This window comes from Lithobates pipiens, unplaced genomic scaffold (genome assembly GCF_037356315.1).
Source record: "Lithobates pipiens isolate NorthernLeopardFrog02 unplaced genomic scaffold, aLitPip1_a1.2 Scaffold_3, whole genome shotgun sequence".
Lineage (NCBI taxonomy): Eukaryota > Metazoa > Chordata > Amphibia > Anura > Ranidae > Lithobates > Lithobates pipiens.
In genome coordinates, this window is record NW_027507790.1 from 22685430 (window position 1) to 22829608 (window position 144179).

The 144179-nt window shown below is 43.9% G+C and overlaps 1 protein-coding gene across 1 annotated transcript; it reads right to left on the reverse strand.

The window, feature by feature from the left end:
* Positions 1-8699: 8699 nt before the first annotated feature.
* LOC143940217 (clustered mitochondria protein homolog) lies at positions 8700-114751 on the reverse strand. Its single transcript, XM_077461377.1, has 26 exons — positions 114606-114751; positions 94040-94143; positions 90511-90682; positions 89800-89943; positions 89311-89465; positions 85249-85403; positions 82908-83033; positions 80671-80818; positions 75096-75188; positions 58798-59492; positions 56519-56607; positions 53297-53401; positions 53027-53127; positions 50118-50270; positions 45768-45830; positions 44614-44858; positions 41582-41666; positions 40843-40996; positions 37382-37521; positions 34402-34482; positions 32451-32576; positions 30022-30143; positions 26355-26448; positions 16759-16893; positions 12891-12964; positions 8700-12774 (listed from the first exon to the last, which is right to left on the reverse strand). The coding sequence occupies exons 1-26, from the start codon at positions 114664-114666 to the stop codon at positions 11436-11438; spliced, it is 4959 nt and encodes a 1652-aa protein (XP_077317503.1). The 5' UTR covers positions 114667-114751; the 3' UTR covers positions 8700-11435.
* Between the last annotated feature and the right edge of the window lie 29428 nt (positions 114752-144179).

Sequence of the window (144179 nt, forward strand, 5' to 3'; positions counted from 1 at the left end):
TCTCCTGCCATTAGTTTGAATCTTGGCTTAAATCAGTGTTTCTCAAATCCAGTCCTCAGGCCCCCCCCAACAGGTCATGTTTTCAGGTTTTCCATTATTTTTCACAGGTGATTTGATCAGTTTCACTGCCTTAGCAATTACCACAGCCGTTTCATCTGAGGGAAATCCTGAAAACATGACCTGTTGGGGGGGCCTGAGGACTGGATTTGAGAAACACTGACTTAAATTGAGTTACTGCCATTCTCATGCACATATGTAGGTGCTCATTGGTGAGCCTGGAACGATACTTTGTTTTAATAATGTTCATAGTAGAGAAAGCTGACTCACAGCTGTACGTAGATCCAAACATGGTCAAGGTGTGTAGTGCTACCTTGATTAGACAAGGGAAATCAGTCTCAGGCACAGTCTGTAGCCAGAAGTTAGCCGGATCAGTTCCTCCAAAGTGCTCTCTTAGTGCGACGTTTGTTTGCAGGCCAATCATTTCTGTCTGTAGAGATCCCTCATGTGCCCACTTGAAGATCTGCATCACCTCCTTTGAAAACACTCTGACATCTTTAATGAGGATTGGATTGTGAATGAACAGGAGGATCTGATGTCTAAGACTGAAGCTATCAAACCTTTTACTGAAGTTTCCAATGAGTTCATTTATGAAGTCAACAAAAGGAGAAACATCTCTCTTTCCTTGAATCTGTTCTTTCACCTTTGTGAAATGCAAGCACTCTCCTTGCAGATCTTCCTTGAACAAATCCAGTTTTCTCTGGAAGGAGCGGACAGCGGTCATCAAATCACAGATGGAATTGTTCTTGCCTTGGAGCTTTACATTGAGTTCATTAAGGTGTGATGTTATGTCCACTAGGAAAGCGATATTATCCATTGTGCTCTCATCTTGTAAAAACAGTCAAAACTGTATTGCTTTCTGACTTTTGAGTTGCACTAAGAAAGCTGCTACTTCAGTTCGAATGGACCAAAAGCGTTCCAATACATTGCCTTTACTTAGCCATCTAACATTGTTGTGAAGTAAAAGGTCATTTGCATTTGCCTCAACTTCTTTAAGAAACTCTCTTAGTAAACGATGTTGATGGGATGAGGATACCCTGAGGAAGTTGATGAGTTTCATCATTGTGTCCATGATTTCTGCAAACTTGTCCGATAGAATGGCACACAGGACAGTCTGGTGAATAATGCAGTGGTAAGAAATAAGGTCAGGGTTGTCCTCTTTCATTCGTGCCACAGCTCCTCTCTCCTTTCCTACCATGGCAGGGGCACCATCTGTGGTAACCGAGACCACTTTTTTCAGATCGATCTTCCTCTTTCTCAGAATCTCCTTAATGGCCTCATATGTCTTGTCCTCTTGTGTGCGTCTCAAGTGGTGTTACGCCTAACAGGTCCTCACAAAGTTCTTTTGTTTCTTTGTGAAAAAATCTTACATACACCAAAAGCTGGGCATTATCAGTTATATCCGTTGATTCATCAATGGCTAAAGAAATGCATACTGCACTCTGAATCGCTGCATCAAGTTGTCCCAAAACATCCTCTGTTAATATTTCAGTCTTTTTTGTTGCCGTTGACGCTGACAGTGGGATCTGGTTGATTTTTCCACACAGCTCATCTTTTTGTTTACCCTCAAGTAAAGTTTCAGCAACAGCATTCAAACACTCCTTTACAAATGTACCATCGGTAAATGGTCTTTTGTGTTGCCCCAAAATCCATGCTACTTTAAGTGAACATTCATTTGCACGCTGCTGGGCTGTAAATGAATGTGAGAGGACTTTGGTAGATCTGTCATACTGGGCTTTCAGTTCCGTTATTTTACGTGCCCTCACCTCGGAATGCTGTGGATATGTTTGCGCAAACGAACTGTGTTTTGTTTCGTAGTGACGCTTCACATTGCTACTTTTTATTAACGCCACGATTTCACAACAAATGAGACAAACTGGTTTTAAACTTCCCACAGGAAGAATGAACATATATTGGTCTGTCCATTCATCTTTGAAGACTCGGTTTTCAGTGTCTACCTTCCTTTTCTTGGCACAAGCCATGCTCTCGGTCGCTTTTGCTACGGTTTCCTCCACACACTTTGGTAATATTCTGTAAATGTCCCCATTAGTTTTCCCCCTTACATCAGTTGCCCCTATTAGAGTAATTCATTACATTGGGTGCCCCATCAGACTACCCCCAAAAATAAGTTGCCAAAGGCAGACTACTCTCTTACATCAGGTATTCTTGTCAGAGTGCCCACTTACATCAGGTTTCTGCAATGGAAAGCCCCCTTGCAGCTGGTGTCTCCCATCAGTGTGCCCCCTTATACAATTTGTCACCATCAGAGTGCCCCATTATATAAAGGTGCCCTCTTACATAGGGTGTCCACATCAGCGTGCCCCCTTACATTAGATGTCACCATAAGTGTGCCTCCTTACATCAGGTGTCCCCACCAGATCAGATGTGCCCATCAGAGTGCACTTTAAATTAGGTGTGTTCTTCACAGTGCCCCTTTACATCAATTGTCCCCATCACCGTGCTCTTACATCAGGTGTCCCCATCACAGTGCCCCTTTACATCAGGTGCCCCATCACAGTGCCCCTTTACATCAGTCATTCCCATCACAGTGCCCCTTTACATCAGATGTCCCCATCACAGTGCTTCTTTAAATCAGGAGTCCCCATCACAGTGTCCCTTTACATCGGGTGTCCCCATCACAGTGCCCGTTTACATCGGGTGTCCCCATCACAGTGCCCCTTTACATCGGGTGTCCCCATCACAGTGCCCCTTTACATCGGGTGTCCCCATCACAGTGCCCCTTTACATCAGACCTTCCTGTCAGTGTCCCCATACATCAGATGTCCCCATCAGGGTGTCCCTTAACATAAAATAAGGGTCACGCTGATGGGTAAATTTTATGTTAAGGGTCACGCTGATGGGCACATTTTATATTAAGGGTCACTCTGATGGACACAACAAAATGTGCCCCTTATCTTAAAATTTGCCCATCAAAGTGCCCCTTTAATATAAAATGTACCCATCAGTGTTGCTCTTAAAATAAAATGTGCCCATGAGTGTGCCCCTTTACATCAGGTGTCCCCATCACAGTGCCCATTTACATCAGGTGTCCCCATCACAGTGCCCCCTTACATCTGGTGCCCCCATCACAGTGCATCTTTAAATCGGTGCCCCTTTACATCAGACATTCCTGTCAGTGTCCTCTTACATCAGATGTCCCCATCAGAGTCCCCCTTAACATAAAATGTGCACATCAGGGTGTCCCTTAACATAAAATAAGGGTCATGCTGATGGGCACATTTTATATTAAGGGGCACTCTGATGGACAACAAAATGTGCCCCTTAACTTAAAATTTGCCCATCAGAGTGCCCCTTTTAATATAAAATGTACCCATCAGTGTTGCTCTTAAAATAAAATATGCCCATCAGCGTGCCCCTTAACATGAAATAAGGGTCACATTGATGGGCGCCTATTATGTTAGGAGGCACTCTGATGGACAAATTTTATTTTAAGGGGCATGCTGGTGGGTATATTTTTAATGTGCACATCAATGGGCATATTTTGTAGGGTACATTTTGTTGTGCCCCTCAGCGTGCCCCTTAACAAAATATGCCCATCGAAGTGCCCATTAAAAATATACCCATCAGCGTGCCCGGTAAAATTAAATTTATCCATCAGAGTACCCCTTAACATAAAAGGTGCTCATCAGCGTGACCCTTATTTTATGCTAAAGGGCATTCTGATGGACACATTTTATTTTAAGGGGCATGCTGATGGGTATATTTGTAATTTGCACAATGTTGGGCTTTTTTTGTAAGGGGCATGCTGATGGGTATATTTTTAAGTGCACACTGATGGGCATATTTTGTTAAGGTGCACCTTAACAAAACATGCAAATCAGCGTGCACATAAAAAATATACCCATCAGCATGCCCCTTATAAAAAAAAGCCCAGCATTGTGCAAATTACAAATATACCTATCAGTGTGCCACTTAAAATATGCCCAACAGTGTGCATGATCACTAATGTGCCCACATACCTCAACTGCAGGAGGAAGGGCACAACTGAAGCTGCCTCAAGGAGTCGGAGAGCCGGGAATCGGGAACCGTGGGCAGCATGGGGGGCGGGGCGCGCACGTGACGTCACACCCCCTACTGCCTGTGAGCGGGAGTGTCTTCAGCTCCGAGAGACGCGGCCAGGAGCGGGGGGGGGGGGCGCATGCACACAGCGTCACTGGTTTCTAGGGAAACCCGCGGTCCCAGCAAACCAGTGATTGCTGTAATTTACTATGCAGGCGGCATAGCGGTCCGGGCAGAAGCCCCGCTCGGTACGGACTCGGACTGTGGGCTGCTATTTAATGACTTTTTTGAAAAGAAAACAAAACACTGCGCTATTCAAATGTGTAAACAATATACAAACAGCAGCTAACACAACATCTAGGTATAAAAATGTGACATACATTTTGTGGAAAAGTGTAGCGCTTGTTTGTTTTTTAGAAAAAATTATAATACAATTAATATAACAAGTGCATATATTAAACAGTGTAGACTAATAAGTCCACCATACACCCTTTACTTGTATGCAATGAACATATAAACAACGAATGTCCAAACAAGTATCCCAAAAAATGAGAAGTGAAAAAAGTGAAAATATGAAAACAAGTGGAAAGAAAAAGTCTCCGAAGTTTCTGTGTATGACACGATGAAGTGTAAATGATCCTACACCTTCTCCATGAAACGACCATGCAATTACCATGTGAGCCCTCCACCAAACGAAATGGAGGCTTACCAGACTTAATGGATCCTACTCAAATTTATATTTGGAGGATCATATAAGCTTGTAGATATATATAAACTCTTTCGATGTTGCACTTTTCTGGAGGGATTTCTAATGTGGCTATTTCCTTTGCAGAATATCTCCACCCATATGGATCCACAGGGATAATTGAGCATAAATACAAAAAGAAGCAGGGACCACAATAGTGTAATTCAGTTTTTTCCGTTAAAATAATTTAATAAAAAATTATCAAACTCGCGTGTACAAAGAATGTAAGCGCTTTTCAATAAAAATTTCAGGCTGCAATGAAGTCCCGACGCGTTTCGTCATGAACAGACGTCATCTGGGGTACCATGGGGGCATGTCTCCAGACCTCACCCCTATTGAGGATCTGTGGGGCGTCCTCCAACGGAAGGTGAAGGAGCGCAAGGTCTCTAACATCCACCAGCTCCATGATGTCGTCATGGTGGAGTGGAAGAGGACTCTAGTGGCAACCTGTGAAGCTCTGGTGAACTCCATGCCCAAGAGGGTTAAAGCAGTGCTGGAAAATAATGGTGGCCACACAAAATATTGACACTTTGGGCCCAATTTGGACATTTTCACTTAGGGGTGTACTCACTTTTGTTGCCAGCGGTTTAGACATTAATGGCTGTGCGTTGAGTTATTTTGAGGGTACAGAAAATGTACACTGTTATACAAGCTGTACACTCACTACTTTACATTGTAGGAAAGTGTCATTTCTTCATTGTTGTCACATGAAAACATGAGGGGTGTACTCACTTCTGTGAGATACTGTATAGCTGCTGACATACACACTACTTAGTTCAATGTTATCCCACTAGAGCACACCCATGAGAACCCCAAGGTATTGACTGCCTAGGGGCCTCCATAGAGTATTCATGCACTGCTAGTCTTTATAGCTTATCGCAAGATCTTCAAAGAACAAGAATGGAATCCCAAGCTTGTGAAAGTGGTCATTGAGCCTTTAGCTTCTGATGTTTGCAATTATGTGTTAGTGCTAAATTAGGTCATCCATTAGTGGGTATTTACCTATTGCTTAACCCACATGATACTAGTCTGATGGTCACTTTGCTGGTTTTGATTGTGAAACAAAAGTAACAAATATTTACTTGGTTTGTAGTAGAATATATAATATGTAACCTGGAGTGATATAACACATATTGTGCAGGCATGGTCTACCATTATTATCGGGAAGCCAGTCCTGAGCAACAATGTGCAGCAGACATTGGAGCAAATACACATAGAAAATAGCAACAACAAAAAGTCAGGGGGAGATAAGCAGCACCGTCGTGCAAAAAAAAAAAAAAAAAAAAGGGTAAAAAAAAGCAATAAAAGCTGTGTTTTATTAAAATATATATGGCAACTGTTTGATAGACAGTGTTTTAGCAACCTAAATGTCATCCAGGCAGGGCTTACATCTACTTTTTTAAACATTAGGCTTAAACAGGGTATGAAAACCATGTTGTTTGTAAAGACTGTGTCCTAAATAAGAATTGATCCAATATGAAAATATCTAAATAAAGGATAGGTGCACTTTTTGTGAAGATCTCAGAAGAAAGGACTGTTTTTGGATATATGATCCTTGTGAAAAACAAAAAACGAAAAAAACTTCAGCTAACTCCCACAAAGTGTGTCAATCTTTAAAGAAATGGTTTTATATATAGTTTGTAATTGTATATGTACCTGGGGGAAGCCAAATTTGCTTATTACATAAGCAGACTTTCCTACTTGCTGATGTTTTTATCAGATTAAAAAGGGATTGAAAACGCCAGATTGTCTGCAGTCACTAATGACCACAAATGCCCACAAAGGCATCTGCTAGCTATAGGCGTTTCTAGGCAGTGCTTACACCAGTGTTTTTATTCAAGGCGGGAAAGAGGTACTTTTTAATCAAGAAAATAATACTGTATAAGCAGGTTACCAGTCGTTTTTCATATGGGCAATGGTGCTGATGCCTTATCCTTGGTGGATCGCTTTGTCAGCAGTGGCTGGCCCACAGTTAACAGGCAATCAAGAGGTCATGTCCTGCCTCCCATGCACCTATTTTGAAGTGGGTTTTTACACTGAAATCCCTCTACATGTTGCAGAAACCATGTCCATCAGACACAGTTGCAGCGCATTCCCTATTCACTTCAAAGGGGTGCATTGGCAGGTGGTACCGGATTCTGAACGTGACGCCCTACTTCAATGCTTTGCAGCCACATCATTATGTATGGGGCTGTTTGGTGGCCATTGCCAAGTTTTGACAGGTGGCTGAGAACAACGCCAACAAAGCCCATGTGAAAGGCGCCTTATATGTAATGACCTCACTTGTTTTCTCTTTTTCAATTTAGTTACATTTTCTGCAGGTACAACAAAATCCCCAGGAATTCATTGACAATCCTCCAAGCAGGTTAGGGCTCCTACACACTTTTGAGTGCCCACCCTACTGATGAGCTTGTCCCTGCTCAACAACAGCAGCACAAATGTGGCAAATCACTGCACACCCATATAGAACATACTTTGAGATGATCAGCATTACATGTTTCACCCTTAAGCAGGGAGTAATTGTAGATGCCGTGGCTATCTTCAGTGGGGAGTGTGTTGATCATCTTGTAAATATATGGACTAAAGAATGTCTAAAATTGGTTGATCATGCTAGAAATCTAGTGCCCTTGTCACTTCCTGTGCTCTGTACTGTTATTCCAAATGAAGGTAGCCTTTCCAGTTGTCTTTTGCATACCACACATCTCCCCTTTATATAATAAAGATGAGGAAGGTGCATGTTTGTAGTCCAATCAGCAGAGCAGCCTAGGGGGACAACGCTGCTCTTCAGTAGACAAAGTACAGTAAGCAAGTGTCGCCACCACATCTAAGGACTGGTAAACTGCAATGTATTACATTTTTGTATTTGGGTTTAGACTTTAAACCACTAACACTAACTGAATGAGACATAAGTGTTGGACAGGATGTAATTTTTGTAATACCAAAAGTCTTGGTTTAGACTTTTTTGTATTGTTTTTTTTTTCACTCAGATATTTGTCATCGCCACAGGAGTTCAGTTACCAGAATTCTATAATAGGTTTATTTACCAAACTTCGATGTGTGTGTTTCGTCAGCAGATGAACATAATTTATCTATGACATTTTTCTGCTGCTTTTCACATAAAAAAATGGCTAAAAAAGTAACTTTTCTGGTTCCAGCACACTGGGTTTTAAACGTGATTTTGTTGACGTTACCTTGTGTATTTTATAATTTTTTTTTTGCACATTTGGATAGGTAAAGTATTAACCTTTAGCATATAGCACTGTAAGGTATGGTGACTTACTTTGATATAACCTGGTTGGTCCCCACCAAAACATTGGTTCAAATAAACTAATCTTTTGATGACTCTCCTATCCTGTGAAGTTTCTCTTTCTAATACAATCATTTTTATTGAAGGTTATGAGAGTGACAAACAACTGGTCAACTGGGCGGGAGGTTCACAACTAATGAACATATTATAGAGACATAAGTGGGATCTCATGCAATATAACAATTTTGTAATACAAGATGTCAAATGGATGACCTCAAGTTTTGAGCCGTAGGTCTGTGCAGACTGCCTAAGTCCAATGAGCAAAATTCCTCTTTGTACCTGCACAACGCGCTGTTGTTTTCGAGCTGTACACAGGCCTCGATTATCTGTGTGCTTATTCTTTCTCTCATTTTTTTTTTTTTTAAGAGCTAGCAATGTTTTCTTGTCATAACATTCACTGTATTACTTTATACCCAACACAATGTATGGTTATCCATTTTTATTTCAGTAAATGCAATCTTCTAGTGGACTGCACCCACCAGTTCTTCTGGGTTTTCTTTTAACAGACCTAATTCTAAAAGTTTCACATCATCTTTCGACAGCGAATATAAAATAACAGAAACACCAGACTGTAAGTCAGCCATATTTATTAATGGCATATTTGTATGATGTAGAAAGCAACATTGTTTAGAAAAAAAGTACAAATAATAGAAAAATAGAAAAAAAAATAAAGAATACAGAAGTAAAATGCATAGTTAAATGTATTAGCCAGATCAAACTTTGCCCTATTCCTGTGACAAAGGTGTCAAATGCAACAGTTTCTTAGAATACTGATCTGACATGTAAACATTCATTATGTCCTGGTTACTGACAATTTGCCAGTGCCACTTGGCAGACTTGATTGACGACTCTTTTTACATGAATTGTAGAGCTTGCGTACATTGATTTTTCTTTTCCAAAACTGTAACAAATTTATGGACACTGGAACCGGCAACCTTTATTTTACTGCATGTTGCTATTTCATTATACTCCTGAGCTTATACAAAAGATAAAGGCACTTTAAGTACAATCTATTTTCACTTGTCCCTGCAACCTGTCAAAAAAATCTCAAGAAATACCTGTTTGATGGTAATAGGTTACACATATTGTGGTCCAAAGGATATCAAAGCTGTTTTTCTATTTTGGTCTCATTTTGCAACAGCTGCTTCCAGCCACCATGGGATAGTACTGATGGAAGGTGCGTTGAATGGAGAGTCTGACTCCCAAAAGTGTCTCTAGTGGCAGCCAAGTCCATATTATCAATAAGGCTCCTTTACCTGGCCAGCAAACAGACCATTTTCTGTGGATGCAGGCCACTGTGTGTGAAAACTGTTCTCATCAGAATATGTACACCTTTTTATTAAGATTCTGGATGGCAGGAATTAGTGAAAGGAAGTTATTTTAACATCAACTGCAGCTACCTTTACAAATTCTAAGACAAAAAGCTACATTTATTACAGTGAACCCTGTGCTGCATCATAACAAATATGTGAGTCGCATATCTAACTCCTGCACATCCCCCTGCTCTTTTCAATGGTGTATACAGAACATATCTATTTGAAAGAAAAATAGGATAAAGTAATTTGACATCCTCTATGAATTCTCTAAATGCTTGTTAGTCTACTAGAGGATCTGCAGACTTTTCTGAGTAGCCAGTTTATGTTATGCTCAGCGATTGAATAGCTAACATTGAGTTCCTTAAGCCTGTTTTGTTAAGTATGAATTATTCCACTAGTGTACATTATTACAGGCAAATAATGCCTACAGCACGCTGTATACAAAAATGGCACCCGTACTAAGGACAAATCAACACTTTACTAAAAACGATGTTGGTCTTCAAATTTTTCAGTGGCTCAAAGACAACTGTAATGTGCTATAAATATACAATTCTATCTAATGTTCTCTATGGTAGTCCGTGGGATAGTAGAACCATAATCTTAATACTGTATGTGTCAGTTAATCTTGATATTTTTTTATGAAGAGTTACCCTTGAAGTATATTATAATTTGTTAACAAGGTGTTCGAAAATATCCCAGTGTAATGACAGCAGTCTGGAACACTTTGAGGCACTTGTCAACACTCAGAGCTCAGAATGTGCAAGACGTATTGAGTGTCTTTAGCTAGTGGATCAGAATGATGAACAAGATTTTCAGAAGTGAGATCATCTATGGCAGCCTCCATACTTCTTAGTTTCCCATATGTCCAAAATGGGAATTGATTAGAGAAGGAAGATTCATCCTTTTTGCGCTGGAACTTTGACTAAAACCAGACCTGTTTTGGGTTGTAGTACCAATGCATAACTATGACAGCTGTTCACTCTGGAACTAATGTGTAGTAAAAAAAAAAACTTGGCACAAAAATGTATACAAGTAAAAGCAGATGCAATAGTTATTGAAATGTGGTGACCACATTGGGTGCTTTTTCCGATGCAGCTTTATCATTGAAAGCAATATTCTGAATAATAAGAGCATTAATGCACTACTCAGGATCAGGTTTGACACAAGAGCAGTTTGCAATTTCCATCAACATGCTTCTGGTCCTTCAGTTTGCAGTATGGGTATCCAACTGTCCATTGGTTGCTGTGAATGAAAACTTATGGAAGCCTCCAACACATGAGGAGGTTACAGAAATCACCTGCAACAAGCACATAGGCCAGAGTCCATTTTTATACTTCTTATATTGAAGGTGTTTCAGCTTATGTAGTTTATAATTTTCAGGGCAAGTCAAATATCCCTACACAAGATTTTCATTATTACTTTTTAAACTATTGTTAAATCTTGTTCATCTAGGTACATGTAGTTTTTCAGCAACTACACGTAGAGTCCAGTTTTTATATACACATAAACTTGGTATTATAATGTTAAAATCACAGTCTCAGTCAGTTATGAAATCTGCTGTCCTTTGATCAGCAACAGGCAATAAGTTAAAACTATGTACCGTATATAAAAGGTCCTGGCGCAGACTCTTATTTGCATAGAAGTATACTTTTTTTTTTAATCTGCACATACTGAATATATCTGAGCCCTGAGATAGACCTGTATCATCTACATAGTACATTATTGTATAAGGAAAACTGCCAAGATCTTTCCCATTATTCTGCCATACTAAAGTGCAAATATGTGTTGTACCCAGGCACAAGCAGTTGTATATAAAGAAATTTGGAAGTTCATTTAAAAAGCAAGATAGAAAAGTAAAGCATATTGTTTACCCAATTGTACCTATTTCTTATCGGAAAGCAGATATCAAACAGAGCTTTGGATGAGTTTGTGGATCAGAATTCACATTTCTTTTGTTTTCCTACCCTCTTTGGTCGTTCACTGCTAAACCCTACTCTTCCTTCTTATCCTGCTGCCCTTCATCCCCTGTGGAAGGATTCTCACTGACATCATTTGGTGCATCTTTTTGTTCACTATTATTTTTCTGCTCCTTAGCTACATCCTGCACATCACTTGTAGTTTTTTCATCAGTGTTTTCCACCACAGCAGCATCCTTCTCATCAGTGTCTTTAGGCTGCTCCTCAGATATATTCTTATTGTCCTGGTCACTGCTGGCGACCTCAGAGTCTTTCTGTCCAGTTTCAGCCTGCTCCCCATTTTCTTTGTTTTTCTCCTCTTTGCTGGAAGACTCCTCCCCACCTTCCTTATTATCCTTATCATCTGTGGTCTGATCCTTACCTCCTTCCTGCTTATCTCCATCTTTAGCTGCTTCCTCACCCTCTGCTTTTTCCCCTTCATCTTTAGCTGGCTCCTCACTTTCATCCTTTTTCTCCACATCCCCCACTTCCTTCTTCTCCTCTTGCGTTTCCTTTGGCTCTGCTTGATCCGCAGACCCCTCCCCTCCATCTTTAGTCTTTTCTTCTCCTTCCTTTTCCTCCTTCCCATGTGTTGATTGTTCCTCACCCTCTCCTTCCTTTTTCTCCTCCCCACTTGTGGACTGCACCTCATCTCCTTTTTTCTGTTCCCCGTCTATAGATTTATCCTCCCCTCCTTTAGTCTCACCATCATTTCTAGCCTGATCCTCACTGCTTTCTTTTTTCTCTTCACCATCTGTTTTCTCCTGCCCATCTATGGACTGCTCATTGTCTCCTTTTTTGTCATCCGCATCTTTGGACTGCTTATTATCACCACCTTCTTTCTTTTCATCCCCATCTTTGGACTGCTCATCATCACCTTCCTTCTTTTCATCTTTGGATTCCGCTTTATCACCTTCCTTTTTGTCATCCCCATCTTTGGATTCATCATCACCTTTCTTTTTGTCATCCCCATCTTTGGATTGGTCACCACTGTCATCCTTTTTGTCATCACCGTCTTTTGGCTTATCACCACTGCCATCCTTTTTGTCATCCCCGTCTTTTGACTGCTCACCATCTCCATCCTTTGCATCTCCACTGTCTTTTGACTCACCGCCCCCATCGTTTGCATCTCCACTGCCTTTCGACGACTCACCGCCATCATTTTTGTTATCACCGCCTTTGGAAGGCTCACCAGCATCATTTTTGTCACCTGTATCTTTGGACTGTTCACCGCCATTATTTTTGTCATCACCATCTTTGGGTTGCCCAGCAGCTAGAGAATTTAAAATTTGTTCTATGTGTTCGTCTGTACTGTCTGTGGAATTCTGACTTTTATTTTGCATAGGGTTTCTGCTGTCATTGAGTTCATTAATACTGCAAGATAATAAGACAAATATGAGTGAACGATAAAATGCTACAAAGGCAAAAATGGTATTAAAATGTACTTTACATTGAACTATAAGTTTCCAGATTTTTGTTATATCCCTTACCCGACACTGATCTGTAAAATTCCATTGAGGAGGTTCAGCTGTTGCAATAAGGTATCAATCCCAGGAGGAACAATCTGCATCAAAATGCCAAAATGTCAAAATGGAGGCAAAAACACATAAAGTATTTTAGGAAAATGCACTGTTATGATCATGTAACTGTGTATAGCCTCTCTTTAGGTAATAAGGGAGTAAAGAGAAGTGTTGAACTATATTTGTCTATGAATATTAGCCATAGTTAAGTCTTACGATATTAGCAACTTTGAAACTATACAAGTGTAGCTAACCTGCCCTAAGCGGGGTGGCTACACTTTTGTATAAATTCAAAGTTGCTAATATAAGAATGGCTTAGCTATGGCTAATATTTATAGACTTAGCGGTAGAGAGCGCAAGCTGATTTATAGTTTACTCATTAGGTTTTCTCCTGAACTCTCTGTTTTTGTTGCTTCCTGCTATCAGTAGATGTCTCTAGTACCTTTGGAAATAGAGTGAGATCCCGCAGTAATACTGAGTTATGAATGTTTATGTTATTTCTGGCCAACCTCTAGGAGGTTTACTGCCAGTAGTGTATTCTGGGGTGAAGCATAAATATTTTGTGTGGACCTTGTGAGCTCTCTCTTCCCCCTGGGTTTCCGCTGTGTGACTAGGGCCTGTGGCATAGGAGGCCTTTTTCATGTGTTTGGTGCAAATGCATGGGAGCAGAAGTCTGCCTATCCAGTTTAATCCTGCTACTGGTGGCCACATGGAGGACAGGAGTCTGGAAGGAGCAGTGATGCCTAGAATGGAGTACCAGAGGTGCCACTGGAGATCCCAAGGACAGAAAACTCATGGAGTGGCTGGAAAAGCATCAAGAGGAGCAACGGGCTACCGCTGGTACGGTTGCTGATAATACTGCTTCTGGAAAAGGCTTAGGTCTCTTGTTCAGTTTGCTTGTACTGAGGTCTATGGATGGAGTCTACGTGTATGCAAATCCGTATGGGTGTTTAGAATTCCCTATCCCTCTCTTCCATGTGTTGCTGTAATGCCGCGTACACACGATCAAACAATCCGGTGGAAAAGTCCGGCGGACTCAAATCCGCTGGACAATCCGCCCGTGTAGACTCTGGCGGACTTTTTTTACCCAAAAGTCCGGCGGACTAAGATTGGAGTTTTGCACATCAATCTGTCTGCCAGACTTGCATTTTGGTGGACAATACGGCCGTGTATGTGCCAGCCGGCCGTACTTTTGAAATGAACGGACTTTTTCCCCCTTGAGAAAAGTCTGCTCCTTTTCAGCGTGGCTCCAGGTAGCCAAAACCAACGAAGGAAGTGTCGCTGGCCCCGTCACCTGGTATGGACTTAAAGGGGAATCCCTACGCCGAAAAAAAGGCGTGAGGGTCCACCCCAGGTCCATATCAGACCCTTATCCGAGCACGCTGCCCGGCCGGCCAGGAAAGGGGGTGGGGACAAGCGAGCGCCCCCCCCCCCCCTTCCGAGCCATACCAGGCCGTGTGCCCTCAACATGGGGGGGGGGGTGCTTTGGGGAAGGGGGGGCCGCACGGTCCCCCCACCCCAAAGCACCTTGTCCCCATGTTGATGGGGATAAGGGCCTCTTCCCGACAACCCTGGCCGTTGGTTGTCGGGGTCTGCGGACAGGGGGCTTATCGGAATCGGGAGCCCCCTTTAATAAGGGGGCCGCACTAATTATATAAGCAGAAAAGGACCCTTAACATGTAATGCAACAAAATTCAGTATTTAGAAGGTAGTTGATCTCATAAAAGTGCATAAAGTAAACCAATAATCAGTGAAATTAACAGCAGGACCTAGATAAGGCATTCTCAACCAGGTTACCTAAATTACCTCTCCACTGATGGTGCATGCACAGCTCTTACACAGGGCTTATGACACTTGTCAGAGCCAGCAGCATGACCTCAATTATCTTTTTAGCTGTCTATAAGGGTGACATTTGCATCTCCCCCCGGCCCCATTGGATGTTGTACCTGGGCATGGTTGCTAACCATCCATCAGAAGAAGCTATCAGTAAATTTAGGGATAAGGGCTCCCCCTTGCACAGACGGAAAAGAGAGGAGAGAGTGATTGATCTGCTCCACCCCCTCCTGCCCCTCTCCCATGTCTGCCCACCCAAGAAAGGGAATAATGGGCAGGAAATTTGAAGTACTGCAGCTAGCAGATACATCTGGCTGTATGATTGATGCCGCTGTCTGAGCCTGCAGAGACCAGCCTGGGGCTCTGCGCTATGACTGAACTCTCCCCATCTCCCTCCCTTCTCTCCCCTATCTCTTTCCCCACCTCTGTTCTTTCAGGAACTTCACAAACTTGCCCAGTTGATTTAATGTCCCGTTGGCACTTAGGGACAACTGAACTCTGATGTAAGGGGCACTCTGCTGGATTCTGATGTAAGGGGGCACTCTGCTGGATTCTGATGTAAGGGGGCACTCTGCTGGATTCTGATGTAAGGGGGCACTCTGCTGGATTCTGATGTAAGGGGGCACTCTACTGTAAGGTGGGACTCTGTAGACTCTGATGAAAGCTGGTGGCACTTTGAGGACACTGATATAAGATAGGACTCTAATGTATAGGGGGAATGCTGGGGACTTTGATGTAAGTGAGGACTCTGGTTTGAACGTGGCACTCATCCTGACTGCTGCACTCTATATGTTGTTTTGTTTTGACAGCAGGGCAACTTCCCCGCAGGCAGAAAACAGTGATGGTGGCATTGATCAAGCAAAAAATTTCCTGGAGGCTGGTTGCATAGAAATGTTTCATTTAAATTAAAAAATGTTCTTTGTCCTGTGGTTTATTTGTGCCTGTGAGTCAGCTGTGGTGCAGTATTTTGTAGGTACAAGGACTGTAAGCTCTGCCCTACTGACCCCTGTCCTCACCCCCCCTAACATTTTTACTGCATCCCCACATTAGACCGGCAAGATCCAGCCCTGCAGGATATTAGACTGTTACAGGTGACAAAAGCAAGGTATTGTTTTTTAGGATACAGATTCAGCAAAATTACTACTAACTCTTCATTTAATTAACAGGGCTCTCAAGCAAAGTGATTTAAATGTTCTAGAATTCCGTTTTAAATTAAGCAAGATCCGATGCTTTATTTCCTTGAGAATGCATACAGCTATCCACTTTTCACTTATTCCCAACATAATTCTTTTCTTTCCTGCTTTGAAATATAAGAACCCTCATTTTCATTTCACAGCTAATATTTAATCTGCATTTTTGCCTTCCCTGGTTCCTCCGCTCCCCTTCATCAACATGCTAAAGACATTTTTAAACAAAAACTTTCCCTTTTCATTAAATACCTTATTTAAGACCCAGCGATGTAACCACTGTACTCCCCTAAGCAATGCAGGCAGATCATGGTTGCTACGTTTGTGTGGAGGGGCTGTACATAGGTTCCTGAATGCAACACCCTCCCTGGGCTCAAAGTACCGGAGAACAAAACATTGCTCACAAGACATTACATAAACAATGCTCTGTGCTGCAGTAGGGACCACCTGATACGGGAGAAGAAGATAAAGTGGAAGGGTAGGGGGTTCTTCAGAGCCTAGTGATTGTCTCTGTAAAGCCCCATACACACTATCAGATTTTCTGCAGATTTTTGTCTTCAGATTTACCAAAACCATGTAGTGCAAGGGCCTGCCTTGATTTCATACACATTGAAACTCCTAAGGATTGACCTCATATTATATGGTTTTGGTAAATCTGAAGGAAAAAAAAAATCAGCAGAAAATCTGATAATGTGTATGGGGCTTTACAGGGCTGGAGATAGGCTTTACGTTATAATAGTAGTTTGAAAGTTCAATGTCCCTTGCTACCGTGTCTTTGAGGGAAGGTACTTCAATCTTCGAATATTAGCCATAGGTACCTGGACGTGTGGTAAAGTGGCAATCGATCCATTTTTGTAGATTTCGTTCATGGTCCTCTGCAGGTTTACAGCTTGCTGTGTCACATGTTTCAAGAAAGCAGAACTCTCTCTTGTCCGCTCGTGAGTATCACCTAGCTGGAAGCAATGACAAAAGAAAAGATCAATGACAAATCTTGATGTTGCTTGTTAAAACATTAGCTGCTTTATGGCAGACATTCATACGGAATTAGCCAGGTCTTTTTTTCCCCCATTTATAATTAACCACTTGCCGCCCGCCCTATAGGCAATTGACAGCTGCAAAGTGGTTTCATAATCCTGATCAGACGTCATATGACGTGATCAGGATTTTGAGCCGCTGCGCGCCCATCGTTGTTGCGGGGTGTCAGTCTGACACCCTGCAACTACGATCTCGGTAAAGAGTCTCCAACGGAGACTCTTTACCACGTGATCAGCCATGTCCAATCACGGCGGATCACAGTGTAAATAGGAAAAGCCGGTGATCGGACGTCTGTCAGACGCGAGTAGAGAAAAGCCGATCGGCTGCTCCTCTGACAGGGGGGGTCTGTGCTGATCGATTATCAGCGCAGCCCCCCCGAGGATGCCCACACTGGACCACCAGGGACGCCCAACACAAGGTATGCCACTCTAGACCACCAGGGATGCCCAGGACAAGGTAATCCTCCCTAGACCACCAGGGATGCCAGTCAGTGCCACAATGGATGCCAATCAGTGCCCACAATGGGCATCACTGAATGGCATGCATTATTGTTTGGCACTAATTGGCATCCATTAGTACAGTACAACATAATACAATGCCGCCTATCAGTGCCCACCTGTGCCGCCTATCAGTGCCCACCTGTGCCGCCTATCAGTGCCCATCCGTGTCCATCTGTGCCGTCCATCCATGCCCATCTGTGCCGCCCATCCATGCCAATCTGTGCCAGCTATCAGTGCCAATTTGTGCCACCTATCAGTGCCCATCTGTGTTGCCCATCAGTGCCACCCATCAGTGCCACATATCAGTGTCCATCAATGCCACCTCATCAGTGCCACTTCATTGGTGCCACATCATTGGTGCCCATCAGTGAAGGAGAAAACGAACTTATTTACAAAGTTTTGAAACTGAAACAAAAAAAAACATATTTTTTCAAAATTTTCTGTATTTTTTGATTTGTTTAGCAAAAAATAAAAACCGTAGAGGTGATCAAATACCACCAAAAGAAAGCTCTATTTGTGGGAAAAAAATGATAAAAATTTCATTTGGGTACAGTGTAGCATGACCGCGCAATTGTCATTCAAAGTGCGACAGTGCTGAAAGCTCAAAATTGATCTGGGCAGGAAGGTGTTTAAGTGCCCAGTATTGAAGTGGTTAATAAACCAGAGTCAATGTAACTATGGATATATTTTTGGGTTCTAAGAGGAGGTTTGAGCAAACCCACATAAATACATATTTTAGGCCTAAAGAGAATGTGCAGAACATCAGCACTAAAAAGGATAGGATTTTTAATAGGTTTGGGGAAGCAGGGCGTTGAGTCTATGGCTCAGTGCAGCTAATGTGCAGGAAAGCATCAGATGCACTGTGTTGTGATCAGTGTGAAAGCCACCTTATAGTTATAAGATTAGAGCAGGTCTTTTTTTTTAGTCTCTGTCCCTGCTAGAAAGATTCACTCTCATAATTTGTCCTAGCAACCCATGTCATTGAAAGAGAAAGTAAGCAAAAATCTAAAAGTAAGTTGTCACCAAAGCAGGAGGTAAGGAGAAATCTTTCCATGACAACTGGCAACTGACAAGTGCTGGTTCCCCATATGGAATAACACAGGGATGAGCTCCATGTTCCTGTGCAAGATTGGGCTGAAATCACACTGGACCACACCAAAAGTAGTGGATGCACTACTTTTAAAAACACACTGCGTTTGGAGTGTCGTTAAAAAATACATTGACACCCATGGGTATGGCCTGCTGCAGCGGAGGCTTGAAGCCAGAGCTCTGCTCCACTGACAGGATCCGAAGCAACCACAGGCGACATTCCCACCCCCGATCTTGCTACGTGAAGGGGGAAAAGGGCTCAGGACCTTCCCGGGCATGTCCTGAGAGAGTGGTATAAGCCACCTGCACCTCGCCATCTCACAGACTATTTTCCCAACGTGGCCATGAACAAGTGACATCATGCTCCCTGGCAGCTGAGGTGCAACGATCGGCTGCCCCGCAGGGGAAACACCCAGCCACAACACCCGGGGACAACAACAGGGAGGAGATGGACACCCTACCCTTGCCAGACACCTCATCCTCAAAGCACAGCATAGCTAGAGGTAAAAGGCTGGCATTCTCCCCCAGCAAAGAACCCCAGCCCAAGAAGCACCAGTGGGCTGATAGAGACACTGACACAGCACATACTCCAGCTCTAGCGGCCATCCCTGCTTCAGGCAAGCCTGTGACAGAGTCCATGCTCAAATCCATGCTACTAACATTACAAAAAGATACACACAGGGAACTACAAATCTCTGTCTCCCAGATACATGACAGGGTAGACTGCCTGGAGGGAAGAGCAAGTGTGCTTGAGGAAAACATGCATGATCATGTCAGAGCACATAACAAATTTCTAGACGCACATGAATATCATGTGTCTAAAATACACCACATAAAACTGAAATTGGCGGATTTAGAAGACTGTTACAGGAGGAACAATATAAAATTTAGAGGTGTCCCTGAGTCAATAAAACCAAGTGAAATCACCAAGTGAAAAACCAAGTGAAATCACCCCTCACAACTACTACCCTATTCCCATCCTAACGCCAAAGATGGGTACAAAAAATTGAACAACTGGGGATTTTTTCCTCTTCCCCCTACCACAACCAGATGCACGGGCTCCCATTCGGACCCTCCGTCATCCCGGAACCAGCCTAATGATAAAGGCGGAACCTACAACAAGACTGAGGCCTTTGGTCCTACGCATACATAGGATCCTTTGTGGGTGTTGAACCCACTCCCACAGGTTATAGTTTGCCACATGCCCTGATATTGTTGTTATTGCTGTTATTTTTTGTTTCTTTTCTTGATTGAACTACCTGCTGACACACAGTGATACTACCTTTAATACGTTAGTACAGTTCCAGAGGGTGCACCCAGTGGCATTCCGCATATAGTAGACATACTTTGTGTACTTGTATATCCATTTTCTACCCTCATAAAACATAAGTTGTGTACATTGCGAGTGTAATCTTGCTCCCTTCGTCCCCATTCCAGGGCACTCCCTGCCAAAATGGCCATCAAGATCTCCTCACTCAATGTCAAAGGCTTGAATTCCCCCTTCAATCGTAATCTCCTATGGAAAGAACCGCTGTCCCACCACGCAGACTTATTCTGTGTACAAGAAATGCACTTCACCAAAGACAATTCCCCCAAAATGTAAGCACAAACATTATCCACACTGCTTCTTTGCCAGTGTCCCCACAAGAAAAAGAGGGGTAATGATCGCAGTTAGCTCATCTGTCTCTTTTCAATTACACCATTGTGTGGCTGATGAGGACAGTAGGTACTTGATTCTCTCCGCAACAATAAAGAACCAACGCCTTACATTATTAGTGAATCTTTATGCATCTAACACTGGCTAAAAGAAATTTTACAATAACCTAACCCAATCTCTAAAATGGCTCCTTATTGGTCCAATCCGGTAGTGCTTTGTGAGGATTTCAACCAAATCATTGACAACTCCCTAGATACATCACACCCAACCAAAATAAGACCATCTGCATGGTCCTCTTTCTTGCAAAAAGAGGACCTCTATGACCCCTGGAGATGTGAACACAATACAGAGCGAGATTCAACTTTTTACACCAAACCCAGCAATCTTACTCTCGGATCGATCTGTTCCTCAGAGATAAATTCCTCCTACAAACGATCACTGAAGCGCACATAGGTACAATTACCTGGTCTAACCACGCACCAATATCAATCACATTATTTAACAGCAACAAATCTACAAAACACACTATTTGGAGACTGAACACATCCCTACTCACCAATTCAGTATTTGAGGGAGAAATTTGATCTGAGATTGAGAACTACTTAAAACAAACAGTATTCAGTTGATAACCAATTATTTGGCATGCGCACAAAGCTCTCTTACGCTGCCTTTTTATAACATTAGGAGCACAGGAAAAAAACAACAACATGCAGCTACTACTGAAAAACTATTAAAACAAATACGGGCATTAGAGCACAATAAACAAACACCATCCAGCAACGTGTCCCTTGATCTAAAAAAATCTCAGGTACCAACTTAGTGAGCACCTCCATAAAAAATTTGACTACTACATAAAAAGCTCCAATACTATTCCTCAGCTAACAATCAGGTGCGTTCATGGCCAAGCACATGAAAAAACACTATGCCAACAAAAAGATCCAATTCCTTACAAACTCCCAAGGTAAAAGGTTAAATAACCCTTTAGATATAACGAACGAGTTTAGTGCATTGTACACCAAACTCTACAACCAAGGCTAAGAACCAGCAGCCCATCCTAAAAATGAAGATATTGAAGAGTTCCTCTCGTCCATCCCCCTCCCTTTTATATCCACTCACAACTAGAAAGCATATCTACACCCTTCTCTTCCATGGAAATCCTTAAAGCTATAAAGAAACTGCCCCTCCACAAGCCCCCGAGCCCTGATGGATTCCCGAACGAGTACTATAAGCAATTCTCTGACTTGATCACCCCACATCTATGCACAGTAATTACTATACCACTATAGGTTAAATTCCCAAAGAATCCCTAGTAAGGATGAGCTCAGGCATGTTCGCAAACAGCACATGCAGAGCCCGCCAGGAAGTCGGCATTGCACAGCGCTAATAACAAGCAGTGAGGAATTTCTCAATCTCTGCAGACGCGCATCGGGACAATGTCTCACTACTTGTGATTAGCACTCCACAGTGCCGACTTTCTGGTGGGCTCTGCACGTGCGTTTTCACACACCTGAGCTCATCCTTAATCCCTAGAAGCCCTGATAGTTACCTTACCAAAACCAGGTAAAGCTCCTGACAAACCAGCTAATTACCACTCAATTTCACTCTTAAATACTGAAACCAAACTTAATGCGAAACTATTAGCGCAGCGTCTACCTCTGATCATCCCCCAAATAATACATCCTGATCAGGTAGGATTTGTACCTGGCAGGCAAGCCTCAGATGGCACTAAACGTCTCAGTGATTTAATTCAATGGGTGAAACACAACCAAACTCCTTCTCTCTTCCTATCACTGGATGCAGAGAAGGCGTTTGACAGGGCTCACTGGAGGTACATGGAAAAAGTCCTAAAATTTGGACTGTCAGGGAACATTCTAACCGCTATACTAAATCTATACTCCTCCCCAAGTGCCCAAGTCTGGACATCAGGGATAACATCAGACCCTTTTGAAATCACTAATGGCACAAGATAAGAGTGCCCACTTACCCCCTTGATTTTTTCCATGGTAATGGAACCACTTGCACAATCCATCAGGTCAATATCGGGTATCAAAATAGGAGACGTTGAACACAAAGTAGGCCTTTACACGGATGATGTTATCATCACCCTAACGAACCCTACAGCGTCCCAAGTGTTCAAAAAACCCTAAAACACTTAGTTCAGTCTCCCTCTAAAAAATAAACCATGGTAAATCCACTATGTTAAGCTTAGGATAGACCATCAGATCAAACAGATTATAACAAGATACACACCCTTCACATGGTCCACAACTTCATCACTGCCATATTTAGGAATTCACCTAACTTTCCCAAGCAAGACATTGTTAAAAGTGAACTATGCTGGACTCCAAGAAAAGCTTTTGCGCATCTCCAAAGACATGAGTATCTTTACTCTCTCTTGGGCTGGTAGAATAGCTCAAGTCAAAATGCATCTGCTTCCCCATATTTTGTATATGTTTTGTACAATCCCTTTACCCTTTCTACCCATCCAAATAAAACTACAAGGAATAATTAATGCATTTATTTGAAAAAAAATAAAAAACCCATACTCAAGGACATTCTCTTACCCCCAGTACAAAATAGAGGAATGCCCCCCGCAGCATCCAGGCATACTATAGGGCAGTGGTACTGGACCAACTAAGAGAATGGTGGTCACCTGCTTCTAATAAGACATGGACCCAAATTGAATCCAAGGCTCTTAATGCCAACCTGAAACACACCTTGACGGCTGCTTTACTTACATTGAAGCCACAATACCATTTTCTACACTCTGTAACGGCAGCTCTGCGGGTGTGGACAGCCTTCACGCAACAAGCCAAAGGAATACCTAAATCATCCTTTCCAAACTCCCCATCCAAGCAATGGAAATGATATCACAGGACCTGCATCTCAGAATGTGGACACAAAAAGGAATCACCAACCTAGGGCAGCTAATGTCAACTTCAGGGCTACACCCATTCTCACAGTTGCAACAATTATTTGATGTTCCTACTACAACCTTTTTCTTATACCCAAGACGTCGATCAATCCTCTCTCAGCTGGATATCATAGATGACGACGCTCCAATAGTTAACATTTTGAAATTCTACAATACCCCTGCTTCAGCAGAAAAAGGAATCTCATTGATATACAGATTACTGACAACGCTTCCCGCAGACCAAACTTCATTGTCCATCAACTTCTGGTCATCCTTTACAGACTCCCCACCACCGTCTCCAATGTAGCACAAAGCCTTGACCCTTCCTCTTCGAGCATCACACTGTATCTCCCACTGAGAATCAGTGCAAAAATTGATCCACAAGTGGTACTTCACCCCAGCCAGACTGGCTACAATCTACCCATCAACTTCACCTCAATGTTGGAGCAATTACACCGAAAGAGGAACCTTGCAGCACATATGGTGGGAATACCCTAACATTCAACGATATGGGCAAGAAGTCTCTACCCTCGTCTCCACTGTCTGCAGCGTTTCCTCACCATTAACGCCACTGGATCTTCTTCTGGGTCTCACTATCCCCAGCTGGCCGCAACGTTTCAGAGTATTGGCGACTCATATACTAATAGCAGCCCGTTTAGCATTAGCGAAAAAAATGGAAATCACCACAGCCTCCCGCTAGGTCGGATCTTATCCTGTTGAACAACCACTTTTAACTGGAGTTCTCCTTCACCAAAGTTAACCTAACTACTGCATCTTTCTTCCAAAACTGGGAACCCTGGATCGCTGATCCCGGCATAGCACTATAAAACACAATGACCTAACAGAATTGAATCCTTTGTCCTACCAACTTTCAACCCAAGATACTGAAACATCCCCCCCAAATCAAGTGCACAAATACCTTCTGAACCCCTCAACTCTGCAACTGTTACGCAACTGTTACGCAACGTCACCCTTCCGCAATTCAAGCGAGGAAATGTCACCTCAGAGTGTATATTTAATAAGCAAGATTCTGAGTTTTCTTTGGTTATCAGTGCTAAGTTATGCATTCAAATGCTATTCTCTGTTATACGTTACCTAAGTTTTGACAATCGTTGGTGGGGCTGCCTCCCACCCCATGGCACAGCGAGTGCCATGGGGTAGGGGTGCCGGGGTGTGGAGACAACACCAACACCAACAGAGAAACACCAAAGTCACACCTCGTTCTTAAAGTTTCTACAAAATGCATCATATATATATATATATATATATATATATATATATATATATATATATATATATATATATTACCTTCGATGTAAGTCATTAACATGTGCTATAGTACTCAGTAAGAAATGCTGTTGATATAATATTTCTCTCAACCTTTTGTATTGATGCTTTGTGAAAACCTCAATAAAAGCTTTGATTTAAAAAAAAAAATACATTGACACCCACAGATGATTTCACACTCGTTTTGAATTCAGTGTGGGAAACGCGCACAAAATACAGGTTTCTGGCACAACGTTCTGGTGTGCAGGGCCCTAAGATGGGTATTCCATTACACTGTAGAGGTTCCTTCTCACTTCTTTTTGTCTGTGGGCCAGGAAATGAAGAAAAATATCTCCAATGAAACAAAAACGGCAAAATAAATAAATAAATAAATAAATAATAATAATATGCTAGGGGTTCTAAGTCTTCTCTATCCAAACTCATCAAGAAAGACTAGGGCATAGGCATATGCCAGTGTTTTACTATCATTTTATTACTGCATGATACTTGTTTTTACTGTTTATTTTAATAACCATTCTACATGAAGAACTTTGTTTTCTTCTCCTGAGTAGTGGTGTGCTATGTTATGCCAGGAGTGAATGTTTTCCTTTGGAGAAGAAAAGCACCTGAATATCCCACTGCTGCAAAGAATAAGGCTTGCTAGCGGTGGTGAGTGGATGACCGGTGTTTCATATCTCCCAGATATTGAGACTACGGACATTACAATTTGATCACATTGTTCCGATGAATGCAATCCCTTGGAGAGATGGAAGGGAGGATTGTGTGTCATGGCTTTATAATTACATTGTTTATCTTTCTAGAGATTTATTAAGTAAGTGGACTAGCTTCTGCCGCTGGTGTCTTTTATTACCAAAAGTGCAGTTTTGCTTTGCTAGTTATATCTGGCTATACACGTACTTGAAAGCAGATTTCTTAAAGTGTCACTAAACCCACCTCATAAAAAACTATCAATAAATGGTGTATTACATGCTGTTCATACTCACTCAATCACTGTGAGATTGGTTTTCTGTATTCTGCAAAAAAAACTGGCTGATCCTGCTGTTCCCCATCTCCCCCTTCTGTCTAAGTCCCCAATTCCGCTAGAGATTTTCTAAAGCAGCATTGGCAACTCTGCACATGCTCAGTTTTTGATGAGTTTCTATGCTGAGCATTTCCTCCCTATCAGATCTGAGCAACCACTGTGACTATAGAGTCACACATGTGGACATATACACAGTGGTAAATGACAGCCCACTCCCTCCCTCCTCCATGCCCACTAACCAGCTAAACACAATGGGGGTGGGATATTACATCTTGATTAATGGAGGCTTCACCTCCCTCTTAATCAATGACACAGGCTGGAGGGGCACAGCACAGCCTATGATTGGCAGAAACCCACCCACACCATGGTGTTTCCACAAAATAATAAAGATTTGATTCCAAATATATTTTTGTACGCCAGTTTAAAACTGTTTATTAATATTATTTACTTTTACTCTGTATTCAAAAGGCTTTTTTTTTGCACATGTGACCAGCAGCAGAGGACTAGGAGCTATTCCTGCCACTGTTTCCCTGCAAACAGGCAAAGAAAGAACTGGGACATGTGATAGTTGTATATCGATTAGGAAAAAGGTACTTAGATGTTTGTTTGTTTTTTAAAATGTATTACAGTGCCATCATCCACATATAGAAATAGAAAGGACAATATAAATTAAACAGTGTGTGATTTGTATCACTTTAATGGCTCAGTTCCATGATGTGACAGGTACGTGGTACCTGCCCACCACTGTCAGAAAAAAAATCAAAGGGAAAGGCACTTTTAGGGTGAAATATAACATTAAAATCTGAACCATGCATGATTTTATCCCAGCCATGAAACACAAATGCTCGTCATTTATTAATATACCTTTTGTTTTACATGAGTTTTTTTCCTCAAACAACAAATCTACTTACCACTGTTTTGTATATAGTGTATGTTTCCTTTTCATGCTGCATTGCTGCTCTAAATTCTGCTTTATTGGTATATGCAAGAGCTATCAGATGGTGGCTGTATGAAAGAAAGAAAAAAATGATTTCAATTTTTTTTTTTTTTTTTTTGAAAGGGGACATTCACAGCAATAGTAGCAGCAAGATAAAATAGGAGTCATTTGATGTTTAAGAACTGTAATGTCATTGAAAAGCAAGATATGGCGCTGGTGAAATCCCTAAAAATAAAGGTTTGTCATTTTAACCTACTTTTATAGTATAACATTTTTTCAGATACAATTGTTGCTTGGTGCACCTCAGAAGTATATCAAAACCTCCTTCCACTAAAATGGCTAGATTTCTTTTCTAGCTTGAAAAAAATGTAGAATGCTGGATTACAGGATTTAGAATGTTGTTACATAGAATTAGGACTCTACATCAGGAGTTGTCAATTTTAAAAGAATGGCAAGTTCACTGTTGGGGAGCAGTCTATTGTTGGGAGGAGAAAAAAATTCTGATGCCAGTTGGGCTAGAAAATGCCCATGCATCAGTGGTCAGCAAGAATGAAAAAAATAACCCAGCTTCAATGAGAATAATAAATGCCTCAACAGTCGGTGTGAGGAACGGTGCCCTATTGCTGGTGTTATTGGGAGGAATAGTGCCCCCATTGCTGGTGTCAGTGAGAAAAATAGTACTCAGTACTATTAGTACTTGGTCTCAGTGGGAGGAATAGGTTACATTGTTGGTGTCAGTGGGAGGAGTAGTTTACATTGTTGGTGTGAGTGGGAGGAATATGTTACATTGTTGGTGTCAGTGGGAAGAACAGTGACTCATCTTTGGTGTTAGTAGGGAGAACGGTGCCTCATCTTTGTTGTTAGTAGGGAGAACGGTGCCTCATCATTGGTGTGAGTGGGAAGAATAGTGCCTCATTGTCGATGTCAGTGAGAAGAATTGTGCCATATCACCGGTGCCAGTGAGAAGTATAGTGCCTCATCGCTGTTGCCATTGAGAAGAATAGTGCTTTATTGTTGGTGTCAGTGGGAAGAATACTGCCTCATTGTTGGGGTCAGTGGGAAGAATAGTGCCTCATTGTTGGTGTCAGTGAGAAGTATAGTGCCGCACGGCTGGTGTCAGTGAGATAAATAATGCCTTAACGTTGGCGTCAGTTGGAAAAATAGTGCTTCGTCTTTGGCGTCAGTGGGAAAAATAGTGCCTCACCATTGATGTCAGTGAGAGCAATAGTGTCCCATTGTTGGGGTCATAAGGATGAATAGTGCTCTATCGTTGTTGTCAGTGAGAGGAATAGCATGCCATTGTTGGTGTCAGTGGAAGGAATAGTGCTCCATTATTGGTGTCAGTGGAAGGCATAGTGCCCCAATGTTGGTGTCAGTGGTAAAATAATGCCCCATCGTTTGTGATAGAGAAAGTAATAGTGCTCCATTTGTGTCAGTGGGAGATGCGGTGTTCTATTGGTGTCAATGGGAGGAATAGTGCTCTTTTGTTGGCATCAGTGGGAGGAAAAGTGCCTCATTGCTGGTATCAGAGGGAAGAATAGTGATGTATTTGTGTCATTGGGAGGAACAGTGCTATACTGGTGTCAGTTGTAGAACAATGCCCAATTGTTAGTGTCAATGGGAGGAAACATGCCCCATTGTTGGTATCATTGGTGGGAATAGTGCCCCATTGTTGGTGTTAGTGGGAGGAATAGTGCCCCATCGTTGGTGTCAATGGGAGGAAAAGTCCCCCATCGTTTGTGTCAATGGGAAGAAAAGTGCTGGTGCTTGGTGTTATTGGTGGTACTAGTGCTCCATTGTTGGTGTTAGTGGGAGGAATAGTGCTCTCTTGGTGCCAGTGGGAAAACTCTATTGTTGGTATCAATGTGAGGCACAATGCCCCAACATTGGTGTCAAAGGGAGGAATAGCGCCCCATCATTGGAGTAAGTGGGAGAACTAGAAAAGCTCAACTTGGTATACGATGAGAAGGCCTTCTTATTGCACCCTTCAGTCTACAACCAGAGTTCCTGAAAGATCCCAAGTGAAAGGAGATACTTTGTAGTAAAGGAAATATTATGTCAAAAAGCACACAGAACTTAAGTTGAATGAATGAATAACTTGTATAGCGCTACATATGCAAAATAAATTGCCTCAGGGGGCTTTTGCCACCAGTGTCCATCTGGGTTTTCAGAAGAGATGGGTCTTGAGCTTCTTCCTGAAGGCCAGATAGTTTTCTTCCAAGCGGATGTCCGCGGGTAGAGCATTCCATAGCTGTGGTCCTTGGACTGCGAACCTTTGTTAGCCTTTTAATAACGTTCATTTATAAGTTAGATTCTACAATTTGAATAAGCATTCCTCGCTTGCTTCTGACCCCTTTCATCATAGTAACATGGAATGTCCTTACTCCCCACAAATAGCCAAGATTTAATATTACTAAATAGAGCTTTTCCATTCAAACATAATGGAACTCGGTTTATGGAGTTAGGCTTGGGAAGTGGCTGCCTATGATATACATGACTTTCTGCTGAGTCTCTATACAGGTGGAACAAAAGTGGTCAGTATCCTCTCCTCCCTACAGGTTTACATAACATGTACGTGCATGTGTGTTTATGAAAGGGTCCAAGGCATGTGAGTGGCCTTAAGACATGATATGACAAATCACTTCTTCAATTGTTATGACTTGCCAAATGTCATTTTATTCTACATTATCCTGCAATTTAGATTTAGTAGCTATGCAACAGATAAGCAGCTTCGGGTTAATACCTGGGGGAAGAGATGAAAATGATCCTGAAAAACATCAGAGAAGAGTTTACAAAACTGTATAGCCAAAGGGCTGTATAGTTTTCCTCTGTCAGAACCGCATGACGCTAGATTTAACTGTGTCAGGAAAAATTAATGCTTTCTAGGTATGTGTACTGTCACAGATGAAAGCCATGGCAACACCCTACTATGCAAAAAGTCAGCAGGTAGAGTTTAGCTAGAAGGAAAATTGTGTACATGAATGTTCCGGGTCAGTAGAACATCCTGAGACATCATTTTAAACATCAAAAAGGAACCTTCAAGAGTCACAGAGTTCTATGTATCTGCAAGTACTATCTCGTATTTTGTATTTAAAACCCAACAGCACCTCTTCTGGCAAACCTGCATATCATTAAAGTATAACTATAGCAAAATCAAAAATGAACACACACTATATATATATATATATATATATATATATATATATATATATATATATGATACAAACAAACAATAAAACAGCAGTTTTTGTTTGTTTTTCAGAGTCACCTCTGTAATAACTGCCGATTCTGTCAGCAGATCCCTCAATTTTTATCACTTTCTTTAACTGGATGACCAATTTTAAAGCGGAGTTCGCACCCTATTATCGGCAATGGAACTGTTCAAATGGGTGCGACTCTGACTTGGAGGCGCCGCACTGATTTGAAAAACAGGTTCCTGTACTATTTTTTGCAAATGTCAATGGAATTGCACTGAATTTTTATGTGATGTGTGTGGGTTACTCTAATCGATGACACAAAATCAACTTTCGATATTTAGAAATGTCATCAAAATAATTAAGAAGCAAAGCATATAAAAACTGTACTATAACAAGTAGCATACACAGTGTATAACATGCAGTGTATAATTTAAAATGAGATACCTTAAGGCCACATCCAAGGATTTCATTCCATAATACTTCCTGTTAGCCTCCAAGGCTTTCTCAAGAAATCGTAGAGACAAGTCACATTCAAATACAGCTTGTAGAACTACACCAATATTGCTCTGTTAAGATGAGAAGATAGGAAACAGTGAACAATGTGGAAATCAGTAGAAGTCAGTTCTGTTGGTTTCATTGCACTGATAAAGCAATGACATCATTGCTTTACTGCATTGTTCCTATGTACGATGAGGATTCCTGTGACCTACTCTTGCGCTCAAGATTGCAGCATGGCTCCAATCAAGCATGGTAGGAGCAGTACCCTCTGTACATTTTTACTGCAGGATTGTCCTGATAAAATCTCTCTCTTTAATCAAAACTAGAAAACATTCACATATAGTAACTCAAAGTGAAGTACAGGCTGTGAAATCTGAAAATAATGTAAATGCTAAAAACTGTTTGCTTGACTGTTTCCAGCTTCCTTCTTAAAGGACAGCTCCAAGTAAAGCACAGACATAGGCCATAAAAATAGCTGGTTACCTGTATATGCATCCTATTTTGGGATATACTGTCTTGCAGAAAAGTTACTAGTCCATAAAAGCCCACTATAAACACAAAAGGGTTATTTACGAAAGGCAAATCCACTTTGCACTACAAGTGCAAACTAGAAGTGCAAAGTGCACTTGAAATTGCACTGAAAGTGCACTTGGAAGTGCAGTCACTGTAGATCCGAGGGGGACATGCAAGGAAAATAAAAAACAGCATTTTAGCATTTTGCACATGATTGGATGATAAGATCAGCAGAGCTTCCACTCATTTCAGATCTACCCCTCAGATCTACAGCGACTACACTTCCAAGTGCACTTTCGGTGCAATTTCAAGTGCACTTTGCACTTGTAGTGCAAAATGGATTTGCCTTTCGTAAATAACCCCCATAGACCTGCCTCTGAATGTGTACTTTGTGGTCACTGCTAAGCAGATTGTATTGTTCAATCAGTGAAAAATACAGATGTATTTATTGCTTACAAAAGCAAATGATCAGTTTCACCTCAATACACTGCATTTCTCAGCTCACATTAAAAAAATAAAAAATAAAAATCACATGATAATTGTTGCTGTGACTGGAATCACTCTTTGATTACCTTCTGTGATCAAGGTTAAACCTCCATAAAAATAATGAATTTTAATTGTGGAATGTACATTTTTTTGCACCCAGCAGACTGTTAGCTAATCATTTACACATTTTTAAATGGGTGCTTTACATCTTTCTAAAATTGTTTAATATGTATACAGCAGCCCTTTTCAACTGTTTAACCTCTGAGGAACCCTTGAAATAATTTTAAAATCTAATTCATCAGGGGTTAGTAAGAATATGCCCCTTAACATTGGTGGTCAGTGAGAAGAGTACTCCTCCACCCCCCTCCCATCTCCTCCTCACCCCACATACACACATTACTGTGATGGTAAGATTGCTACCTTTACAGATAGCTAAAAAGATCATTGTTGTCATGCTTCTGACTGCCAAGTGGAGTTGGCCGTGAAACCATACAAGCACCATCAGGTGGTACACCGTTCAACCAGCCACAAACCAAGGAATCCCTAGCAACTCTTCTGGGGGAACCCTAGTTGAGAATGATTTGCGGTATTGAGGGTCCCTTACTGCTCTCCAGCTCTTGTGTGGGAGTGCGTTTACCAGTCAATTGTGTAACCAGTTTTTGGAAAGTGAGGTAGGTAAAGTGGCAGAGCCTTCTGTGTCCTGCAGTGCTCGAACAAAATAGTAAAATTAAACAGCTCATGTGGGGCACATGACTTTGCACACCTCAAAGTTTTCAAGGTACGCTGGTACTAAGCAGGGATGTGGTATAGTGTCCCTTCTAAATTATGATTCCATAATCAGAAGGGTCCAATTACAGAAAACAACAATGAAGGCCAGATATTATTTTTATGAATGCAGTGGATGATGGAAGCATAGTTAAAAGCAGCGTAGTCTGGGTCAACCAATAAAAAATAGGGAAGATTTGTTTGCAACAATTTCATGGTGAACTGCATTTTGACAAACACATTGCTGATTTATGTTTGTTCCATACCTTTGCAAAATGAAAAAGGAACTGTATGCCTAAACCACAAATTATTTAACGTAAAAAGAGGCACACTAACATTCATAAATGTGTTTAAAAAATTAAGTCATATTTGTAAAAAATAGCACATTTAGCACATTTTCTTCTTATAAATCCAACTATAATTTATGTTTATTGTCTATTAATACAATCTCTCAATAACTCTCAACTGCTATAAAAAAGGTTTGTGTGATCAAAAGTCACCCACATGGATTAGTCATTAAATTGTTTGCATTCCATCCAGGTACCTCCACGTCCCCTACAATTTAATATAAAAAAAATAATAATAATCATGCTTAGAAAGCCAGTACTTACATCTAGTGTAGCCATGGTAGGATGATCTTCACCAGCTAAGACCAACATTAGGTATCGAGCACGATATAACAGCTTCAGAGACACTGGTAGCTGTCCACTAGCAAAACAGAAATGTGAGAGAAGGACCTGTTGGAAGATACATTAGGATACGATTAAAATGATTGACAGAACATAATAGAGGGCGTGTCTTGAAAGTACTGGCCTTTTTTTTTTTTTTTTTTTTTTTTTAATGGGACCTCCCTGTTCAATTGAAGGAAGGAGAAGTATCATGCTAGTAGATGTTTTAGTGTGAGACCCTGGAGCAAAAAGTCTAAAGATCAGAGGTGCTATTGAACCCCTATGTGATCAAAGCTTTCAAATTCTGCTCCAAGGTCTCATTCTGATAACAGGCAGCGTGAGACTACGCCCAGAGGCAATCTCTCATACTGACAACCTCTATATCATGCCCAAAGCAATGTATATTACCAAATGGGAAAAACACACTTGGTGCAGAAAGATGAGGGTGGCAGTACGGGTGCTCTCAGTGGGCAGGGGAAGGTGATTTGGTGAGACTTTGTCACCCCTTAGGCAGGACTTTAAATTAACAGTAAAGCCAATTTCTTAAATAAGATGCTTATAGCATAACTTAAATGCATTTGCCATTCTTTTTGAAAATATGTTAACTGTGCCCCAGCCACATTGGCAAAGGTCAGGTACGTGAGCACCCTCTGTGCCTGCTGGGACCTATGAAGTCTTGCTGTAGTCTCCACTTCATGCATGCTCCCATTTAGAACTACAAATATATGTGGAACCATTCCAAACCGTACACACACAGGTAGAGAGAGCAAGAGGGATACTGAGTCAAAACCACGCTTCTCCAACTCCACAGCAGTGATTGACGGCGACTCCCAAATCAGTATGACTTTGGCTATGTGTCCTTCATGTTCTGCCCGGGAATGCACAAACTAGAGATCCCATAGGTAGTGATGGGCACAAGGGGCACCCACATACCTAAGTCAGACAGCTCAGCTGGGGCACAGTTAACAGAGCAAGAACAGTGGAAATGTTTTTAAAAAGAATAGCAAGAATATGTATGTCATACTATAGGCAACGCATAAAAAAATGACTTTAATGTCAATTTAATTTTAACTGTTGAAAATGGCTAACAGATTTGCCTTTAGTGCAGTCAGACCCCAAGAAATATAAAAAGCTAGGGGGTAACTCAAAACACCTACGATCCAAAACTAAAATGTCAGAAAATAACACTTTTTGGGGTTTAACCACTTAATTTAACCAGATAGAACTTTAAAATTGCATTAAATTGGCACCCGGTGACATTTTAAATGCATCTTATATAAGCTGCATCAGCAATTTATGGTGAGTGCTTATGCTGGAAACGCTGGCTGTCAGTGACAACTGTAGTCCAGTACTAAGCTCAGCTTATTAACCCCTGGCCATTCTGTAGCACAATGTAAACACAATATTTACACGCTATTGTTAGAGGGGAAATCACGTGATTCCACCTTGGCATCACTGGGTTTTCAGCATGTTGCTTGGCCATTCTGAAGAATACAGCTCCTCCAGTCCTTCTGAAGAACACCGCTTCTCCAGTCCTTCTGAAGAACACAGCTTTTCCAGTCAAATAACACTATCACTCTAACTGCTGTCCAAACAACCCTGCCCAACCTTATTTTAATGGTACGATACTAATTAAAACACAGAGATTGTCAGTACGTCACACTAAAAAGTTGTAAAAAGAAAAAGCCTGTCAAAAATTGGAAGGCAAGCTATGACTTTGTCCTTTACTTCTGCATTATGTTATGTAACAATCATTGAACAAGGAGGAAGGTAAGTATTTTACCAAGTAGGCTACACTCCAGGTGGTATTAACTAAGGACAGCTGTAATAAAGTTGTCCTTTAAATCTGCCTAAATCAAAAAATTGTATAGCCTATAGCACATAAAACACCTACATAATCTTGGATGGCGTTTGTGCTGTCATATCCCAGTGTTCTCTCCGTCATTATCACCGCTTTCTGCTGATCATCCAGAGCCTGGTCATAAAAAGAACACATTTAGTAAACCTTGCAGTTATATGTAGTACTACTAGTTTATGTCAGAGTGAGTTATTCATGGCTACACTTTTAACAGTTGGTTGCCGTGTCGTACATTTTATTGTTTACATGCCAGCAATATTAAAACACATACAAACAGCTAATATTTCAACCTGTATCAAACATGAGATGATTAACATAGTAACAAACTACAGATGTTTCCTCTAAATTATTTGCACTTTTAGAAGACTTGATGCTTTCACATAAAAACTGGTAAGTGGTCTTTTATGAAATACACCCAAATTGTGGTCCTCATTTATCAAAGTGTTTAAATTAAAATCGATCTGTGTTGCCTTATGGTAGTGGTCTCAAACTGGTGGCCCTCCAGCTGTTGAGAAACTACAAGTCCCATCATGCCTCTGCCTGTGGGAGCCATGCAATGTGTCATGGGACTTGTAGTTTCGCAACAGCTGGAGAGCCGCCAGTTTGAGACCCCTGCCTTATGGCAACTTGTGATGGAAATTAAAAATTTATTTGGTCACTGTGATCACATTACCGATAGCTCTTACTTCAAACTAAAACTAGCAGAGTAGATTTTCTACTCTTTTACACACCAGAACAAAAGCCCCCCTCCCAAAATGCTACCAGGTTTGAAGAGGACATAAACCCTGGTTTTATTTCCTTCCTCTGCCCCTGCAAAGTAAAAGTATAATGTGCAAGTATGCATAGCACATTAGCACATTATGGGACACTTACCTGCAAATGCTCACCTGCTGCAGGCCCCATCCATCTTCGCCGCTCTTTCTTCTGCTGCCGCGGACTCCGGTTCTGTGACTAGCCGAAGTAACGCGATGCATGCACACGGGACCTGTCAATCATGGCACTCGCTCGTGAAGAAACAGCACGAAGTGTCATTTCTTCAGAGCGCATGCGCAGATGACATCATCGGCGCAAAACACAGTAAATATCTCCTAAATGGCGCAGGTTTAGGAGATATTTACAGTATCTATAGGTAAGCCTTATTCTATGCTTAGCTATAGGTACAACTTCCACAGAGAGCTTTATAACCTCTTTAAGCCTTTGTACGTCTCTTCTGCTAGCAATATTTTCTGAGGGCCTGTTCACATACAAATGTGCTTTAAAATGCATAAAAATGCTTGAAAACTGGATGTGCATTGCCTTCCATTGACAGGCGTTGACGTGCATTTTTATGCGCATCGACATACATTTTAATGCCTGCCGATGTGCGCTGACAAGTGTGCGTTTTGATTGCTATGCATATTTCAAGGTTATTTCCTCCGACATCACATCCTTTTCTTGTTTGTGGTGTGAGAGAAGGAGTGAGGGAGAAAAATAAAGAGAGAAAAGCATTGTTGTTTTGCAGAGGCATTGGTAAACAGGATATCTAGCATAACAACCCTAATCGCTGAGACTGCGATAGCTATATTGAAAGGGAGGAGGCAGATAAGGAGATTGGGGCAAACCAAATGGCACTAATTGATTGCATCCATCGCTCACACAACATGACAGTAAAGCGCAGTTTTGGACCTTATACCAGGAGTTATGATGTCACTCATCTATTGCTATAAACACTGCTATTGAGACACTGCATACTCAATACTTCCATCCTAAGATAGCTGTAAGAGACAAAGTAATAAAAAAGCTTTATTTTATTATTAATTCTGTGTCCTTGTGGTGACCTGCATTCTTCCAGTGTGGAAAAAAGCAGGTCACTGCAGTACATGTGAAAAAGACCTAAAGAGCCGTACACACGGGATGAACGTCGGGCGAGATTCGGCCCATGTGTACTGCAGCCGGTCCAACAGAAGCTGGCTTCTTTCGAAGGGGTATGATCAAAAAACGTCTGCCGTCAGCCATTGAGAGCGCCGTCCAGAGTGTTCTAGTGGGGGGGGGAGACACAATAGAACAGCAGGGGAGATTGATGTACTAACAGCGTATTGTTAGTACAGCAGCTCCAACCTGAGCTGCCTGTTTTTTGGGGTTTTTTTTCGTTTAGCCCGCTGGGTCGGGGGGGGGGGGGGGGGGGGAACTAGCAGCGTTTACTAGGCTTATGAGTGCACTGAGATCCATACCTGTGTAAAGACTGTGGAAGTGTGATCTCTAGTGGCAATCTTTTCAAGGGCAATCTATAATCACTTACATTTCACTTACATAATCACTGTTAAAATTTGATAGAAAATTCAACACACACAGCAATTATAACCTGAAAGACACTCTAAGCCCTCGCTGTACACAAAACTTAAATAAAAAAAGCATGTGGCTTGAGTTGGGATTTTAAGAAGAATACAAGTTTTTATCAGACAATATACAATCTTTGGTTATTGCATAAGGTCGGACTTGTAATTTTAACTACTGGGTTTTAATGTATGCCTGCACTTTAGCTATTAAATGTGACTGAATTGGTTTTTCATATTTATCTTAGTAGTTAATAAAACGTTTTATATGTAAAAGTTAAGTTATAAGTTATATCTGTTGGTCTTTTAATCAAAAAGACAAATACAAGTCATATTATATACATTTATTTAAATGGCATAAAAAGTGCAACAGTGAAAAAAAAGAAAATCACAAAAGTGTGTGCATCTAAATATTGGAAAAAATAAAGTGCCAAAGTGCATAACATATCATAAACACGAAAAATAAGAATAAAAGTTCAAGTAATCAAGTGTCCAAACAAAGACACTTGATTGCTTGAACTTTTATTTCTATATTACATAGCTATACCTGCAAAAGGGGCCAGCCTGAAGTGATCTAGCAGGACTGAATTTTCTGACGAAAGTTCCACTACAGCTTTAATGTAGAAGGGTGGCTAATTAAAAGATAACCATACCAGGACTTTGGCTTTTAAAATGCTTTCTACAAAATAAGTCATAATTCTCACCTCTGCTATATCTCCTAAAAGAAACTTGATTCGGGCAAGCAGACGCAGACACACAACAATCTCGGGATGTACAGCGCCATACACACTGTTGAACTGGGCCAGAGCTTCATTTAGCAAACCGACACCTTCCCTTAGGCTACCTGTAAAACAAACAGGGCAACGAGTTAATTCAGAAAGTTTGATTATAAACCTGGAAAATGTTAATACAAGGCATATTAGGTATTTGCTAAATGAGATGGAAGAAATTAACCAGACAAGCAAAACAGCCAAAGTGCCATACACATGGGCTGAATGTCAGGCAGCATTGCCTGTGTCAATAGAAACTGGACGAGATTCGGCTCATGTGTACTGCAGCCAGTCCAACATAAGACGGCTTCAGTCGAAGGGGCGTGACCGAAAAAGGTTCATGATCAGCGCTCTCCGCCATTGAGAGCGCCGACCAGAGTGTTCTAGCAAGCGGGGGGGGGGGGGGGGGGAATCCCCCTGTCAGAACACAATAGAACAGCAGGGGAGATTTCTGTACTAACATCGGATTGTTAGTACATAAGCTCCAACCTGAGCTGCCTGTTTTTTTTTCTTTCTGTTCAGCCCGCTGGGTCAAAAAATAAAAATAAACTAGCCGCGTGTACTAGGCTTATGAGTGCACCGAGATCCATACCTGTGTAAAGACTGTGGAAGTGTGATCTCTAGTGGCAAACTTTTCAAGGGCAAATGTCTCTATAATCAATTACATTTCACTTACATAATCAATGTTAAAATTTGATAGAAAATGCAACACGCACAGCAATTATAACCTGAAAGACATTCTAAGCCCCCACTTCATTGATGGTCACATGACCGCTCTCCTCCCGCTCCGCCTCCTCCTTGATTGTAGCTTTTGATTGAAAGAGGAGAGCGGTCATGTGACCATCAATGAAACAGCAGAGGAGAGTCACATGACCGGGTCCACGAGACAGCGGCATCAATTGAGGCACACAGAAGCCCCCATCCACAATGAGCGTGACACAGGAAGAGTGGCATACTAGAAAGGGCTGTCAGCAACACCTTCTCAACCCCTGAAGGTATGCTGGCAGCACTGTCCCAGGAGGCTTTATAATGAAAGGAGTCCTTGTACAGTGCAGGGGAAGGAGTCCTTTTACTGTGCAGGGGTGCTGTGCAGGGGGTCCGTGTGCTGTACAGGGGGCTGTGGAAAGTTTTTTTTTCTGAAACTTCCCTCTTAAAATCAGGGTGCGTGTTAAACGCCAATAAATACATCATTTATGCTAAGCACTATGAAATGTGCGCAGCTAAAACAGTATGTGACAAATGTCTCCCAGCTGTGCTCCTGTGTAGTCACCCTGTCACATAAGCCCCTGGTTTAGACTACAAGCAGCCATGCCAACACACATTATGTAGCCATGCTTAACCATTGACACAGTCAGAAAATTGTTAGAGAGCAGACTGCAAGTAGGAAGGCAGTGACTGGAAGAGGTTGGATGAGGTCAGTAGCCCCAAGATGCAAAAAAAACTATGAAAAAAAACATAAAAGCAAAATTTTCTTAAAATAAAAAATATGACAATTGTTTTACACTTCTTTAGCAAACTAAAGTTTATCCAATTACGGTTCAGATCTACTTTAAGTGTTTAGGTAGTTACTGAAACTTGTAAGCAGAAATAAATTCCCATAAGTAGAGATGTAAAATTAATTTTTTCCCTGGAAGTTTTAGGAAAATGAAAAAAAAAAAAATAGTGTGGAGTAATTTTACAAATTGAAGGTAATTTTCTTACACTAGGAAAGTGAAACACAGTGTAAATAAAAGTATTATGGTTGAAATAAAGGTACAGCTTATGCAGTAAGTTATTGCTTTTTAAAATTGTATTTTTTATTACAAATGGAATAACAAAAGAAGTAGTAAGAAAGGAGTAAGAACATTTCACCTATACATAAAAACAGATGACCACCCTTTTTCCCTCATAATAATGGAAAAGCTTCCTCCCAGTATTCATTTTCAGTTATGATCTAGAAGCATATAATTATTTTACAAGAGTTTGATCAATGTTCTCCTGATTTTCATGTGTAATTGTATCTAAAAATGAAGGTATGGTGTATTTTTGAGAGGCCGCGGTTTGTAACACTTCCTTACTTGAAGATGCTGCTAGTGAAGAAACACTTTGTGATGACCCAGAAGCAGCAGAAAGAGCAGTTCTGGAATGAGAACTCTGAAGGCAAAAGCTACTTGCACTTTCATTATGATCCTTCATTCCATAAAGTATTTTTGAATGTCTTTGTGGCACCTCTGGCATGCCAGGATGTGTCGTGTCATCCTTGTAGCATTTGGAGAAGAATATTTCTTCTCACAATATTTGCAAATTGCAGATTTGCTCTCATCAGAAATTGCAAATGTTTCAAAACTGTAGATGTTGGTCTCACCATTTTACTGAGAGGAGGAGAAAAAAAAAAAATTTACTGACCAGACTATAGGTAAACATTATGGTGTGATGGCAGAGAACATTAATGGGAATCATTTAAAGGTAATAAAGATAAACAAATTTGTTAGTTTATCTTTAAAGCCTGAGAGGACAGAAACTATCATCCACTGTATCCTGGCAATCACCCAAATGTAGGAGGTACAAGATGGAGCCCACAAGCAAACTTGTGATTGCAGTGCATATCTCTCTTGTTTGACAACTGCATTGAGAAGTACAGTGTTCCCTGAATTGTATTCCAGGATTTTCTTGTCTTCAGCTGAGAGAACTTATTTAATTAAAGCGGTTCTTCACCCTAAAGGGGAAGTTCCGCTAATCTGATCCCTCCCCCCCTCTGGTGCCACAATCGGCACCTTTCAGGGGGGAGGGGGGTGCAGTTACCTGGATAATCCAGGTATCTGCACCCACTTCTGGGCAGACCGCCCCAGATGCCCCCCCCCCCCCCCCGTTGTGTTCTGGGAAACTCACAGTTCCCAGGACACAGCGGGGACCAGAAGAGACGCGTAGCGCGACTCGCGCATGCGCAGTAGGGAACCGGGCAGTGAAGCCACAATGCTTCACTTCCCAATTCCCTGACAGAGGATGGCGGCGGGGGCAGCAGCGAGACGAGCGATCGCTCGTCATCTGCCGCTGACATCGCTGGACCCTGGGACAGGTAAGTGTGATTTTATTAAAAGTCAGCAGCTGCAATATTAGTAGCTGCTGGCTTTTAATATTTTTTTTTAGGTGCAGAACCACTTTAAGGTCTTCATGTTGAATACCATGCCATAGATACTATATATTACTTATCATTGTAAAAGAACATGTTCCATACTTATTTTTATTTTTTTTCTCCCAATTTTTCCAGGAAAAAAAAACGTGAAAAAAAACCTTTACCAATATCCATTTTCTACAAATCTTTGTTCAAAAATATTTATTTTTAAACTACAAAAGTCTGCCAACTACAAGAAAAATCATAATGAAAAGCAAGTTTATGTTTAGCAAAAATGTCTTACCCTGCTGGATGCTAATCTGGGCCTTTCGAAACAGCTCATTTGCCTCCTTGGCCTTAATGTTGATATGTTTGACTACGGGGAACATATTTAGTATATCCTCTTCTGTAAAAGCTGGCTTATGACGGCTTTCAAAGTTATATTCCCGGAGAAGAACCTAAGAAAGAAATACAGTACACAGATTGTTTCTAAAAGTCTATTTGGGGCACTTGTAGCAAAGGGGAAGACGAGACTTTACACCACCAGTTGGTAGGTTTTTAATGCCATATAGAGCTCTGAGTCAATAATCATCCTAATCAATGTAGCTCCACAAGGACAAAATCGGACTCCATGGGAAAACACAATAGACTAGTTTAATTGTTTCCCCTGACATTTTCCTAAATGAGAACCACTGCTTTTTTTTTTAGAAGAAGAATCGATCACAGCACGCATTTTTTTCTTCAGACGGTCACAGGTGTGAATTTTTGACTTACAACATATTCATATATGCTACATATTGCTAAAATAGCACCAAAGTACAAACACTGACAACTACCAGCTTCTATATGAATTAAATAGCAATCCTACTTTATAGATTAATCATAGACTTGAAATGAACTTACTACAGTGGAGGGGAACGCATATAGAAAACAATTTGTCTTCGAATAACATTACTCTGAGCATATGTCAGAAAGCTGCCACATCTGCAGATTGAACCCTGCAGACAGTAACATGACATTCCTTGTACACGTTGAGACAGTACCTGGACTCCAGTCTTTATGCAGAACTCCCGGAGCAGCGTCACTTTCTGCAGGCTAAGCTTCTCAACCAAGTGCTCCATAGAAATGCTAAATGCAGAATAAAGGGATAGATTAGAGACAAATATATGATTTAGGCTGGGTTCACACTATTGCAAAATGGATGCGGGTCTCCCCACATCCAATTCACATAACAGGAGATTGTGACCGGCTCTAAATGGAGCCGATGCACACATCTCCGGAGCGGCTCCGGTGCCAATTGCACAGGAGCCTGTGCATCTTTTGGTCCCTTTCAGGTCTGAATTCAGGCAAATTTTTGGGCTGAAATTGGACCTGAAATGTTGAATGGAGATGCACAGGACCCCCTGCTGAGAGCTGCTCCATGCTCTAGTGTGAACTCAGCCTTGAGGAAACTATAATAACATACAGTTCATAAGTGTTAATTAACACATCTCTCAGACTGTATTAATAGTTGTTTTATAACAGATAAAGCTTTTACAAGCATGGAATTAGGATAATACAAGTTATTAAGGCGTTTACTGCTCATATAAGAAGTGTGTATGTTTGTGTGCATGTGTTGGGACATGAGGCATTAGTCATCATGCTGTATAATTGTTTGAATAAATATGTGATTGGACACATGGGTATTTATCTCCTGTCCCCCGTTCATGTTGTACCAAGAAATAGGGAGGAAACAGGTTTAGAGGACAGGGTAAAGTCAGAGAAAGGGAGGTTCTCTAACAATTCCCCATGCCTTCGCTTCAGTCTGGCAGTGGAGACTCTTGACCAATATTCCTGACACATTTTTGTCAATAAAATTGGGAAAAGACACAATGTGAACCATATTATTTATATCCAAACAGCAAAAAGTGAATATTTATATCATTATAAGTAAATAGCCAAATAGGTTCAGGCGCACTTAAAAATAAACACGTATATACACTCACATTCTCAAATTCTCATTGAGTTACTGTATTTATCGGCATATAACACGCCCCTTTCTCCCCTGAAAATCAGCGGGAAATTGTATGTGCGTGTTATACGCCGATTCCTGCTGTCTCTGAGTGGAAGGAGGGATGGTTGCCACCGGATTACACAGAGCGACGATCTCCTGTGTACCCGGCAATCAGTCACGCACAGCCCTGCCAGGATTGGACCACTGTTCTGTCTATCACAGGAGCTGGGCTGTGTGTGACTGATCGCCGGGTACACAGGAGATTGCGGCACTGTGTAATCTGGCACTGACAAGGCTGTAGATGAGCAGGGATCTGCAGGCTGCATTGATTTTCAATGGTGAGGCTGCATTAATGGGCAATGGAGAGGGTGCTGATGGGCACTGTGCAGACTGCATTAATGGGCAATGGAGAGGCTGCTGATGGGCACTGTGCAGACTGCATTAATGGGCAATGGAGAGGCTGCTGATGGGCACTGTGCAGACTGCATTAATTGGCAATGGAGAGGCTCCTGGTGGGCACTGTGTGCCGGCTGAATTAATTGGCAATGGTAAGGCTGCATTAATGGGGAATGGAGAGGCTGCAGATGGGGAATGGAGAGGCTGCAGATGGGGAATGGAGAGGCTGCAGATGAGGAATGGAGAGGCTGCAGATGGGGAATGGAGAGGCTGCAGATGAGGAATGGAGAGGCTGCAGATGGGGAATGGAGAGGCTGCAGATGGGCACTGTGCAGGCTGCATTAATCTACAATGGTGAGACTGCTGATTTTTCCTGAAACTGCCCTCTTAAAATGAAGGTGCGTATTATACGCCTGTGCGTGTTATATGACGATAAATACAGTACTTATCGAGCCATAGTTATATTTACATGTGGTCATAGTAAACCTGTAGTGGACAAAAAATTATTAAGCTAGCTGGTGGAGCCAGATTGTGCCAGCACTGGTGACAGCACTGTGTGGAGTTTGCATGCTCTCCCTATGCATGTGTGGGTTTCCTACGGGTACTCCGGTTTCCTTCCACACTCAAATGCCATGCTGGTAGGTTAACTGTATCCTGTCTAAATCAACCCTAGTATGTGTATGTACATGTGAGTTAGGGACCTTATATTGTAAGCTCCTTGAGGGCAGGGACTGATGTGAATGTATAATATATATATATATATGTGTAAAGCGCAGAAATTTATGGTGCTATATAAGTACCTGTAATAAAAAAAAAAGATAAAATAAATAGACACTGTCAGAGCCACCCAGAATGCCCTGATCGCCTGAATATGGGCTGAGTAGTCACACCTCTCCCCATCGCCCACTGATGCATATAAAGTATACCGAAAGCCAACTTCTTTTTATTAGTTTTGATCACAGTAAAAAAAGGGTTCGAAGTCAGTCTGGTTTTATTGCTATTTGTGTTCCCATTGTAGAGATTCGCCCTCTATATTTGTCCTGGTGACTATTGTCTCTAGTATTAAAAGTGAGTGAAAATACAAAATTTTCATTTGTCAGGTCACTGGAATATGAATAAAGGTAAAATCAATGGGGACATTTGCTTTGGTGACAACTGTCTAAGAATTCCTTAGTGTGAAGACAATTCCTCTTACTTCCAGTTGTGTCTCTGAGACAGGAAATGAAGGAAAATCCCCTTAGCAGGATACAGACAGCCAAAACTGGTTTTAACAATTTCCTATTCTATCCAAAAAGTAAAAGCAAAATGCTGTCAGACTGTTAATGTAACAAGTAAGGTAAAATCGGGCACTTTATGGAATATAATGACAAGTTTTTTCCATCTGATATTTTTTTTGCCCATTTCAGGTGTACTTGAAATTGTAGTTTTTCAACAGAATGACAGTGATAAATGTGGATAAATGATATTATTAAAGTGTGATCATGGCAAATGTTTGACACAGTCTTGTGAAATACACTGAGTGAAATCAAACAGTCAGGCCACCAACTTAGAGCACAAACAACTATAACGGATGATGGCTGATTGGGTATTATGGGCTTCCGGCATTTGCGTCTTCATTTTATTTAACAACATTAGTAGCGTTCTAAAGAAGGAAAACAATCCTATCCTGTAATTCATACGTCTCACCTTGATAGTGTAAAATCAAAGCTGTTTTTGGCATTGCTCTGGATTCGTCTCCACAGATCAGCTGGAGTCATACTGGTCCACGCAGTGCTGTCTCCATTTTCCAATGGACGCATCTTTCTCTTGTTCTTCCTTTTGCGAGAGATTAGTTCGTCGGGAGGCAGATGGGCCACAGGGTTGGGGTAAGAACTCAGAAAGCAGTTCAGAAAATGGCTCACTGCAGCTGACAAGGCAGAGGTCTCTACTCCCTGGCACAGAGAAAGGTTGATTACAAGCATCCTTACACATAAATCAAAATGCCTACCTACACAATTTAGAAAATAAAGGTAGTCTTAAGCCTCATACACACGGTATGACTGTTGGCCAACTGAGCATCAAAAGGGTGTGTGCCAGGATCTTGTCTTGCAAAGGTACACAATTGCCATGCCACAAACACGAACGCACTACGAGGAATTTCAGCTCTTGAGTGCCACCCTTTTGGGCCACTTCTGCTAATATCCTGAGCATTGATTCCGAGCATGTGTGTTTGTACTTTTGACTTTTGTGTGGCGGATTTGTGTACTGACGATACGAAAATCAGACATCAAGCTGTTGTCCACCGAAAATTTACTAGCCTGTCATCCAACATTTGTTGGCCAAAAGTTGGACAACAATTGTCAAAAGGAGTGTACCAAAGGTAAGATTTTAGGACAACAGTCTGTCAACATACAATCCCCTGCTAATAATCATACCCCTATGTACGAGGCTTTATTACACTGCTTATTTTCACAAGTGAAATTACCTATCTGCCTACAAAAGGTTAACAAGAGAGTAACAATGAATATTGTATTGCGGTGTACAGAAAGCTGTCCCAATCGGACTGATTTGAAAAGAATGGAGAGAAAAAATGGAGCACATAAGTGGAGTTGTTGGCCATAGAAGCCAGTTACAATTTTTGTATAATTTGATTAAAAAAAGCTATTTTCTGGCTCTTTGGTTCTGGGCCATGTGACCTAAAGGCAGCATGTTAGGTCACCTGATCCACAGCAGCTCTGCAATGCATCAATTCAATTTGCAGAAGTTGTATTGGGTTTTTGCAAATAGAACTTGCATTCTACTGAAAGCATTAGCATACAGAAAACATTTATACTAAATTTCTTCTCACAATTAACATGTACCTGCAAGTAGTGCCGGAGGATTGCTTTGGCTGATCGTGTGACAATTTCCGTGATTATAATTCTCTGTTGGAGAAAAAAAATATAAAACAAAGTCAGCATTTCATGCGATTACTAGAGTTTTGGCAGCTTATATAATCTACAACTAGTACAAACGTATCACGATCTGCCGCTCATCAAACTGTTCTCTTAATACACTTTTACTTAATATCTTAATCTGACCCAAATACAACTGTGATTAGACTGATATACATAAATACTTTCAGCTTTTAAAGTGACACTTTGTACACTATTATCAAAGCAATAATCAGGCCATATAAAAACTACCACTATCTTTTGATGTCCACGGGTATCAGATTATGCATGCAAGCAGACAAAATGAACAATATAGAGATATGTGACAACACTATGTTTCAATTTCCCAAGAGTGTAGGAATAGAAGCTTGAATGTCTATCAACTATAATCTATGTGACACATGGGGGGCTTTGGTGCTTTACATTATACTCAGCACAGTTTTTTATTATGAGAAGGAAACTTTAAAAAAAAAATCCCAACACTGGCAAACACTGCAGGTGGCAGCGGGTGGGCGTCAGCCCTTCATAGCACTGTAAAAGTTGCAGCCATGATCTTATGATACCACTGGGGTTACATAGAGTTTATGCAAGTAGGTAAAAAAATACCAATGGTTAAACTTTATTTATGCATTTTTACAATGGTTCTAAAGGTTGAAGGTTTTTTTTTACCTTAAAGAGGAGGTCCAGCCTAGGTGAAAAAAATTAAAAGTCAGCAGCTACAAATACTGTAGCTGCTGACTTTTAATATTAGGGCACTTACCTGTCCAGGGAGCCAGTGATGTCGGTACCCAAGCCGATCTTCGGATTGACTCCCGGGTGCTGCCGTCACCATTCCTGCTAAGGGAATCAGGCAGTGAAGCCTTTCGGCTTCACTGCTGGTTCCCTACTGCGTATACGTGAAGCACGCTGCGCTTTATAATTTGCCCGGAGGCAGGGGAAGGAGGAGGGCCCAACTTCCAGATCGGGTCACAGCTCATCTCCCGGAAGTGGGGAAGGGGACGTTTTAAAAACGGGGCGGGGGGAGGAAGAATAAAATATTCTGGCTTTCCCAACGTGTTCCCACTAGGAAACAATGGGTAGAACAGGTTAACTACCTTCTAGTTAGGGAGCAGTTAACATATCAGCATAGAAATATAAGTCATAAATTCCATTCTATTTGGCAAGCCTGGTTGGAAACTCCGGGGTTGGCGCCTCTGCAGCTGGTCTTGCACCAACTTCAACAAGTGTAGAGAGTATGAATGTTTGTATAAGAGAATAACACTGATTCCTAGGGTTGGAAATGGGGCAGGTCGTAACGTTCTTGTTACCTAATTATTCAACTACAATCTCTACCCTTTCTATAGGGGACAAGTACCCTCAGGAAAGGGTAGGATGAAGGCGACCATGCTCATGATCTGGCCCGTTGGCCATATGTTATTCTGTGTTAGGTTGACCCACCTACCTAAAATGGATGTTTGCTACTGTTTTCGTTTCATTTGCTTTAGTATTTTAAGTGTTTCCTGATTCTAATATACCATCTAGTGCCCTTTGTTAGTTTTATAATCTTGAACCTACTAGGTATTAATTAGGTCATGGTTTCATGACGATATCATTTTTAAAACTGGGAACGTATTCCCCTTCCCTACATGGTATGTTGTTGAATTTCATGTTGTGCTGCTAATACCTTATTTTGGTCTTTTTTCTTATCACATACCGCTGTTATTTTCATTGTAACCTGTGATGTATGGAAATTGGCACAATAAAAATGAACAATAACGTAGTCAATCCAAAAAATATAATAAATAAACTGCTTGTGCAAAAATCCTTGGTGACAAATGTGACATCAGGTACATACAATTCAGTTCATTAAAGGCGATAGTAGCTTCCACCATCCGTAGTACACCAATAGTGTGCACCAGCCTCTCCCCTCAAGTTAAGACCCCTACAGGTCTAGTAACGCCTCTGTTAAATATCCTTGATTGGCCATTAAGAATATTTAAGGCTTTAGGCTGGGGCATGCTATTGGTGTACTATGGATGGTGGAAGCTACTATTACTTATAATGAACTGAATATTTTGCACCTGATATCACATTTATCACCAAGGAATTTTGCACAAGCACTTTATTATATTTTTTGGATTGACTACGTTATTGCTCTGAAGAATTTATTATTGTCTTCCTGATTTGTTATGTGTTTGCAACTTTTGCCCATGTTTTTCATTATCTTTTTTCACCATTTATGTGTACTAATTTAATTGCTTTTCATGGTGTATTTGCACTTTTTGTTTTGCTTTATTGAGTAATCGCCGCATTATCATCTTTATATTTACTTTTTACTGTGTGTGAACACTTTCAATGTTGATCTTTTGATTTTTTGTTGCGCATTAGTGTTTTTATTTTGAATTTTGATATTGTTCTTTAAAGGAGAAGTCCAGCCTGAGCTTTTTAGGCTGGGCTTCTCCTATGGGTCACAGGAGTGCAATTTGTTTTGCACTCCTGTGACCCGTTTTCAGTGGAGAGCGGTCTGAAGTCCCCTCTTCGTTGACATCACTGCAATCAGTCGAGGCAGCGCATCATCCTGACTTCCAAGTCTGGATCCGCCAGGTGCCTGGAGTGATGGCAGTCTCGGCCTCGCAGCAAGCCAATAAGATGGCCGCTCCCCACCCATCCACAGCTCAGTGCTCCAATGAGAGTGGAAGAGCAGAGTAGGAGAGATGCTGATTGACAGTCAGTATCTCTCTGCTTGGGGAGGAGTGAGAACTGAGCCATCGGCGTTGTTCGATGGCTCGGTTCTCAGTGCAGAGACGCCGGGGGACAGCTGCAGCATCGGTCTGATGCGTCATCCACCTAGGTAAGTATGAATATTCAAATAAAAACAAAAAACCCCCATACTTCTCTTTAAAAAACCTGCCCAATTATGGAGGGCATATTGGCTGGTATTAATACTGCAGGAGGTCTGCACCCTTCCAGACCTCTTGCTGTGACGATACCAGCCTGTACGTTAAACAAAATTTGTAGAAAGTTAATGAAAAATATATAAAAAAAAAAATAGATTAAACTTAGAAAGATAGAAGGCAAAACAGATAAACTGGTGGACTGTTAAATAATTATGGATATGACTTGGCCTGATCCAAGTCAGATCTTCACCTATTTTGCTCATGTTTAATCATGATAAATACACGGTTCTAAATATGGATATGCAGGCAATCTGAGGGCAGGAATATATATTATCCCCATAAGTACCCATGCCCACCAATATTAACTCATCCTTAACACTTAACAATTGTCCTAATGCTAACCTCTAACCATTAGGGCTCATTCAGACGTGTCTATCCACCTATGAGTTGTGTGCAGGTAGCCCATACAAGTGGATGCAGACACAGTGGCTGTACGAACACAGTCGCATGTCAAAGTTTGACATGTGGGCAGGAGCAGGTGCACAGATCCGAATGCAGACACTGTGCACTTGGATTTGTGCACTCACTCCAGCTGCATGTCAAATTTTTGACATGAGGCTGTGTCCATGCAGTCACTGCGTCTGCACCCACTTATCAAGGTTGCCTGCACGCAGCTCCTATGTGGATGCAGAAACAGCAAAATGCAGCTCTGCACAGAAGTTGGGGCTCATCACCCATCTGAATGAGACCTTAAACTTAACCTCCAAATTCTGACCCCAAGTCTGAAGGTGGCTATATCTGTAACAGATCTGTCCATCTATGAGGATGCAGATATCAGATATGGACCTTCTGCAATGCAAGTGTTAATATGGCCCACATAAATCTTTGTATTCAATGCAGACAGTAATATATTATTACAGGTATTATACCTGCTGATTTCCGAAGCTGGAAACAATCTGTTCACACAAAAGTTTTAATGAAAGTAAGGTCCATTTCACATGGGGTGGACTCCGTCAAGTGAATCCGCCTGCTCAGTGGGGGATCTGCCCGCTGATCCACACTGAGATGACAGGTCCATGTCTGCTCCACTCTGCACAGTGGATACAGTGACACAGCCCTGTTCTCTACGGGGTGGTCAGATGGAAACTAACTGCCTGTCCATTTCCATCCGAATGTCATTTGATCTGTTCCGATAGACGGATGGGGAGCAGACTGGATCGCTTGGATGCAGATGAGGGTAAATGGACACATGTCTGTTTACATCCCCCTCCCATAGAGCACAATGGGTGGTCCAATCGGGTCCGCCTGAAAAATGGACAGGTGGACCCGATCGGTTCACTCGTGTAAAGGGGGCCAAGGTCTAAATAATACAAGGATACATTAGATCTTATATAATGCTTACATAAAGATGATCCAGAGAGGGACGTGCTTCCACTTTATCAATCATAGCAGCTATAGTACCTAAATACCGCACATTTATCCCATGAAGATGAAGTGCCTCTGTAAGTGTTTTTCCATCCAGAGGAATAATAATATGCCCCAGGCATGCCTTTATCTGCCAAAAATAGTTAATTCAAATGTATTAAGCAATTGCATTACATTATACAAATCTTAAACTAACAACTTAATTAATATAGGAGGCTAAATATTTCTTGTTAAAGTAGATGTTAACTTAATGTTATGTGTAACATAAACTTTTAAATTGTATTATCCTAATTCAAAATAAATCAGCATACAGTATATTGCAGTTAATGCCAGAAAGAAATGTTTGCCTGCAAGGAAATCAGGTAAACATTTCTCTACGGCATTAACTGCAAGTCCAGTGAGGTTCAATTGGGCCTGCCTGGGTGGTCCTATTCTGTTATACTACTGTACTATGCTAAATATCAATTTTCATTTGTAATGTTATGTTGTATTTACTAAACATGACTCTAAGTTCGTTACTACAAACGAGCAATCAATGTGAATAAACACATGTTGAGCACGTGTGATGTGCTTGTGCTTTGCAGTTGCTCCCATTCATTTCAAATGGGCCCACAACACACATTCATGTAGTAAAAAATGCACCTGACCCTCAATGTGCCAGAAAGCATACATCTCAAAACACGTGGAAAACACTTTGGAATAGGTACCACGGCACACAATGATGCTTCAAGCAACATGCACACATACAGTATCTCACAAAAGTGAGTACACCCCTCACATTTTTGTAAATATTTTATTATATCTTTTCATGTGACAACACTGAAGAAATGACCCTTTTCTACAATGTAAAGTAGTGAGTGTACAGCTTGTATAACAGTGTAAATTTGCTGGCCCCTCAAAATAACTCAACACACAGCCATTAATGTCTAAACCGCTGGCAACAAAAGTGAGTACAACCCTAAGTGAAAATGTCCAAATTGGGCCCAATTAGTCATTATTCCTCCCCGGTGTCACGTGACTCAGTGTTACAATGTCTCAGGTATGAGTGGGGAGCAGGTGTATTAAATTTGGTGTTATCACTCTCACTCTCTCATACTGGTCACTGGAAGTTCAACATGGCACCTCATGGCAAAGAACTCTCTGAGGATCTGAAAAAAATAATTGTTGCTCTATATAAAGATGGCCTAGGCTATAAGAAGAATGCCAAGACCCTGCAACTGAGTTGCAGCATGGTGGCCAAGACCATGCAGCGGTTTAACAGGACAGGTTCCACTCAGAACAGGCCTCGCAATGGTCAACCAAAGAAGTTGAGTGCATGTACTCAGCGTCATATCCAGAGGTTGTCTTTGGGAAATAGATGTAAGGGTGCTGCCAGCATTGCTGCAGAGGTTGAAGGGGTGGGGGGGTCAGCCTGTCAGTGCTCAGACAATACGCCGCACACTGCATCACATTGGTTTGCATGGCTGTCGTCCCAGAAGGAAGCTTCTTCTAAAGATGCACAAAAAAGCCCGCAAACAGTTTGCTGAAGACAAGCAGACTAAGGACATGGATTACTGGAACCATGTCCTGTGGTCTGATGAGACCAAGATAAACTCATTTGGTTCAGATGGTGTCAAGAGTGTGTGGCAGAAACCAGATGAGGAGTACAAAAACAAGTGTTTCTTACCTACAATCCAGTATGGTGGTGGGAGTGTCATGGTCTGGGGCTGCAAGAGTGGGGCCAGCACTGGGGAGTGACAGTTCATTGAGGAAACCATGAATGCCAACATGTACTTTGACGTACTGAAGCAGAGCATGTACCTCTCCCTTCGGAGACTGGGCCACAGGGCAGTATTCCAACATGATAACGACTGAAAACACACCTCCAAGATGGCCTTGCTAAAGAAGCTGAGGATAAAGCTGATGGACTGGCCAAGCATGTCTCCAGACCTAAACCCTATTTAGCATCTGTGGGGCATCCTCAAATGGAAGGTGGAGGAGTGCAAGGTCTTAAATATTCACCAGCTCCATGATGTCGTCATGGAGGAGAGGAAAAGGAGTGGCAGCCTGTGAAACTCTGGTGAACTCCATGCCCAAGAGGGTTAAGACAGTGCTGAAAAATAGGGGTGTAATCACTTTTGTTGCCAGCGGTTTAGACATTAATGACTGTGTGTTGAGTTATTTTAAGGGAAGAGCAAATTTACACTGTTATACAAGCTGTACACACACTACTTTACATTGTAGCAAAGTGTAATTTCTTCAGGCCGCGTACACACGGGCGGACTGTTCGCCCAACCTTGTCCGCTGAACAGTGTTTGGGCGGACAGTCCGCTCGTGTGTGGGGCTTCAGCGGACAGTTTCAGCGGACAGTTGGCCGAACAAGGTCTTACGGAAATTCCGAAAAACTGTCCGCTGAAACAAGGTTTCAGCGGACTGTTCGCTCGTGTGTAGGCTTGTTCGGCCAACTAAGTCTCGCGCATGCTCAGAAAGGATTTCCACGTCGGAAGGTTGCATTGCAGTGTATTGGACGTCGAAATTTTCGATCCGTCGTGCGTGCCGAAACGTCATCGCGCACGGTTTCAGCAAACTGTTCGTCCGTCGTGTGTGGCCATGTCCGTCCATGCTAAGTTTGAGCGGACTGTTTGCCGAAACTGTTGGACGGACAAAGTTGGGCGAACAGTCCGCGCGTGTGTACGCGGCCTCAGTGTTGTCACATGAAAAGGTATAATAAAATATTTTAAAAAATGTGAGGGGTGTACTCACTTTTGTGAGATACTGTATATGTAAATAGAACCAAGTTTTCAATTTAAATGCTGGATGCATGGCAGCCCAGTACTTACAGATTCTTCACATACAAATGCTTACAGAAAAGTACATATGCAAATTATAAATCATTAGAACACTTACGAAGTTGGGAATTTGTATAGTCAGGAGAAAGGCCGCAATTTCACTCAGCAATCTCTTTTGTATTTCGATGGCCTTGTTTTGAGACTCTGGAAACCGAACCACTAAGCAAAAGGAAAAAGGCGTTATTCTACCAAAAGCCTACTGTCTGCATTGGATACTCACTGCTGGCAATCACTGCCGTATTATCTATACATGTTTTTTGTAGCTGTTTTACATATTATTACATGACTGATTACAAGTCAAAAGGTTTACACTGCCATAAATACTTACCTGGTGAGTACACATCTGGATTAAACTGTATATCAAAAATATACTCGGATACAGAGCCAATCTGTCGACACGCTTCCCTTACAATGTCTGCTCCCTTGAGTTCATCTAAAGGAAAGAAACAATTTAAATAACATTTTAGTGCAATTTAAACCTTAGCGTGTCAGAAAATACAACAGATGTATGTTAATCTGTAGAATACACCATAGCTAAGTGAGCCCCCAGCCAAACTTTCTGTTTGGCTATGGATAGAGGGTGGAAAGGTCAAAACCTCTATTAAGTTTTTACTGTTATGTACCCATTGGTAAGTTCTCTGTTCAGATCTTGTCCCATGCACCATCAATAGAACAGGAGGTGAGGAGTAATTTCTCTAACAGGGGCACAGAAAAAATTTAAAAGCCTCTTTAAATAAAAAGGTATGACATTTTTTTAACTAAATAAGTTTTATTGTTGTTTTGGTGGGCATCCACACAAGTACAAGAGGCTCCATAATCTACCCACTTTAGTCAATATTTAAAGTGTAGATTCACCTTTTAGGAAAAAATGAAAGGTGAACTAACACCCTATACCAGCCGTCATTAAATGGCTGCCTGCGGTCCGAATACGGACCGAGTGACGCTCATGTCTGGACCGTTAGTGAGTTGCCGCATTTCGCCAGCCATTTACTGGAACAGTGATGTTGCGTGTGTGCCCCACTCATGATTGCTGGGACACCATCACATTGCATGTGCGCCCCGCCTCTGGTTGCTGGGACACCGTCGCGTGTGTGCCCCGCCGCCTCCTGCTAACCGTGGCTCTCAGACCCGGTCAGGCCGTGAGTTGGGGTGTGATGTCATGCGCGCTCCCCGTCCCTCTGCTACTCACGTCTCCCAGCTCGCCTCTCACTCCTTGCGAGGTATGATACCTTGCAGCTTCCGCACACTGCAGCTTGCCACATATGCAGACTCCTGCCTTTAAGGTATGTGGGGCACATTTTTTGTTAAGAGGTTCGCTAATGGCCATATTTTTTAAGGGGCACACTAATGGCCCTATTTTGTTAAGGGGCATGCTGATGGGCACATTTTGTTGTGCCCATCAGAGTTTCCCTTAACATAAATTGTGCCCATCAGATTGCCCCTCAACATAAAATGTGCCCATCAGAGTACCTCTTATTTTATGTTAAGGGGCACTCTGATGAGCACATTTTATGTTAAGGGGCACTTTAATGGGCACAACAAATCAGCATGACTTAATTTACCCATCATTGTGCACCTTAACAAAATCAGAGTGCCCCTTAACATAACATAGGGACATGCTGATGGGCACATTTTATGTTAGGCGGGCACACTGATGGGCATATATATGTTAGCGGGGGGCATGCTGATGGGCACATATTATGTTAAGGGGCACTCTGATGGGGACCCCCATATGTAAGGTGGCACTCTGATAGGAACACCTGACGGAATTTTAAATCCTGGCTCTGTGGGCAGTGACAGCTGATCAACCATAAAGGTAAGTGCAGTGACAACCAGGAGGTGGGGAAGGTGTAGGGAGTTAATTCACCTTTTTTTAGTAAGCCCAGTTTTGTATGCAACAAACATACCAGCACAGAGCTATAACTAAATGGGTCTCTTCCAAAGTGAAACTGTGTTCCTGGTTCCATTACAATTTTCATTAAGTGCCATTTCAGTTCACCATAAAGGTATTTAATAAGGTTAAGGCCTTGACGTGCATGCCACTTAAAAGTTCCTCCATACTAAACCCATCAAAATCAAACTACTACAGTCATACTGGAACGGAAAAGAGCCTTGTCCAAATTGTTGATACGGGAATAAAAGCAGAATTGTCTGAAATTTATTTGTACTGTATACTGCAGCATTAACAGTACCCTTCACTGGAAAACCCTGAACACAATCATTTGGGGATTCTTCACATACGTTTGGCCTATTAGGGAGGTTGATGATGGATTTGTGAAGTTTCCTGTATAGAAGGCTGACAGTTCCTTGTCGTCAATCCTCTTCTGGGCAGTAGAAACATTTACTTAGCTATCTTAGTAGTGTAGATTTATTGGGCTCTGAACATCTTCTACAGACTGAAATGAAAGGATAAGTTCACCTTTGGAAATATGTTACGTTTCACCTGATTTTAGGGTAGAATATGTAACATGTTCCTAGTGCTGCAGTAATCGCCCGCTGCCCCACCCCCCCGGTAGTAGTATGGGGAGAAGTTCCTTGTACTAGCTGTCACTGTTTGAAAACAGGACGGCTGTGTGGGGCTGCGCCTATACGGCTGCATCATTCAGACACACATCTCTGTGTATGAATGAACTACAAGCTCCACCATCCTTAGTGGCTGTCGACTTGTAGTACTCAATGAACTCCCATGGATCTGTGGAGCGCTGATAGTTCATTGAGTCTTCCTGTCAGGGAGTATCAGCTTACCCGTACAGGATGTAAGGGCAAGCCGATACACTGACAGTGTGCAGGAGACCTGCATGGCATCAGCCATCTGCTGATCGTTGGTGCAATATTTTCCAGGCACCTGCAACAAAAAATATTATATGCACATTATTTTTAACTTTAAAAAGATGTGCATTTATTATTTTTTCCTAAAACATGAAGTTATCCTTTAACCCCGTATGCCAAATACAGTCACAAATCCCTGAGTTTCTCTTCATCTAAAATCTTATAGGATGGCTGAGATTTGTAATTCTGCAAAAAAAAAAAAAAAAATACATTTGTATTGGGGTTATGGAGTACTTGTGCGAAATAATATTAAGAAATGTTTTCACGATATAAAATATCATTATCGTTACGATTATCATGACTACAACTCTTAACATTTTCCAAAGCACTGCTCCCTAGTAGTGTTCTGACTATGCTGAAAAGCTCTCCTGCTGCCTGTCCTTGATTTGGGTATGTTTTATGTTAATATTAGTGACAGTATTGGCTCAGCTGAAACTGTCAGCTGCTACAGGAAGAAATAGCCAGGGGCCCCATCAAAATCATGCTATGGGGCCCCATGATTCATAGTTATGTCTCTTTTCATGTGTCCACAAACGGTCGGCCGTATAGTGTACTGAGAGCCATTTTATCTCAGCTGAATATGAATGGTTTAGTAAACCTGATGACACAAGCATTTCTTAAGTATGTGTATGTCTTTTATCTTGTCATAGCAATCACTGCATGCAAACAGGGTGACTATAATGACTAAGTCATGTCAGATTTTAAATTATGAGTGAATTACCTTTTATTGATCCATTTTCATCCTTATCAGGCTGAAGTAATTCCCCTTTTTGTGACAGCTCCATTACAATCTTCATAAACTGTGCATACCTGTAAGCAGTAAATGAGAGAGAAAAGCAGTGCAGAGAGAGGCAGAAGTGGTGCCTGTACAAGACAGTGATGCCTTCAAATATGTGATTCATGTTTCAAACAGTAGTCTAAAACTCTTCTGTCACTAGTTTGTTGCAAAGTGATCCCAGTGACACGTTCAGTGTCCTACAAGTCATAGACATTTGACCATACATAGATCAAAATGTAGCGGATTCAGCAGGGACTGGCCGAATTTCCATCTATGTATGGGCACTTTGTACAGAAGTCCATCTACCGATCGGCTTCTGTACAACCTTCATGTCAAGTTTTCTCTGTTTGATCAGCTCTGTTGGGTATTGCCAGCAGTGCTGATTAGTGTATTCTGTCAGAATACAAAGGCTCCATGGGAGACCTCCCCCATCCACACCAAGTTTATGGATGGAGGAATTGAGTAGTTTTTTATCATTCAACCTGCTGGTTCAGGGATCTCCAAACTATGACTCTCCAGCTGTTGGGGAACTACACGTCCCATGAGGCATTGTAAAACTCTGACATTCAGAGACATGACTAAGCATGATAGGAACAATTGAAGGGCCACTTTAGAGATCCCTGCGCTGGTTGAACAAAAAGATAAGAGACTCATCTATGGGCTGCATTAGAAAGCCCAGACTCTGTGCTGTGAGCATGCTATCATCCCAGAAACATTGGCCACCCAGTGACCCATATATGTGGTGTGTGGGTGCTAAAGCCCATCCCTTTCTGCTGCAAATATGTGCTACACAAGAAGCAACAGGTTAGAGGGCATTATCACAAAAATCATGTATTCTGAATTTACATGCCTTTATTTCTATTTTTTTTGTCATATTTACTTGTAAACAAAGCTGTCTAGCAAAACTCAAAAGTGACTGGGGTTGGTATAAACTATAACACTCTCAAGGGTGGCTAGAGTGGCCATCTTTGACGGCTGAAAGTGCACTTTACATTCTGAGGGGTCAACATGCACTGCATTGGCCACTGATTTTCAATAGGCACTCGGGGCTCGTTCACACCAGAGAGTGTGGTGTGAGAAATCTGTGCTCTGCCTGTGCTTCCAGCAAATCATTCAAAGCACACTAGGCAGGCCGCAAACGCAGTGTGTTTGCTTGCATCAGATCGAATGGTACCACAGTACCATGTGATCTGGTGCAGTACGGTTTTGAAAAGTAGTGCATTTACTACTGTTGGTGTGATCCAGTGAGTTTTCAGCCCATTCAACCAACTGTAATCCCCGGCGAAATAATGGAGGGATGCCATCCTCCTTGGCATGGTAACAATAGAATGGCCAGGGATGAGGTTACACTGTCTCAAAGGATAGATCAGAGGTTCCAGACGCGCTGTAACAGATCCCCGGGTGACGCTGGGCTAGCATCCTGTATTGCACTCCGTTGTGCAGGGGGGGGGGGAGCCCGAGGAGCTGGAAGAACAAGCGGCTCCGGCTCACCTCTCGGATCGGGAGCCGCTTGTTCTTCCAGCTCCTCCCCCCCGCCACACGGTTGCAATACAGGATGTTAGCCCAGCGTCTGTTACAGCGCGTCTGGAACCTCTGATCTGTCCTTTGAGACATTGTAACCTCATCCCTGGCCATTCTGCTGTTACCATCCCAAGGAGGGCGGCATCCCTCCATCATCATTTCACCAGGGATTTGTAGTATGGAGTCCCTCATGCTCTGACTGAGAGCCAGCAGTTTTACAGCTGAGAGTTACTCCCTTGTTTCCAGAGGAAAGGCGGTATGGTGTTTTATCAATTTTGCTTTATTTCAACAATGAATTTTATTTGACTGAATAACAAGTGCTTTCTACATTTCCATGTTGGACATTGGTGAATTTGTTTCTGTGCATCTTTTGATTAAATGAACCTTTTTTAACTTATTTCAAATTTTTTTTCTTCTGGTTCCATTGAGCACTGGTTTTGGTATTTAATTAATGCCAACCTCCCTCCAGAAGTTTTCAGCTGCACTGGACTCTAGATGAAGTTTTACCTTTGATTTTGACAGGATAATGTTTTACATATGACTGTACATTCTAGCGCTGAAGTTATATGTTGTTGATTTTTGGTTCTAGAGATCAGCTTTAACATTACAGCAGTAATATGTCAACCAGCTTCAAAAGTGGTATTTCCCTTATTACGTTAATTTTTTTATTTTTATAAATCTACACTGGTTGTATGACTTACTTGTGTTGTACAAAGACTTCCAAAAGTTCTTGGCGCAGACTACAGAGGCGGTGCCGATAAAGTTTTGGAAATCCAAAGTTACGACATTCTTGTAATATATATTCTTCCTGCAGTGGAAGGAAGTTCACGTCTGGAGGGAATGTTCGGAGGAGATCTAAAATGTAGTGACGGCCATCATTACCCACAATCCCTTTGCATTCCACAGAGGAACACAGAAGTAATTCTTCATTCTTCTCATTCAGAACAGTATGCCTCAATATCCTCAGTGGTTTGCAGGCTTTATGGAGTAAAGACAGATATTTTGCACTTGTCGACACAGTTTTACCAAAGTCAATGGATCCATAAAGGACACCTTGGTCTTCTTTACGGTCTAAAATTCCAGGTATGATTGACTGAGCGGTTACTCTGTATCCTCGGTAATCAAGAACCACAGTACCCAAGGTATAAAGTTCTTCAATGTCTAGGTCACTGTAGGCCTGTACACCTTTCAAGTCATAGCTGGCAGCAACATGGGCTGCATGATCTCCACCAAGATCCTTATAGTGATCCCTTACATCAAACCCAAAGCTAAAGAAGATGTTGTTCCAAATAAACATCTGCATTTTTGTCTCTTCCCCAGGGTTAATGGCCATAACATTTCCATCGATGACTGCCATTGCTCCCCGAGTGGAAGCTCCAACAAAATCAGAGTTGATCTGTAATATAATCAAAAAGAATGGCTCTTATAATGTTCAATGCAGTACACAAAGTGTCAAACCCAACAATGAAGCATCTCAGCATACTTATACCTGAATGGCTGAGAAATTGGAGCACAATTCTAGCCAACACTGGATTATTGTTTTTGCTGCAAACACTGTGTGCTTCTCATGGTGTGCATTAAAAGCTGAAGCACATCAGATAGAGTCCACCTCATTTCTTGGCTGGAGGACATCCAGTATCATCTAGCATTTTTTTTTTTTACCTCAACCTGTCCCTGGCCCACCACTTCTATTTATTGTATTTTTTTTTCCAATTATGGAGGCTCAGCATCATATGTCAGCGATACTTGGACAGTCTGCGTACAAATGCAGCCTGCCTAGGTAGTCCAAATCCTCCATACTGACATGAATCCATCAAGGCACTTTGGTATTTGAATAACACCTTTCAAGATCTAGCCCACTGCTTGTATTAGAGAATAGAGGCATATTGGGGAAGGATGCTATATACAGTTCCCTGCTGGCCCACCCCACTAGTCATGCTCTGCCTACATTGTATAGAGAAGCACAAAGACCTAGTGATGTCATCACTTGAAAACACGGTATGTAGTTAAATTGAAAAAAAAAGGTTTTAATTTATGCTGTACAAATTTCCTTAGCATGTTGATTGGAGCTTTAAATGGATTTTAACCTCCTTTCCTGTTCTGTCTCACACTCTTGCCCTGCACAGAAACTATGGGAAAGTCTTCCACATGGGGACAACTCTTTGCCACTCCACTGACAGAAATCGATTTTACTGTTGTCTGTGTTTTATGGCAATACTAGGTGTGCTTTTGCAGATGCTGCAAGCCTTAAAATCTGGAGGGTTCAAAATATTTTTTTAAATGACTTTCTAAATCAAAATCACAACCAATCAATCTAGTCTGAAAGTGTCCCCTCAGATCTCAGATGTCCCCTTGCATGTCCCCTCAGATCTACAGTGACTGCACTTCAAAGTGCACTTGTAGTGCAAAGTGGATTTGCCTTTAGTAAATAACCCCCCATGTCTTAAGATCTGCTGCGGATGCAAATATAATGTTATCAGTACCCCAAACGCAGATCGCAAACACAGTGCATTTGCTGGCACCAAATCGGATGGCATCACATTTGATTTGGTGCAGCGTGTTATTTATAAATGGTGTACTACTTTCTCCGCATTCCAATGCAATATCAGCCCATTGGTAAAAAAAACAAAAAACATATTGTATGTACTCACTTCTATGCTGCAGCTGTCCCCTGCCGGCTCTAAGCCCAAGAATTGAATGATCACATGACCACTAATCTCTCAGTTCTCAGACTTCCGGAAGCAGAGATCGATAACAGTCAGTCACCGCACTCTGCACCTCTAGAGCTCACTAGAGCATCAGGCTAGGGAGGTGATGGGAGATGCTGGCTTTGGCTCTCAGCGGCGCAATGAGAGGCTGAGACAGTTGCCGATTGGGCATCTGGGTGGATCCTGCCAATATGACCTGGATCCTTCCAAGGCCTGAAGCTGCTCTGTGATGATCTGACTCTGTAAAGCTGTAGCCCACATTGGCTGATTTTGGGTCACAGGAGTGCACAAGTAAATAAACTCTTGTGACCTAGAAGGGAAGTATGACCAAAAAAGCTTTAGCCTTCCTATCTCTTAACTACTCCCTACTCTATTCAATAATAATTATTATTACTTTAGAATGATATACTTTAGGACAATCATCTTTTATAATAGCTACAGAAGATCTTTTTTATCAGTAATATCAAAGTTTTCTTTTGAAAGCATCTGTGTTTTTGATGTTTGGGCTCTATAACAGCCAAAGGAATCCTACTCACATCAGAAGTGTGGACAGCATTTCACGCATTCCATAGAATGTCTTCATATGAATGGAATTCAGCTCCTGAACACACAAGTGCTCTTTTACACAAATAACACAATGCCCACCATGTACTTAACTTAGAGACTGAACTTTAAAACCTAATACCCTGCACATGTATGGAATGTACAGCACAAAAGGGTATTCTCCAGAGCAGCTGGATTAAGACTGCATTCCCCCCGGATCTGGACAGAGTTCCCAAAATAGAGCCCTTGCACACCAATGTACTTGTTCCCATTCAATAAAGACTCCCCAAATCAATACAGAATTCTGACAGAACATAAAACATATACAGGTCCATATCAAATAGGTCCAGTAAAAGCTGGTATTAGAGCGTGAACTGGTGCATCAATGTAGAACTAAAGGAAAAACCTTTTTGTTTTGGATAGAGCAAGGTAGGATTATAACCCGTCAGATTTTATTTACTTTTTTCCATCTGTGTCCCATTTGGGAGATTCCCCTCACTTCCTGTCCAATAGCCAAAATAGCAAGTGATAGGAAATCCCTCAAAAGTGTCTAAAAAATAAATAAGAATTGTTTTACTGACCTAGAAGATTCTTTTTTTGGAGTACAGTACAGAACACAGGTCCATTTTACGTCTTGACTATGGGTTATATTCTGCCACCTTCAAGCTGTTAGGACAGCCCATATAGCTCCTTCCATTCCCGGCAAGAGGAAAAGGCCGTCCTGGCCTGGAAGGAAGGGTGGCATGTGTCTTGTACTGTACTCCTAGAAATGGATTTTACTAAGTCAAAATCCTTATTTCTTGATCATACATCACGGGACACAGGAGCTTCATTACATAGTGGGTTATATAGGCACCTCTGGTGATTGGACACTGGTTGACCCTAATTAAGGAGAATTCCTCCCCTATATAACCCCTCCCATTTGGGAGGCACCTCAGTTTTTTCGCCAGTGTCTAGGTGATGGTCACGTAAAACTTTAGCTCTATGCAGGTCCCTGCGAGGACCGAAGGGCTACAACAAACCGGATCCATACCTCGGGCCGATATTTGACTCCCAAGATGGTATGGTACCCGGGCCTTGTCAGCCGAAGAAGCGAGGTTTTGCCTGTAAGTCCTCTCCATTGGAAGACTGGGCTCTGGGAAAACCAGACTTGGTGTACTGTTTATACAGAGCGCACGAAAGTTTCTGGCAGAGCTTTCTACATGGCCCAGGTGGGAGGTTCTTCCGAGAAGGAGCCCCAGATATACCTGAAGGTTGGCTAACAATACCCGCCCTGATGGGTGAAGGCTGGAATTTGTCTGGTTCAGCAATTCCTGCGGCGGGGACAGGTAAGGGAAGTTATCCTGTATATTTAATATATGAATGGATTTCTTCATTGTGAGTAGTTGTATGTCTTACCTGGTTTCCACCACTAGAGGGAGTAAGAGCAGCCTGATGCATACTTACATGCCTTTCAATACACACGCTCAGTGAAAGCCTGTTTCTCCAGCTAACTCACGTCTCCATTGCAGTCCCTGCCACAAATAAGGTAAACAGGGGTCCCACGCAGTTCGGGGGTCCCATGCAGCTCCGTTTTGGGTTCTCCTCCCCCTCCTGGATTCCGCGGTCCTCGTGCACGGGCGCATGCACGAGCGCCGGGCGCGCTCCCGGCCTAATGGAGGAGGGGGGGGGGTGTGGTTGCGAGCCGTGCACGTCAGTGTGCACGGCGCTGTACTGCGCAGGCGCCAGGCGGCAGTTTAAAAGCCCAGAGCGTCAGGGGGCTGTAATTGGAGACACAGGAGCTGTGGGCAGTAAGCATCCGTGGGGATTGGATCCAGGCAAACCTTAAGACACCTACTCAGCATCAGGTTGTGCAATTTAAGCATATATATTATTGTGAGACTTTAAGCGCAACAGTGATCGCACTTGTACTAGTACCTCTGCTTTGTAGCCTAGTACTATGTCTCCTCGTAAGAGGGTCTCAGGGGGAGGTAATAAGGGCACTGGTAAATCACCACCTAGGTCCAGGGGTTCGAAAAGAGTGCCTGTAAGTTACCATCCCCCCCCCCTGCAAGACTGGAGCCAGCCTCTCTAGAAGAGTCAGTGCACCTGTCAGGTTTGCAGCCTCTCCTAATGTGTCAGCCCCGGTTTATGTCACTGAGATACTCCCTTAGGGCTACATTGGAGGGTTTTGAAGAGAAAATAATGAATGTTATTACTGCTTCCCTGAAATATAGCATGAAAAGGGGTAGATCCCCTCCCTCTGCTGAAATTCCTCTCTCAGATGAATCTTCTGAAAATGAGGAGAGATCCCTATCTTAGGATGGAGATCATGAGCAGTCGGATGAATCAGAGGAAGAGGAGATAGTTCCCTCCTCCCAGGCACTCAGAAAACAGGTGCAGTATTATACTGAATTGGTGCGTACCACATTCACAATGCCTGCTGCTGAAGTCGCTACGTCCTCTGTTTCTTCCCTGGGAGTCAGGAAAGCCCCACAGACTGCCTATTCCTTTCCAATCCATCCCTTAATGGATGAATTGTTGTATAAGGATTGGGGACATCCCAATAAACTGTTTGCTCCTCCTAAAAAGGTTTTCTTTGCATTATCCTGTGGAGGAAAGTTTCACCAAGAAGTGGGGGGTCCCATCTGTTGATGCGGCTGTTTCTTGCGTGAATGAAACCTGACTTGTCCTTTGGATATTGCGCAGGTATTTAAAGGATCCAACTGATAAGAAGCTGGAAACCTTATTAAAAGCCTCCTTTTCCATGACTGGCGCTGTGGTGCAACCTGCAGTCGCAGCCGTGGGGTTGTGTCAGTTCCTCAAGGAACAGGTTAAGCAGATGCTTGGGATCCTTCCCAGTGAGGAAGTAGAACATTATGCAGAACTGCCTCATATTCTGTGCTTTATGATTGATGCGATTTTGGATTCCGTCCAACAAGCATCACGTTTGTCCCTCATGTTAGTACACATGCGAAGGGCCCTATGGCTAAAGAATTGGGCAGCTGAGCTGTCATGCAAGAAGCATTTGATTGGGTTCCCGTTTAAAGGGGAACGTTTTGTTTGGATAAATTCGTCCAAAATATCAGGGGGTAAAAACTACTCCAATCAAAAAGAGCCAACGTCCGTTATTCAGGCGTGCTCTCTCTCCCGAAGCATCAAGCTCTAAGCAGTGGCAATGGCCTTCTCAGCCCTCCTCTACTAGAAAGGCTCAAGGCAGAGCCCAGGGGCAGGAAAAGACTTGGGGGCGAAAGCCTGCCAAGCAAAGCCCAAGAACTTCCTTGTGAAGGGGCGCCCCGCTCGGCAGAGTGGGGGGAAGGCTCCCGCAGTTTGCAGGAGTCTGGCGGAAAGAGATCCAGGACAAGTGGGTGATCTCTTCAGTATCTCTGGGCTACAAGCTAGAGTTTTCAGGAGATTCCACCTTCTCGTTTCCTAAGGTCAAGGATCCCCAGGGGTCCAGTAAAGCAAAAACCGCTATTTCTGGCCTTAGATCAGCTACTATCCCAGGGTGTGATAGTAGAAGTGAGCCCGAAAGATCAGGGTTCGGGGTTTTTACTCAAATCTCTTCACCCTTCCAAAACCAAATGGAAGTGTCAAACCTATCCTGGATCTGAACCGGTTTTTACACATCCGGTCCTTCCGAATGCAGTCAATCCGCACTGTGGTCTCCTCCCTGCAAGGGGGAGAATTCATGGCATCAATAGATATCAAGGATACATATCTCCATGTGCCAATTTTTCCCGCACACCAAAAATTTCTAAGGTTCGCGGTAGAGCGGCGCCATTTTCAATTCGTGGCCTTACCATTCGGGCTTGCTACAGCCCCTCGAGTCTTTGCAAAGATTCTGGACCCTCTCTTAGCAATCCTAAGAGCTCAGGGCATAGCCGTCATGGCTTATCTAGACGACTTGCTTCTCGTGGAGAAAAATGCAGCGTTCCTAAGTCGCAGCGTCACTAAACTGCTAGAACATCTAGAACGCCTAGGTTGGATCATAAACCTAGAAAGGTCGTCCCTACAACCGACTACCAGGTTGGAATACCTAGGTATGATCATCGACACCGCTCAGGGCAGGGTGTTTCTCCCAAGGCTAAAAGCCTTGGCCATTGGGGATCTGGTACGCCTGATTCTGGGCAGAAGATCTTCCCCCATTCGGTTGTGCATGAGACTGTTAGGGAAGATGGTCGCCTCCTCCGAGGCCGTCCCATTCGCCCAGTTCCACTCAAGGCCTCTGCAAGGATGCATCCTTGCGGCTTGGAACAGGAAGCCCCAATCTCTGGATCTTCCTATGCGTCTATCCCCAGGGACACACAAGAGTCTTGTCTGGTGGTTACAAACCAAGAATTTGCTGAAGGGCAAAATTTTTCTTCCTCTCTCATGGAAGATTATCACAACAGATGCCAGCCTGACAGGCTGGGGAGCTGTATTGGAGGAAACATGCTCGCAGGGGAAATGGTCTGCGACCGAGAATCTACTGCCCATAAACATCTTGGAGATTCGGGCAGTTTACATGGCACTCATAGAGTGGTCTTACAGACTGCGAGGTTTCCCGGTTCGGGTTCCAGGGCTCGAGTGCTGCGGGAACGCATGGGAACGGCGTTCCCGTACTATTTCCACAGCGGGAACGCCGTTCCCATTAGCTATCTGAGCCGGGCCGGCTGAGGCTATGCAGCGCGTAGTCCGCGCCGCTCCTCAGCCGCCGAGTGACTGTGCGTGCCCACGCCGAAGTCATGTGACCGGTTGCTAGATGCGGAGCGGCCCCTGCCTAGCAACCGGTCACATGACTTCGGCGTGGGCACGCACTGGCACGAGACCGTCAGTGTGACGCGCCGGACTGTCCTCCCGCTCCCCTCTACCCAGTGCCTCCTGTGGAAACAGCCGCTGCACTGTGAGTTTACTTAGTTCTTCTCCCCCCAGAACAGAAGGGAAGAGAATACCAGGAGGTCAGTCACTAGTAGTGTGTAAGTAAGTTGCATTCTGCAATACCCTGCCAAATTGCCAATACTCATCCATACTGCCAATACTCATCAATACTCTGCAATACCCTGCCAATACTCATCAATACTCTGCAATACCCCGCCAATACTCATCAATACTCTGCAATACCCCGCCAATACTCTGCAATACCCCGCCAATACTTTGCAATACCCCGCCAATACTCTGCAATACCCGCCAATACTCATCAATACTCTGCAATACCCCGCCAATACTCTGCAATACCCGCCAATACTCTGCAATACATACCCTGCCAATACTCTGCAGTACCCTATCAATACTCTGCAATACCCTATCAATACTCTGCAATACCCTGCCAATACTCTGCAATACCCTATCAATACTCTGCAATACCCTATCAGTATCAATAATCTGCAATACCCTGCCAATACTCTGCAATACCCTATCAATACTCTGCACTACCCTATCAATACTCTGCACTACCCCGCCAATACTCTGCAATACCCCACCAATACTCTGCAATACCCCGCCAATAATCTGCAATACATACCCTGCCAATACTCTGCAATACCCTGTCAATACTCTGCCAATACTCTGCAATACATACCCTGCCAATACTCTGCAATACCCTGCCAATACTCTGCCAATACACACCCTGCAATACCCTATCAATACTCTTCAATATTCTGCCAATACTCTTCAATATCCTGTCAATACTCTGCAATACATACCCTGACAATACTCTGCAATACCCTGCCAATACTCTGCCAATAAATACCCTGCCAATACTCTGCAATACCCTGTCAATACTCCACAATACTCTGCCAATACTCTGCAATACATACCCTGCCAATACTCTGCAATACCCTGCCAATACTCTGCAGTACCCTATCAATACTCTGCAATACTCTGTCAATACTCTGCAATACCCTGCCAATACTCTGCAATACCCTGCCAATACATACCCTGCCAATACTCTGCAATACCCTGCCAATACATACCCTGCCAATACTCTGCAATACCCTGCCAATACTCTTCAATACTCTGCCAATACTCTTCAATATCCTGCCAATACTCTGCAATACATACCCTGCCAATACTCTGCAATACCCTGTCAATACTCTGCCAATACTCTGCAATACATACCCTGCCAATACTCTGCAATACCCTGCCAATACTCTGCCAATACACACCCTGCAATACCCTATCAATACTCTTCAATATTCTGCCAATACTCTTCAATATCCTGTCAATACTCTGCAATACTCTGCAATACATACCCTGACAATACTCTGCAATACCCTGCCAATACTCTGCCAATAAATACCCTGCCAATACTCTGCAATACCCTGTCAATACTCCACAATACTCTGCCAATACTCTGCAATACATACCCTGCCAATACTCTGCAGTACCCTATCAATACTCTGCAATACTCTGTCAATACTCTGCAATACCCTGCCAATACTCTGCCAATACATACCCTGCCAATACTCTGCAATACCCTGCCAATACATACCCTGCCAATACTCTGCAATACCCTGCCAATACTCTTCAATACTCTGCCAATACTCTTCAATATCCTGCCAATACTCTGCAATACATACCCTGCCAATACTCTGCAACACCCTGCCAATACTCTGCAATACCCTATCAATACTCTGCAATACTGTGCCAATACTCTGCAATACCCTGCCAATACTCTGCCAATAAATACCCTGCCAATACTCTGCAATACCCTGTCAATACTCTTCAATACTCTGCCAATACTCTGCCAATACTCTTCAATACCCTGCCAATACTCTGCAATACCCTGCCAATACTCTGCCAATAAATACCCTGCCAATACTCTGCAATACCCTGTCAATACTCTTCAATACTCTGCCAATACCCTGCCAATACTCTGCAATACCCTGCCAATACTCTGCAATACCCCATCAATACTCTGCAATACTGTGCCAATACTCTGCAATATCCTGCCAATACTCTGCCAATACACACCCTGCAATACCCTATCAATACTCTGCAATACCCTACCAATACTCTGCCAATAAATACCCTGCCAATACTCTGCAATACCCTGTCAATACTCTGCCAATACTCTGCAATACATACCCTGCCAATACTCTGCAATACCCTGCCAATACTCTGCCAATACACACCCTGCAATACCCTATCAATACTCTTCAATATTCTGCCAATACTCTTCAATATCCTGTCAATACTCTGCAATACTCTGCAATACATACCCTGACAATACTCTGCAATACCCTGCCAATACTCTGCCAATAAATACCCTGCCAATACTCTGCAATACCCTGTCAATACTCCACAATACTCTGCCAATACATACCCTGCCAATACTCTGCAATACCCTGCCAATACTCTTCAATACTCTGCCAATACTCTGCCAATACTCTGCCAATACTCTTCAATACTCTGCCAATACTCTTCAATACTCTGCCAATACTCTGCCAATACTCTTCAATACTCTTCAATACTCTGCCAATACTCTTCAATACTCTGCCAATACTCTGCCAATACTCTTCAATACCCTGCCAATACTCTTCAATACCCTGCCAATACTCTGCAATACCCTGCCAATACTCTGCCAATACTCTTCAATACCCTGCCAATACTCTGCAATACCCTGCCAATACTCTGCAATACCCCATCAATACTCTGCAATACTGTGCCAATACTCTGCAATACTGTGCCAATACTCTGCAATACCCTGCCAATACTCTGCCAATACACACCCTGCAATACCCTATCAATACTCTTCAATATCCTGCCAATACTCTTCAATATCCTGCCAATACTCTGCAATACATACCCTGTCAATACTCTGCAACACCCTGCCAATACTCTGCAATACCCTATCAATACTCTGCAATACTCTGCAATACTCTGCCAATACTCTGCAATACCCTGCCAATACTCTGCCAATAAATACCCTGCCAATACTCTGCAATACCCTATCAATACTCTGCAATACTGTGCCAATACTCTGCAATACTCTTCCAATACTCTGCAATACCCTGCCAATACTCTGCAACACCCTGCCAATACTCTGCAATACCCTATCAATACTCTGCAATACTCTGCCAATACTCTGCAATACTCTGCCAATACTCTGCAATACCCTGCCAATACTCTGCCAATAAATACCCTGCCAATACTCTGCAATACCCTATCAATACTCTGCAATACTGTGCCAATACTCTGCAATACTCTTCCAATACTCTGCAATACTCTGCAATACTCTGCCAATACTCTGCAATACATACCCTGCCAATACTCTGCAATACATACCCTGCCAATACTCTGCAATACATACCCTGCCAATACTCTGCAATACTCTGCCAATACCCTGCAATACTCTGCAATACATACCCTGCCAATACTCTGCAATACCCTGCCAATATTCTTCAATACTCTGCCAATACTCTGCAATACCCCACCGCTACTCTGCAATACATACCCTGCCAATACTCTGCAATACATACCCTGCTAATACTCTGCAATACCTACCCTGCCAATATTCTGCAATACCCTGCCAATGCTTACCCTGCCAATACTTACTCTGCCAATACCCAGACATACCCATCCATGCTCAGCCAATATTACAGTGGGGGAGATGTATATTGCAGTGGGTACTATATGGTGGTGGCATTTTCACAGGTTTTTGCAAATTCAATAATTATTTGCTGATTCGAAAAATGATCCGATCCATGACTCTGATCCGAGGAATGATCCGATCCGTGAGTTTTTTGATCCGTTGCACCCCTACCAGTTTTCCTCCGTGTCCCCCTCCGTTCTGCTGTCCCCTCCGTTCTGCTAATGTCCCCTCTGTTCTGCTACTGTCCCCCTCCAGTTTTCCTCTCTGCCCCCCTCCAGTTTTCCTCTGTGTCCCCCTCCATTCTGCTACTTCCCCCCTCCGTGAAAACACCTGCTTCTCTGATGAGGGCACTGTTATGGGGACACTCTGATGGGGGGGCTGTCTGAAGGGAACCCCTGCTCTCTGATGGGGGCACTGACAAAGCTCCATTTGATGGGCACTGATCAGGCTGCATTGATGGGAACAGATGAGTGAGTGGCCTGGGGCCTGAGCCCCACTTTGCAGAAACAATACAGGCAGCCTGAGAAGAGGAGCTCCGGGCCGGCACACTCAGCATGCCCGACCTCCCTCCCCTGCACAGACCAACACATGTGTGGACATCTTGCGGCAGAAGGGGCCCCACATATCATAGCTTGCATAGAGACATAGTGCAGAAGGGGCCCCCAGTCATTGCAATCCCCTGCGAGGGAACCGTTTTCACACATTTGTGGTGGTTTTTTATTAGTATAGCATACAGCTTAAATTATTTTGTTACATCTGTTCTAGATTTATTTAAGGCATGTGAATTTTGGAGGTGTCCTTGTAAACTGGTACTATAAATGTTGCAGTTTATTTGTTAAAGGAGTATGAGTATATATATATGAATTTGGTGATGTCACCCATTAGGAGTGGGCTTGGCATTGAACGCCTATCTTCTCTATTGTTTATTAGTCTCATTGGCCCCCCTGTGCATTTATGGGATCCTTTGCCATATGTCACAAAATGGCTGACCACACATCGCAGCGCAGATGATAATAAATCTCGGAAAGTTGATAATCTTAAACGCCAAGTACAACGTTATTCCTGTTTGTGGGATATTTTCTAATGGGCTGTGTAACAGAATTTGGAACAGGGTGTATTTGTGGTAGAAATTCCCTGCGAGGGAAAGATCATCACCCATTGTGTTGATTGTTTTGTTTGACACGTTATTTTGTTTTTGTAAACTTGCACTTTACAATAAATGTTGTACTGTATTTTCTTTGAAGTATATATGCATATGAGCGTACTTTTTTTTTTTTTTGGTGGGGGAATGGATCTTGGGTGGGAGTTCCCACACTTTTTTTCCCAGGACTTGACCCCTGTCGGGTTCAGTCCGACAATGCCACCGCAGTGGCTTACATCAATCACCAGGGCGGTACCAGAAGTCTGGTGGCCCAAAAGGAGGTGAATCGCATACTTGTCTAGGCAGAAAAGCATGTTCCGTGTCTTTCTGCAGTCTTCATCCCAGGAGTGGAGAATTGGCAGGCGGATTTCCTCAGCCGCCAGCAGTTGTGCCCAGGAGAATGGGCTCTGCACCCCGACGTGTTTCAGAACATATGTCACAAGTGGGGTACTCCAGACGTAGATCTGTTTGCATCCAGGTTCAACAGGAAACTGGACAAGTTTGTATCTAGGACAAGAGATGCACTTGCTCAGGGGTCAGATGCTCTGACAGTTCCCTGGGATCAGTACAATCTGATCTATGCCTTCCCCCCGAGCCCGCTTCTGTCGCGGTTCCTGGGAAGAGTCAAGAGGGAGACAAAGTCGGTCCTTTTGGTGGCCTCGGCTTGGCCCAGGCGACCATGGTATGCAGAAATCATGAAGCTGGCAGTAGGCAGGCCATGGACCCTCCCTCTCCAGCCAGATCTGCTCTCACAGGGTCCAATCTACCATCCTGCTTTACGCAGTCTGAATTTGACGGTTTGGCTGCTGAGACCCACATTCTGAGAGACCGTGGCCTTTCGGGGCCAGTCCTTTCTACTCTGGTCAATGCCAGAAAGCCGGCCTCCAGGCTTATTTATTACAAAATCTGGAGGACATATGTTTCCTGGTGTGAACTCAGGAAATGGCATCCTAGAAAGTATGTCATTAACAGAATCCTGGCCTTTCTCCAGTCAGGCCTAGAAATGAGTTTGGCCATAAGCACTATCAAAGTGCAGATTTCGGCCCTGTCTGTATTTTTTTCAAAAACCGCTTGCATCACATTCCCTGGTACGGGCTTTTATCCAGGGGGCCATGCGGACAAAACCGCCAGTTAAACCTCCGGTATGCCCATGGGATCTGAATTTGGTTCTCTCGGCCTTACAGGGGCAACCATTTGAACCTTTGCATCTGGCTTCTTTAGCTCTCCTGACTAAAAAGCTGGTCTTCTTAGTAGCCATATCTACGGCTAGAAGAGTATCAGAGTTGGCAGCTCTTTCCAGTAAAGAGCCGTATTTAATTATCCATAAGGATCGGGTGGTCATGCGTCCCAACAGGTCCTTTCTACCTAAGGTGGTTTCGGGTTTCCATTTGAATCAGGATGTAATCCTACCATCCTTTTTTCCGGACCCTCAGTCCACAGAGGAAGAATCTTTACACACTTTGGATGTGGTTAGAGCAATCAGTGTTTATCTTCAAGCAACTTCTCAGATAAGGAAAACTGATTGTTTATTTATCCTGCCGGAAGGCCCTAAAAAGGGCCAGGCAGCGTCAAAGTCCACTCTCTCAAGGTGGATCAGGCAAGTTATTTCTCAGGCCTATGGCTTAAAGGGGAAGATTCCTCCTTTTCGGGTGAAAGCGCACTCTACTAGGGCTGTTAGTGCTTCTTGGGCAGTGCATCACCAGGCCTCCCTGGCTCAGATCTGTAAGGCTGCGACTTGGTCATCAGTCCACACATTCACCAGATTCTATCAGGTGGATGTCAGAGGGCAAGAGGATATTGCCTTCGGGCGCAGTGTACTGCAGGCTGCAGTTTAGGTCCTCCGGTCCCTGGCGGTCTATATTTATGATCTGTGTCTCCCTCCCCTCAACCTGAGCATTGCTATGGGACATCCCACTATGTAATGAAGCTCCTGTGTCCCGTGATGTATGATCAAGAAAATAGGATTTTTATATACAGCTTACCTGTAAAATCCTTTTCTTGAGAGTACATCACGGGACACAGAGCTCCCGCCCCTCTTGGGTTTTACGTGGTTTCTTATTGCTTTGCTACAAAACTGAGGTGCCTCCCAAATGGGAGGGGTTATATAGGGGAGGAATTCTCCTTAATTAGGGTCAACCAGTGTCCAATCACCAGAGGTGCCTATATAACCCACTATGTAATGAAGCTCCTGTGTCCCGTGATGTACTCTCAAGAAAAGGATTTTACAGGTAAGCTGTATATAAAAATCCTATTTTCTTAATTGTACAGTACAAGACACAGACTCCTTTATGTCTTGACAATGGAACATCTTCAAGTAATACAACTGCGGTCAGTCCTCAAAATAACTTGTATTGGGTTACTTGTACACAGTACTGATGTTTGAACATCAGTATTCCTGGCCAAAATGTTAGGCATTTCTTTTATGTGTATTCTAGCGTATGCACATACATGAGTGTAATACATTTAGATCAGTAAAAATAAATGCCTGTATACCTGAAAATGCTCAGTATTTTGGCAGCAGGCCTTAGTGGGTGAACCGGAAAGGACCTTTTAGGTTTTTTGTTTTGTGAAGGTATCCAATACTAGTAGTGACCTTAGGTCTTAGAGGTACGCTCCTAATTAAATCTAGAACCATTTCTAGCACCAAAACCTTAAAGGGGTTGTAAAGGCAGAAGGTTTTTTATCTTATGCATTCTTTGTGTAGCAGCCTGTTTTTTAAACAAGCCTTTACAATAATTTTAATGGTTTCTTTCAGCTTGGGAAAGTTCAAGGGTTACTGACCAACCTTCCAGAATCTGGGGATTCACCTTCCACTTCCCCATGTTCCTCCCCCCTCCTTCAGGAAGCAACGCTGCCAGGATGGATGAGTTGGGCATTGACTCAACAGGGGACAGTGGCTGGCACTGCTTGCATTTTGCGCATTGTGCAGTCTATAGAGACTTTCTACATTGTATCTATCATGTTAGCTAAAAAAAATTCTCTTGTTGAAAAGGTGCAAAGGTGATTTCCCTCGAGATGAAGGGAAGCTCAGAGGTGTAAAAAATGAGGTACAAAATTTCAGGTGCAAAGCTTTGGGAGGACCCCTGAAAAACCTCATCCTGGCCTCTGCATTCCATTTTCTGTTTGATGTTCACCATGAGGGCAAGGGAATCCCCTGAATTACTCACAACCTCAATCAGTGCACAGACTGTAGGCTGCTGGACAACCCCGTGAAGGCTGACGTGACCCATAAACTTGAATGCCAGCTGTAGTGTGCCTTCTATAGCAGAGAAATGTGCTCAAGATGGTGCATGGAGCCAGAGGGAGGGCTGTATACTTCCTACAGGGATGGGACTATGCACACAGAGCAGTCCTGAATGTGCCTCAGGAGTGGTAACAAAATATCCTTACTATGGAAGTGAAGTCTGCTATGCTTATGGCTGCGGCAAACCATTTAAAGTGGCGCATGCTGGGCCATGGCTGAGATGAACTCTTTAAAAGTATTGCAGAATTGTTGCAACATACTTCTCCTGGCCTAAGAGGCTCCTGCCTCTCACCCCTATGCGCCCAAGGCATAAACCTGGTGTATAGAGATTACCCGCAGACTGGGGGGGGGGGGTTGTATGACTGGTTGTGAGAGGGTTGCGGGGAGTACCCCACAGGGAAAGGGGCAAAACCCTGAACTCACACCACGGTACAGCCACCTTTACAGGGGACAGATGATTAGGTGGCCCTTTGTTTACAAAGTATGGAGACCCCTGCCCTAGACCATCATTCAATTATTATTAAAAATTGGAAAGAATCTGGCACAAAGGTCAACATTGCCCCATAAGCAAGAATATTCTTAACAGAGTGGCATAGAAGAAACTTTAAATACAATGTTTATTTGTAAAATTGTTAAATACTAATAATCAAAGTATAATATAAAACAATTTTTTAATGTGTAAATATACAATTTTAATAATTTGAAAAATAATTATTCCAAAAGTTTATAAACCATTTTCTTTTGAACATGTTATTTTTTTTCAATTTTATTTGATTGATAGGCGAAAAGTCAAAACTTGCTTTAACTACCTTAAAATTGGCCCTCTGTCGCAGCTGCTGGTCTGCCGGGAGCTCCCTAGGGAGTTCTCTGGTTGTCTGCAGCTCTTCATTCCAGTCTCTGGTCTGTGATACAAATTACCAATTATTTTTGTTACTTATATTATGTGACAGAACCATCTATGAATAATAAGATATAAAGTATCCATGTCTGTACAGAAATCAAGATACTTAATATTTATGTTAGTTGTCTCTAGAAACTTCCTTAGTTAAATCCCGTTCTGCACATTATGTATGTCTTGTGACCTTAAACTATGTAAAAAATAAATAAAGATACATGAGCAACATTTCCCATTACTGAGCCCCAGGACTGTTCTGCAAAAATTGCCAGAGCTCCTCTTTTTAAGCAGTATTTTTGTGTCTCATTCACACTATACAGTGTTTGTTGATGTTTGCTTAAACACACACTGAGGCTTGATTCACACTAATGCGTTTGATGCATTTTGCAGAAATGCAGGGAATTTTTTTTAACATGGGTTCCTATGGAACATGTTCACATCAATGCATTTTAGTGCCTCTGCATTTTTGGAAAGGGTCGGGGACATTTTTTCCCCCAAAATTCAGCGTTTGGAAGTAATAGAATTCAATAGACCCGCATCCAAAACGCAAGTACCGTGTTTTTACCGTGATTTGCATTTTTTTATTTCTTTTTTACACTGTATATAGCTGGTTGGACGCATGTCCAAAAACGCGGCAAGCAGCGCAAAAAGCACTGCAGAAATGCTCAAAAGCAACATGCATAGATGTGAATCGAGCCTTAGGGGGTTATTTACGAAAGGCAAATCCACTTTGCACTACAAGTGCAAACTACAAGTGCAAAGTGCACTTGAAATGGCACAGAAAGTGCACTTGGAAGTGCAGTCGCTGTAAATCTGAGGAGTAGATCTGAAATGAAGGGAAGCTCTGCTGATTTTATTATCCAATCATGTGCAAGTTAAAATGCTGTTTTTTATTTTCCTTGCATGCCCCCTTCGGATCTACAGCGACTGCACTTCCAGTGCAAAGTTGTACTTGTAGTGCAAAGTGGATTTACCTTTAGTAAATACCCCCACAGTGTTAAAATGTATGACAGTGCTGGATTTTTTTCCCCCCAATTTACATGTAATTCTTAAGCTCTATATAGCACATTGTAATGTGTTACAGCATGTAGGAACACTCAGTGCAAAAATAAGAAAATGTCCTAATTTTTTCAGCGCATGCCAACCCAACGTGTTGAACTGATCTGGGAAAACTGTCCAAAACTGATGGTGTGAACGAGTCCTTATTACTGTGCTTTGTATCTCTTTGGCATAGATGAACAATAGATACTTTATATTTTCTTTGGCAATCTCTTGCTGCAAAATCATTGTAGCAGGTGGAGGAATAGGTGTTCACACACCTGAAGGCACTTGCAGCCAAAACATTAATGGCACCCCCAAGCATTAGAAAAAAATGCATTTTTAGGGTGCGTGAAACGGCATGGTGCACAGCAGCACCATACGGTTCCATGCAGGCAGTGGCGTAACTAGAACCTTCAGGGCCCCGATGCAAGAAACCATGAAGGGCCCCCCTGAACCCCAGCCAGGGCCCTTCCCTCCGAGTCCTGCGGTGGAACTTCAGGGCGTGGTCACAGGTATGACCTTTGTGAGCCCTGTAGTTCCACCACTGGCATCAGTCGTTTTTTTTTTTTATATATATATATTTTTTTTAGGTGCCCCATCTGGCTGGGGAGAACAGACATCGGACTGAGTGGCAATGCATGGAGCAGGAGGGGTGTACTCTGAGGAGCCAGCTGAGGACACAGGTCATGCGGGGAATGCCCAACTAAAGAGCAGCCAGTGCGATAGTCGAGCATGGAGCTCTGCTAGTCACTCTCCACCTCCAGCCACCCGTGTGCATGGCGCACTGGTACCCCTAGCTGCCTATGCTGCTGCCGGCCATATGTAGAGGGGGCTGCATGGGCCCCCTGCAGCACAGGGCCCAGTTGCGGTCGCGACTGCTGCACCCCCTATAGTTACGCCCCTGCATGCAGGCATGTTTTAAAAAGGGTCAGGGCCTTTTTCGTTTTGCTTCCTGTGTGTACAGTAGCCTATTCAAATGAATGGGCTGTTCCTGCATAAAAATGAGCCAAACCATTTGCAAAAGTATGTTATTAGCATTATCTACACAAGCTAAAGAAGTGCTAGTTAAGGGGATTGTGGGGGGTGGAGCTAAAGATGGTCTCTTTACCTGCACAAAATGTTTTGAAGAATCTTTCTTTTTTGTTTTTGCAGTCTTAGCGTGTTTTTAATCTTTACAATGTATGACACATTACTAAAAATACTGTTTGTACATATGTTTAAGCAAAGAAAATCGAGAAATGGGATAGTATCAATCACTAAAAAAGGTAAGCAGGTGCACCTAGGAAGAGCATGAAGAAGTAAAGTCCTTAGCAATCTCCTTCTCTTCATCACCACAGCAGTAACCGAGAGGTCACCAATAAAGGACACTGAAATCTGACCCTTTATGAACCATTCTTATACAGCAGTGTCCCCTACAGCATACAGGAGAAAGAACCAACAAGTCTGGGCTCCAAATCCAAACAGACACTGGACATAGAATATTGTCAAGATAGACAATGCTCTACATTTAAGTCTTCTATGGTTCTGGTGCTCACACCCCCTGCTTTTGATTCTTTTTTTTTATCACATCACTATTGCACTGAAAGGGCAGTCTTTCTCAACATGTGGGGTAATTATAATATGGCTATTAAGAATCAGGCCACAGAAAACAACCTTAAAGCAGAACTTAAATCTAATATTAAAAAAACTGTGAGCACTGTAGAAGAGTTGAATGCAACAATACATAACAAAGAAGCAACATTTTGAGATACCTGGCTTCCATGGATTACGTGTTCTCCTCAATGAGTGAAAATCTAGCTCCGTTGACATGATCGGCAGTACTATTCAGAATACAGTATATAGTCCAATTTCTGGCACGCCCGGGCATTTAGGGGTGGTGAGTCCAAAACCTTTTTTTATGTTCCCCCTCTTTTTTCCCCTCTTATAGTGGTCTCCCTGATGGAACCATTTTCCACAAGAAGCACAATAGATGAAAAATACCAGATATGGTGTTACCTTATATTTTTTCTTTTCTTTTTTTTGTTGCACAACATACAGCCCTATTTCTCTTTCTGCAGGGGACACTATACACATTATTGCTTTTTCACTTTTCTTTTCTTTTTTCCCTGAAGACTTTAGCGCCCTATCACACTGATCTGTTTTTCTTCCGTTTTTGTCTTACCAAAAGCGGTAGAAAAATGCATGACCAGTAATGGAACTTTTCACACCAGTGAGTTCAGAGTCAGTAGTATGTTTAAAAGTTTTTGGTGCATGTTTGGTGCGGTTAAATAAAAGAATCAAAAAACGCACATCGCCATTGAAATGAATGGAAAACGCATCAAAAACACACCCATGGTAAAGCTTTGGGTGCATTTTTCTCACGTGCCCTTTTCTCACAGGTGCAAAACTGTAAACACGGCAAAAATGTGGCAAAACTGCATATGCGGTTTTACAGCGGTTTTGCCACGGAGCAGCGAGAAAGCAGCCTAAGGGCTAGATGTGTCATGTACTACTGAGTTTTCCTAGAGATGCCTACAAAATGTTGCCTACAAATACTGATGGAATACTGTTAATCCTTCTATTTGTATTGCTTTTAAGGCTATTTGCTCAGATTGTAAAATGTATTTTTTATATAGGATGTGTTTGTATCTGTATGCACCTTGTCCAAAATAAAGAATAGAAAAAAAAACTTAGCAGGAAGTCCCCCCTCCCACAAACACAGTATTACATCATTCGTTTTGAATTTATATGTTCCTGTCTTTCATTTGACTTCTCATTTGTATTTGTAAAGAATTATGCATTGTAACAATCCTTAAGAACTTAGATATAATGACAGTTGTTTGGGATGCCACTATCGGCAGAGGGTAACAAGCTTTTGTTTTTAATATTTAATATTTTAATATCAAATAAATACTTGATTTTAAAATGAAATGTCTGGGGTTTGTTGACCTAGAAGTCTGCAGTTTATTGTATACTTCATAGTTTTGGATCTGACCAATACCACACCAATCCATGTATGTATTTCTGACTGTTTTTAACAATTAATTATTACATTGGGATGGATAACCAAAAAGCACCATGGCAGTATTGTACCAGTATCTTCTCATCTGACAGGCTCTATCCCTACAACTAAGCCCTGTGAAAGGTGAAATGTTTTAGGATGTGGCATCCAGTGGCAGTTTTAGTGTGGGGATTAAGTGGATTAAGATTTAGTGGTGATAGAACCAGATGTCTTGGTGTGGTCCGTTTTATTGGTTTGCAGAGCATAGTGGAGGGTGAGCAGACTTGCCTGATGTACAAAGGATACAGGTCACTTGCAAGCTGTGATACAAGCTGTGATTGTTTCACAGGCAGGCTCTTTATTGCAGAAGAGCAATGCAAGGCTTCTTCTGCAATAAAATAAACTAGAAAAAAATAACAATATACCATGCTTTTGAGTATATACAAAAACGAAAAAGTGCTTAAAGTGGAAGTAAACCATCCTATTATTTTCAGCCATGGAAGCTGCCATCTTGACCTCTGTTTAATCTTCAACTGCCATGATGTTGCACATGTGATCAGTTATGACACCAACTATTGGATGGTGTGACAGTTTGGTTGAGAGCACAACCAATGTGACAGCTGCATTGGATGCAGATTGGAAAAATAGATTGCTGGATCCCCTTTCTGTTTGGTGGAACTACCAAACCTGAGGCTGGAAGTGGAAGGAGATTCCTTTGCAATACATTATACACAGGTGCTTTTCGACTTCTGTTAAGAGGATCAAAATCAGCTGGTAATCATACATCTATCCTTGGTGATCATCACATGAACTTTCTGGAAGTTCTGGTGTTGGATAGTTTGAGCCTTCCTATTTAAAGTGTACTTTTTCACATGGACTTTATTGGTCATAGTGGACTCGCTTTTCTTTTCATGTAGAATTCCCCAGTGTGATATACTGTATGGTTATATATTTTTTATTTGCAATTATGATTTTGTATATTACATTAGAACAGCAGGTATACTTTATTAATAAAATAAATCAACCTGGCTGCTTACGATCTTCTGTGGAATGTACACCGAACTGTGCATGTGCAGTTGTTTAAATTCCGACAGTGCCTGTGGGCCAGGAGGACTGTACCCTGCACATGCGAGGGAGTGACATCATCCCCCATCTGGCCAATCAAGTTGGCTGAAGACCGGTACCCAGAAGAAACCAGGGAGAGAATGGAGGGGAGGGAGGTTGTGGGCATCAGACTGTTGAAATTGTAAGTATTGCGGAGTTTAGCTCTGCTTTAAGGAAGGTTCATCACCTCCATCCTTCAAGGTACATCCTTTGTCAAGCTTAAGGAAATGCTGAGACTTCTTGAGTTTGTACATTAAAGACCATGCACTTGGTGTTTATGTAAAAATGCCTGACTTCAGAAGATTCATTTTAAGGCATAGGGGAAAAGTTTTCTACTGCCCTTAAAACAGAAGCATTATTATACCTGACCAGGAATATGTTCCTCATATCCTAGGCGCAAGTTGTACGCATCCTCTGCTCGCACGCAGTCAATGATATGATTGGTATTAGGGGCAATCCAAGTATAAACCTGATATGGTGTTGCAATTCTCTCTAGTGGATGCCGATTTACCCTGTAAAAAGGAAAAAATATATTAAACTTTCACAATTAGAAAACTATAACTTTTATCCATCCTGGGTCTGTAGCCTCCCTGGGGGTATGATTATGTCAGATTTTTGAATCTCAAAGCGGTACGTGCTTTTGCAAAGAAATTTGGGATTTTATATTGTAGGCTTGTAATTCTTAGAAATAAAATGCACTTAAATCTGTCCAAACAAGAGTCTAGTAATCATCCCGGGTATGATAAAGTTTGAAACACAAAATCATGAATTATAATATAATAAACAACTATAACTAATTATAAAAAATAATAATATAATAAAATGTATTTCCCCACGATTCACTATGGTTCAATTATGCAAACGTTCTATTTTACTATTGCTGTTTTCTAGCTGGTCTAAAACCGCTTCTGAGGGACACTTTTTGGTTGCCATGGACAATCTCAAGCTTCCAGGCAGAAAGAACAGTATATATAATATAAACGTGCATGTAGGGCACTGGACAAAGCACTAGGGACAAAAGGGCAAAAGGGATGTGAAATGATTTGATACAGTAATGTAATCTAAGATTACAATGTAATGTATGTGTTATGAATTTTGTACTTTTTGAATTTGCCTCCTCCCCCATGGGTCGCATCCACAGAACATCAGGAGGAGGATACAGCCCACAAACACAGCGGTGGGACATTGCAGGATCCTGGGAACAAAGTAACAAGGTAAGTAACCTGGAAAAAATGGTGTATATCGCGCTGACATGCAAAAGTATGTCCAATAGCAGCCAGCACAGTAATAGGTAGGGCAGAGTAGAGGAGTCAGCAGTTTGATTATAGATTATAGGGGTCAAGAGAGCAGTGGACGGTGTCAGTGGGGCAAGCGATGGCACCCACTACAGCTTCTTCCTCGTGTCATTTCCCCTACCCCCCCCCTTGCCGCACCCCCATAGCAACGCTACTGGACTAAAGTAGCTTGCATGCAGTGCAGTTACCATACCACCTGACCTTCGTACTGTATTCCCCTAGATCAGACCCAGCCCTGATGGGGCCTCATGAGCACTTGGGGACCCTGGGCAGTGCCTAGGGGTGTCTGCTCAATAAGATGGCACTGTCTGTAGTAGGAAAAGCTATTCCACGTGCCGTCAGTGTTGATATGCATACACAACAACAATGAAACCACCACCTGTTGTATGAAGGCTTACCGGAGTGTAGGGACTCAAATGGGCATATGCTCAATGAGTCAGCAGGTCTTGTGGTGTAAACCCAATGTATGGGACCTCTACATCTGTGCTACAGATCAGGATTGATCCCAGATGATGTCTCTTTTGACAAAACGCATCGGGACAAGCCCTACTGATGTCATTGCCTTACCTAAACTATACATTTCAAGAGCTTGATCTACTTACCAAATGTGAGTGTTCCCAATTTGAATACATTTTCTTTTGTTTCTCATGTTTTTTATGGACTCACACTATGTGGAGTATTTTCTTTTTTGGTTATATTATTTTGAACACATGAAAGGACTTGGTCTCACATATTGGCAGCTTCTGAGGACTGCTTCTCTGAGTTATCCCCTGAATAAATGGACCATCTTCAATCCTGATCTGGAGTACAGACATAGAGGTCCCATACATTGGTGTTTACACCACAAGCCCTGCTGACTCATTGAGCATATGCCCGTTTGTGTCTACAGAGTGGACACTCTGGCAAACCTTCATGCAACCAGTGGTGGTTTCATTGTTGTGTTTCCATTTGAACACTGAAGGCATGCGGAATACCTTTTCCTGCTACAGATTCTTTTTCACTGTCTATTCACAGACTGTCCTATTCACGGTTTATCAACCTCTATATGACAGCAGATAGACTATGGACTATTTTGGGTTTGATTTTCACATCACTTTCCAAGGTAAGTAACCTGGACCAGGATCTTGAGATGCAATCCCAAGTGTGGCTCGGGGTTACCGCTAATGGTGGTACTGAAATCTAACCCTGAACCACACTCCGCCAGGGAGGTTAAAATGGGGCCAATTCATTTTAGCCATTGTAAATCTGCTGATACTAATGTATGTGCCATTCCATCTACGCGTCAAACATTTTTTTTGAATTTTACCTTTTCTTTTGTAGAGCAATGAAATTCTTCTTGAATGCTGGGCTGACCTGGTTCAGCAGTTCTACAATACTGTGGCTCAAGTGGCTTGGTGAGGATGGTTTAGGATTAAATGTTTCTGCAGTTGATCTAAAATGCAAAAATGAATGTGGGTCAATGTTTGGGAGTGATAAAATTCATTCTAGGACTATATGCAGGTCTGGTGATATTTTGTATTCCTCTAATCATAATACATTTAAAGCAGAACTTTGCCCCTTTTACTAAATAACACATCACCAGTACTGCGTGCTAATATGAAACCACCTTATATTCAAATAGTTAAATATAAAGTATATACAATTTAAATATTAGGTAAACATTTGTTGCTTTTACTTTTAACCACTTTAAACTTTACCCCCTTTTATGATAGGTCATTTTTTGCGATACGCTGCTGCGTTGCTTTAAACGACAATTGCGTGGGCGTGTGAAGCTGTACCCCATTAAAATGTATGTCCTTATTTTTTACCACAAATAGACAGAGCTTTCTTTTGGTGGTATTTGGTCACCTCTGCGGTTTTTATTTTTTTGCGCTATAAACAAAAAAAGACCGAAAATTTTGAAAAAAACAACAATAATTTTTACTTTCTGCTATAAAACACACCCAATAAAAAAAATTTAAAAAATCTAATTTCTTCATCAACTTAAGTCAATATGTATTCTGCTACATATCTTTGGTAAAATAAATCCCAATAAGTATATATTGGTTGGTTTGCGCAAAAGTTACAGCATCTACAAACCGTGGGATATTGTGATTTATTTTTTACTAGTAATGGTGGCGATCAGCGACTTATATCGGGACTGCGAAATTGCGACAGACAAATCGGACATCTAACTGACACTTTTTTGGGGACTAGTGACACTAATACAGCGACCAGTGCTAAAAAATATGCACTGACACTGTACTAATGACACTGGCAGGAAAGGGGATAACATCAGGGGTGATCAAAGGGTTAACTGTGTTCACTGGGAGCACTTACTAACTGTGTGTGTGTGGGGGGGGGGGGGTTGTACTGTGGGAAGGCAGAGATCAGTGTTCCTGCTTAGCAGAAACATAAGATCACTGCTTTCCCTTGTCACAGAACAGCGGTCTGCCATGTTTACATAGGCAGACTGTCTTTCTGCCTGTCTCCCGAAGGTTCGGTGGGTCCCAGTAGACATCGCGATTGATGTCCAATTACAGCGGGAATAGGTCCCCGGCGTCGCACATGCGTGTCCTATATCCGGAATTGCCAGATCATGTACCTAGTACGTGAGCTGGTGACGAGCGACTGCCCTGCTGTAGTATATCTGTGTTTGGCGATCGGGAAGAGGTTAATGACTGTTTTTCCACTTCCTGGTTGCGTGAGACATGGTGATATAACCCTGGCCTCACAGATGCATCCTGGGGAGGCTACATCACCAGTGCCCTCCCCCTTAGATGATGTGGACTGTCATATGTTCCAGGAGGTAGACTCAAAGAAGTAACGGTAGAGGTTAATCTGCTCTCAGTTAAAATGTCCACAATTAGAAGAATAGGTTGGAAGAATAGGGTGGAAAAGAAAACAGCTATGTAGGGAATAAAAATCCTACAATTATCAATAAGTATCCATTTTTCGATTGCCATTTGTAAACATTTCTAAGGATGCTTTTGTTGTAATTTTTAAGATAAGGGTAAAGTTCCCCTTTAAGTACTTTTTGATAAAGTGCAACGTTACTGTCTCAACCAACATTAACTATTTTTAATCCTCATGCTTTAATTCCTTATTACTTTAAACTGCAACATGAATAACCTGCCTTCGCTCAAGATGGTTACAGCTAGAAATGCTAGGGGGTGTTTTTCAAACTGACTTCTCAATAAAATAAAGCATGGAGACATGGATAGCTGGGGGAGATTGCTCTGAATATTAAAAATAAATTAAATAGTTTCTTGTGAAAAAAAAAAATTAAATAGCGTGTTTTGGTTTGTGATGCTCAAATACAGTTGAGTAAATACGATAAATGTGATAAAATGAAAAATAATGATTTCAGACTTATTATTAACGTATTAATAATTAGTACGGGATAGAAGCAAGAGCTTATGGTATAAGCTATAGAGCTACAATATAACACAGGAATAAAGTACACAGATCAGTAAGGAGAAGTGTAAGCAAGTGTTTCCTGACCTTACTCTTTTAATTAATGCCCAGTAGAGCATAAAGTAATGTTTACTTAGCGGTGTCAAACAAAAACCGTATTGCAAGTACCCAGGTATTTTTTGCAATGAAATTATTGTAGAAGATGTGCTAATAAACTTGCTGAACACCGATACTTGCGATGCAGCACTTACTGGTTGACGTAAAATCCTCTGTTGGATGAAGTGATATTAATATGATGGTCTTCCATCGTTACCACGGTCAAATACATCAAGTCCCCATGCATTCTGCGATTGCCTGGAGGGGGGTTCCAGCCGCTCATAATCAAAGATTTAAGACAGTGAGGAGGCTGAAGTATAAAACAAAAATAGTTGAAAGAATTAGGGTTAGTAAGATGGGATGCTACAACACCGAGAAACAGAAAGTAAAATGAACTAACTGAAATTGACTTCATACCTTGAATAATATCATTTATTGCCTCATCTTGTATGCCATCTCCATCATAAGATGGGTCAGATTCCCATAAACACTTAAAAGGAACCAGTATTTAGTAAGAATCTGAATCTGCTCTTACAGTTGAGCTAAACCCTTCAATACTCACCGCCCCTACAGTGATGAGATGCCTTCAAGCTCCGTCGCCAACACCCACATCTTCTCCCCAGCTTCTTCTGGCTTTGGGGTCCTCACCCATCCTGATTGGAGGGCAAGGATGCTGTAACTCCAGCACATGCTTACAGGAGTTCATTCATCCCAGCACTTAGGCATGCTAAAAATGTACATTGAATTGTTCATGTGCAGCACAGTGTAAATTTGAAAACATCTTGCAGGGAAGAAGGTAAAACCCTTTATTACAAAAGAGGCTGACCCTTTTTCAGTTCATAACTCCCTGAATGCTAAAAGGAAAATAACATTTTTTAATTTTGATATAGTTTGCAACTATCTATGTAAATAGCTACTTTTGCGTCATACCAATCTTCTTTTGTCAGTGCAAGTCTCCTAGAGAAGGGTTTGGCTGGATAAAAGACAATAAACTGTGCAGTCCCTAATAATTGGCAGCCAGGGACCATGCAATCTAGGCTGGGTTCAGCAGTTTTTTTTCCTAGTAACTAATGCCGCGTACACGCGATCGGAATTTCGGCCAGCAAAAGACCGATGAGTAGGCTCCATCGGAATTTAGCTGGCCGAATTCCCGCCAGCAAAAATTTGAGAGCATGTTCTCAATTTTCCAGATGGAAAAAATTTCTATCGGAAATTCCAATCGTGTGTATGCAATTCCGACGCACAAAAACTCACGCATGCTCAGATTCAACTACGAGACGGAAGCTATTGGCTACTGGCTATTGAACTTCCTTTTTCTAGTCCCGTCGTACATGTTGTACGTCACCGCGTTATAAAAAAATCGGAATTTGGTGTGACCGTGTGTAGGCAAGACAGCTTGAGCGGAATTCCGTCGGGAAAACCATCAGAGCTTTTTCCAACCATAATTCCGATCGTGTGTACACGGCATAAGAGGTAACAATCTCATTTGCTAATTTTAGGACGGGACGTGATTCATATAAATGGCAGATCCACCATAAAAATAATTCAGTATTTCTGCCTCGACAACCTTGCTTACCACAAGCTATAATATAAGCTATATAATAAATGTCACTTCTCTCCAATGGTACATTTTGTGCAAAATATTCAACTTGCTCACCATCTGATATCTTATTTGTTTTGGAAAAAAAGCATCGGCCAGTCATATATGACATGGACTACACGGAGAAGCAAGTTTTATGAGCAGAAAGACCTTGGTATGTCCAACATTAAAGGAAGCCTTCTACTATTTGATGTCCAAGGTTATGAGTTCTCTACTTATCATATAAAATGTTATCTTAAGCTAAATGTCCTGTTTTGCAGCATTGTGGCATATTTTCCACTCACTTTTTTCCCTTTGTTAGCATGGCAGAAGCAACTGAGAGGGGCAAGACAGGAGCATACTCTTGGAGGGATCAACCAGGAAGTTTTTTTTCCTGCTGGAGTAAATTGGATCATGCTTTACTGAGTTTTTTGCCTTCCTCTGGATCAACTGTGGGTATAGGATTGTAAAAAATATTTAGTTTTTTTTAGTTTTCTCCTTTTTGTTGGTTGAACTAGATGGACCTGTGTCTTTTTTCAACCAACTATGCAATGTTGGTAATATATTTAGGTAATATGTAGAATGGCATTACAGCCAATAGGGTTTACAGTTTTTTGGGCTTTTTTATATTTTAAAGTTGCACATCTGTCAAAAATCTATATTTTTATTTGTTTATGAAATGTGGTATTATTTATAAAGATGTTATATATCACAATGGCTAAATCTGTGATCGTAATGCATGTTCAAACCTTAATACCCTAAATAACAGGTTATTCGATTTTTACTCCAGGAACATATAATGAGTTTGACAATTGTAGATACAAATGCTTAAATAATGCATTACAACTTAACTAAAACTATTTGATTTTAGTCAACTATAATACGACTAAATCAAAAACAATTCAGATGACTAAAATATCACTAAAACGAATGCAGCATTTTAGTTAAAAGACTATGACTAAAACTAAATCGAAATGTGACATCAAAATTACTACTGGTAAGAACTGACTGAATTTTTTTTATGCGTTGGCACTGTTACCAAACTGGTGCAAATGTTTCCCTGAATAAGGTAGTTATAAAGAAATCTACTATGGAAAATAAAAAGCAAGCTTGGCCTTGTTGGTTCAGCATTTGTAAAACTCTTTTCTAAGGCCGCGTACACACGGGCGGATTGTCTGCCCAACTTAGTCCGCTGAACCGTGTTTCAGCGGACAATCCGCTCGTGTGTGGGCTTCAGCGGACTTTTTCAGCGGACAGTCCGACGGACTTTGTCTTTCGGAATTTCCGTAATTTTGTCCGCTGAAACTTGGTTTTGTCCGTCCAAACTTGGTTTCAGCGGACAGTCCGCTCGTGTGTAGGCAAGTTGGACGGACTAAGTATGGCGCATGCTCAGAAAGGGTTTACACGGCCGAAGGTTGCATTGCAGTGTATTGGACGTCGTTTTTCTAGTCTCGTCGTACGTGCTGTACACGTCATCGCGCACGTTTTCAGCGGACTGTCTGTTCATCGTGTGTGGTCAAGTCCGTTCATTCAAAAGTTGAACGGACTGTCTGTCGGATTGTCTGACGAACTTAGTTGGGCAGACAATCCGCCCGTGTGTACGCGGCCTTACTCTCTAACCTCTCACTATATTTTATGGAATGATCTGCTCTGAATATTATCTCATTGCCCAATGAAACAATCACAAACAAAAGAGGTGATGTTTAACCTCCCTGGCGGTATGATTATTTCAGATTTTAGGTGCTGAAAGTGGTACCATTATTTTGTATGGAAATTTGGCGTTTTATATTGTAGGCCTATAATTCTTAGAAATAATTCACTTAAATCCATCCAAACAAGAGTCTAATAGACATCCTGGGTATGATAAAATTTGAAATATGAAATCATAAATTATAATATATATAAATAAATATATATAAAATAAATAACTATAAATAATTATAACAAATAATAATATAATAATAATAAAAATTATTCAATAATGCAATCAAATCAAAAACACTGAAATGTGCCGAGTTGCAGAATTGTCGCTGTCATTAATTTTAGTGTTTGATGATGAATTTCCCCACAAATCATTATCGCTCAATTCTGAGAGTGATTCTAATTTATTATCGCTGTTTTCTAACTGGTCTATAAGCACTTTTAATGTAAACGGACATTTTTTGGTTGCTATGGACAATCTCCAGTTTCCTGGCATAAAGAATAGTATATATAATATAAAACTGCATGCAGGACACTGGACAAACCACTAGGGACAAAGGGGATGTGTAATTATTTGATAGAGTACTGTAATCTGTAAGATTACAGTATACTGTATCTATACTGTGTTTTTTACTTTTTGAATTTGGCGCCGAACTCCGTCCCCATGTGTCACAACGCTCGCAGGGAACGGAGCTTGGTGATGTGACAGATCGAGCGGAGGACGGCTCGCAGGTCACAGTGCGGGGAGACATTGCTGGATCCAGGGGGACAAGGTAAGTAACCCCATCCATGGATCCAGCGATGCGGTCCCGAGTCTGGCTCGGGAATACCGCTTATGGTATTTAAATCTTACCCCGAGCCAGACTCGGGAATACCGCCAGGGTGGCTACGATGGTTTCGTGGACAGGATTAACTGCAAGAAAGAGCATGTGCTTACCTTATTTTCTGAATTAATAGGTTGAAGTGGTTGCAGGGGACGTTCTGTACTTCCAGGAAAAATGTATTCTGGAGGAGAACAATCTATTTGATCCAGCCCTTGTTCTGAGGATGAACGCTTTTTCTTTTTGACATTGTTCTCATGGGGGGAAAAATCTAGAAAGGAGCACAACTATCACCATCTATAGTCACATGGGCACCAACATTTTTCTTCTATAATGACCTGGTTGCATTAACATTTTATTTCTCATTGGTTTGAACAGCTATATACTGTAGGTGTTTATGACAACGATACATCCAAAACATTTGTATAAGGATACCTTCATTTTGAAGTACAGTAATCCTACAAATTATCATTTCAATTCATAAAAAAAAAAAAAAAAAAAAAAAGGAAAAAGATTCAAACAATATAAGTACTATGCCATTGTAGTAAAGCCCTTATGTAGACTGGAAATGTTTTTTTATACGGTCATCCTTGTTCATGTTTTACCTCCAATATCACCCTCAGAGATGTTGCTCAGGAAGGCCAATGAGCTACAATCTATTCCATTGTAGGCATCTGCGAGTTCCAAGCTTTTCAGTAAATCACGGAAATGGCGTATGTGAATTCGAGCTTCTCTGATGGTGTATGGTTCTATAGAAAACACAAGCCAGCCATTACTCTGGATATCTTGTTGGTTGATGTAGCATATCTTAATAAAGCACAGGTTCAGACACAAGTAAATACGTTTACGGGCCTACTATAAACCGATGGGCAGGGAGGTAATCTGCTGTATTGAGGCCCCCCATCATCTTCTTGTACTCTCACCCCTTCCCCCACAGTAAATAAGCAGAGGGTAATAATGGAAAATGACCACTCTATTAAGAAAGACAATAAGGGGAATTTACTAAGACAGGAGCAGCCAGAATCTGGAGCATTTGTGTATGACAACCAATTAGCTTCTATCTTGCATTTTCAAAGCTTAACTAAACAAGCTAAAGAGAGAAGTCAATTGGCTACTATAGACAGTCTTCTCCAGTCTTAGTAAATGTTGCTTATAACGTAACAATGTCATTAAACTGAAAAAGACTAAAACATTACCATAGTAAACAGCCAAAGTACTATGAAGCATGCTAAGATAACCTTGGTATGTTGTTACAAGAGTAAGCATGAATCGCCCCTCTCCCAGTTTTAATATTGGACAATACAGATTGTTCTTACCTTCCACCACTTTGAAAACAGAACCATCTTTCAGTCCTGCCACAGACTTTAGCTCTGAAAAGTTGTCCAAGACATTGCCTTCAAACTGCAGTGAAAAGCATGTCCTATGACAGGAATCTTCATGTTCCATTAACACCTGGATGATCTCCTGTACTAACTCTTTTGGAGACACCTGTGCAAGTAAAACAAAGGGAACATTACATTGAATACATTTTAATTCTCTGAATTGTTCTAAATCAAAATCAAAACTGTAATATACTGCAGGTTAGCACCTTGCGGATGTGGTGGCTGAATTAGTCTTCTTTATTTCATTTATTTTCATCTGGTAATCCTGCAAATATCACACTTCCAGCCCCTGGGTTGCTACTTTCACTCCTCTACTGAATCTTTGCAGGGAAGCCATGATTGCCATTTACGCTGGAATAAGACCACTTCTTTCTCTCTTAGGCCCAGCCATAGACAGTTTGAATCTCGGCTGGTTCAGCAGGAACCGGCTGAAATTTTAATCGTTAATGGGCAGGCAATCGATCAACTTGGGTATAGCCAGCCTGTCAAACTCTTATGCCGCGTACACACGATCGGACTTTCCGGCAGACTAGGTCTGACGGAATCAGTCCGTCGGACAATCCGATCGTGTGTGGGCTAATCCGATCATTTTTCACATTAAAAAAACAGATGGACCTAGAAATAGAACATGTTTCAAATCTGTACGACGGACTCAATTCCTATCGGGAAAACCGTTCGTCTGTATGCTGGTCCGACCAAATATGATGCAAGGGAAGCTATTGGCTACTGGCCATTGAACTCTCTTTTTTAGTCCCATCTTACATCCTCACGTTAAAAACAAATGGACTTTTGAATGGACTTAGTCCCTTCTTGTGTGGCTAAGTCCATTCGTTCGGAAAGTCCGTCGGAACTCCACCGAAAGTCTGTCGGGAAGACCATCAGACCTAGTCTACCGGAATGTCCGGTTGTGTGTACGCAGCATAACGATTATCACTAGTAGCTGGTTTAGTCGCTAGTAATAGTCACTGTCTTCTCTTGGCGGGACTCCCCCCACGGGGAGGAGACAATGGCCTGACAGGAGGGATTCCCACATTAGCACTGTTGATAGGGTAAGGGGATTAGTAGTTCATACTTTCAGGTCAGCTCACAGGAAATGACAACGGACATTGCATTTCTGGTAAGATCAACGGGTTATTATTTGGTGCTTGTTGAAAGTTTTCTTAACCTGTAGAATGGAAACTAATGCAGCCATCACATCTAAGGACTGGTAAGCTGCAATATTACATTTCTGTTCCTTTAAGGAGCTGGATAAGTACAAACGCACTGTCACTTCAAGGGATTATTGCAACCTAAGGATATCGATATGATTACAAGGGTCCTCATAATAAATATTTCCACAGCCCCCTTTACTTTTCTCATCTTTCTCTCACTTGTCATATTCTGTCCTCAACATTTTGTACTTTATTTAAAGAGATCTGTGACCAACGTAAAAACCTGTAGGTAAAAGCACTGAAATCCAGTATTTTAACTGCTTATTTGCAGCATTTTTCTTTCCAGAAAATATTTATTTACTTGCAATGTAACATTGAGCTAGCAAATTTGACTTCTACAAGATGAGTCAATTCTCTAGCAGAGCCCCCTTCCTCCTTCCATGTCATAACCCTCTGTCCTTTTGGGTCTAATTACTGTCTGTGCTGGCCAAGCTCCTTAAAGAGGAAATAAACCCAGATGTGTTCTACTTTCTCTTTAGCTCCCTGTATAGCCTGCAAGTTAAAAGCATAATGGGCAATGTGCAACGCATACTAGCCCATTAAGTGACACTTACCTGCAAAAGAATCCAGCGATGTCCCCTGTGTAGGCAGCGCCCCTCTTCCTTTTGGGCCGTGGACTCAGTCTCTGATTCGCCGGAGCGGCGTGACCTCACTCCTGCTCATGCGCACAGTAACGGCACACACTAGGGGAAGAAACGGCACAGAGTTTTGTTTCTTCCCCGTGCATGAGCCATTCACTTTATCAGTGGACTACAAGTCAATTATCTCCTAAACAGCGCACGTTTAGGAGATATTTCCACTACCTATAGGTAAGCCTTATTCTAGGCTTACCTATAGGTAGAAGTCCCAAAAAAGTGTTTATAACCACTTTAACCCCAGCCCTTCCAGATATTCTATTAGCAGATGGAGGAAGAGTGAAGGGGAATATTACAGAGTATCACTTGACTGACAGCTTTCAGCCTGCTTGGGCTGCTGTCATCACATACAAGATGACAGCACCTAGCTGCAGTTTCGGGACTACTGGATGGCTACACATGGAATGGCTACACATGGAATTCCCGATGACACATGGAAGCTTTTACAGGAACATTAACATACATACAACAAGTTAAATGCACATATAATCTTATGAGAAGATTGTTATTGAAGTGAATAGCTTAGCAACAAGGTCTCTGTAACAGCCTCACTGCCTAGCTCTACACATTAGGTTAAATTAGTCATAATTAGAAGAGGTCATCTTGTGACCCCGGCTCCATTACTAGTGTAAATAGTGAGCATCCTGTAATAGTGGGCCCATGTCTCAAAGGTATAGCTACTGACATACACAATATGACAAAAAGTTTGTAGACACTCATGGATCACACCAATACAGCTTGTTGGACATCTCATTCCAAAACCATGGGCATTATTATCGAGTTTCTCCCTTCCCATATGTGGCTATAGCAGATTTCACTGATGCGGCAAGGCTTTCCACTTGCTGTCACTGTTCCAATCCATCCCGATGGTCTTCAGCAGGGTTGAGGTCAGGGCTTTGCAAAGGACATTCAAGTTCCTTCACAACAAACTCCTCAAATCATGGCTGTATGAATCTAGCTTTGAAAAGAGGGGCACAGTCATGCTGGAACAGAAAAGGGCCTTCCTCAAACTGTTAACACAAAACTTGAACTGCACAAATGGTCTAGATCAGTGGTCATCAACCCTGTCCTCAGGGCCCACTAACAGGCCAGGATTTATGTATTACCTTGAGGAGATGCAGACTAGAATACTGCAATCACTGAGCAGCAAATGATATCACCTGTGATGTATTTCATTTATCTTGCAAACCTGGCCTGTTAGTGGGCCCTGAGGACAGGGTTGATGACCACTGGTCTAGAATGTCTTTGTACTGTATGCGCCAACATTAACAGTAGCTTTTACTGGAAACGCTAGTACTAAAAATTTGGAGGGGATTCCATATACTTTTGGTCACATGGCATATACAGCCTGTTGTGTGTGGCCCTATGACACACAAAACTCAGGAACACTACCTCACAACTAAGGAACGCTGCCATACAGATTCACATGACATCTCGAAATCATACATCAAAAATTGACTTGGGTAGTGAGTTCTGAAACCCAGCATGGTCATCAATACAAATCACCCGCACTGTAAGACTATAATTTCTGACTCCCATAACTCAACCACCACTACTATTTTAAATCTTCACTGCTACAAATTACATAAATGAAGGCACTCAACTCTGGCTTCTCACCTGTATTTCTACATCATCTCCTCCTGGCAGTTGAATGGTCACATTAAATACATTCAGCGAGCTTTCTTCTCTGCTTACCCCGACTGGGTTTTCATCTTTCCTTTCTATAATGGAAAGGTTGAAAAAATAAAATAAAAAATTACAATGTAAATCAACTAATTATTTTAACATAATCGGTCTGAAGAATGCTGAAATAAAAGAGTTAAAGTTATTATATTTATATAAATAACTTCTTTTAGCTCACCTTTAACCCCATTAAAAACTATATTATATTAATATATATATATATATATATATATATATATAAAGAAGTGCAGTGGGGGAGCATGTTCAATGGAGGCAGTAGTGCTACAGCTGCAATCTTGTTGGCCCACATGATAAGGGAGCAAGAAGCAATGATGGGATCAAACCTGGTATTTTTTTTTAATGCAAAGGACATGCACAATTCTAAGCTTGTCATAAAAGGTACACTACCTTTTTTCCAAGATAAAATTGAAAACTTAGTAAAAATTTGATTTACCGTATTGACACTTTAACAACATTCCAAAGTTATGCCAACACATGAAATATGGAGCATACATAATGGGATGACACATACAACTACACAACTACACAGATCTCAGAGAGACTTTATAATGGACATTTATCTATCCACAACTACATCTTATAACTTCCTTATGTCAGATGCGGACAATATAAGAGAATAGGTCTGTATCTAATGTATATGAGTAACTGTGGGCCATCAGAATCCACAGAGGTGTATTGAAACAAATGTGCTTTTATGAATGCCAGACTGATGACTGGCTAGGTAGAAAGTGTACTCCAGAATGACATATGGCGCTGGGAACCTTTAGACTTGTAGTGATATGAAGGAAAACTTCAAAGAGGCTCAATAGTTTTGGCGAGGTGGCTCCCACACAGAGAGGCTTCCCTCAACGGGCACCCAACAGAAGCTCAAATCATAGAGCTACAGAAAGAAGCGCCTGACCAAAATCAGATAAAAGAGTCAAAGATCATTTTAATTGTTGATCAACAAAAGTCATATAAAAACAGCCAACAGGTTTCGGGGCAATGCCACTCTCCCTTTATCAGGGCTCAACACAAAATAAAACATGGAGAGACATAGAGAAAACTAACTTCACAGATCCATATTATAATCAGTATTGAATTATCCTCCTAGGGGAACAACTCAACAGCAGATGCTGAGCAGCAATGGAGGGTAGGCACACTTGTATTCTTGTGGGAGTAGCTTGTTCAGGTGATGAACTTCTAAAGTTATAAGTTATTGCAAAGTTTAGCACGTAAAAACATTGTCCTGGAAACAACAGATGAGAACAAAGGAAGAAACACTGGACAGCTGCACTCCAGAGAAGATATATTTTCTTGTGCCTTTTATTGCAAATTTGGGATCACATAACACAACCCACAGCAGAGTGATATGGAAAAAACTGACGCGTTTCACACTATTAGTGCTTACTCATAGCACAGCTGAAATTGGATAAATCACATAGCTGACAAATTCAGAACTAGCAGTGAGTAGTCTTCAGAAATATTTGTTAAAGTGTATCTACTAACTGACTATGCCTCTGCTGGAGAAAACTCGCTTTCTTTACTGGAACGCCGGGACACTGAAACTGAGGGGAAATCCACAATTTTGAGTTGTCGTCAGAACAGGGATAGAAGGGAAATCTTTCAATGGAGATGCTTAATTTGGGGACAACTGTCAAAAGCCTGGTACACACCACTAGTTTTTTTTTTCCGTTCAACCCACTAGTTTGAACAAAAAACTGACTGCTCTGGTCGGAGCCACTGTACTAACGATCCAACATTTGTGCAGCGAGCTCCCCTACGTTTTCTTTTGTGTTCTGACAGGGGGATGACCCCCGCTAGAGACACTCAGATCAGCGCTCTCAGGCATTAGGTGATCGGGAGCCAGTCGGCTGCTGGTTTTCCAGAATGCTCATCTGACAGAAGCTGACCACATAGTCAGCTCCTTTCGGACCAGCTGCCATACACACAGGCCGAATGCCGGACAGTTTTTATTGAACTGGCTGACGTCGCCCAACATTCGGCCTGTGTGTACTAGGCTTTAGGCTGGGTACACACGTGCTGAAAATAGTTGGTTTGGCAGGAACCAACTGACTTTCGGGCCACGTGTATAGCTGTTTGTTCTACAGAAGCCAATTTTAGGCCCGGCTTCTGTCGAACAGGCATGCTGGCAAACCAGCATCCGATTAGCGCTGGCAGCCAATGGAAGTGAGCACTGATCAGTATGTTCTAGTGGGGGTGGGTATTCCCCCTGTCAGAACATAATAACACAGTGGGGGAGATTGCCACACTAACATCTCTTTGTTAGTATAGCGATCTTTCAATTATTTTTGTGTGTACTCTGCATAAGAAAGAATTTCCCTCACTTGAACAGATATCCTCTAACCCCCTGTTGTGTCTACAGGACACAATATTCACTTTTTCTATTTAGCGCTCCAAAAACTTTCATTACAATAAACCGATCCATAAAGGCAGCATATAAACATAGAATAAAGTATATATGCCATAAGACCCCTTTCACACCAGAGCATTTTGCAGGCGCTATAGCGTTAGAAATAGCGCCTGCAAAACGCCCTAAAGAAGCTGCACCATTATGTGTAGTGTGAAAGCCCCGAGGGCTTTCACACTACAGCGGTGCGCTGGCAGGACGTCAGAATAAAGTCCTGCCAGCAGCTTCTTTGGATCGGTGAAGGAGCGGTGTGTTTACCGCTCCTCCACCGCTGCTCCCCATTGAAATCAATGGGGCAGCACTGTAATACCGCTGGCAAAACGCCGCTATTGCGGTGTATTGCCGGCGGTTTTAACCCTTTCGCGGCCGCTAGCGGGGGGTAAAAGCGCCCCGCTAGCGGCCGAAATGCGCCGCAAATCCGGCGGTAAAACGCCGCTAAAAATATCCTATCGGCTATCGCTATCGGCGGTGTGAAAGGGGTCTTAGTGTAGAGGGGGCTGCCATTGCAGATTTCTTGCTGAAATGCTAGTTGCCCCTTTGTGTCTGACTTCAATACTTATAAGTCACAGACCAGGAACACGCAAGCTGTAAATACCATGTCAGAGGAGCATCAGAACTTTTTATCTCTACAACTGTTCTGGGTCAGAGATTCAAAAAGTGTCAAAGCCAAAGTAATATGATAGACTAGTCTGAAAAAGCACGGTCAGCAATGGTAGCCTTCATAACATTCCCGATGACAGGTGTACCTTAGAATTAGCCCCTGTGAAATTCCAACTTGGCAGTGACCGACATCTTAATAGAACAATGCTGAGAAAGTCCTTCATTCATTTGATGCCCCTCCAGGGGAATATTTTATGTATACAGTCACACCTTAGCTTTCATGGAGACCCTCAGGTCAAGTATTTTGCAGATACAAAGCATGTTCAAATCTATTTTGATGCTATAAAGCCTTTCCCAAAGTAATGTACAGTCCTGAAAAAGTAAGTACAACCCATGTAAATTGTTGATGTTTTCCACATTTTTAAATTGGCAAACACTAAATCCTCATTCAGACAGTGTCTACAGATAAATGTGGTATATTTGAATACAAAATTAGTTTTTTTATTAATTTATTTAACAGAAAGCTTTAGAAGCTGGTATTGATCCTCTTTAGCGGAAACTACTTCTTGTAGGCATTTTGCATAATTGTCCACCAATCTCTGACATTGACTTGGTGAAAAATTTGACCTAAAGTTTGCAAAATTTCTTCCGTTGAAAGAGGTCCATGGGTATCCGAACTTGAACTACCTGTTTCATATCCCCAACATTCCAGTAGGATTCAAATTGGAGCTTTATCTAGTCCAGTTCATAACTCTATATATCTATAGTTCTTCTTTTAAGTCGTTCCTTGGTTGATTTTCTAGTGTACGTTGAACATTATCGTCCTGAAAGATTTATTCATGGTTGAACTTTTCAACAGATTGTGGGGGTTATTTACTAGGGCTGGTCATACATTATACAATTTTCCTTTAGGTTTACCAAAACCATATAATATGAGATCAAACCTAAACACTTTATACTTTTATGCAATCAGGCAGGCCTTTGTATTATATAGTTGTACTATATAGTTGAAGGTAAATCTAATGGAAATTAAACAAGAAAATGGTATAATATATGGCCAGGTTAACTACTTAAGGACCACCTGCTGTACATATACGTCGGTACTTTGAAGAGGGATATCTCGGTAATTGCAGCAGCTGCTGCCACAACCGAGATATACCTCTTTACAGGAGGTGGTCCTGTTTGCGATAATGGTGGTCTCCGCAGCGGGTTCACCGCGAGATCACCGTTATCGGTAACAGCGGAGGCGATCAGGTCCTGTCTGTGCCTGGGTATAGAGACGAGTGAGGCTAAGATAGCCCCCCACTTGTCTCTATACATAAGTGGGCGGAAGCGACATCAAAATGTCCCTTCTTCCCATAGCTCTTAAAGGAACATTTTTTCAATGTAATTTTTTCAAATTACATTTTTATTTTATTTTTTTTGTATTTAAGTCCAAACATGAGATCTGATCATGCTTTTTTCTATTACAAGGGATGTTTAAATTCCTTGTAATAGGAATAAAAGATTTTTTTTAAACAGTGTAAAAATAAATAAAAATCAAGTAAAATAAAACACCTTGTCCCAACAAGCTCATACGCAGAAGCGAACGCATAAGTGAGTAGTGCCCACATATGAAAACGGTAGTCAAACCACACATGAAGTATCGCCACGATCGGTAGAGCGAGAACAATAATTCTAGCCACAGACCTCATCAATCAATTTACTCAGCATGTAGTGTGTATCAGACTTTAGCGATGTTCTCCTACTGGGAACCACACTGCATTATGCAGTTTCCCTGCATTTTGGAAAAGCTGCAGGGACCTTGTTGCTGCGTTTTCAGGAGATCCAGCAGCCTATTCAAATGAATGGGCTGCTGTTGTTGAGCAAACGCAGATACTGGAAACTGTATAGATGTGAACCGGGGTTGAATGAAGATCTAACATCTGCCTGTTCAAATTATGTGAAAAAAATGGGGGTATGAGACAATGACCAAAAACATACCGCCAAGGCAACAAAGCAGTTGCTCAAGAAGAGGCACATTAAGGTCATGGAGTGCCCTAGTCAGTCTCCAGACCTTAATCCTATAGAAAATGTATGGAGGGAGCTGAAATTTTAAGTTGCCAAGCGACAGCCAAGAAACCTTAAGGATTTAGAGAAGATCTGTAAAGAGTGGACCAAAATCCCTCCTGAGATGTGTGCAAACCTGGTCACCAACTAACAAGAAACGTCTTACCTCTGTGCTTGGCAACAAGGTTTTCGCTACCAAGTACTAAGTCAAGTTTCGCTTGTAATCTATTTTCTCACAGTACCAGACACCTGGTCTGCTTCAGTTGTTCAGGAACTACAATTCCCATCATGCCTAGTCATGTCTGTGAATGTCGGAGTTTTACAATGCCCCATAGGTTGTGTAGTTCCGCAACAGTTGGAGGGCCATAGATTGGAGATCCCTGGTCTAGGGGGTAGAGGAACAGCAGGATTACTAAAGCAGGCCATAGATTATGTGATTTTCTTTCCTGCAACAAGGAACCCCTACTGACCTATGCTTTAGAAAGGATAACCTAGATATAATGAACATTTATTTATCCATTGCAGTGCAAGGGATGAGGTTGGGGGAAGGGTTGTCTCAAAATGATATTATATAAAAAAATATATATAATATATATATATATATATATACAGTGGTGTGAAAAAGTGTTTGCCCCCTTCCTCATTTCCTGTTCCTTTGCATGTTTGTCACACTTAAGTGTTTCGGAACATCAAACCAATTTAAACAATAGTCAAGGACAACACAAGTAAACACAAAATGCAATTTGTAAATGAAGGTGTTTATTATTAAAGGTGAAAAAAAATCCAAACCATCATGGCCCTGTGTGAAAAAGTGATTGCCCCCCTTGTTAAAACATACTATAACTGTGGTTGTCCACACCTGAGTTCAATTTCTCTAGCCACACCCAGGCCTGATTATTGCCACACCTGTTCACAATCAAGGCATCACTTAAATAGGAGCTGCTTGACACAGTAAGGTCCACCAGAAGATCCTTAAAAGCTACACATCATGCCGAGACCCAAAGAAATTCAGGAACAATTGAGAAAGAAAGTAATTGAGATCTATCAGTCTGGAAAGGGTTATAAAGCCATTTCCAAAGCTTTGGGAATCCAGCGAACCACAGTGAGAGCCATTATCCACAAATGGCGAAGACATGGAACAGTGGTGAACCTTCCCAGGAGTGGCCGGCCGCCCAAAATTATCCCAAGAGTGCAGCGACGACTCATCCAAGAGGTCACAAAAGACCCCACAACAACGTCCAAGGAACTGCAGGCCTCACTTGCCTCAGTTAAAGCGGAGGTCCACCCTAAAATGGACCTCCGCTCATCGGAATCCCCCCCCCCCTCCGGCGCCACAATCGGCACCTTTCAGGGGGGAGGGGGGTGCAGTTACCTGGATAATCCAGGTAACTGCACCCACTTCCGGGCTAGCTCTCTGCGTAACGGGGCGTACGTTACGCCCCCGTTCCGCAAGCGCCCGCCCCCTTCAGCAAGTGCCCCGCTGCCTGCTGGGAAACACACAGCTCCCAGAGGCAGCGGGGACCGTCAGTATTGCGCCGCACGGCTCGCGCATGCGCAGTAGGGAACCGGGAAATGAAGCCGAAAGGCTCCATTTCCTGATTCCCATACCCAAGATGGCGGCGGGACCCGGCAGCCGAGCGAGCGATCGGCTTCGGGTGCCGACATCGCGGGCGCGCTGGACAGGTAAGTGTCACTATTTAAAAGTCAGCAGCTGCAGTATTTGTAGCTGCTGGCTTTTTAAAAAAAAAAAAAAAACGCGGAGTCCCGGTGGACTCCCGCTTTAAGGTCAGCGTTCATGCCTCCACCATCAGGAAAAGACTGGGCAAAAATGGCCTGCATGGCAGAGTTCCAAGGAGAAAACCACTGCTGAGCAAAAAGAACATCAAAGCTCGTCTCAATTTCTCCACAACACATCTTGATGATCCCCAAGACTTTTGGGACAACATTCTGTGGACCGATGAGACAAAAGTGGAACTCTTTGGAAGGTGTGTGTCCAAGTATATCTGGCGTAGAAGGAACACTGCATTTCAGAAAAAGAACATTATACCAACAGTAAAATATGGTGGTGGTAGTGTGATGGTCTGGGGCTGTTTTGCTGCTTCAGGACCTGGAAGACTTGCCGTGATAAAAGGAACTATGAATTCTGCTGTCTACCAAGAGATCCTGAAGGAGAATGTCCGACCATCTGTTCGTGTACTCAAGCTGAAACGAACTTGGGTTCTGCAGCAGGACAATGATCCTAAACACACCAGCAAGTCCACCACCGAATGGCTGAAGAAAAACAAAATGAAGACTTTGGAGTGGCCTAGCCAAAGTCCTGACCTGAATCCTATTGAGATGTTGTGGTATGACCTTAAAAAGGCCGTTCATGCTCGAAAACCCTCTAATGTAACTGAATTAGGACAATTCTGCAAAGATGAGTGGGCCAAAATTCCTCCAGGACGCTGTAAAAGCCTCATTGCACGTTATCGCAAACGCTTGGTTGCAGTTGTTGCTGCTAAGGGTGGCCCAACCAGTTATTAGGTTTAGGGGGCAATCACTTTTTCACACAGGGCCATGATGGTTTGGATTTTTTTTCACCTTTAATAATAAACACCTTCATTTACAAATTGCATTTTGTGTTTACTTGTGTTGTCCTTGACTATTGTTTAAATTGGTTTGATGTTCCGAAACACTTAAGTGTGACAAACATGCAAAGGAACAGGAAATGAGGAAGGGGGCAAACACTTTTTCACACCACTGTATATATATATATATATACACACACACACACACACACACACACACACAGTATATAAATATACAATATGAATGGTAAACTGGTTCTAATTGCTGGTTGCGTCTTTGCCAAGATAACTCCCTGTCTGGTATACAGTCAAATCAAGTCTAAAGAAAATAATAAAGCCAGCTTATTTAATTACAGCAACAAATTGACAAATGACAGTTACACAGCACAACTAATTCAAAATGAGATTTATGGTTATATCTGGTCTAAAACAAATAAAAAAGTAAATTGTGACTGGTTGCTAAGATTTACTGTCATTCACACATCGCCCTTGCCTTGTGCCTTGTTTGTCTTGTTCTAGAACTCATTTTATTGTAATATTTTATTATAAGTCAGACTCAGGGGTTACATTTTGCATACTTACTCCACACATTTTTATAACATACTCAGACTTGTTGTAACGGAGATGGACCAGAATCTGGTCTGAACACGATGGCAGCTGTTCAATGCTATGCTTTATCCATAACGTGTAATCAACACTCAGCTTTTTTTCAAAGACCAGCAAAAGTCTACTGACAAACATGATACTTGCCCAAACTTTCTTTGAAAGCCTGAGGACCAAAGACTCAACTTTGTCTACAGACCAATGTGTCTATTTGTAATAAAAGTTATACATAGGACAGGTACCTCCTCCCAAACACCAAAGACACGCTGGTAGCTAAATTGGCTCCAGGGTGGATAAAAATCAATGATTTTTTTTTTTCATTAAACAGATTTCTTGGATTTTCATTTAAATCTGATTTTTTTTATTATCTAAAGATAGTTTTATATTTAAGATACATTAAGAATTTAGTTTATTCAGCATGAAATAGAGCTTAGTTATGTAGCATGAGGCTGTATATTCTGCGATATTTACATTTTTGGTGAACTCAATGAATCCAAGCTCTGCAAGATGAGAGAACATGCACTGCAGCGATGCATTCATACAATTTCACAGTAACCATGAGATGAAATAAAGTTCAGAAATATTCCTTTATCCCACTGTATTGCAAATCTATGTACACTACAAACTGTATGATTGAATCGGTTCTGATATCGCTGTTTTACTAACCTGACAGCTTATTATTCTAAATAGGAAACCTTTATTTTGTTTGAAAGAGATTCTAACTACCAGCAAGAATAAGTCCTTGAATTTAACCGCTTGCCGACCAGCAGCCGTCATTATACTGCGGTAGGTCGGCACGATCCCGCGAGCCAGCGTAGCTGTACGCCGGTCCTTTTAAGCGGGATAGACACAAAGCGGCACTTTACCGCTGTTTAACCACTACAATACAGGGCACTTTCACCCCCTTCCTTCCCAGCCCAATTTTCAGCTTTCATCGCTCTAGCGCTTTCAACAACAATTGCGCGGTCATGCTACACTGTACCCAAATGAAATGGTTATCATTTTGTTCGCATAAATAGAGCTTTATTTTGGTGTTATTTATTCACGACTCCGTTTTTTATTTTTTGCGATATAAGCACAAAAAAAGCGGAAATTTGGAAAAAAAACAATATTTTCTTTTTTCTATTTGAAAATAAATCCAATAAAATCAAATTTTGTCATAAATTTAAGCCAAAATGTATTCTGCTACATGTTTTTGGTAAAAAAAATTCTGTTAAGTGTATAATAATTGGTTTGTGTGATCAGGGACATATGTACGCAAATGATCATGTACATATGTGTGCAAGTGATCACGTACATATGTGTGCAGATAATCATTGGGACATGTGATTTTAGTGGGACATATGTGGGGGACATGTTTTTATTATTGGGGACATGTGTTTTTATTATTTGGGGACATGTATGTTTTGGGGACACGTGTGTTTTGGGGACATATGTGGGGACTGTGTTTGTACTGTGTGGTGTGTTGTGTGTTGACACTAGACTGATGATCAGTGAGTAAAAAGCTATAAAAAACAGCTCATACTCACTGATCATCAGCCGGCTGCAGCGTTCTGCTCTCCTCTCCTCAGCGATGACTTCCGTGTGAGGAGAGGAGAGCCGATTGCCTAGCAACCGGCTGTTTGTTTACATCACATGACGGCCGTGATTGGACACGGCCGTCATGTGATCAGGAGGGCCAATCACAGAGCCCTCCTGCCGATCTGAGATGTGCCGTGTCCGGGTGACACGAGCACATCGGGATCGCGCCGCTGCGCGGGCACGCGTGCGCGCGATCCCACTACTTCTGAAGGACGTTCCTGAACGGCCTATCAGGAGTAGACGGCTCCCACCCGGCCGTATATATGCATTGGCCGGGTGGGAGGGTGGTTAAGCAGCGCTTTTGAGCTGCTAGTGGGGCGCTTTTAACCCAGAGAAGGTGTTAACAAGGGTTTAAAAGCACCCATGTCTCTTCTATATTGCTTTTCAGGCTCTTCTGAAAGCGCTGCTTTGAATGGGAAGGGGTGGTGTAGGAGCGCTGTATACAACGCGCCTATACCCGCCCCGCAAGCGCACTGCCCCATTGTGAAAGCACTCAGGCTTTCACACTGGGGAGACATGGGAGGCAGTTTTCAGCTGCTTTACTTTTTAGAGCTATAATGCCTGAAAACCACCTCAGTGTGAAAGGGGTCTTAATGTTTGGGGCAAATGTACCTGGACGCATATGGCCCTGTACTGTTCATGAGTACTATTCAGAACAGCATACAGCCATTGCATATTGCATCCTGTGATTGATTTTGGCGGCCTTTATGATGTACCTGTGGTACCTGGGTGCTGAACAAAATCCAGATTTTACATTCTATAGGCAAAAGTGGCATGTGGATGGGGCCTCATTGTCCTGCCTTGCAATATCAGACTTACACATAATTATGACTACCATAGCCATCATTTCAGCTTCTCTTCACTTTTTCATTGATATTTCCATCGTGAAGTTTCCATCACATTCATGAAGTAAAAAACAATAACAGATGCCAGCCACATAAACACATAACCAACATACAGAAAATGTTATCTTGTCATGTGTTAAAAATAATTATTAGATGTCCAACTTTTCTTAGTTGATGCCTAATCTTCAAGCAATCCCAGCATTAGTGTTAATATACAATGGACTAGTCCAGGATTATGCAATTAGTGGACCTCCAGCTGTTGCAAAACTACAAGTCCCATCATGCCTCTGCCTCTGGGTTTCATGTTGGTGGCTGTCAGGCCGCGTACACACGCGGGGACTGTTCGCTCAACTTTGTCCGTCAAACAGTTTCAGCGAACAGTCCGCTCAAAATTAGCATGGACGGACTTGCCCACACACGACGAACGAACAGTTTGCTGAAACCGTGCGCGATGACGTGAACGGCACGTACGACGGGACGGAAAATACGACGTCCTATACACTGCATTACAACTTTCGGCGTGTAAATCCTTTCTGAGCATGCGCGGAACTTAGATTGACGAACAAGCCTACACACGAGGGGACTGTTCGCTGAAACCAAGTTTCAGCGGACAGTTTTTCGGAATTTCCGAAAAACTTTGTTCAGCAGACTGTTCGCTGAAACTGTCCGCTGAAAGCCCACACACGGGCGGACTGTCCGCCGAAACACTGTTCAGCGGACAAAGTTGGGCGAACAGTCCCCGCGTGTGTACGCGGCCTTAGAGTCTTGCTATGCCTCATGGGACTTGTAGTTCTGTAACAGCTGGAGGTCCGCTAGTTGCATATCCCTGGACTAGTCCATTCAAAGTATAAACTGTAAATAGAAAACTATGTTACACCGAGCTGTGGATGGGTCTCCATACTGCTTAGGCCGCGTACACACGCGGGGACTGTTCGCTCAACTTTGTCCGCTGAACAGTGTTTCGGCGGACAGTCCGCTCGTGTGTGGGCTTTCAGCGGACAGTTTCAGCGGACAGTCTGCTGAACAAAGTTTTTCGGAAATTCCGAAAAACTGTCCGCTGAAACTCTGTTTCAGCGAACAGTCCCCTCGTGTGTAGGCTTGTTCGTCAAACTAAGTTCCGCGCATGCTCAGAAAGGATTTACACGCCGAAGTTTGCATTGCAGTGTATAGGACGTCGTATTTTTCGTCCCGTCGTACGTGCCGTTCACGTCATCGCGCACGGTTTCAGCGGACTGTTCGTTCGTCGTGTGTGGGCAAGTCCGTCCATGCTCATTTTGAGCGGACTGTCTGCTGAAACTGTTTGGCGGACAAAGTTGGGCGAACAGTCCCCGCGTGTGTACGCGGCCTAATAGTTCTTTATAATGACTGTGAGGTACATTGGAAATCTTTGCCTGTGGTGGGGATGCTCCTCACACACAATTGTCCTTCACCATACACTGATCCCCAGACACCTCAGTGGAATGCAGCATGGTGGCAGAGGTCAAGGCCAGCGGCAGCTGCATCTTCTAAGCTCACAGCAGTGTCATCTTTTGTTACAAAAACATTGTAAATGAGACTGTTTGTATAGCTGCCATTACCAACTTGTTTTTAAAGACGCTAGACCAAGTCAGGGTCACAAAAAAAAAGAAGGGGCCAACCTCAACTCATTTCTGTCTTTAACAACTTTATTTAAATATCCAATACACAAGAAAGATAAAGTGGTTGTAAACCCAGAAGAAGAAGAAAACTAACACCTGCAAGACAGAGGCCTAATGAGCTAGTATGCATAGCATACTAGCTCATTAAGTAATATTCACCTGAGATCGAAGCCCTCGCTGCTGTGCCCATACACCGCTCCAGCAGCCGACATCACTCCTGGGGGTTACTTCCGAGTATCGCGGCTCCAGCCAATCACAGCGCCGGAGCCGCGATACTCGGAAGTAACCCCCAGGAGTGCACTTTCGTGCATGCGCGCGGTAAAGGCACACTCACGGAAGCAACGGCACATAAGTGCCATTGCTTCAGTTTGTGTCAGTGCGCAAGTGCCGATGACGTTGGCACATGCAAATACAGGGGATATCTCCTAAACCGTGCAAGTTTAGGAGATATCCCAGGTAGCTACAGGTAAGCCTTATTATAGGCTTACCTGTAGCACAAAGTGGTCTGTAAGAGCCCGTTCACACTGAGGCAGCACGACTTGCAGCGCGACTGCCTCAGGCGACCGGGATCCGACTTTAGCGGCGGCTTGTGAAATGACTTCTGTATAGAAGTCAATGCAAGTCGCCCCAAAAGTCGTAGAGGAACCTTTTTCTAAGTCGGAGCGACTTGAGTCGCTCCGATTAGAACGGTTCCATTGCATAGAGCAGGACGCGACTTGTCAGGCGGCTAAGTCGCCTGACGGGTCGCCCCTGTGTGAACCGAGCCAAAGGGTTTACAATCACTTTAAACATTTGGACTGATCTGCTGGCTTTCTTCTGATTTCTTCCAGGTAAAGTCTGCCTGGAGTTGCTGTGAATAAGCCAAGAGGGAAGTAGCCATGCTGAGCAGAGGGAGGCACAACTGATCACCGGATTTATGACATTTCGGCAGGAAAGTCAACATGCAGCAATGAAATTGGCCCTAGTATGTGTATGTATGAACGTGAGTTAGGGACCTTAGATTGTATGCTCCTTGAGGGCAGGGAATGATGTGAATGTACAATATAATGTACAGTATCTCACAAGAGTGAGTATACTCCTCACATTTTTTTCACTTTTCACATGACAACACTGAAGAAATGACACTTTGCTACAATGTAAAGTAGTCAGTTTACAGCTTGTCCCTCAAAAGAACCCAACATACAGCCATTAATGTCTAAACCGCTGGCAACAAAAGTAAGTACACCCCTACGTGAACATGTCCATGAGCCATTTTCCCTATATAATGAGCTGAAGGAGCTACTACTGCTAGGCTCTGAAGAAGTTATTCCTTCAAAACGCATCAGCCAGCAGTGGTCCTGATGTCCTCTACTTCACCATCTGGAGACTGTCGATACCTAGACCGATTGCCACGACTAGGTGGTTTATAATAAGGAAATTTTCTTCCAATGTTTGTGAGTAGCTTTTTATCTGTTTTTATCAATAAATTTACTAAGGCCGGTGCACCCGCTTTTCTTTATTCTTCCTTCGACTGCTAGGATGCCCCTATCCTGGAGGGCAGCAAGGCCTGAGAAATTATCCTTTGAACACTAAATCACACAGACATCACACTTATGTGCAAGAGTATTTTGTTTGTTGCTAGCCATTTTCCCTCCCAGGTGTCAAGTGACTCGTTAGTGTTACAAGGTCTCAAGTGTGAATGGGGAGCGGGTGTGTTGAATGTGGTGTAAACTTTTGTGAGATAATGTATATGTAGGCTCCATGCACACTAGCAATTTTTTTAAGCTCCTAGAAGCTAAATAGTGTTATCCTATGGGTTCATGTACACTATTTTAGGTTGGTAGCATTTTGAACTTCAGTGTCTAGGGGCAGAAAAAAAACGGTTGCAGAGTTTTTTGGAGCCTTTTTCCAGCAGAAAAAAATGCTGCATGCTCATAAATGCTACTAAGGCCTTATGCATACTGTACGTTTTTTTAGCAAGACTATACTCCCACAAAAGCTTATGGCTCAAAAACACTGATAAACGCAGAATAGCCATGTTTTTCAGCTTTTATCAGTTTTTTTTTTTTTTTTTTTTGCTTTTGAGCGTTAATGAAGCATGGAGACGTAAAGTGCTGTGTAAATTGATGGTGCTATATAAGTACATGTATAAATAAATGAAGTACTCTTACAGAGCTACAGTATAAAAAGCGGCTTGTAGCAGTTTTAGCTACAATAGCAAGCTGTAAGCTTCCCATCTGCCCATCCTATCCCAGTTTATCCTTACTGGGGGTAATAGTACCCCCTTTATAGGTGGACAGTGTTTTACATGATTTATGATGTTCAATTCTGTTTATCAGATTTTCAAAAAGTTGGTTGGCTGCATAATACCATCAAAGTTGGTCATACAGTATGAATGGACAAAACTCCCACTGATTGTAGTATGACAGCCGGCACCAGGAGCTGTCAGAATACCTGAATTCATCTGACTGGACACAGCCACGGTTCAGCCAAAGGATGTCAGGCAGGAGTGTGATGACAAGGCCACCCATCGAGTGAAAGGGGTAAGGCCCCTTGCACATAACACCCTCTAGCTGCAATGCGTCCTTCTTTGCCTTTTGGCAAGGATAGGGCTGAATGCTGTACAATGTGTACCTGCATTTAGATCACTATGTGTTCAGGGGCCATAGACTTTGAAAGGCAGCAGGGCTGGACACTGCATTTGTCCCTACCGGGCATACTAAAACAGTGGGAGGGACACACTGAAGCAAGATGGCCTTGTGTGCATAATTATTCACCCCCTAAAGTAAATACTTTGTAGAGCCAACTTTTGCAGCTATCACAGCTCCAAGTCACTTTGGATAAGTCTCTATGAGTTTGCCACATCTTACCACTGGGATTTTTGCCCATTCCTCCTTGCAAAACTGCTCCAGATCCTTCAAGTTGGATGGTTTGCGCTTGTGAACAGCAATCCTTAAGTCTGACCACAGATTTTCTATAGTATTGAGGTCTGGGCTTTGACTAGGCCATTCCAACACAGTTACATGTTTCCCCTTAAACCACTCAAGTGTTGCTTTAGCAGTGTGTTTGGGGGTCATTGTACTGCTTGAAGGTGAACCTCCATCCTAGCCTCAAATCACACACAGAGTGGTACAGGTTTTGCTCAAGAATATCCCTGTATTTAGCACCACCCATCTTTCCCTCAACCCTGACCAATTTCCCAATCCTGACTGCTGAAAAACATCCCCACAGCATGGTGTTCTTTGGGTGATGTGATGTGTTGGGTTTGCGCCAGACATATTGTTTTCTTTGATGGCCAAAAAGTTACATTTTGGTCTCATCAGACAAGAGCACCTTCCTCCATATATTTTGGGAGTCTCCCACATGCCTTTTTCGCAAAATCAAAACGTGCCATTTTTTTTTTTTATGCTGAACGTAATGGCATTCTTCTGGCCACTCTGCCATAAAGCCCAACTCTATGGAGCGTGCAGCTCCATCTAGTGACCACAATGCAATATTTTCCTGATTTACTAAAGAACATTCGACCTGGAAAGAAAATAGCCTAATGACATTTGGTTTTGCCTCTATTCACACATAACAAATGTATATGTGGTTCCATGGGATAACTAGCTCTGCAAATTTAGTGTTACTCCTAGCACCCATTTTTGTAGGGTTTTGTTGTGTTAAGAGTTCACTCTCACCAAATCCCCTTCAAAAGTGCATATTAACCCATGAATATCGGGATGTGTCGGCAAGTCTTTTTTCTCTGTTTTCCACTGCACTGGTTTCCACTGTAATGTATTGAATTCTTTAAAACGTTACAACACAAAAACACAAGCTGAACAGATCTTCCAGTGTCATGCACTAAGATATGGACTGCAATGCATTGGAGTTCATTGTGATACTTTTTTATCTACTCTTCAAATTACTTATATTGAGCTAAAAATGCAGAAAAATTTGCCTTAATGCAGCACTGTAGTGGACGCAGATACCGATAAACCTATGATATTTAAAGCTGTCAGTGAGAGCAAGACACAAGTGCCTTTTTTTTTTTTTTTATTTACTATGCTACTTATTTTTAAGCTAATAATGGATTCTGGTTGGTTGAATCAAAACAAGGCTTCTTATATGTCTAGGTGGCTCAAGTAGTAAAATATCCCAGTCTCGTCATATATCCCAATGAAATCTCAATCAACCTGCTTTGGCAAGGAAAGTCTCACTTTTCCTGCTGCATTCTCCATTATGTAATTAAAAAGTGAAAAGAAAACCAGCTTGTATTATGCTGGCCATACACTATACGAAAAATCGGCTGAACCCATTTTTAAAAAACGAACATTCGGCCATAGGCGTGAACAATAGTGCCATCATGTAATGACCGATAAATTGTTCAGTGGACATAAATGAATGCATTTTTGTTCATTTTTTTTTACATATACCTACTGCAAACAGTTTGGACGGTTTGTGCCCATTAACTGGCTGAAAAATAAAAGAACTAAATGACCAAATTTCGGCCGATTTTTGGTTTAGTGTATGGCCAACATAAGACTTTAGAAACCAATGGATGATTTAACTTTAGCAGCATCTCCAAGGCTTACATATGTGGGGCTGCGGGTTTGTGCCTGGGGTTCGATGCATGTCTGTTCACCGGTTCAGGTGCGATTCGGGTCCGAATGTTTGCCTGAATTCGCACCTGAACCGGACCCAAACACGCACAGGACTCTTTTGCAACCTGTTCCGCGGCCATCCTGGACCTGTGTGAACCAGTTCCATTGAGAGCCGGTCACACTAGCATGTCATGTGAAATGGATGCGGAAACCTGCATCCAATTCACACAAACGTGAACCCGACCTAACTGTGAATGGAATCAGTTGATCCCTGTAGAAGCAGAGAATTACTGTGGTATAGCTGTCGCTACTACAGTGATTCTCACTGTCTTCCAAGTCCTGTGCCAAGTGGCTGCAATGCTGCATAGGGAACACAGAAGGTCCCTCACTTGGCATGGATGTTATTCAGAGAATGCCTTATGTTTTTCTCAATAAATGCAAAGCTTTCTCCAATTGGACAAGGTGGAGAGTCACCAAATGCATTGCATTCATTGAGAAAATTGCAAGGCATTCTATGAATGGTGCCCGTGTCCAGCAAGCAACACCCTGCGGTTACTATGCAGGAGGGCAGCTGCTAGGCATGGGACCCAGAAGTGGCATCAGCCACTATAGTGATTCTCTGTTCCCACTGGGATTGGACAGGTATGGAATATGCAATTACAAAATATGTTGGTGCCATACCTAAATCTTCTGAGTATATTGATTTTATCACATTCTTGGATAAAAGTACCGGCATCAGAAAAATCTTGAATAGGAAAGGTCTCCAAATGGGCTACCGGCAGCAAGAAACTAAAGCACATAATCTAATGCCCTGTACATACGGTTGTAAATTCCAACAGAAAAGGTCCGATCGGATTATATTGTCGGAAAATGCGATCATGTGTGGGCTCTATCTGACTTTTTCTGTCGGAAATTCCGACAGAAAAAAATTTGAGAGTGGGATCTAAAATTTTAAGACAAAAAAATGTGATCAGACTTTTTCCGATTGTTTGTAGAGAATTCCGATCGGACAAAGTGCCAAGCATGCTCAGATCAAACTACGAGACCAAAGCTATTGGCTACTAGCCGCAACCTAGTCCCGTCGTACACTACGAACTTCACCACGTTCTGAGCGATCGGATTTTGCGACAACTTTGTCCGACCGTGTGTAAGCAACAAAAGTTTCGGGCAAAATCCGTCTGAAAAAATCTGACGGATTTTGTGGTCGGAATGTCTGACCGTGTGTACAGGGCATAACTCTTATTAGTCTACAGCAGTATTACTTACAAGTGCAGTATGGTCTATTCTACCACATATATCTTCTGTATGTTTTAAATGCTTCTTCTAAAGCAAAATTAAAAAGAATATATGAGTCAGGGACAGTGACTCATTTGGACTTAATAAATTAATTAAAGAGGATATCTTCAAATCTTGCTTTAATCATGTCCCTCAAATAATAATGATATCCTTTATTGCACTCTATCATATGCCTTATTTAATAAACAATAATGATATTCCTGTCTGAACACTGACCACGGGGGGGGATCGCTCCCTGGCACTGCTGCCATTCACAGAATACATTGGATTTTTATTTTTAAATAAATACAAGGCCTTCTGATTGGATGTGGTGTAGAGACGGGGCCGTGATGTCATGATCTTCACCTTATTCAGTGAGAGAATGCTTTTTATTTCACTGAAAAAAATCAAGACATTCTGTAAATGGCAGCAGTTCCAAGCAGGCAGGAATACCAGGCATCGTCCCTGCTGCATAGTAACCACAGGGATATGGCACAAGTGCCATTCAGAGAATGCCTTGCAAAGTGTCCTCTGATTGGATGAGGTAGAGAGGTGGGGCATTTTGTGAATGGCAGCAATTCCGAGTGAGCGGTGGTCCACTGTGTGTTGTTGGTACCCTGAAGACTGTCTCATCTGCATCTCAACCTGTCAGGCTGGGATCACATTGTCTTCAGATGTGGCTCACAGGGGTCCGGTGCGCCCTGGTTCTCATTTTCAGGGACGAATCAGGCCCAAACTGTTCGCCTGAATTCGTATCTGAAATGGAGCAAAATATGTACAGGACCCTCCTGCAGTGCGCTCTGCGGCCGCCCCGGAGATGTCTGAAACAGCTCCATTGAGAGACGGTCACACTCTCCTGTCACGCAAATTGGATGTGGGGGAAACCGGCATCCGATTCGCATAAGTGTGACCCAGCCTTATACTTATGAGAGTGGAGGGATCTAATGTCTAATCCTAATGCTAGTCAGATAGACAGACAAATGAGATATATATATATATATATCTCATTTGTCTGTCTATCTATCCTTTGTCTGTCTGTCTATCCTTTATCTATCTATCCTGTATCTTATCTATCTTGTATCTTATCTATCTATCTATCTTGTATCGTATCTATCTATCTATCCTATATCCTATCTATCTATCTAATATCTTATCTATCTATCTATCTATCTATCTATCCTATATCCTATCTATCTATCTAATATCTTATCTATCTATCTATCTATCTATCTATCTATCTATCTATCTATCTATCTATCTATCTATCTATCTATCTATCTATCTATCTATCCTATATCCTATCTATCTATCTAATATCTTATCTATCTATCTATCCTCTATCTTATCTATCTATCCTGTATCTATCTATCTATAGATAGATAGACTGACAAACAGACAGACAAAGGATAGATAGATAGATAGATAGATAGATAGATAGATAGATAGATAGATAGATAGATAGATAGACAGAAAGATAAATGATAGATAGATAGATAGATAGATAGATAGACTAACAGATAGATAGATAGATAGATAGATAGATAGATAGATAGATAGATAGATAGATAGATGATAGACAGACAGACAGACAGATCTCATTTCCCCAATCCATCCAGCTATCTCCTCCTACTAGCTGATCCCTGAAAACTCTTCAGAGAAGTCTATCCCTCCCTCCTCCATGTATAAAACTGAACTTCTCTCTCTATCAGCTCAACCCTCAGTTATGACTTGTGTATTATTTTCCCTATTAGATTGTAAGCTCTCCGGGGCAGAGTCCCCCACTCTCTTGTCTATCTCCCTGATCTTGTACACTCTGTATAATAATAGGAGGGAGGAGATGAATGTTGGTGTGTAGAACAAATTGCTGATCTGTAAATATATACACACACACACACACACATTATATAAAAAGATTTTACATTTAATGAGTTCTATTCTTTGTATAACTGATGGAAGCTCCATCCAGTGCCCCCCTAATGATCATGTGTACAGTACAATGTACATGCTGTGACTTTGTATGTAGAGGACACCCCTGACATGACAGGTGGGGGATAGTCCATTTGAAGTGGTCTCTGCCCAGCAGAGGTGACCTTGGCACACAGTACACACACAATAAACACACACAGACACACGTGTTCAATGACCACAACTTTCCAATACTAGTCCCCCCGAAGTGTCACCTGAGCAGGCAGGACTGAATGATCGTTTATCAAGAGGAGTATCTGTCCTCTATAGATGGTATATAGGTGACATACTACAAGTACAGCACCATGTATGTCTATAGACGATGGTAGAATAGAGTGTCAGCACACATGCCCCAGTTATATCTAGTGATCGGTGCCCATCTCACCTTGTCCCGGGGTGTCGTGGCGCTGTGCAGGGTAGGGGATCCCCTCGGTCTCGGTCTGCATAGTGGCCGGTGTATGGAACGGACTCTCCGCGGTGTGATCACAGTGAACACGGGATTTACAATACAGAGGTCATCCTATGCTACAGTGTGGGGGGGAGGAGCCGCCACCCAAATATGGTCACGGTGTCCTATTAGGATCGGGGAACTTTGAGAGCGGCCAATCGTAGAGTGTGAGGGGCGTGTCTGTCGGTCTTCGTTCACTTTACAACTCCATTGACTGCTGAAAGACAGCGGTCGGTGTGAGTAGAGGTGACCCAATGGGCAGCAAGGACACACGTGACCCGCACAGGACAGGAACTCAGCATGGCCCTGACTAGAGTTCCTCTCTATAGACCCCCGTGCATGGAGAGTACAAGTCACCTCAGGAGATACACCTACCTGTATGGGCTGTACAATTCACCTGAAACCAGGCTCTGAATTCCACCTTTCACCTCAGGTGACCACCATTTTTGGAATATTTCACCCACAACTTTCCACCAAGCCATGGCATGTCTGAGATCCCGGGATAGGGTTGCCACCTGTCCAGGATTCACCCGGACAGTTCGGGTTTGGAATCATGCGTTCGGGTTTCAGACCACCTAAAAACCGGACACAATATTTAGACCAGACTATGGCTTCACATGCAGGGTTGCGGGCTGCAGTCGGGTAAGCGGAGAGTGCCTGTTACACTTTTTCACATTGCGCAAAGCCAGCACTAAAAATCCCCCCCCCCCCTGCACACAGAGACGGGAGAGGAGAGAGGGCTCGATCTGCTCCTCTTCCTCTTGCCCCTACCCCTTTGTGTCTGCCCACACTCCAATCCCCAGTACTGTGCCTCAGAAAAGGAAAGTTGGGGCTGGGAATTTGAATTCCAGTAGCCTCAGATACATCTGGATGAGAGGTGATGACTACCAAGGGGTGAGTGAGCTCACCATCCATCCCTGTCTGTGACTGAAGTCTCCCCCCCCTTCTCTCTCCTGCCTCTGAGTGAGTACACTAAGGTAAATCAGGGTTCTCAGAGCACCCTTTACATCAGAGTCCGCTCCGTACCTCAGAGTTCCACCTTAGATCAGGGTTCCCAGAGCATCCCTTATGTTAGAGTCCCCATAGTTCTCCCTTACATCAGAGACATCCCCCCATGCAGTTTTAGGGGAACTCTGTGGACTCTGATTTAAAGGGGAACTCTTGTGCTTAATTTGATTAGAAATGTTATTTAATTGCAAAATATATGTATAGTTTATATTAAAAAAAAAGATTGCTGTGTGCCGCTAAAGTGTTCGGGTTAGACTTGAAGAAAAGGTGGCAACCCTATCCCGGGAACTACACAATACACATTTGGGGTACAGATTTTGCACACTCCATAATTAGTTTGAATTATTTAGAGATTTTGAAAGCTGAAAAAACGTTTATTGAAATACTTTAGCTTCGGAAAATTTACCCCCTTCAGGACCAGGCCATTTTCTGCTATTTAACCCTATGCTAATTTAACTGGTAATTGCGTGGTCATGCAATGCTGTACCCAAACTAAATTTATATCATTTATTTACTTTTTCACACAAATAAAGCTTTCTTTTTGTGGTATTTGATCACCAGTGCGTTTTTTTTATTTTTTTTTGCAAGCAAAAAAAGACACCAAAAATGAAGAAGAAAAAAACAAAACAATATTTTTTCCTTTCTGCTATAAAACATATCCAAAAAAAAAAAAAAAACAACAACAAATGTCTTCATAAACGTAGGCCAAAATGTATCTGTTTTTGTTAAAAAAAAAAAAGTGTATATTAAATGGTTTGCATGTGTAGCGGCCATAACCCATTGCAGGTGGCTTTGACTTAATGGGCTTACCGGTTACCTTCTCTTGGCCTGCTCCTCCACATCTAGGGGTACGCAGGGTTAATACCCAACGACTTGTACACTGACACAGATGGAGTCCTTTCAAAAAGGTTTTATTCTACAGTAGAACTCTCAATTAACACAGTCTCTCATGGGAACAGAGGGCACGGGTGAAGAACTCAGGCACCTTGAACTGCAGGTCTAACAAAGTCTCTATTTCCACCCAGAGAGTAGCCACTCACAGCTGGGTACTTCAAGGCTGAACAGATCTCGAGCCAGAGATCATGGCAGTCAGCACGTTGACTCAAACTTGACCAAACAACTTAAGGGCAAACAGGAACCTTTTTCCTCCGTACCTGAAACGTTTCCCGTCTCCTTTATGGTACTGGAAAAGTGTGAATTCGTCAATGTCCTTCTCAACTCAGTACAAATTGCTCCCTAAATAACACCACTCTGCGCCTTATGGAAAAAGTCCTCTGAGATTCATCCAATATTGCTTACAGTCAAGCATGGTGGTGGTAGTGTCATGGTCTGGGGCTGCATGAGTGCTGACAGCACTGGGGAGCTACAGTTCATTGAGGGAACCATGAATGCCAACATGTACTGTGACATACTGAGGCAGAGCATGATCCCCTCCCTTCAGAGACTGAGCCACAGGGCAGTATTACAACATGATAACAACCCCAAACACACTTCCAAGACGACTACTGCCTTGGTAAAGAAGCTAAGCGTAAAGGTGATGGACTGGCCAAGCAAGTCTACAGACCTAAACCCCATTGAGAATCTGTGGGGCATCCTCAAACGAAAAGTGGAGGAGCACAAGGTCTCTAAAATCCACCAGCTCCATGATGTCATCATGGAGGAGTGGAAAAGCATCTGTGGGGCATCCTCAAATGAAAGGTTGAGGAGCACAAGGTCTCTAAAATCCACCAGCTCCATGATGTTGTCATGGAGGAGTGGAAGAGGACTCCAGTGGCAACCTGTGATGCTCTGGTGAACTCCATGCCCAAAAGGGTTAAGGCAGTGCTGAAAAATAATGGTAGCCACACAAAATATTGACACTTTGGGTCCAATTTGGACATTTTCACTTAGGGGTGTACTCACTTTTGTTGCCAGTAGTTTAGACATTAATGGCTGTGTATTGAGTTATTTTGACAGGAAAGCAAATTTACACTGTTATACTTTATACTGTTACACTCACTACTTTAGCACAGTGTCATTTCTTCAGTGTTGTCACATGGGAAGATATGATACAATATTTACAAAAATGTGAGGGGTGTACTCACTTTTGTGAGATACAAACTAACACTTCCCTGAACACACCATCCTCAAAGTAAAACATGGTGGTGGCAGCATCATGTTGTGGGGGGTGCTTTTCTTCAGCAGCGACAGGGAAGCTGGTCAAGGTTGTGGGAAGATGGATGGAGCCATATATAGGGCAATCTTAGAAGAAAACCTGTTAGAGTCTGCAAAAGACTTGAGACTGGGGTGGAGGTTCACCTTCCAGCAGGACAACGACCCTAAGCATACAACCATAGCTACAATGGAATGGTTTAGATCAAAGCATAGTCATGTGTTAGAATGGTGTAGTCAAAGTCCAGACCTAAATCCAATTGAGAATCTGTGGAAAGATTCCATCTGACAGAGCTTGAGCTATTTTGCAAAGAAGAAAATGTCACTCTCTAGATGTGCAAAGCTGGACAAAACTTGCAGCTGTACTTGCCGTGAAAGGAGGTTCTACAAATTATTGACTCAGGAGGGCTAAATACAAATGCACGCAAAGAAAAATAAATACACTGCCTGCCACCCACATGCCCAGCTTTTTTTTTTTTTTGCCACATCAGTGTTTTTATACCAGAGACTAGATTCAGCTTGCTGCTCATTCGTGTCTCGTTCACAGTTCCACATCATCGTGGCTTATTTAATTTCATAAATTTTCTCTAAGATTCCTTGTAATCGCATACAAATTTCATAACATTTAAGAAATACAAAAAAAAGAAGAAAGAGAACAAGATGGTAAAAAACCTCCACACCCCTGGTGTTCTCGGAATATGTACAGTGACTATACCTATTACCCTGGCATCTTATACCTATATTCAATTTTCCTCCCCCAGCTCCCCACCCAATCCCCCCCTCCTCCCCCCCCTCCATCCCCATAGGATCACATTGTATACTTAATTTAAATATAACCTCCTCACTCCTCTCTCCAGTTCTATAACAGTATCATTCTCTGGTTGACAAACAGAGTCATGAAGAGGCAAACAGGGAAGTCCTAAAAAAAGGAATGGCCCACCCTTCATGAAACAGGAAAAACACTCATAAAGAAATAGAAAAGAATAAAATAAAGAGATAATAAAGAAGTCACAGCCAAAGGGAAAAAGACACCAGGCACTTGTGGGGAGAGTCAATTTTCCGTGGCAAAAGCTAATGCAGCCCGTCTACCTATGGTAGGATCCCCAACTTCCACAGACAAGACCCCCATAAACTCGTAAAACTTCTTGTTATTACCCTGTTTGATGAAAAAGACCCTTTCATTGCCAATTGTCATTTTTATGGTTGCCAGCCAAGTTTCAACTGACGGGCCCGAATGTGAATGCCATTGTTGAGCAATTAACTTCCTTGCTTGGAAGAGACATCTAATCACTGGTATTTTAGTAACGTTGGGGATTGTAAATCCCTCAGGTATAGTCAGGAGACAAGTCCTGACCGTTGCTTTCAGTGTTAGATTAAAGATTCTATTAATCTGATCTATAACCTGCGTCCAATACCTAAATAATTTCGGGCACCTCCAAAACATGTGGATGAAGTCGCTAGTCGAGCCGCATCTAGGACAGTGATCGTTATTTCTCCAGCCTAATTTGAACATTTTCTTAGGGGTATGATATACCCGATAAAAAAAGAAAAGTTGGGAAGCTTTCTGAGAAGGGGAGATCGAAACTCTAGTTCCGTAATCGATTATCCGATCCCAGTCGGAATTGGACAGTGGACCCACGTCATTCTCCCATCTTTTCCTACTTTTGAGCAAGGCTTCATGATCTAACATTTTATCCCCTAATCTAGCGTACATATAGGAAATCAGTCCCTTAAGCGTGTCCTGGGACATCATTTGTGATAGCACAGGAATCTGGATTCACTGAACCTTTTGAGGTCCAAATTGTGACTGGACTGCATGTCTGACCTGGAGATATTTATAGAACGAAAGGTTCGACAGTGAAAACTCCAATTTTAAACTATTAAATGATTTAATATCTGAACCCTGAAATATTTGCATTAGTTGGTTTATACCTTGGTTCACCCATTCTCTGCATCTTTCAACTTTAGCTAATTCGGCCAAGTTTCTATTATTCCATAAAGGGGCCAATACAGATACCCCCTGGTATCCTAGTATAACCTTGGCTGTTTTCCAGAGTTTAACAATCTGGTTGATTGTTGGACAGCTTATACCAAACGAGTTATCCTCGAGGGCCTCGATAAGTGTATTGTGGGGGCATCCTAACATTAACAGGCTGTGGCGAGGCGTACCCTCGCTTGATATCCCTACTCCTGCTAGGTGCTGCAACTGTGCCGCCAAATAATAAAGTCTAGGATGTGGAACCGCCATCCCCTCTTCCTCCAACGGTAGCTGCAACGTCCGTAGACTGATCCTAGGCGGCCCCTTTCTCCATATTAAATCTCTAAACAGAGATTCTATTTTCTTAAACCACCTCGAACCAATCAATATCGGCGAGTTTTGGAGAAAATATAGAATTTGGGGGAGCCACACCATCTTGACCAGGTTACAACGTCCCGCCATCGATAAGGGGAGGCGGCTCCAAATATCCACCTTATATTTGAGCTTCAGCAGGAGAGGGGCTAAGTTATCTTCCAGATACCCATTTACATCCCTTGTCATCCAAACCCCCAAGTACTTCAATTTCTCCACCACCTTCAAGTTAAAGTTATCTTGTAATACATCAGTGACCCCCGTGTCTATCGGGAGTAGTGCAGATTTATCCCAGTTGATAGTCAATCCAGATATTTGGCCGAATTCCCTAATAATTCTCATAGCCGCTTTTAACGAGGTTTGGACCTCTCCTAAAAAGAGCAAAATATCATCGGCAAATAATGCGATCTTTTCCTCCTTCTGACCTCTCCTAAATCCCTGAATGTCAGGGTTAGCCCTAATAGCTATGGCCAATGGCTCCATTGCCAGGACGAAAAGTAGAGGGGAAAGGGGGACAACCCTGCCTCGTACCTCATTCCAGTTGGAGCACATCGGAGTACTCATTGTTGATTTTTATTTTTGCACTTGGATTAGTATAGAGCATCTTTGTCCATTTGATAAAAGTCGGCCCAAACCCAAATCTAACAAGAGCCTCAAACAAATATTCCTACTCAAGGCAATCGAAAGCCTTGGCTGCATCCAGGGCTAGTATGGCCCTGGAGCCTCCATTGTCTGCCGGGATCTGGATATTCAAATGGGCTCTACGTATATTAATACTGGTAGACCTGTTCGGGATAAATCCCGACTGGTCAGGATGGATGAGCTTATGAATACACTTTTTTAAGTGTGTTGCCAGTATTTTCGCTAAGATCTTTACATCAGTACATAACAGCGAAATCGGGCGATACGAAGCAGGATCCATAGGGTCTTTTCCCTCCTTGGGGACAACCACTATGGTAGCTTCCAACATTGAGGAAGGCAATGTCCCCACCGCCAACGCCTGAGTCAATGCCTCCAGCAATTCTGGCAACAGAACCTCGCCACATTTCTTATTAACCTCAATAGGTATCCCATCAGGTCCTGATGATTTTAGGTTGGGCATCTCTGCCACGGCTTTACGAAGTTCATCAATAGTTATTGGAGCCTCCATTGTCATAGAATCTTCTGCTGATAAAGTTGGTATGCTTATATTTCCCATAAAAGCAGCAATCTTTCCCCCCGTTCCCCCCCCATGCCCAGCTTTTAAATTCCAACTTGTCCAAACTGCTGGCTTTACAACTCCTGCTTTTCTGTCTGGTAGATTCTGACCCCCTCTGTGATTTGCGGAATGTGCTGTACCACAATGGCAGGTTCCCTTTCGCTATTTCTTTGCACATTCCAGCTTTGTACCATCACAAGGTTTTGACATTGTTGGGCAAGGTAGTCAGCCGCAAGGTCCACATTACTGCTGACACATGGTCCAGCACGCATGGTCAGGCACAATATATTATGTTCACAGCACACTTGGTAACTGCTTGCAACTAGGAAGGATGCAGGACAGGCCTCAGTGCGGGAGCTTGTTTTGCCGCCATGTCTCCATACAACTGGTGGTAATGATGTGAGATCTGTCAGCTCCACCCCCACTTCCTCCTCCTCTTCTGGATTGTCTTACGAATCACCAGTACCCCCTAAGCGATCAACGGGACATTCAATGAGTCTGGCTAAAAGATGCCATGCATTGCTTCAGCTGGTCTGTCTAGTGGACAAGAGCCACACCAGAACAGAGATTCTTTCAGCTCTGCAGGGGCAGACCCAGAGGTGGTTCATGCCACGGAAGCTTGTGCCAGGAATGTTGGTGTGTGTTATTGGCACTATTCCCTTCGACAGGGAAAGTTGACACGTGTCATGTCTGGCACATGTCCTCAGTTTGGTGGTGCAGCATTTCTTAAACAGGTACCCAAGTTTTCAAGATCTTCTAAAGCAGGCCAGAACAGTCTGTAGCCATTTCAGGCAGTCCTACGCAGCCAGTGTTTGGTTGGCTGAAGTTCAGCGGGAATTCCACCTGCCTGTAAACCGCTTGATTTGTGACATGCCCACCAGGTGAAACTCAACTTTGGCAATGCTGCAGAAGCTGCACATGCAGCAGAGGGCCATGAACGAGTACTTATGTGAGTATGGCACAAGAACAGGCTCAGGGCACCTTGTTTTTTTTCCCCTTGCCAATGGCTTCTGATAAAAGATACATGCACTGTACTGTCACTATTTGAGGAAACAACAAGGATGGTGAACTGTGACAATGCATTCATCAGTGACACAATCCCTCTTGTGTTCCTGTTGGAGCATACTCTGTGTGGCATTTTGGACAGGGCACTTGAGGTAGAGCAACGGGAGGAAGAGGAGGACTTCCTTTCCTCTCAAGGCCCGTTTTATGCAGACACCAATTTAGCGATGTCACAGAACACACAAGAGGAAAAGGAGGAGGATTCTGGCAGTTTTGGAGGCACAGAAGCAGAGAAAGGCATACTTCAAACCTTAAAAGCTGTTTTTTCAGTCCCCAGAAACCTTGGCGGAAGTAGTACTTGGCTGGAAGGAGGCAGTTCCGAATACTGTAATCCTCAGTGTCCCCAAGGACTCTGCTTCTTATGTATCTGCAAACTTGTAGTACATGGGCTCCCTTATTCTTCAAAGCCTGCGAAGGGAACCGAAAATTAGTGACATCAAGGATAAGAATCATTATTGGTTGGCAACCCTCCTTGACCACCATTACAAAGGGAAAGTCTCGGAACTCATCCTGCTCTTGCAGAGGGAGCACAGGATGAAATATCTTGAGGACACCTCAAGAAAGGAGTTAATGTAATGCCTTTCCAGTTTCTGGTAGGTTACAGTCTCATGGAAAAGGTAGTTTTGAGGCTTCTGTTGGTCAAAGGAGGAGCGGTGGAGAAGTGGGCCGCCTCAGTGGCCTTAGTCCTCAGCTTCAAGATCCCATTGATAGCATCAGCATCATATAGTGGAAGATTATCTAGGTGTGAAAACAGACATGGAGAACTTTCCAGTAGACGATCCACTGGGTTTCTGGTCATGAGAATAGACTACTGGCCAGAACTTGCTCAGTATGCTATTGAGTTGCTGGGCTGCCCTGCATCCAGTGTGCTTTCTGAATGGGCATTCAGTGCTGCTGGAGGTTTTGTGACAGATAAAAGAACTTGTCTGTCTACAGACTCTCTTGACCGGCTGACATTTGTCAAAATGAATCAGTCCTGGATTAGCAGCAGCTATCAAATCCCTGATGCCGATGTCGCTGAATAAAGCCGCGTACACACGGGCGGACTGTCTGGCCTACTTAGTCCGCCGAAACACATTTCAGCGGACAGTCCGCTCGTTTGTGGGCTTCAGCGGACTTTTTCAGCGTGCAGTCTGGCGGACTAAGTATTTCGGAATTTCCGTAATACTGTCCGTCGGACTCGCATTTCGGCGGACAATCCGCCCGTGTGTGTGCCAGTCCGCCGTACTTTTGAAATGAGCGGACTTTTCCCGCCCGGAGAAAAGTCCGCTCATTTCGAGCGGGTATCCAGGTAGGCGGGGCCCACGAAGGAGACGTCGCTGGCCCCGCCGCCTGGTATGGACTTAAAGGGGGAACCCAACGCCGAAAAAAATCGGCGTGGGGGTCCCCCCCAAGTCCACAACAGACCCTTGTCCGAGCACGCTACCCGGCCGGCCAGGAAAGGGGGGCGAGCGAGCGCCCCTCCTCCTGAGCCGTACCAGGCCGCGTGCCCTCAACATGGGGGGTGCCTTGGGGAAGGGGGGCCGCGCGGCCCCCCCCACCCCAAAGCACCTTGTCCCCATGTTAATGAGGACAAGGGCCTCTTCCCGACAACCCTGGCCGTTGGTTGTCGGGGTCTGCGGGCGGGGGGCTTATCGGAATCCGGGAGCCCCCTTTAATAAGGGGGCCCCCGGATACCGGCCCCCCACCCTATGTGAATGAGTCTGGGGTACAATGTACCCCTACCCATTCACCTGTAAAATAAAAGTACAAAAAAAAACACAACACACGAGATAAAATACTTTATTGCACAGCTCCGGGGGTCTTCCGTCTTCGGGGGTCTTCTCGCCGGACTCCTCCGCTATCTTCTTGTAGCTCTTTTGCTAGGGGAGGAGTCCGGCTTTCTTCCTCGCCGCCGGCCTCTTCTCCCGACTTCGGGGGTCTTGTCCCCCTCTTCGGTTCTTCTGCCGGGCCACAGCGCCTTCTTATAGCTCTTTTACAGGTGGTGGCCCGGTCTTCTGTATAGGTTTCATGGGCACAATTAATGTCCAAGGACCGATTTTTCCACACCTGCATCAAATTTCAATTTTTTACAGCAAGGCCAATTCTTGCTTTCATCAAGAGTATCTCTAGAAGGTTACAGTGTGAAGGCACTGCGAACACCCAAAGACCAATTTTTCCCCAACTGTATGACAGGGGCATCAAATTTCAATTTTTTACAGCAAGGCCAATTCTTGCTTTCATCAAGAGTACTTTTATAGGGTTACAGTGTGAATGCACAACCAGCCCAATTTTTCTGCAACTGTTTGAAAGGGACATCAAATTTCAATTTTAAACAGCAAGGCTAATTCTTGCTTTCATCAAGAGCACCTCTAGAAGCTTATGAGGTGAAGGCACCACCAACACCCAAAGACCAATTTTTCCACAACTGTGTGACAGGGGTAGGGATGAGCCGAACACCCCCCGGTTCGGTTCGCACCAGAACTTTCGAATGGACCCCAAATTCGTATGAACTTTAGAACCCCATTGAAGTCTATGGGACTCGAACGTTCGAAATTAAAAGTGCTAATTTTAACGGCTAATATGCAAGATGCTGTCCTAAAAAGGGTTTGGGGACCTAGCTCCTGCCCCAGGGGACATGGGTCAATGCAAAAAAAAGTTTTAAAAACGGCCGTTTTGGCGGGAGCACTGATTTTAATGACGATTAAAGTGAAAAAAAAAGGGAAATATTCCTTTAAATATCGTGCCTGGGGTGTGTCTGTAGTATGCCTGTGAAGTGCCACGTGTTTCCCGTGTTTAGAACAGTCCCTGCACAAAATGACATTTAACGGAAATAACATAATTTAAAACTGCTTGCGGTTTTAATGTTATATCTGGTTCCTGCAATATGGTTGAAAATCATTGAGAAAAATGGCATGGGTAGCCCTCCCTGCCCATTACCAGCCCCTTTGGGTCTTGTACGCATATTAAGGGGAACCCCGTACCCATATTAAAAAAAGGAAATACGTGTGGCACCCAGGCCCTATATACTCAGAACAGCAGTATACAGGTGGTGCAAACAAGACAGGTGTAGGTTTGTTGTGTTAAGTTGAATCTGTTTGTAATTTTCAACTGGTACATTTTTAAAGTGTAGCTCCAGTCATAAAATTATTTTAAAGCTTTTTGGAAAACATAGGGAAGGGTTATCACCCCTGTATAATTTGTTTTGTTGTCCATCTTTTTTCATCTCACTTGCTGTTGTCTCCTTCCGTTTGCAAGTAGGAGATGTTTGTAAGTTGGATATTTGAAAGTAGGGGCCTGCCCTATATACTCTGCAGAAATGGCGGAACAAGGTGTTGGTTTTGCCACAACATTGTAAGCCCTCAAAGTGACTCTTGGTGGGCGCTGGAGCGCCCTGCTGTGAACGATTATATCAAGAATTGTAATTACATGCCATTGTTGAACAGTGGTAGAAAAATTGACCTTTGGTGGTTGTGGTGCTGGTGCCACAACACTATAAGTCCTCACAGTTACTCTGGGTGGGCACAGGAACAGGCCCTCCTGTGAAATATTATATCAAGAATTGTAATTACATGTCCCTGTTAAACAGGGGCAGAAAAATTGGGCCTTAGGCACTGGTGCTGGTGCCACGACACTGCAACCTCTCCCATATACTCTAGTTATAGTGCAGGAATTAGCCCTGCTGCAAAGCATTGCATCAAAAATTGTAATTAAACGCCCCTGTTAAACAGGGGCAGAAAAATTGGGCTGATGGCACTGGTGTTGGGGCCACCACACTGCAACCTCTCCCATATACTCTAGTTGTAGTGCAGGAATTAGCCCTGCTGCAAAGCATTGCATCAAAAATTGTAATTAAACGCCCCTGTTAAACAGGGGCAGAAAAATTGGGCTGATGGCATCACCCAGAACCAAAAATGTTCTCCCAACATATCAGCGGAGGAGGAAGAGGATAGACAATCAACATAACAGAACAGTCACTCAGCATCAGCATAGGCAGTCTTGAAGGGATGTGATATTTCAAAAAAAATTATTCGGTTACATCAGCTTCAGGTGCTTGGTAGCTGTGGGTGATCCAAGACTGATTCATCTTGATGAAGGTCAGTCGATCAACTGATTCGGTGGACAGGCGCACCCTGTGATCGGTAACAAAGCCACCAGCAGCACTCAAGGTGCGTTCCAAAAGAACGCTGGATACAGGACAGGCCAGTAGCTCAATTGCATACTGTGCAAGCTCTGGCCAGTGATCCATCCTCAAGACCCAGTAAGCCAGAGCATTTTCTGTGGGAAAGGTGTCCAAGTCTGACCTTGCTCCTAGGTATTCCTGCACCATGTAAATCAGACGCTGGCGATGGTTGCTGGAACCGATCATACCTTGGGGCTGCGGACTAAAAAATTGTCTGAAAGCATCGGTCAGACGGCCACCTTCTCCACCGCTCCTTCTGACCGATGCCTCAGCAACACGTTGTCCAGGACCAGGAGTTTGTAACCTCCCAGTCTCTGGGAACGCGTTGCACAGACCTTTCTACAAGGCCTCCCGGAGATGTCTCATCCTCTGCTCCCTCTGCGATGGCAAGATAAGGTCGGCAACCTTACCCTTGTACCGTGGATCAAGGAGAGTGGCCAGCCAGTAATGGTCCCTCTCCTTGATCCGAAGAATACGAGGATCCTTTCGCAGCCTTTGCAGGATCAGGGAGGCCATGCAGCATAGGTTAGCTGAGGCATTCGGTCCGGAGTCCTCTGGGTCACTAAGGACAACATGATCCGCAGCTACCTCCTCCCAGCCACGTACAAGTCCACGGGTTTCTTGGGACTGTAAATCATCCCTACAAGACTGCTGCTGCTGCTGAGTGCCAGCCTCCACCTCCATGCTGACACAATCATCCTCCTCCTCCTCCTCATCCTCTTCCTGTGTGATGGGTGCCACAGCAGGAACACTGTCTGGATAAAGGGGGCCTTGAGAGGCAAGGAAGTCCTCCTCTTCCTGCCTCTGTTCTGCCTCAAGTGCCCTGTCCATTATTCCACGCAGCGTATGCTCCAAGAGGTGGACAAGAGGTACAGTGTCACTGATGCATGCACTGTGACTGCTCACCATCCTTGTGGCCTCCTCAAACGGTGACAGGACAGTGCATGCATCGCTGATCATGCCCCACTGGCGTGGTGAGAAAAATCTGAGCTCCCCTGACCCTGTCCTGGTGCCGTAGTCACACAGGTACTCATTGATGGCCCTCTGCTGTGTGTGCAGCCGCTGCAGCATGGCCAACGTTGAGTTCCACCTGGTGGGCATGTCACATATAAGGCGGTTCTTGGGCAGGTTCAACTCCTTTTGGAACTCAGCCAGCTGAGCACAGGCATTAAATGATCGGCAGAAATGCACACAGACTTTCCTGGCCTGCTTCAGGACATCCTGTAAGCCCGGGTACCTGCCCAAGAACCGCTGCACCACCAGGTTAAGGACGTGAGCTACACAGGGCACATGGGTCAGTTGTCCCTGTCGGAGGGCGGAGAGGAGGTTGGTTCCATTGTCGCAAACCACCATTCCTGGCTTAAGCTGGCGTGGCGTCAACCACCTCTCAGCCTGCCCCTGCAGAGCTGACAAAACATCCGCCCCAGTGTGGCTCCTATCCCCCAAACAAACCAGCGCAAGCACGGCATGGCAGCGTTTTTCCTGCGTACTTGGGTAGCCCCTGGAACGCCTACGGAGCACCGCTGGTTCTGAGGACAGAGCACTGGAAGAGGCCATGGAGGAAGAAGAGGAGGGGTGGAGGAGAGAGGTGTGTCACAACCAATAGTAGCATTTTGGAGGCGTGGTGGCGGAACAACCTCCAACACTACTGCACCTTGTCCTGCATCCTTCCCAGCTGCCAGAAGAGTGACCCAATGGGCCGTGAAAGACAGGTAACGTCCCTGTCCATGCCTGCTGGACCATGAGTCAGCGGTAATATGCACCTTACCGCTGGCCGCCCTGTCCAGCGAGGCAAGGACATTGCCTTCCACATGCCGGTAGAGAGCCGGAATCGCCTTCCGTGAGAAAAAGTGGCGTTTGGGGACCTGCCACTGAGGAACCGCACATTGTACAAACTCACGGAAGGGGGCCGAGTCTACCAACTGAAAGGCAGCAGTTGAAGTGCTAGCAATTTAGCCAAGCTAGCATTCAACCGCTGGGCATGTGGATGGCTGGGAGTGAACTTCTTTCGCTGGTCCTGCAGCTGGGGCAGGGACATTTGCCTGCTATAATCGGACGTGGGTGTACTGCTAGCAGAGTGCCCAGAAGCACTTGGCTGTGACACACCTAATTCTACACCTTCATTCCTCTCAGAGCAGGTTTCAGAGAGGACTGAAGGTCTAGTGGGGTTGGAGATCCCAGCTGATGAGGAGAAAGGAGAGGTCCGCCTTGTTCTTTGGTGTAGGTCTTTGAGGTACGCTTGCCAACGAGCTGCATGGCAGGTCAACATATGTCTGGTCAAGCATGTGGTGCCCAAGCGACTGATGTTTTAGCCACGCGAGATACGCTTGAGACATATGTTGCAAATAGCAGCGGTGCGATCTGATGCACTCGTCTCAAAAAAGGCCCACACCAAAGAACTTTTAAAATAACGTGCAGAGGCAGCGCCCTCCACAGGCGGAGCTCTGCGGTGTGATTCAGTCGGTGTGCTGCCCCTAGGCTGGCCCCCGGAGGGCATCCTGCCTCGTTGGACATGTGCCTCCTCCTCCTCCTCTCTCCTACTAGGCACCCACGTGGAGTCAGTGCCCTCGTCATCCCCTCCCTCTTCATCGCTGGAGCAAACCTGGCAGTATGCTGCAGCTTGTGGAACATGACTGCCAGATTGCTGTCCTTCCTGAGCATCCCCTCTCTCTGCATTCATGCTACTGCCTTCCTCTAGCTGAGTATCATCATCAGAGCCTACAAAACACTGGGCATCCTCCTGGAGCATGTACCCAACACTGTGCTCAAAGAGTTCAGGAGACTCCTCAGGAGGACGTGGTGGGTCTAGGGAAGGAGTCACTGATGATGACATTGAGAGGAGGGAAGACGAAGCATTGGCAGCTGCTTTGCTAGTACCCTGAGAATGGGTGAGAGAGGATGAGGAGGATGAAGAGGGCTTGGTCATCCACTCTACCAAGTCGTTGGCATGTTGCAGCTCAACATGTCCAGCTGCCGAAAAGAAGGACAAGCGTGTTCCATGGCCATGTGCTGATGATGACAATGCACCGCATCCACGACCAGCACTGTTGTCTCTAGACACAGAGCCTGCTTGCCCTCTTTTATTGGCTCGCGCCTGTCTGCCTCTCCTTGCTGGCCTTCCAGACATGGTAATGGCCTGAAGGGAGTTGGGAAAACCAGCAATTGGGTAGTGTATATTGTGCTGGAGGCACACACAACTTCCACTAACTGCAGATGGCAGATGGCTCAAATAGAGAAGAGCTATGTAGGTGGATATAGCGGTGTATACTGGGTTCAGAGCACGCAGACAGCACGCACAAGCTCCTACCGCTGACTGCAAGCTCTATTTAAAACGAGCAAGATAGTTTGCTATATAGGTGGATATAGCGGTGTATACTGGGTTCAGAGCACGCAGACAGCATGCACAAGCTCCTACCGCTGACTGCAAGCTCTATTTAAAACTAGCACGATAGTTTGCTATATAGGTGGATATAGCGGTGTATACTGGGTTCAGAGCACGCAGACAGCACGCTCAAGCTCCTACCGCTGACTGCAAGCTCTATTTAAAACGAGCAAGATAGTTTGCTATATAGGTGGAAATTTTTATTAAAATAAAACTGCTACTGATTTACATAATCAAGAACTTTAAGAAAGACTCATACTTGAGCAAAAAAGAACAAAAGAACAACTTGTACAAATGCTTTTAGATAGACAGGATCTATTCAAACTGCCCATATCGCCCATATCGGATGACCCTTAGTCCCATGATCATCTGGACTAATAAAAAAAAAAAAAAAAAAAAAAAAAAAAAAAACCTATCCAAACAATTTCCAATCATTATTCTAACTATGTACATTTATATTACATACCCCCTATAGGCAGGAACGTAACGAAACTGACGGTGCATACCATGTTTTTAAAATTAAGTTGCCCAAAAGCTAAAAAAAGGGGGTGAAAGGATAGACAGACCTCCACCTAAGGAAAAGAAGGGGGAGATCATCAAGGTGGCCGGAAAGAGAACCCTCTCCACAACCTAGCACACCTTTCCCTACCCATTCTTTCCCCCTCAAGAAACCTCACCTTACCCAATTCCCGAACGATATCACCCGCCACCTCATGCATGGGCAGGAACTTGCCCCTAGTGGACACTAAACACCGAGCGTGCCAAGTGTAGTAAAGGCATATGACACTAACTAAATACAGTGATGATAACACAAAACCCCTCCGGGCTCTGAAGTCACCGTACACCCTCTCAGGATAGGCAAGGGCCTGGAGACGGGGATAGCCAATGGCATCTCCAACCTCCCCCAGAACCCCCAAGTTGAAGGGGCACTCGACCAAAAAGTGGTCCATGGTCTCTAGCACCCCACCACACTCAGGGCGAGGACAGCCTCTGTCCTCTGGGCTCCGGTACTTCAAGTTCGATCTCACATAGAGTCGTCCGTGGAACGCCCTCCATGCGAGATCCCAGAACTTGGCAGGAATTCTCTTGGAATTCAGGAGGGCTAGTCCCTCCCTGAGAACCCTGTCTGGACAGTCCCTTAAGGCTAGTGGTCTCAAAACGTCCGAAGCCATGACCCTCTGGTACAGCTCACGCCGGCCCAGGGAGCCTACCTCTAAGGCCGTTATCCTCCACCGCCTTAGTACCTTCAGGGCGGTTGGGACATAGGCGGGGAGGTACCTGTGGGACCTCCGAAGGTCACCCGGGCGACCGCCCGCCTCCCACCTGCTCAGGAACACCAGGAACCAATTCTTACATGAACGTTCCCACAGAGAGGGCTCGTCCACAAAAATGGATTGCAGATTGAACTTCAGGAACACCACAGTAAAGAAAACCGTGGGGTTGATCATGTCCAAACCGCCCTCCCCTCTCCGTCGATACGTGACCTCCCTTTTTATCAGGTTCAGTCTGTTTCCCCACAAAAGCAGAAAAAACAGACCGCAGACCCGCGCATAGAGTGACTCTGGCAACAGACATGCGTAGCTGACATAGAGGAACTCAGGAAGCAAATAGGTTTTAACCAGGCTCACCCTTTCCCTCAACGACAGCTTCCAGCCTTTCCAGGCGTTGACTTTCTGGGTGGCACTTACCAACCTGCGCTCCCAATTTAGCTTGGGATAATCACCCTGGCCGAAATAAATGCCTAAGATCTTAACTTCTGGTCGGGGCGGGGGAAAAACGTCCGGGAGGGCAAACTGCTCACCCTCCCTTCCCAACCAGAGAGCTTCACTCTTGTCCCAGTTGACCAACGAACCAGACGCCTCGGAGTAGCCTCCAATCTGTGTTTCCACAAAATGGGCCTCCTCTCGGCTAGCCACCACCACCGAGACGTCGTCCGCGTAGGCCACCACCTTCACCGCCTTATCCGGGCCACTGCCGGGCTCCATCAGGACCCCCCTCAGCTGCCCACAGTCTAGCCTTCTTACGAAGGGGTCGACTGCAAAGACATAGAGCAGGGGACTCAGCGGACAGCCCTGCCTAACACCAGAGTCCACCGGAAAGGTAGGACCCACCCAACCATTGACCAGAGGGAAGCTCTCGGCCCCTCTGTACAAAGTCCTGAGCCAATCAATAAATCGATCAGGCAGGCCGTATCTACCCAGGAGAAGCCAGAGGTACTCGTGGTCTACCCGATCAAAAGCTTTCGCTTGATCTAATGCCAGCAGATACCGCCCATCACCCGTTGCCCTGCACCTCTCCACAGCCTCCCGGACGTTAAGGACTGCACTAAAGGTGCTACGGCCGGGAACTGTGCAGTGCTGGGAGGCAGACAGCAGCTTGCCTGCAACCGCAGACATACGCGTAAACAAAATCTTTGCCAGAATCTTTCTATCCGTGGAGAGAAGGGCGATAGGACGCCAATTCTCAACCACGGACGGATCCTTCCCCTTGGACAGAAGGATCAAGGCCGACCTTCTCATCGAGGGAGGGAGCAGGCCAGATGCCAAACACTCACTGAACACCTCCCTCAGAGGAGGAGCCAAAAGGCTCTTAAAGGCTTTATAAAATTCTGCCGTGAACCCATCAGGCCCCGGCGACTTCTTTAGAGACAACGAGTCAATAGCCTGCTCAATTTCGGCCACTGAGATCTCTTCCACCAAGGAGTCTAGGGGGTCAGACCCCACCTCAAGTGGAGTCCCGTCAAGAAATTCCTTGGCTCTCCTCAGATCCAATGGCTTCTTCCGAAGGATGTCTGAAAAATGGGCTCTGATGATCCCCAGGATGCCTGGCTTGGACCTTACCAGGGAACCCGAGGGATCTCTCAGTCCATGTATGACCTTCCCACTCACCGCGTCCCCACAGCTTTTGTAGGGATCTGGGTTGGTGAACTTCCCGTAATCCCTCTCCAGCACCAGGGAGGCGAGACGGTCATACTGACACTCCTTCATCTGGAGCTTCAGATCCGAGATCTGGTCCTGAGGGCCACCATCAGAAACCAAGCGATCTAGCTGCCTGCGTAACTTCTGGTAGGCCTGATACCGGGATGCTGCCCGACGGCCCGAGACTTCCCGGAAGAAGCCCTCCGACCTCTTCTTCACCACTTCCCACCATTCCTGGCGGGAGCAGCCGCTCTCAAGGAGCGAGGCTTGTTCCAAAAAGAAGTCCTCATAGGCCGATCTGATTTCAGGGTCCTCAAGTAGCGACCCGTTTAGTCGCCACAGGCCCCTCCCTTTCTGAGGGGTGTCCACCACATTCAGAGTGACCGACACCATACGGTGATCAGAGAACTCAACCGCATGCAGCGCAGGAGCTGCAAAGGACGAGTCCCCCTTCAAAAAAAACCTATCTAACCTACTCCTACAACTACCTCTGGAATATGTGAAACCAGTGAGGTTGGGGAAGTGGCGAACGTGCACATCCACCAACCCAGCTTCCCTCACTATTCTATTCAAAAAGATACTATCATATCCCAGAGGGCCTGAGGTGCCTGCCCGGTCCTTTGACCTGGTGACCATGTTAAAGTCACCACCAAAGACCACCTGCTGGGATGTAAACAGGTATGGTTTCAGCAGCGTGAGAAGGTCCTTCCTCCCCCTCTGGGACTGAGGTCCATAAAAATTGATAAGGCGGAGGGATTCCCCTCTCACGACTGCGTCCACAATCAAACACCTACCGATTTCCAATTCAATCACTCGTCGACAAGCCACCGAACCGGTCTTAAAAAGGACCGCAACACCACTGCAGGGCTCAGCCGCAAGAGACCAGAGGGAGGGCCCATGTCTCCACTCCCTCTTCGCTAGGTGCATCTCTGCCACAGATGCCAGCCAGGTCTCTTGCAAAAACAAAATGTCGGCTTCAACCCGGCCGAGAAAATCAAAGGCTGAAAATCTAGCCGCCGCAGAACGCACACTTGCGACATTAATGGTCGCAAGGCGTATTGGAGCGGGTACCGCCATCCTTAGTGATTGAATTTTACGTTCCTCTCTATTTTACATTTCTAAAAAATCAATCCTCCTCGGAGTCCGAGGAGGAAAGGATCCCGTATCTGTTCCATAGGGCCAGTGAGGAGCCCCCCCCTGCCCCTGAACTCGTACTGGGCTGGGGGTCCTCACCACCCTCCTTCCCCGAAACCTTCCTCTTCCTCTTCTTTTTAGTTTTCTTCTCCCATTCCACTTTGGGAGGTTCCCTCCCACTCTCTTCATCGGACCTCCCACTGGACATCTCCTTAATCCTCTTATTAACCCCCTTACCGGCCCCTGAGATGTCCATCGGGGTCACCCCTCCTGCACTAGCCTGCCGACCACTCACGACCACCGAAGAGGCCGGAGGGGGCATTAGTATAGCCGCCTGATCCAGGGGTGGATGCGGTTTACCCGCAGATTTAATTACTGAAGGGAGGGGGGGGGGAGGGGGCAAAGGAGAAGAAGGGGAAGCTGGGAGGGGGGAGACCAGGGGGGGGAGAGGGGAAGGGGGGGGAGCAGGGGAAAGGGAGGAGGACGGGGGGGAAACAGGGGGAGGGGGGGGAGGGTGATTTTTGGGCGAGGGCTTTTTCGCCTTGGCCGGCTTCCCAGGTGTTTTTGTTACCGTTGCCCCATCTGACACAGGGTCAGACGGGGCCGGAGAACTCGCCGGCTCCCTAACTACGCCAGTTCCTGTCCTTGATCCGCGCCTGGGGGGTCTGACCCTTTGAGGGAGGGGGGAACCCTCCCTCTGTGACCCTGAGGGGTTGGGATCCCCACTTCGTCTAGGGACCCCCTCACCCTCCGGGCCTGGGGCACCCCCCTCAGCCTGGCGCCCCCTGAACGCCTTGGGGCACCGACTAAAGGGGTGTCCCATTTCCCCACAGAGGTTGCAGACAATAAGCCTGCAACCCTCAGGTGAATGGCCGAAACCATTGCACCTCACACAGCGGGGCATTGTGCAGTCCGCACTGAGGTGCGCGGGACTGCCGCATTTGAAACAGCGACGGGGCTGTCCAGGGTAGAAGACCAGGATCCGGTCTCTACCTATAAAGGCGCTGCCAGGTACATGCGCCACGGTATTATTGTGGCGCTTGAGCCGGATCCTGACCAACCACGCACCTGTCCAGACCCCGCGCTCATCCAAACTTTTCCTCAGCCCTGTCTGGAGCTGCCCGTACCGCGCCAGCCAGGTCGCGATGTCCTCAGGTGGGAGGGACTCGTTCCTGACCAGTACAGTCACATTCTTTATCTCCTCCTGCCTCGAAAGAGGTATCACCCGGAAACTTTTCCACGGATCTGACTTCCTGACGAGCTCGTACAGTGTCAGGAAAAGCTCCATGGAGACCAAGGAGACGAAACTCACATCAAACTCCTTCGAGTTTGTGGGGTGTATGACTGCAAATAAGTCCGAAACTTTAAAGCGCAGCCCCAGCAGATAGTCGATGACCTGACCCCTGCTGGGACATGCAGACGTCCCTTCCCACCTGAGCTGCACCACATTCCGTCTGCGCCTCTCAGGGCCCCCCGTACCCCTCGTCCAGGCCTGCGCACCCTGGGGCTGATCCCCAGGGGGAGCCCGGAAATTCTGGGCGCCAAACTGGCCGTACAGGGGACCCAGGGGGACAGAGGAACCTGCCACCTGTGCAAACGAGCGCCCAGCCTTCAGGGCACCTAAGAGGTTTGCCTCCTCCTGTGTGCCCAAGATGAAAACTGGGTCTGTGGGGGAAGGGCCAGACCCCTGACGGACCGGACTCCCTGGCTCAGTACCTCTACCCACCGCATCCCCACCAACCGGCATCTCACTCCTTACCACGGGGGAAGGAGCAGTACCCCCTACACCCATATGATCCTGGGGGGGAGCCACCTCCATTTCTTCAGGACCCCGCTCCTGTGACCCCTCCAAACCCCGTATGAAATCCAGGGCCGAGCACTCGCTCCTCAAATCCCCCATCGGGGACTCACCCCAGCATACTTGTCCTGCTGGAAGAAAATCCCCAGAGGACGCTAAAGCTGTTTTTTCCAGGGAGGTCTCTGATACCAACGCCTCCTCTCCCCCAACGAGCGACACCAACGGCCCCCCTGGCTGAATTCCCGGTGTCCCCACTTCTGTTTTAGGCCCTCCCGGGACTTCCGGGGTCACCACTGACATCACTTCCGGCTCCCGGAAGTCGATGAGGTCACTTCCTGTCTCGTCACCCGGAACAGGAAGTGATGCACCCGCCCCCATCCCACCACTCCTCCCAGTGTCAGCAGAGGATGCTTGTCCACAATGTCTATCCAAGACTGCACATGTGTCCGTTCCCATCAGCACCTCCCCCTCTCTCCATGCGGCCGCGGCGGGGGCCGCCATTATGGCCGGTTTTCCTCGCACCGCTATGGGTCTGGCGGGAATTGTTGGGGTCACCGGGGGGGCCCCGGAGGGGGGCCGGACTGCACTATCCGCTGGGGACCTCTGACCATTGGCCTTCACTGGCCCCTCCGACGGCTCTCTGGTGAGGACCACCATCAGTTTCTTGTGACTTGCGATTCCACCGGAGCTTTTACGTGCTTCATCGGGTACCCTACCCGGATCCTCCTGGACTGCGGCCATAGGCATGGCAGGTGTTAACACAGGAACCCGGGGACCCTCCGCACTGACAGCTCCGGGGGTCATACATTCCTGACCGGCCATGGATTGGTCGTCTCCAAAAAATGTTGCTTCCACTGGGGTCTGTTGTACTGCTACATCAGGTGAGAGTTTCAGGGGGGACTTCAGGGGGGCATTTCCTCGTCTCACCGCCTGGGTTCCTTCCTGGCTGGTCTTTAGAAGTTCTTTCTTCACGTCTGCCAAAAAACTTCGCTCACCCTTTCCACGCTCGCAGAGACCGCCCAGCAGCCGCCAGAGGTCCCTGCATTCAAGCTTCAGGCCGTCTATGGTCTCCCTATATTCACCACGCTTGCTGCTGGCTGAGCGGTCCCTGCGATTTCGTAGGTCGGCCAGTCGCTCTGATCGCTGTGCATAAGTCGCCACGGCCTTCTGTATAAGGGTTTTTACCCTCTCTCTCCTTTTCTGGAGCTTGCTTGGGCCCTCTCCCGGCTGGGCCCAGGTCCAGTCCATTAACTCAGATTGTGTGACCAAGAACAATTTCTCCTCCCTGGAGAGGTCTCTCACCCCAGGGGGGGTTGTCTGAGACCCAGGCCGGGAAAGAGGCCCCGAGCCTGGGCTGGCCGACGCCATAAGGCCGGATGTCCAAGACAGCTGCGGTTCTCCACAGAGCTCCTCTACGTACGTCTGCTCTCCTGGGAAGCCTCTCCTGTGTGCTGGGTTCAGAGCACGCAGGCAGCACGCACAATCTCCTACAACTGACTACAAGCTCTATTTAAAACGAGCAAGATAGTTTGCTATATAGGTGGATATAGCGGTGTATACTGGGTTCAGAGCACGCAGACAGCACGCACAAGCACCTACCGCTGACTGCAAGCTCTATTTAAAACGAGCAAGATAGTTTGCTATATAGGTGAATATAGCGGTGTATACTGGGTTCAGAGCACGCAGACAGCACGCACAAGCTCCTACCGCTGACTGCAAGCTCTATTTAAAACGAGCAAGATAGTTTGCTATATAGGTGGATATAGCGGTGTATGCTGGGTTCAGAGCACGCAGACAGCACGCACAAGCTCCTACCGCTGACTGCAAGCTCTATTTAAAACGAGCAAGATAGTTTGCTATATAGGTGGATATAGCGGTGTATGCTGGGTTCAGAGCACGCAGACAGCATGCACAAGCTCCTACCGCTGACTGCAAGCTCTATTTAAAACGAGCACGATAGTTTTCTATATAGGTGGATATAGCGGTGTATACTGGGTTCAGAGCACGCAGACAGCACGCACAAGCTCCTACCGCTGACTGCAAGCTCTATTTAAAACGAGCAAGATAGTTTGCTATATAGGTGGATATAGCAGTGTATACTGGGTTTAGAGCACGCAGACAACAACCACTACAGAAGAGCAAGAACGAAAAATCGGCCGATAACGATCGGTGTATACTGTGTTGAAGGTACACAGAACACCCACTAACTGCTACAGACGCCAACGCACTACACAAGGCCGCCACGCTGGCGGCCTTATATAGTGTGGGGTGTGTACTACACAGCCTGAGCTATGATTGGCCACAGGCATCCTGCCTGTGGCCAATCATGGCTCTCCTCGCTGCCGGCGCTGTGATTGACCAAGCATGCGGGGTCACAGTGCATGCTTGGCCAATCATGAGCCAGCAATGCACTGCGCCATCGCAGTGCATTGTGGGCCGTGAGCGCCACACGAATTTGGCGCGAACGGCCCATAACGTTCGGAATTCGCCGAACGGGCGAACAGCCGATGTTCGAGTCGAACATATGTTCGACTCAAACACGAAGCTCATCCCTAGACAGGGGCATGAAATTTAAATTTTTTATAGCAAGGCTAATTCTTGCTTTCATCAAGAGTATTTTTATAGGGTTACAATGTGAATGCACAACCAACCCAATTTTTCTGCAACTGTTTGAAAGGGACATCAAATTTCAATTTTAGACAGGAAGGCTAATTGTTGCTTTCATCAAGAGTAGGGATGAGCTTCGTGTTCGAGTCGAACATACGTTCGACTCGAACATCGGCTGTTCGTCCGTTCGGCAAAGTTCGAACATTTTGGTCCGTTTCCGCCAAATTCGTGTGGCGCTCACGGCCCACAATGCACTGCGATGGCGCAGTGCACTGCTGGCTCATGATTGGCCAAGCATGCACTGTGACCCCGCATGCTTGGCCAATCACAGCGCCAGCAGCGAGGAGAGCCATGATTGGCCACAGGCAGGATGCCTGTGGCCAATCATAGCTCAGGCTGTGTAGTGCACGCCCCACACTATATAAGGCCGCCAGCGCGGCGGCCTTGTGTAGTGTGTTGGCGTCTGAAGCAGTGGGTGTTCTGTGTACCTTCAACACAGTACACATTGATCGTTTTCGACCGATTTTCCATCTTGCTGTTGTGTAGTGGTTGTTGTCTGCGTGCCCTGACCGCAGTATACACCGCTATATTCACCTCACCTATATAGCTAGTGATCTATCTTTTATAATAGAGCTTGCAGTCAGTAGTGTTAGGAGCTAGTGCGTGCTGTCTGCGTGCTCTGTACCCAGTACATACCGCTATATCCACCTACATAGCTGTTCTCTATTTGAGCCCACTTGCCATCTGCAGGAGTTATTGGAAGTTGTGTGTGCCTCCAGCACAGCACAGTATACATCTGTATATACCCCTTTATCTCTGGTGTTCTATAATAAAGGCATCTGCAGGAGTTAGTGTGTGTTCTGTGTACCTTTAACACAGTACACACCGATCGTTTTCGGACGATTTTTGATCTTGCTGTTGTGTAGTGGTTGTTGTCTGCGTGCCCTGACCGCAGTATACACCGCTATATTCACCTCACCTATATAGCTAGTGATCTATCTTTTATAATAGAGCTTGCAGTCAGTAGTGTTAGGAGCTAGTGCGTGCTGTCTGCGTGCTCTGTACCCAGTACATACCGCTATATCCACCTACATAGCTGTTCTCTATTTGAGCCCACTTGCCATCTGCAGGAGTTATTGGAAGTTGTGTGTGCCTCCAGCACAGCACAGTATACATCTGTATATCTGTATATACCCCTTTATCTCTGGTGTTCTATAATAAAGGCATCTGCAGGAGTTAGTGGGTGTTGTGTGCCTCTAGCACAATATACACTACCCAACTGCTTTTTTACCCAACTCCCTTTAGGCCATTACCATGTCTGGAAGGCCAGCAAGGAGAGGCAGACAGGCGCGAGCCGATAAAAGAGGGCAAGCAGGCTCTGTGTCTAGAGACAACAGTGCTGGTCGTGGACGCGGTGCATTGTCATCAGCACGTGGCCATGGGATACGCTTGTCCTTCTTTTCGGCAGCTGGACATGTTGAGCCGCAACATGCCAACGACTTGGTAGAGTGGATGACCAAGCCCTCTTCATCCTCCTCATCCTCTCTCCCCCAGTCTCAGGGTACTAGCAAAGCAGCTGCCAACGCATCGTCTTCCCTCCTCTCAATGTCATCATCAGTGACTCCTTCCCTAGACCCACCACGTCCTCCTGAGGAGTCTCCTGAACTCTTTGAGCACAGAATTGGGTAAATGCTCCAGGAGGATGCCCAGTGTTTTGTAGCCTCTGATGATGACACTCAGCTAGAGGAAGGCAGTAGCGTGAATGCAGAGAGAGGGGATGCTCAAGAAGGACAGCAATCTGGCAGTCATGTTCCACAAGCTGCAGCATACTGCCAGGTTTGCTACAGTGATGAAGAGGGAGGGGATGATGAGGGCACTGACTCCACGTGGGTGCCTGGTAGGAGAGAGGAGGAGGAGGAGGAGGAGGCACATGTCCAACGAGGCAGGATGCCCTCCGGGGGCCAGCTTAGGGGCAGCACACTGACTGAATCACACTGCAGAGCTCCGCCTGTGCAGGGCGCTGCCTCTGCACGTTATGCTAAAAGTTCTTTAGTGTGGGCCTTTTTTGAGACGAGTGCATCAGATCGCACCGCTGCTATTTGCAACATATGTCTCAAGCGTATCTCGCGTGGCCAAAACATCAGCCGCTTGGGCACCACATGCTTGACCAGACATATGTTGACCTGCCATGCAGCTCGTTGGCAAGCGTACCTCAAAGACCCACACCAAAGAACAAAGCGGCCCTCTCCTTGCTCCTCATCAGCTGGCATCTCCAACCCCACTAGACCTTCAGTCCTCTCTGAAACCTGCTCTGAGAGGAATGAAGGTGTAGAATTAGGTGTGTCACAGCCAAGTGTTTCCGGGCACTCTGCTAGCAGTACACCCACGTCCGATTATAGCAGGCAAATGTCCCTGCCCCAGCTGCTGGACCGGCGAAAGAAGTTCACTCCCAGCCATCCACATGCCCAGCGGTTGAATGCTAGCTTGGCTAAATTGCTAGCACTTCAACTGCTGCCTTTTCAGTTGGTAGACTCGGCCCCCTTCCGTGAGTTTTACAATGTGCGGTTCCTCAGTAGCAGGTCCCCAAACGCCACTTTTTCTCACGGAAGGCAATTCCGGCTCTCTACCGGCATGTGGAAGGCAATGTCCTTGCCTCGCTGGACAGGGCGGTCAGCGGTAAGGTGCATATTACCGCTGACTCATGGTCCAGCAGGCATGGACAGGGACGTTACCTGTCTTTCACGGCCCATTGGGTCACTCTTCTGGCAGCTGGGAAGGATGCAGGACAAGGTGCAGTAGTGTTGGAGGTTGTTCCGCCACCATGCCTCCAAAATGCTACTATTGGTTGTGACACACCTCTCTCCTCCACCCCCTCCTCTTCTTCTTCCTCCGTGGCCTCTTCCAGTGCTCTGTCCTTAGAACCAGCGGTGCTCCGTAGGCGTTCCAGGGGCTACGCAAGTACGCAGGCAAAACGATGCCATGCCGTGCTTGCGCTGGTTTGTTTGGGGGACAGGAGCCACACTGGGGCGGATGTTTTGTCAGCTCTGCAGGGGCAGGCCGAGAGGTGGTTGACGCCACGCCAGCTTAAGCCAGGAATGGTGGTTTGCGACAATGGCACCAACCTCCTCTCCGCCCTCTGACAGGGACAACTGACCCATGTGCCCTGTGTAGCTCACGTCCTTAACCTGGTGGTGCAGCGGTTCTTGGGCAGGTACCCGGGCTTACAGGATGTCCTGAAGCAGGCCAGGAAAGTCTGTGTGAATTTCTGCCGATCATTTAATGCCTGTGCTCGGCTGGCTGAGCTCCAAAAGGAGTTGAACCTGCCCAAGAACCGCCTTATATGTGACATGCCCACCAGGTGGAACTCAACGTTGGCCATGCTGCAGCGGCTGCACACACAGCAGAGGGCCATCAATGAGTACCTGTGAGACTACGGCACCAGGACAGGGTCAGGGGAGCTCGGATTTTTCTCACCACACCAGTGGGGCATGATCAGGGATGCATGCACTGTCCTGTCACCGTTTGAGGAGGCCACAAGGATGGTGAGCAGTGACAGTGCATGCATCAGTGACACTGTACCTCTTGTCCACCTCTTGGAGCATACGCTGCGTGGAATAATGGACAGGGCACTTGAGGCAGAACAGAGGCAGGAAGAGGAGGACTTCCTTGCCTCTCAAGGCCCCCTTTATCCAGACAGTGTTCCTGCTGTGGCACCCATCACACAGGAAGAGGATGAGGAGGAGGAAGAGGAGGAGGAGGATGATTGTGTCAGCATGGAGGTGGAGGCTGGCACTCAGCATCAGCAGCAGCAGCAGCAGTCTTGTAGGGATGATTTACAGTCCCAAGAAACACGTGGACTTGTACGTGGCTGGGAGGAGGTAGCTGCGGATCATGTCCTTAGTGACCCAGAGGACTCCGGACTGAATGCCTCAGCTAACCTACGCTGCATGGCCTCCCTGATCCTGCAAAGCCTGCGGAAGGATCCTCGTATTCTTCGGATCAAGGAGAGGGACCATTACTGGCTGGCCACTCTCCTTGATCCACGGTACAAGGGTAAGGTTGCCGACCTTATCTTGCCATCGCAGAGGGAGCAGAGGATGAGACATCTCCGGGAGGCCTTGCAGAAAGGTCTGTGCAACGCGTTACCAGAGACTGGGAGGTTACAAACTCCTGGTCCTGGACAACGTGTTGCTGAGGCATCGGTCAGAAGGAGCGGTGGAGAAGGTGGCCGTCTGACTGATGCTTTCAGACAATTTTTTAGTCCGCAGCCCCAAGGTATGATCGGTTCCAGCAACCATCGCCAGCGTCTGATTTACATGGTGCAGGAATACCTAGGGGCAAGGTCAGACTTGGAAACCTTTCCCACCGAAAATCCTCTGGCTTACTGGGTCTTGAGGATGGATCACTGGCCAGAGCTTGCACAGTATGCAATTGAGCTACTGGCCTGTCCTGTATCCAGCGTTCTTTTGCAACGCACCTTGAGTGCTGCTGGTGGCTTTGTTACCGATCACAGGGTGCGCCTGTCCACCGAATCAGTTGATCGACTGACCTTCATCAAGATGAATCAGTCTTGGATCACCCACAGCTACCAAGCACCTGAAGCTGATGTAACCGAATCATTTTTTTTGGAAATATCACATCCCTTCAAGACTGCCTATGCTGATGCTGAGTGACTGTCCTGTTATGTTGATTTTCTATCCTCTTCCTCCTCCGATGATATGTTGTAAGAACATTTCTGTTTCTGGGTGATGCCATCAGCCCAATTTTTCTGCCCCTGTTTAACAGGGGCGTTTAAGTACAATTTTTGATGCAATGCTTTGCAGCAGGGCTAATTCCTGCAATAAAACTAGAGTATATGGGAGAGGTTGCAGTGTCGTGGCACCAGCACCAGTGCCTAAGGCCCAATTTTTCTGCCCCTCTTTAACAGGGGCGTTTAAGTACAATTTTTGATGCAATGCTTTGCAGCAGGGCTAATTCCTGCAATAAAACTAGAGTATATGGGAGAGGTTGCAGTGTGGTGGCACCAGCACCAGTGCCATCAGCCCAATTTTTCTGCCCCTGTTTAACAGGGGCGTTTAAGTACAATTTTTGATGCAATGCTTTGCAGCAGGGCTAATTCCTGCAATAAAACTAGAGTATATGGGAGAGGTTGCAGTGTTGTGGGACCAGCACCAGTGCCTAAGGCCCAATTTTTCTGCCCCTGTTTAACAGGGGCGTTTAATTACAATTTTTGATGCAATGCTTTGCAGCAGGGCTAATTCCTGCAATAAAACTAGAGTATATGGGAGAGGTTGCAGTGTCGTGGCACCAGCACCAGTGCCTAAGGCCCAATTTTTCTGCCCCTCTTTAACAGGGGCGTTTAAGTACAATTTTTGATGCAATGCTTTGCAGCAGGGCTAATTCCTGCAATAAAACAAGAGTATATGGGAGAGGTTGCAGTGTTGTGGGACCAGCACCAGTGCCTAAGGCCCAATTTTTCTGCCCCTGTTTAACAGGGGCGTTTAATTACAATTTTTGATGCAATGCTTTGCAGCAGGGCTAATTCCTGCAATAAAACTAGAGTATATGGGAGAGGTTGCAGTGTTGTGGGACCAGCACCAGTGCCTAAGGCCCAATTTTTCTGCCCCTGTTTAACAGGGGCGTTTAAGTACAATTTTTGATGCAATGCTTTGCAGCAGGGCTAATTCCTGCAATAAAACTAGAGTATATGGGAGAGGTTGCAGTGTGGTGGCACCAGCACC

What these genes read in the sequence shown, in the direction of transcription:
- LOC143940217 (XM_077461377.1), bottom strand. Translation starts at nt 114,666, where the DNA reads ATGCAGACCGAGACCGAGGGGATCCCCTACCCTGCACAGCGCCACGAC. An exon ending in TGTTTTCAAAGTGGTGGAAG is followed by an intron (nt 89,944 to 90,510) that starts GTAAGAACAATC and finishes TGTTTTCTATAG; the next exon opens with AACCATACACCATCAGAGAA. An exon ending in GCATAAAGACTGGAGTCCAG is followed by an intron (nt 40,997 to 41,581) that starts GTACTGTCTCAA and finishes TTTCTTTCTTAG; the next exon opens with GTTCTTCTCCGGGAATATAA.